At 49.4% G+C, this 127900-nt stretch overlaps 4 protein-coding genes across 14 annotated transcripts; 3 read left to right on the plus strand and 1 right to left on the minus strand.

Annotated features, from left to right (window-relative positions):
* The first annotated feature begins 48519 nt into the window (after positions 1-48519).
* Positions 48520-58035, plus strand: Jph4 (junctophilin 4). Its single transcript, XM_057785701.1, has 6 exons — positions 48520-49235; positions 49769-50318; positions 51036-51807; positions 54697-54815; positions 55110-55642; positions 56527-58035. Exons 2-6 carry the CDS (start codon positions 49940-49942, stop codon positions 56608-56610), a joined length of 1887 nt encoding a protein of 628 aa, XP_057641684.1. The 5' UTR covers positions 48520-49235; positions 49769-49939; the 3' UTR covers positions 56611-58035.
* A 213-nt stretch (positions 58036-58248) lies between these two features.
* On the plus strand, positions 58249-65861 carry Ap1g2 (adaptor related protein complex 1 subunit gamma 2). The gene is made up of 22 exons (XM_057785700.1): positions 58249-58415; positions 58788-58989; positions 59470-59594; positions 59729-59870; positions 59985-60081; positions 60238-60314; positions 60440-60535; positions 61050-61130; positions 61412-61510; positions 61646-61701; positions 61858-61971; positions 62082-62222; positions 62295-62349; positions 62430-62552; positions 63117-63206; positions 63295-63422; positions 63653-63757; positions 64083-64209; positions 64292-64427; positions 65024-65187; positions 65498-65596; positions 65677-65861. The coding sequence occupies exons 2-22, from the start codon at positions 58789-58791 to the stop codon at positions 65776-65778; spliced, it is 2358 nt and encodes a 785-aa protein (XP_057641683.1). The 5' UTR covers positions 58249-58415; position 58788; the 3' UTR covers positions 65779-65861.
* A 1-nt stretch (position 65862) lies between these two features.
* On the minus strand, positions 65863-113253 carry Thtpa (thiamine triphosphatase). Of its 10 annotated transcripts, none has more exons than XM_057785709.1 (4): positions 112328-113253; positions 69246-69305; positions 68589-69140; positions 65863-67464 (listed from the first exon to the last, which is right to left on the minus strand). In XM_057785709.1, exons 3-4 carry the CDS (start codon positions 69133-69135, stop codon positions 67337-67339), a joined length of 675 nt encoding a protein of 224 aa, XP_057641692.1. In that variant the 5' UTR covers positions 69136-69140; positions 69246-69305; positions 112328-113253; the 3' UTR covers positions 65863-67336. The 10 variants fall into 10 exon arrangements, with proteins under 10 accessions (XP_057641692.1, XP_057641689.1, XP_057641688.1 ...); XM_057785706.1 differs by lacking the exon at positions 69246-69305 and adding an exon at positions 111200-111354; XM_057785705.1 differs by having other exon boundaries at positions 69250-69305; positions 112328-113252.
* Zfhx2 (zinc finger homeobox 2) lies at positions 71041-107611 on the plus strand. 2 transcript variants are annotated; one of them, XM_057785699.1, is made up of 10 exons: positions 71041-71278; positions 91911-93988; positions 94132-94649; positions 95085-95325; positions 96522-96593; positions 96978-97036; positions 99114-99314; positions 99788-99914; positions 100061-103537; positions 103765-107611. In XM_057785699.1, the coding sequence occupies exons 2-10, from the start codon at positions 91960-91962 to the stop codon at positions 104733-104735; spliced, it is 7695 nt and encodes a 2564-aa protein (XP_057641682.1). In that variant the 5' UTR covers positions 71041-71278; positions 91911-91959; the 3' UTR covers positions 104736-107611. The 2 variants fall into 2 exon arrangements, with proteins under 2 accessions (XP_057641682.1, XP_057641679.1); XM_057785696.1 differs by lacking the exon at positions 71041-71278 and adding an exon at positions 72653-73114.
* Positions 113254-127900: the final 14647 nt, after the last annotated feature.

A 127900-nucleotide genomic window follows, 5' to 3' on the forward strand; every position in this document is an offset into this window, starting at 1 on the left:
TTCTGCTTATCTCCTCAAAGTTTTCAAACAATTGGGCCTCAAGTTGGATTGATCTGGTCCCAGTAAGCCCTTGATAACTGAAAATGCTCACCTAAATCTGGTACCTGGGACTCTGCAACTGCAAACGGTCAAGGTTCTCTACCTCCAAGCTTTCCGTCACCTCCTCTCCCATTCTTCCTGAGGTTCGCCCTCTCACAGATCAAGCCCTGTTCACAGGAACCTCTAAATTTAATCCCTCTCTCAGCTCCTAGCAGGGGAGCCCCTCCCTATCAAACTCTGTCAGGGACTTGCCCTGCACCAATATCATCCTTCCTCTTACCTGACTGTTCCTCCTTGGCCACAAACATCCCAGCAGACTCCATCCCCACCCCGCCACTCACTGGTCATCCCGATGTTCTACTGTCTCTCTTGCCATCGCATGTCACCAATTCGCTGTCATAGACCTAAGATGCTTTCTTCACTATCCCTTGCACCTCTTCTTCCAGTTCCCTTTTAGTGTTCCTGTGAGGGATCCCGACACACAGATTCTCAACAACTAATGTGGGCCGTGGACTAGCCCCCATTTCTTTAGCCGCCCAACAGGCACACCTGCCCATGCCTGTTACCTCCTTCCATCTGACTGTCTGTCGGACCAGCATCCTTCTAAACCCCTACCTGGGGAAACCAGACCTCAAAATGCAAGGCCCAGCTAATCACTCCTCCTCTTTGACTTGGCCAGTCCTGTGACAGCAGATACTCTCACTCTCCTCCCCAACCCATATAGCTCCAAGATCCCAGCACACCAGACCCTCTTCCCCACTCCCCTTGACCCCCACCCCTCCCCCAGGAGAATGAGAGGATGAGCCAGCCCAGCCCTCCCAGGGCAGCCCAGCCTCTCTGTCTTTACTGAACACACCTTCCTCCATGGCCTTCCTTCACTGCTGCTTCCTCTTCCCTACCCCACCCCAGCTTTCCCTAATGCTAGCCACCCTCTCTAGGGAGATGCTGCCTGCTCTCGGGAACCTATTTTCACTCTGTTCACTGTTACGCTCACAGGTAACGGGTCTCCTGTCCCCTCAATCCCTTTACACATTTAAAGGGGAGGCCAAAGGGGACATGTAAAGGGAAAAGTTGTTTGCCCCCCTCTACATAATATACAGATTGAATATGGGAATAAACTCCTGTGCAATTGGTCCCCCAAACTGAGACAGGGAAGATCTGGACATTGGTAAACGCAGGCACCTTCCTTGGTCAGCCTGATCCTTTTTGATCATGAATGCAGACTGCCATGTGCCTGTCATAACTGACAGGTATCATAGGGTGACCCTTCAAAATCAAATGTTCTGTTGATGCAGGAGGAACTTGTAGAAATAAAAATGATTCTGTACAGGATTTGCTAACAAACTTGCTTGGGAAATATTGTTACACAGATGATGGGGGAGAGTCTTCTGTTTTGTATTAATTTCATTGGTTAAATAAAGAGACTGCCTTGGCCCTTTTGATAGGACAGAAAATTAGGTAGGCGGAGTAGACAGAGGAGAATGCTGGGAGAAAGAAGCCGAGTCAGGCAGTCACCATGATTCTCCCACTCCAGACAGACGCAGGTTAAGATCTTTCCTGGTAAGCCAGCTCGTGGTGCTACACAGAATATTAGAAATGGGTTAGATCAATATGTAAGAGCTAGCCAATAAGAGGTTAAAACTAATGGGCCAAGCAGTGTTTAAAAGAATACAGTTTCCGTGTAATTATTTTGGGGCATAAGCTAGCCAGGCGGCCGGGAGGTAGGGCGGCAGGGAAGCGGCCCGCAGCTCCATACTACTCACAGAGCAGAATTTCCCTAAAGGAGCGCTGCCTCCAATATAACTGAAGATGAGTATAGTGATCAGGTTTGTTAGAAATCGTAGGAATTAAAACTTTGTACAATAATTGACATTTTGGGTTGCTGAGAAAACATGTCTGCTAATGTTTATTCACCAATTAGATCCTTTCCTGCAGCAAGGAATGTGCTTCTAAGAGGCAGCTCAAGGGAGCAGCACAGATGGCAACTGTCATCATATCCCAGTCTGCCAGGAAGTCCACGTTCAGTTGTTAGGAAAAGCTTAATTCTGAGAGGTGGGCAAGATGTCCCTAGGTGACAACTATCCGAAAAGAACAACATTGCTGTGCTTAAGAGACAGTTCTGGGCAGGCGGCGGTGGCGCACGCCTTTAATAATCCCAGGACTCAGAAGGCAGAGACAGGCGGGTCTCTGTGAGTTTGAGGCCAGCCTGGTCGAAAGAAAGAAAGAGAGAAAGAGAGAAAGAAAGAAAGAAAGAAAGAAAGAAAGAAAGAAAGAAAGAAAGAAAGAAAGAAAGAAAGAAAGAAAGAAAGGAAGGAAGGAAGGAAGGAAGGAAGGAAGGAAGGAAGGAAGGAAGGAAGAGGAGGAGGAGGAGGAGGAGGAGGAGGAGGGAGGGAGGGAGGGAGGGAGGGAGGGGAGGAAAGAAGGAAGGAAGGAAGGAAGGAAGGAAGGAAGGAAGGAAGGAAGGAAGGAAGGAAGGAAGGAAGGAAGGAAGGAAGGAATCTGACAGTATCAGGACTGTGTAAAACTCCCATCTGCCCAAGTGGCCAGACTTGCTGTCTGTTGTCTGTTTAAAACAAGCAAAGTGAAACTGAGGACCCGGCTTAGAAGACACTTAAGGCTGAGTGTACGTAGGATGTATAAGCCTAAGGTCTATACACGTTGCTAACATTTTCTGTTTGAAGCAGGTTCCCTTTTGTGCATGAGCCAGAACCAGTCACTCTCTTACTAAAGACCTGTTTCCTGCATTCGTCTCTAAGTGCACAGAGTGGTTTCTTGGTGGGAAGGCATATTAATTCTAGAACACTGTCTCTCATAGCAGTCTAGAAGAGAAACATTGTGTGTCTCTGCCAGCCTCCAGCAGACCCAACTGGTAGCATTCCCTTCCCTGACAACTCTATAAAGATAAAAAGAGGCTTTGGGCCCTGCCAGCTGTCCCTGGACTCAGCCGTCAGTTCTCTGTCCAGTATAAACCACTGAATTCATTTTATAGGAAAACAAATGTCTTTTGAGCATAGATAATGTCGATAAATTGTCATACACAATTTAAGCTCACTGAAAAGCTGGCTATGGAGAAGGGATGTGGCCCGCCCACCTCAGACCCACCAAACACGTTCCTTTCAAAGTTTCCTCACAGGTAAAGTTCATTTACTATATTATCCTATGTGTGTGATTTATATCAAACTGTAATTTACCATTACATAATATCTTCTAAGTTAGAGAACACTCACCCTCACGCCCTCAGCTGTGCCCATCTAGAATGATCACAGAGGGACCTGATAAATGTTATTACCCCTCCACATAAAGAGGAGATGGATACGGCCATTCAGGCTGACTATGTGCAGTGAAGCCCTAATTACATAGGGCCTCACGGTCTTGGAGGAAAACTAGGGTCTATAGACTGGAAAGACTAAGAAAAAGAGGGCTTTTATCCATGAGGCTAAGCCTTCATATATGTTGGGTGAAGATGCTCCAATGTAACTATTTTGGGGTCACCCACACTGTTGTCAGTAATGTCACTCATGCTTTGTAATCGAGTCCAGTAAATTCATTGGTTCCCCAGGGTGACCTTTGATGAAACCCAATTTTAGGATGTCATTGAGACCTTATGAGGAGGTGATAGGCATCATTTAGTGTCCCATAGGGAGAAGATGGTAAATGTATTTATTAATGCTATTATGTTTCAGGATATTTAGTAAGAAAGCCAGTAAGTAAAATGTTTAAATGTTATAAATATAAAAATTATTTAGTAAAGAGGAATGTATATGTATATGTTTATAAGCATATATATGTATGTATATAGATGTGTGTGTGTGTATTAAGATGGCTAGAAGTTTCCAGAATGAAAAGCAAAGCTAACCACTTATGGAAATTACAAAGGTCTAAATTAGTTAATTAAGGTACTGTGCTGACTAGTTTTATGTCAGATTGACACAAGCTGGAGTCATCTGAGAGGAGAAAACCCAGGTTAAGAAAAAGCCCCCAGAAGATCAGGCTATTACGCAAGCCCGTAAGGCATTTCTTAATTAGTGATTGAGGTGGGAGGGTCCAGGTCATTGAGGGTGGTGCCATCCCTGGGCTGGTGGTTCTGGATTCTATAAGAAAGCAGACTGAGCAAGCCATGGGAGCAAACTGCATCCCTCTCTGGTTTCTGCACCAGCTCCTACCTCCATGCTCCTTCCCTGTTAAGAATTTCTGTCCTGACTCCTTTTGATGATAAACAGAAATCCTGACGTATAAGCAAAATAACCTTTCCTCCCCAAGTTGTTTTTCTCATGGTGTTTCATCACAGCAACAGAAACCCTGACTAGGACAAGAATGTTTTTTAGAAAGACTTGGAGATAATGTTTCTGATAGTAAAGTTCCTAAGTTCAAAGTTCAAAAATTCTAAGAACTGGCTAAAATACATATGCAATCAAAGTTTATTCAGAAGTGTCTGCTTTTTAAATATTGTATAATAGTTAAAAGTATCAGACAGATATAGCTGATCTTCCAGGAATTTAAAACCATACTTGCAGGCTACACTAATGTGATCTGAGAGGTTAAAAGGGAAAATATTTTCCTCTCACCTTCCAAGGTCAATGAGGTCCCAGGTAACTATGAGATTTCTCCCATAATGTTCTGTCACTGCAGCTGAGTTTGGTGATGAACATCTTTAATCCCAGCACCGGGAGACAAAGGCAGAGGCAGGTGGATCTCTGTGAATTTCATCTAGCCTAGTCAGCAGAGTAAATTCCAGACCAGCCAGAATTCACAGTGAGAACCTGACTCAAAAGGGGGGAGGGGGGGGCATATATCTACAAAGTCACCAGCGTTCTTTTTCAGGATAGCCGTGGAGACGTTGATGTTCTCCAACCAGTGTCCGTCTACAAACAGAAGGGTCAAGGGTCAACACAGAGGAATGATTGATTTCTTCAGTGCTTCCAAAGGAAGCCACAGCCAAGCAAGGACTTAGACTTCTCCCTACATAGATGGAAAAATTGGTGAAAGAGAGGCAAGAGGAGCCCGAAGTTCCTCTCAAACACGTGATTTCTGAAGACCAGATCTTCAACTGGCCTTGACAATAATATCTATTCTAGCTAGTTAAATACTCAGTGGTGATGATGGCACATGCCTTCAAGTCTAGCACTCAGGAGACAGGTAGATCTCTGTGAGTTTGAGGCTGAGTTCCAGGACAGCCAGGACTGTTATACAGAAAAACCCTGTCTGAAAAAAAACAAACAAAAGATATTATTTAGATAACTCTATCTCACTAATCATTTTCTTCTTGATTAAAAAAAAATTGCTAACATATTAAACTTCAGACCACGGGTCACTGCACACCTACCTAGAGCCAGGGGGACCAGATCCACTGCTGTTTTCCCTAAAAACCAAATGTTGACTAAATGTCTCCTCTCTCCATATCTAGAAGCCATATGGGAGGGAAAGCACTGATTTTAGCTGTCCCAACAGTCACTAAAGGACATAAAATCAGGTCATGGACTCATCACTCTAGAGATCAACCTTAAAAGAGGGAAGGAACAAGCATAGGACCAAACTAGCCCTTCTGAATGTGGCTGACAGTTGCATGGCTGGGGCACTGAGACCAGGATTTATCTCTACTGAATGTACTGGCTTTGGGGGATCCTATTCTCTTTGGATGTATATCTTGCTCAGCCTAGATATAGTAGGGAGGGCCTTGGACCTTCCACAAAGCAATGTGCCTTACCCTCTCTGAGAATTAGATGAGGGTGGGGTGGGAGGGTGTGTGGAGGAAATGGGAGGAGGGGAGGGTGTGGGAACTTGGATTGGTATTTAAAAAAAAAATCTAATAAATTTTTTTTTAAAAAAAAGAAAAGTGTTAAAAAAAAAAAAGAGGAAAAGAGAAGTTCAGTTGTGGCCCTTTATGACCCCATCAAGAGATTCTAGTGAACTTTAATTTGGATCTTTTAGAATAAATGTTTGGAATAAGCAAAAGGTGCTTGCCCTAAGTACTACCATCTTGTTTCTAGACTCTATTTTAAAGATTTATTTATTTGTTTGTTTGTTTATTATGTAGACAGTGTTCTGGGGCACAAGATCTCATTACAGAAAGTTGTGAGCCATCATGTGGTTGCTGGGAATTGAACTCAGGACCTCCAGAAGAGTAGTCAGTACTCTTAACCTCTGAGCCATCTCTTTAGGGTCAAATAAAGTTTAAGTTCCCAAAACCTCCCCAGACCTATCTAGGCAATGGCCATCACTGGCATCCTGGTGGCATGTTGAGACATGAATGGTGGGAGGGCACCAGCCATACTGGAATGAACCAACCAATGAGAACAAGATAAGTCTACCAAAGAACAATGTTCCTAAGAAAGTTCCTGATCTTTAAATCCTGATTGGCGGGAAGATGTAGCCGTTGCTTGGATGTTTGTAGGTTTTGTGCTTAAATACTTGCTGAGATGAACATTTGGAGACACAACCACTTCCAGAGTCTGTACTTCTGTCCCTGACTGGTCAGTTTCTGCTGTGCTGCCCAGATAAATCTTGCTCTGTGTGACCTCTTGTGTCTGCTTAGGTCATTTCAGAGCCTCAGACCCACAACATTTTGTTGCAATGGCCCGGAATCCAAACACCCTCTCACTAAAGCCCAAGGCCAATTTGGCAGCACCTAGAACTGTTTTTCAGTCCTCTGGACCTCCACAGGGAAGCCAAGCTTTTGGCTTCTGGTTTCTGGTTGATGCCTATGTGGGACCTGAGAAAGGAAAAACTGGACACAGTATCGTTCCTAGGGTCAGAGGACTGGAGATGTCCTGATTCTTTCCTGGTTCCTGCTGGGGGAAGATCTGCCTCTGGTTCTGTGTCTTCCCTTGAGTGTTTTTGTGACATCCAATTGATCTGTCCGTTACTATCAACTTTGGTTTCTCCGTTTAGCTTTTCTGTGTCGGTCTCTGTCCGGTCGCATACTTTTACATCATGGGACAAACTTCCTCAGCCTCCCCTGTTTTCAGAGGAAGGCTAACAACTCAGGAGACCCTGTCTTCCCCGCGACGCTCCGCACCCTTCGTCAGCTTGAATAGCCAGTCAAGGTCAGCTGACCATCCGAAGGCTCTTCTTACCTGTCTGATTTACCTGCAGTCAGAAGCATCATTTTGAACATCTGAGGCACCCTTACCAGGTCCCCTATACACACATCATTGCCTGGACCTTTTTGGTGGAGGAATCTCCAAAATGGCTTGTACCTTATCTTCCACCTAGGGGTGAATCTATTCCATCCTTCTTGGCTCTAAAGCCCAGGGCAATAATTCTTCCCCCATCGAAGGAGGAAACATTGCCAACACCTTATTTCCTCCATCTCAGCTTGCCCCTTCCCCCACACTCTACCCAGTCCTGGGATGCCAACCCTTCTCAGAACCCTTTCCTGTCCCCTCCCCATACTCGCTCCTTTCTGGGTCTATACTCCTTTCACCACTGGTGATCTCTATCATTGAAAAAATCAAAACCTCCCTTTTTCTGAGCCACCCAGCTCCTTTAGTGCCTCCACTGCCACCTGGCGAGATGTTTGATGGCAGTATGTACTTGGGATAGTGGGCAGCTTTCTCCTGTGCCAGGGAGAATTGGATCCAGCAGGTTTGTAGCTGGAGGAAATAAGGAAAGCTTTGTCTGTTTGTTTTAAATGTATGAATCTATGTGGCCACTACATGTTTGTTTCTGACTGGTCTTAAATGTATGGGTTTACTGTGTTCTATGTGTCTTGGTTATTGGGTATGATCAAAAATTTGTATATAACATTTGTAACGAAAAGTTAGCTTAAATTTTTAATGCAGGGTTAATAATCAGAAGGCGACATAGGTAATCTTAAATCAAAGACTTAATCCATCAATGTCTATAATTCTGGCAAATATTCAAATGTGCTAGCCTTGCTTTTTAACCCCTTTAGTTCTGCTTCTGACTGTTTTTGTTAACTGAAATATATCAACCTAAGACATGGTTTTTATTCTTAAAGGTTCACCCTGAGGAAGGCTCACAACTATACCGGAATCCCAAATACCTAGTGTGGTCACCAGCCAACTAAAGTTAGGACCACAGTGGCTAAATGCCAGAAACTGGAATATTTCTGTCTTATGATGCAATAAGACAATGACCTTAGTCTGACAAAGAACTTGGGGCAGTTTCTCAACATATGGGTTATGACCCTTTGGGATCAAAAGGTCTTTTTTACTAAAGTAACCTAGTGTTACCTGCATGTCAGATGTTTGTATTATAATTCATAACAGTGCACCACAATAAGTTGAAAACCATTGGCTTAAAGAATGTCTCTGTTGGGCTGGAGAAAGGCTCAGTGTTTAAGAGCACTGGCTGCTCTTCCAGAGGTCCTGAGTTCAATTCCCAGCAAGTACATGGTGACTCACAGCCATCTGTAGTGGGATCTGATGCCCTCTTCTGGCACAAAGTCAACAGAGCACTCATATACATTAGATGACAGACAGACAGACAGATAGATGAGAATGACTCTCTGGATAGTGGTGGCACACATCTTTAATCGCAGCACTCAGAAGGCAGAGGCAGGTGGATCTCTGAGTTTGAGGCCAGCGGTAGAGTGAGTTCAAGAAAAGCTAAGGCTACATAGAGAAACTTTATCTCGGGGATGAGGGAGGCTAGTTAATCTTGGGGCCTGGAAAGAGAGATAGCTCGGCCCTTGAAGTGCTCACATCTAACATTAGAAGAGTTTGTTTCAACTCCCAGACCCCACATGGTGACTCAAAAAAAAAAAAGAAAGAAAGAAAAGAAAAGAAAACAAAAACCTTACTTCAGTTTCTTCATGGGTTTTATTTATGATTAAAGTTTATTTTGGTACTAAAAAGAGTTTAAATTCAAAAAACAGTGTTTCTTAAAACTCAAATTCTTTTTCTTTTTTTAAGACATTGCTTCACAGTAGTCTCAAGTAGTGTCTAAGCCCACCACCAACTACTAAGGGACTTGCGTAATCGTTCAGTTAGCCCCGCCCTTTATCCTGACCTGCAATTCTCCTCCTCTTTGCAAAGCTGATCCCAGTGTTGAGCGGTCAGTACCTTCCTCTGTGGAGTCCCAGGGCAGTGTCAAATGAAGACAATGCAGTTCTGCTGTGTGGCCAGCTGAAGTACGGACACTCATTCAAACACTAAGTTATAGCCTGGTCATGCGGCTCCACCACACTGGAGAAAACTGCTAGGAAGAGAAACCGCCACCAAAGAACTCACGTTGGTCCAATTCCTCGCTTCCCTTACAAGACAGGCAGGACTCTTGGGTTTTCAGATCGAATGTCTGTGTATGCTTACATACTAACTGGGCAGATGCCTATACCCTTGACTTTGTGTCCCCTACTGTCTCCCTCATTCCCCTCAAAACCCCTGTCTCTGTCTCTACGCCTGCCACAATAAGAGCTAAGTAAGATGTCCATCTTGTCTCTCTGGGCGTCCTTTCAGGCCTCAGGCCAGGACAGGTGGACTGTGGGAGATTCATGGCATCAGTTGACTTCTCTCCTCACCGTCTCTCAGAAAGCTTTAAAGAAATTTCTGCTCTGCTCAACACCGTTCAGGATGAACTCGATTCTTTGGCCGCTGCGGTAGTCCAAAATCAAAGAGGGCTAGACATCCACACTCCTGAGCATGGTGGGATTTGCATCGTCCTCCCGTGAGCAATGCTGCTTCTACATCAACAGATCAAAGTTGGTTGAGACAGGGCATAAAGGCTTGGGGCCAGACATAGAGAATTCAGCAACAAGCCTCCTCCTTTGGGTGGGCTCTCGGTTCTCTCCCATCATAGCCCCTCCCATTACTTGTGCCTTGTTACCCTGGTTACCCTCGTACTTGGGGCTTTAGCCAGTCTTTCACATTTTTTTCCAGAAGTTTCTCCTAGATTACATCACCACCCCTATCCAATACACCACACAAGTCAAGGGGGAAAACAATGCTTTTTTTCACAGATGTTCCAACCCGGGAACCAAAATTGACACCCCCACCCACCAACAGGAAATAGCCAGACCCAATACAATGGTCCCTACCCTTTATAAGGAAAACACTCCCAAAACCAGGGTCCTAAAATAGGCTCGTGGTTCCAGGAAATCTGCTGCTGGTGGAAGTCTGGAACATATCTAACCCCTTCACGTGCCCCTAAACCCAGAGTTTGTAAAAACCAGCAGTCTGTCTTATCTTCCACCCCTCAGTTTTGAAAAGCAGTGGGAAACAACAGTTTCTGGGTCTGGCAAAGCCGTGCCCTCTCCTTCCCTCAGGTGCACAATCTCCTCCGGGTCCCTAGACTGCGTGTTCTCCTGCAGGCTCGAGCACCGCACCTCTGTACCTCCGTCAGGAGGCGTCCCTCTCCCAACAACGGAAGTCTCTTGCCATCGAGGCCAATCCGGGTTTTTATTGTCTCCTTTCCCTCTGCCCCTTTAATTTTTACAGGTACCACATCAAGAGCTAGTTGGAGACACCACGAGCATGGAGATGCCGGACCAGTACAGGCAAAAGCTGTAAAAGCTTGAAACGGATCCTCTATGGCAACAAGGCGCGGGGCATCACTTACTGTTCTAGTGAACAAAGCGGGGTTTGAGAGAAAAACTGCGAACCCACTGCAGCGACAGAGACTTGATCAAAAGGCAGTGTATTTCAACTCTACCAGGAAGCCGAATACCCATAAATCAGGTTATGTGGGTTTGACCTGGATTACAAGCTGCCCCTCCTCCACCAGCACAGTTTGCTACATGCACCATAACATGGGACCAAAGCAATCCATTCCATCAAGGAAGAAACATGAACTGTCATCAGAGTTCTGTGTTTAAATCTTCACTCACATAAATCTCTTCGGATAGAGTAAGCCGATCTCGGTTGGTTCCTGTGTTGCTAAGGCATTAAGGCTCTTCTGTGTTTCCTGCACCTAGTCTATGTGTATACTCTACTGTTCATCCCATGCCCAGTTCATACATGTGCTTTCTGGCTCTCCTGCCTCAAACCCCCTCTGTCTTTACCACCACCCCTTTCTTTTGGCTTCTTTTTCTTTTTGGGGGGGGCGGGGGGAATTCAAGACAGGATTCCTATGTGTAGCCCTAGCTGTCCTGGAACTCCCTTTGCAGACCAGGCTGGCCCTGAACTCACAGAGATCCACCTTCCTCTGTCTCCTGAGTGCTGGAACCACACCTGAATTGTTTTGACTTCTTAACTGTGGCTTTTGATTGACTTTAATAACAATCCTTGAATTTTGGATCCTAACAATTGAATCATTATGTTGTTATTGATATTAAGTTACAACTAAATTAAATGCTTTAAAAATCCCCACAACATACTCAGATATCTGACAGTTAAAGAACCAACTCCATTTCCTCTAGTTGGAGATATTCAAAGCTTTGGGTGAGCTCTTCTTTCCCAAGTTAAAATACCTCTCCCCTCATCTGCTACCTTGTCTTCTTTAGGTCATATTGTGTTCTTGATTATTTTAAGTATACTCCTACTACATGTGACATGTAAATGTTATTTTATATACAGAGGACAGAAGATAAAAACCAGATCCAATCATGCTGGCTCAGATTTGGCTAGGTCCATGGATTCCTTCCTTAATGAATTACCAACCAGTTCTCTCTGATGAGGACTGGCTTTCTGCCTATTCAGACTTGTCTGTATGAGATTCTAGGACAAGTTTTTCCTAGCAGTAGAGGACATGAGATAATCTTTGTCACGCAGACACACAAACTGTGTTCGGCCAGCAGGGGAACTCGAAAGTTCCCAGAATAAAAGCCTCCTGTGTTCTTAGAACTTGGGTGATGGACACCAACAATTGTAGAGAGTTAGAGCATTGCAGGTGCACAGCCAACATTCTCCTGGACCGCCTTTGCCCTATTAAAATAGTCGGTCGTTGTCTGTGCCGGCGTGTGATGCAACAGCCCCAGGACAGGACTCCTGAGCCAGAGGAGGCCAGCAGCTTGCCTCAGATGCCTGGAAACCAATAAAATATATAAAACTTCTCCTCAGAAGACTCCCTGAGCAATCAGGTAAGTGACAGTTTGTCAGGATGCACTGAGACGCCCCTGTTCTTGGTCATAGTTCCTCTGGGCCAGCTGTCTCTTACACAAAATTATTCCTCAGAGCCTGTTTGCTCCCTCTGGGGTGAAATAACTCTTTTATGTCCCAGGCTCACCTTAACAGAGCCTCCCTCTACCTTTTGCCGTTAAAAAATGCCCTAAACATTTTCCTTTGACTCCTCTCGTTGGTCCCTTCTGAATTACAACTATTTCAACACCCTACTGCCTATGACCTAGCCAATTAAGTTATTTTTCCCTCTTAAATATCACCCTCCAGATGCAAACTTGTACAACCACTCTGGAAATCAATATGGCTGTTTCTCAGAAAATTGGGAATCAACCTACCTCAGGACCCAGCAATACCACTCTTGGGCATATACCCAAAGGATGCTCAATCATACTGCAAGGACATTTGTTCATCTATGTTCATATCAGCATTATTTGTAATAACCAGAACCTGGAAACAACCTAGATGTCCCAAACCGAAGAATGGATAAAGAAAGTGTGGTACATTTACATAATGGAATACTACTCGGTGGTTAAAAAAAAATGACATCTTGAAATTTGCATGCAAATGGATGTAACTATAAAAACCTATCTTGAGTGAGGTAACGCAGACCCAGAAATATGAACATGATATTTACTCACTCATAGGTGAATACTAGCTATAAAACAAAGTACAACAAGCCTATAGTCTATGAACCTAGAAAAGCTACATAACAAGGTGAACCCTAAGAGAAACATATATAGATTCCCCTGGGAAGGGGAAATAGACAAGATCTCCTGATACAATTGGGAGCATGGGGTGGGGGAAGAAGGGAGCAGAGAAGGGGAAGAGGAGGGGAGAAGGGGAGGGGGAAATCTTGTGGGAACGGGATCGTCAAGATGGGGAAAGGACAGAGATGGAGAGCAGAGACATCTTGATCGAGGGAACCATTAAGAGGCTAGTGAAAAACCTGGCATTAGAGAAATTCCCAGGAATCCACAAGGATGACCCCAGCTAAGACCCTAAGCAATAGTGGAGAGAGTGCCTGAACTGGCCTTACCCTGTAGTCAGACTGATGATTATCTTAAATGCCATCATAGACCCTTCATCCAGCAACTGATGGAAACAGAGGCAGAGACCCTTAGCAGAGTACGAGGCTGAGCTCCCAAAGTCCAGTTGAAGAGTGGGAGGAGGGAGACTATTAGCAAAGAGGTCAAGGCCATGATGGGGACATTCACTGAAACAATTTATAAGCTGATGGGAGCTCATCAACTTCATCCAGACAGGAAAGGAGCCAGCATAGGACCAAACTAGATCCTCTGAATGTGGGTGACAGTTGTATGGCTGGGGCAGACTATGGGGCCACTGGCAGTGGGACCAGGATTTATCCCTCCTGCTTGTACTGGCTTTTTGGAATCCATTCTCTTTGGGTAGATACCTTGCTTAGTCTAGATATAGTAGGGAGGGCCTTGGTCCTTCCTCAAAGCAATGTGCCTTACCCTCGCTGAGGAGTGGATGGGGGTGGAGGGGATGAGAGGAGGGAAAGGAGTGGGAACTGGGATTGGTATGTAAAATGAAAAAAGATAGTTTGTTTTCTTTTTTAAAAAAGATAAAGTAAAAAGAAGAAAAAAATGACCCAGTTTTGCTGACTACGAGCCTCCACTAGGGGCAGAAATGACATCCAACCAGCATTTGGGGAAAGGAACAAGACCACCTTTCCAGTCTCCTGCCAGCCAATGAGAATTGGCCTGGGAGACTTAGGACAACGCAGGAACATGTGGTCCATTCACAAACTGACCACAAGTGAAACTTGGTTCATCCCTGGTTGCACACTGTCCACATATTTAACCTGGGGGAAACTATAAATTCCTTCCTCTACATGTATTAAAGGAGCCCTAGCCCTCAGATGAAAAAACAAACCTATCTGTCTGCTGGCTCTGGCCAATCCATCTTTTTAGAGGAAATTCCATCATTTATCTGGGATTGAACACAGGGCATCTTTAACCCCACTGGAAAGACATGCTTACTCTCCAGCTGCTCCCTGACAACCCCCTCTAACTTAGTAGCTTGTAATGACTGAATAATTGAAAATATCCTTTAAGTGGCAAATAAAATTAAAATCTTGGGTGTCAAGGGCAACCCTTCCCCCCATGGAGCCTGTTTTGTCTCTAAGTCTTCCCTTTGCCCCATCCACTCTTCTCAATAAGCATATACGGTTCGACTCTTCCAGAACTGAACAAATCCAGTTCCGAACACCCTTACGACACACAGACAATATCCTTCTGACACATAAACGCAGTTACCAGCCTCTGACCCATCGATCAGCTCCCGACTGTGGTGGAACTAACCCCGTTACACCCCAGTTCAACAGGAGCAGACTGGTGCTGATGCCCATACGATGGAAACATGGGCTCCCTGTCTTGTTTCTAATAAAGCCATCCCTCTGTCTCTTTTCTTAGAGCACAGCTTTGGTGGACAAGCTCACGGTCCAACCACAATCCCCTACTATCTATATCCCCTGTCCCCAGTGCTGCTACAAAGGGCTGAGAGACAGAATTCTCCCCATCCCCTCTGCCCAGAATCCAGATGCAATCTAACTACACACATACACACACACACACACACACACACAGGTCACATATTAACAAAGACTGCTACCTGGTGATGATGGGCCTCCTCCCTCCACAGAAACCTTTAAGGTATGCACCACACTTTGCCTGAGCCAGCCCTCTCTCTTGCCTTACTGTCTGTAGCCTGAGTAGCTCTCTCAGTAAAGCTAGCTCCTGAAGGGGGATCTGCCTCCAGGCTGCCCTCAAACCTCTTTTCCTCTCCCTTCCCTGACACCTACCTGGAGTCAGGGTCGGAAGATGCCACCACTCAGTTAATCCTTTCTGGAAGTTTCCTCTCAGACCTGCCTCAAGGTGTGTCTCTAGCTGATCCTAGATTCTATCAAGACCGAATCTAGACCATATTCGCCACCAAAGGAATGCAAATTAAAACAACACTGAGAGTCCACTGACCCAAGTCAGAATGGTTATCAAGAAGGAAACAGCAGTGCTGTCGAGGATGGAGGGAGCACTAACACAGTGCCTGGGGGCAGGAATGTAAGCTAGCCCTGCTGCACTGGAAATCAGTATACAGAGAAACAAGAAACTAGAAAGAGAGCTAGATCACATCTGGGTGTTTAGCCTGAGGTGTTTAGCCTGAGGATTCTGAGTCAGCGTACCACAGAGATGTGATACACATCCTTGTCTGTTGCATCAGCGTACCATAGAGATGCTATACACATCCTTGTCTGTTACATCACTGTAGCCAAGTTATGACGTGGTGAATGCACACATGCACGACTGTACCTGCTCACAAAGAATGAAATGATGGTGTCTTCAGGAAAGGAGTGCAAGTGTCTTATTTCTTTAAGTGAGTTAAGCAAATATCCTGTTATCTTTGTTTTTCTCTTTTTGGTTTTTCGAGACAGGGATTCTCTGTATATCCCTGACTGTCCTGGAACTCTCTCTGTAGACCAAGCTTACCTCAAACTCACTGACACCCCCCCCCCCGCCTCTGCCTCCTGAGTGCTGGGATTAATGGGCGCCACCACACCCAGCGTTACTGTGTTTTCTTTCTTCTCTAGACCCCTAGATTCTACACAGATACATAAAATCATGTGTGTATACCAGAACAGCCCTGGGGAGCAAATGGAGCCACAGAAAGGGGAGGGGAGGAAAGATAGGACAGAATGGATGAGGGAACGTGGTCAAAGTATATTATATGTAATACTTGTAAGAAAATTCCTTTGCAAAGGTCAGTACTATGAGCAACGAAAATACACCAATACACAGACCGAGGTTCAATGAGCCAGTGGTACAGACTTGTAAACTCAGCTGCCGGGAGCTGAGTCAGAAGGACCCCAAGTTTACGACTGGTATGGGCAATTTAGTGAGGCACTGTCTCAAAATAGAGTCGGGGGTGGGGGTGGGCTCTGAGTGCGGAAAGCCTGAGGCTACAGCTCAATGGTAGAACATCGAAGAACCGTATCAAATATAAAAAGAAAAGAACGCGCAACTGCACCCAGCACCAAGACTGTCCTGGAGACACCTGCTCGCTCTCTCACTAATCAGACTGGTGAAACAACAGGCTCCACAAAACGGGAATCTCCCAACAACCCAGGCTGGAGCACAGGCTGGGGGGAGGGGACTGGCCAACTGGAGGAGAAGCCTGTCTCCAAGAAGGATTTGTCTTTCAATGAGAGACTGTCCTGGATAGAAGAAACTGAGCTGAGACAAGGGGGACGGGTGGGACAGCGCCAGTATTGCCCTCTGGCTCTCCTGCTCGGATCTTATCTTCTTGTAGGACTTGAAGATGGACTGGCAGGGGTGGCTCACTGGATCTCTCCCTGGTGTGGCCACACTAAATAAAGTCACTTTTCTGCCATTCACTGTTGATTCTTCTAATTGCTTTACTGAAGGTGGATGGGCCAGCCTAGCTTGTTAAAGCCACCAGGGTAGAGCTCCTGCTCCAGGAACAAGGCCTGACATTAGACAGACCAAAGTTACTCCATCTTTGCCATCAGCGGTCACTGTGCTCTTAGACGCCGTCAGACCCTAAGCAGTATTATTTATTCGCATGTGTGTGAGTACTTGGCCTCCATATTTGTTTGTCCACCACTCGTGTGCCGGGTGCCTGTGGAAACCAGAAAAGGGCATCAGATCCTGTAGAACTGGAGCTACAGACAGTGTGAGCTGCTATGTGGATGGTGGGACTCAAACCTGGGTCCTCTAGAAGAGTGTTGTGGGAATCTCTGGAATAACAGTCAACAGCAATGAGAAAGGCTACGTCCCACGTGGGCCAAAGGCAGGACAGCTCCTGAGAGACTTGGGTCTCGGGTCCGTTTGCATTCTGGTTTTATACTCTAAAACTACGAGTTGGGGTGAGCAAGCATGGGAGAATTTGCAGAATCATACGTGGCAGTCACGTGGCAGTCAGCAGGTTATTAAGGGCAATGACCCACGGTTTCAGCTGTTTCTCCAACTCATTCTGTCCCAGATCTTCCGGGTAGCAAGTGAAGCCATGCTTGGCAAACAGGCAGTGCAAACAGTGCTTTACAGAAATCACCAGTCAACGAATCAGTGTCTTCTCTACCTCTTTCTACTTCAAGGGATGAGCCATCTCTGCAAACTTATTTATTTTTGAGACAAGATCTCACTGTGTAGCTCTGGCTACCCTGGAACTCACAGAAATCTGCTTGCCTCTGCCTCCTAGACACTGGGCAGTAGATTTTAAGACACATCACTGAATGCCAGACCCCCTCTGCCCCTTCCCATGGGACATCACAAATCAAGTGGCTGGACAGCAACAGAAACGCACAGACCAGTGTTTGCTTGCTCCTGCCTTGGCAGGATGCAGGCTGTGGGGGGGGGAGCACAGCAGGGGGGGGTGGGAAGTGGTGGGGGTGGGGAGGGGTGCTGTGTAAGCATTTCTAACAAGAAACAGTGCAAACTGCCTCACACCTCAGACTGACAAATGTTATTGATTTTTTTTTCCTTTCTGTTGAAGGTAGTCGGCTCAACAAGGGCCCATATTTCCTGAACTCCCTGCCCCTTTTTGATGATTAAGCAATCACTCAGATTGTGAAACCGAGGTCCCACCAAGGAGATGAGACACAGTTACACGGGGCCATCTCGGCCACTCCATGCTGGCTGGGTTTGGGAGCAGGGCACATGATTGCCTCGCCTTGTGGGTTTCTTAGTGCCACACTGAGACTGCCCACTCCCAGTCTGATCCTCCTGCCTCTGCCCTCTGAGTGCTAGAACTGGGGGCCTGTGCCACCACATCTTACTGGTTAGCAATCATGATTACCTGTTTCCAGTTGAAAAGTAAAAACAACAGAAAGCTTCATTCCGCTCTAGACAGAGGGTAAGAAAATACAGTCAGTTTGGAAAATGGTTTGGCAGTGTGTGGAGCGATTTCACACCTGGCAGGAAGGAGCAGAGCTTGTGCAACACGCTCGTGTGTGCTCACAGCAACACGTGTCGTCGCGGTTCTGAAGGGGAAACAAGTCCTTGTGCTCATCAGTGGTAGAAGAAATAAGTAAGTTTTCTGTAGTGAAACATTACACACAATGAAAACTAGCATCCAGAGCCCTGAAGAGATTCCCAGTGAGGAAAACCTCATTCAGAAAGTGCATGTATCTGTGCAAGTTCCCCAAACAGACAAAGCAATTCTGTCATTTAATAATGCAAACATGCCAGGCAGTGGTGGTGCATGCTTTTAATCCTAACACTCAAGAGGCAGAGGCAGGCAGATCTCTGTGAGTTCAAGGCCAGCCTGGTCTACAAGACCTAGTTCCAGGACAGGTTCCAAAGCTACAGTGAAACCTTTTCTCAAAAAAAAAAAAAAAAAAAAAAAGCAAATACATGCTAGAACTCAAGAAATGCATGGCCAGGGAAGTGTTTCTGTGGTAAATGGGAGATAGGATTAAGAGGATGAAGAACAAAGTTTTAAAAGTTTATGAAAAACTTTAACACTCAAGCAGGTCAAAACTAGTTCAAAAACTAAACTTCACACATTCCTTCTCAAAAGAAAATTTGTAGCCAGGCTTGGTAGCTCATCCACACTGAGGCAGGCAGATCATCTCAAATTAAGACCAGCGAGTCCTTGTCTCAGTGATTAGAACAGCACAAGAACTTTCACAGAGATGTGAAAGGGTGTTTGTCTGTCTGTTTGTTTGTTTGTCTGTTTGTTTTGGATACACGGTCTCACTATTTTATCCCGCTGACCTGGACAGCACTTGCACACCAGACTGGCCTCGAACTCACAGAGATCCACCTACTCTGCCTCCAGAGAGCTGGAATTAAAGGTGTGCACCACCACACCCATCAGGGTTTCTTTTACATACATATAAAGTGTGTTTTAGTAGTGTGCAATCTTTTTTCATGCTTCTTTGTGGACTGAATATTTTCTTTGACTATTTCATGAGAGTGTGTAGTTCGTTCTCGTTACTTTCTCTCCCTCCCTCACCCATATCCCTCTCGCCCTTTTGATCCCCACCGTGCTCTCCTTTCCCACATCCATGTCTCTTGTTCATTTGTTTAAAACCCACTGATTTTAACTCCCTCTGTGTGGCCACAGGCTTGGATTTGTCCATTGGAGCCTGTTGGCCTTATTGTTCCTACACTGTGAAGGCAGTGACTTTCCCACCCTTAGAATCCATCGGTCACTGATAATATATCAGGGAGGGCCGGGGCCCTTGCAGCCCCTAGGTGACCCATGATGGGCTGCTGGCTGCCCCGTCTTGTACAGGTACAGGACAGGCAACCACAGCTGTCTGTCGTGTGGTCATGTCTGCCGCGGTTGTGCCGTGCCCTAAAGACACCATTTTGTGCCTCTTCTCTCTGTCTCCCTGACTCTTAAATTCCTTGTACTCTCTCTTCCACAACATTCTCTGAGCTCAAAGGGTATGCTATAAATGTCCCAGTCGAGGCTAAGCATTCAGCCATCCTGTATTCTAAGCAACTGCAGCCAGCATGGCTCTCAGCCTTCACCACCGTCCACGGCAAAGGAAGCCTCTCTGCTGAGAGTCTTATCCATGTGCACAAACGTGAATCTTTAGACCGTGGTTTGTTGCTGTGCATCAATTTAGATGAGACATTATCAAGGTCTCCCAGAAGTCTATAACCTCCCCAGTCGTGTTTTTCTTTCTTTCTTTCTTTCTTTCTTTCTTTCTTTCTTTCTTTCTTTCTTTCTTTTTATTTTGATGGGTTTGTTTCTTTTTTTAATTGGGCTTACATCTCAGTTACTAGGTGATAAATCCATATGGGTTGTTGGTCAGAAAGATCCAAAAGTCCCCCCAAAACACCACAGGCTATTGCCAATACTCCTGGTTGCCACCAGGAACTAGATGATGGGACCCTAATGTTGCCTGATAGTGGTGGCACACACCTTTAAACCCATATTGGGAGACAGATTTTTGTGAGTTTGAGGCCAGGCTGGTCTACTTAGTAAGTTCCATGCCCGCTGGTCTAAGATTGCCTCATAGCAAGACCCTGTCTTTAATTTACAACATGTCTATCGCTGAAGATGCCACCACGTCTTTGTTTCAGGATATAAAGAAACTGGAACAGAATGGGAGGTTTCCTTCCTGCTTGCCTACTTTCCGGGTGTCAGAAGGCTATGGAGGCTGCTGGGGGAGATAAGGCACCAATGGTCTTAGCCAGCAGTGAGTCTTGTAATGCTAACCTGCTGCACAAGCTGTAGCACTGCTAAGAAAGCAGCGTGACTGTTACAGGAGTAACCAACCACTCTTGGCTTGGATTCGAAGGCTGTTCCACCAGAGGGAATAGACAGATGTCTGATACTGTAAAGAAAATGAAAAACCCAGGACTTTGTTTTGAACAACAATCTTTGCGGTTAATATTCAGCCTTCAAAGAAGTCCTTGAAAGGAGCCCAACCGGGAAGCAGAGTGTGGATGGGGAACAGGAGGTCCCCAACTCACCCTCTAAGCCTGAGTCCTGGCAAGGGTTGAACCACAGACAGGCGCGGCACTCCTGGCTTCAGGCTCACACTGAAGGGAAAGTCAGGCTAAGGAAGTTGCAGATAAAAGGGACTTGGAAAACAGCGTCGCATGGTCGGGGGGGGGGGGGGGGGGTTAGAGACACTTTGTCTGCGAGAGAGGAGATGAGAGGGGAGGGTGAGTCTCCAGGGAACTCAGAAACAGTCAGGATACCTGTGTGCCTGGAGCGCAGAGGAAGGACCTGTGACTGAAGCGGCAGATTGCGAAGCTCTCTAAATGTGACCATCATGGAAGCCAAGCCAGGTAAAGCAGTCTCTCAGGCCCAGGAGGTCTCTCAGGAGACAAGAGTATGCCCCTGCAGTTACGTGCAGGTGTGGAGGAAGGGAGGGGATCTGGTCTTGGAGTCTCAGTCTCCATGAGTTGGAAAAATATGAGCAGTTTGCCTACAAGATCTTCTCTGGCCCAAACCCAACTGTCCCAGCTGCACATCAGCCCTTCTGAAGCTCCTGTATCTCCCAGAATGTGCTTGACTTCCTATCCTGATGTTGGCTTGGCCTCCTGCTGAGACAGCGAGAGAGTGGTGGGAAACAGGATTAAGCCAGGGCCGTTGGGGACTGGGAACCAGAAGAGAGGTCAACTGGGCAGTGCCAGGCCAAGAGACTCACAGACGCGAGCTTGCCAGAGACTGCAGTGTGAGTGATTCCTGTCGGTTCCAAATCTGCTCTGGCCACTTCCTCACCAGGGGACTCCTGGTTACTAAGCAACCTCTGCCTTACCTACTGTCTGCCCTTGTTCCTTAGCAACCCTTGCATAATCCAATTCCCTTGAGTTCGGAGTTGGTATCTATAAATTATAAGTAGATGGGTGCTGCTTGGGCAGTGGAGAGAAATTTTATATTAAATTTGGGTCTGTACCTAGCGTTCTCATAGAGGCAGCCAAACGCTCTGCTTTGGCAGGCTCAGCCTTGGCTTCCAATTTATGTTTCTTTTGCTATTTTATTTCCAAAAATGGTCTTTGTAGGTACTAGACCTACCCTGTTTTTTTTCCTCAGTCTTCCTCCCTCCTCTGCACTTTCCCTCTTTCCTTCCTACGAGATACATTTATATAACTTTATATTTCCAGGGGCTGAGGGAGTTTCAGATGTTGGTTATTCTATCTTTCCTAACACGGAGATCTAAACATTCTAATACCCCTGTGGAGCATTCGTCTCCCCAAGCCACAAACACAAATTAACCCCGTGCAGTGGGGGTAAGGGAACTGAGGATCACGTCTTCAGACCAAGAAAAAAAAGAGAATTCCCACTTTGTATGTTAGAGCACCCCCTGCTGGAATGCCTGAGTTATAACACTTCTGATTCTGGCCTGCTGGACTGGGCTTGGTACAGGGAAACTGGCCATTGCACAGAAAAGCAGCTCTGGCCAGTTTCCAGTAAACAGCCTGCCGAGATGAGGCGGGTCCTGTCTGCGCTTGTTTCTCTTTCTATGCCCTGTGCCTTTCATCCGGAGAGAGCAGCAAGAGGGCTTACTCTCTGGTCCTCACTCAGACAGGCTAGAGGAGCAGAGTTGACAGCAGAACCACAGACCTTCCAGTGGTTTCTAAGCCTGGCGCCGCTTTTCCATGCTAATTAATTCAGATTTGAGAGCAAAGAAACCAAAACCGACACACCTTCAAGCCAGACTCATCTCAGAGGTGGATGACCTCCGATGCCAGTTCCAAAGTAAGAGGAGATGCAAAGAAAAAGAAAAGAGAGATCAGGGGAGAGAGCCAGGACTGGGAGTACAGACCTATAACCTTAGCTGCTCAGAAGGCTGAGGCAAGAGGATCGCAAGTTTAAGGCTAGGCTGAGTAACTTATCAAGATCATATCACAAAATAAAATAATGAAGGGTTTGGGGGCATAGCTTAGTGGAGGAGCACTTGTCTAGCATGTGTGAGACCCTGGGTTCAATCTTCAGTCATGAAGAAAAAAGGAAGGAGAAAGAGAAGAAGGAGGAGCAGTGAGGGAAGGAGAGAGGGAAGGAGGGACGCAGGAAAGAAGAAAAGATTCAGGGAGAAAATGAGAAGCACAAAATACTTAGAAACACTGAAAAATCAACAAAAAGAACTTGCGAATTTTGTTGGACTCATCTGTCTCCCTCTCTCGACCCATCTGCTGAGGTGGCCTGGCGATTCTAAGGGCTTGTGTGATCACCCCACAGAAACAGAGTGAGCTGCAGACAGATCCTGAGAGGAGGAGATGGTGCACAAGAATTAAAAAAAAAAAAAAGTGAAGACACACTGTTCCAGGAGTCGTCTGGCCAGTGGAGCTGTGTGGCCTTGGCCTGGGCCACGTCATTCCTTCTTTGGGCCTCACTGGCTGCGTCGTAGAGCTGGATTTCGGGCACCACTGATTATATCTGAAGAAACTCCAATAACAGTGCAATTTATAGTCCTATAACTCAGGAGAGTGGGGGAAGGACTTCGCCCAAGCTGGGGAGAGCAGAAACTAGAAGTGGCCAGTTAAACGGTTTATTTTATAAGGGTTGTCATCATGGCCAAGCTGTCTCTTCACAGTAACAGGACACCGACTAAGACTCTGAGCCATATCAGACACTGTCTTCTAAAACATTAGCAAGGGGGCTGAAGAGACGGCTCAGCAATTAAGAGCACGGGCTGCTGTTGCAGAGGACTCGGGTTTGATTCCCAGCACCCACATGGTGGCTCACAAGCATCTGTAACTCCAGGACCAGGGATCCAGCATCTTCTTTTGGCCTACTCAGGCACCAGGCACATGTGTACACACACATACATGCAAGACAAAGCACTCAAACACAAAAAACTTTAAAATAACTTTTTAATTAGTAGTAGTGTTTAAATGATTAATACCAGCAACAAACCAGGAAATTCTCCTTGTACTATTACCCAATAAGTTATTGCTTTGAAGTTCTGGAGATTTCCTGGCATGTCCCTGGAAACAAAGACAAACTTTAAATAAGGCATAGCATATTCTTGTATTCCTAGCTACTTAGAGGGCAGAATAAGGATGAAACTAAATTCAACATTGTGAGTTCAAAGCCAGCCTGGGAAAAGTAGGCAGACTCAGTGTCCCAGTGAAACTTAAAGGAGGGTGTGTACCTCAGCGCTTGCTTGATGTGTGCAAGGATCTGGGTTCAATCCTAGCCCTGCAAAGCCACCATAGCAACAACAAACACACTTTCTCTTACGCAACATTTGTTTAATTCTCTTTTTTTTTCATTGTATTCTGAGCAAATCTATCCCCATTTCCTCCCTTCCAATCCCTTCCCTGCTGCCCCCACACTTTTCCCTCCCAACTTTATGTTCTCTTTTGTTGTTTTTTGGTTTTTTTTTTTTAAACTCACTGAGTCTGCTTAGGGTTACGTATGCATTCCTGGATATATGAGCATCTCCTGGAGTGTGGGCAGTCTCTTAGGGGCCATGTCCCTGAATTAGGGGCCACGTCTCCCTCCCCAGAAGCCATCAGTTGCCAATAACTTCTCAGCTAAGGGTGGGACTTCCTGAGCCCCTCCCCTATACATGCTGGGATTCTGGCTGGCTAGATCTTGAGCAAAGGTCTTGTGCATGCAGTCTCAGTATCTATGGTTGATTGCGCAAACGCAGTATCATGTCAGCAAATACTGTTTCTCCATGGATATCCACTCCCTCTGGCTCTTAGAAGTTCTTTCCACCTCCTGTTATGGGATGGTCCTGAGCCTTAGGGGATGTGATACAGACCTCCCAAGCATGACACAATCTCTTATTCTCTGAAGAATAAGCCCTTATAAACTTTATAATTTTACCTAAGACTATTTCAAAGTTGAATACTTTACTCTAACCTGTCAAACCACTTCATCATCGTTTATTAATCCTTATATTTCAGGGCCTGACATGGCTTAAGAAAGATGTTCAGCTTTTGCTTCTCAGTACACAGCTACCTCACCTACGTCTGAGCATACTGAGGAAAAATGAAACTGACATTCCAGAGAGTTCTCTGGCTAGAAGAATGGAGGGTTACCCTACAAAGAAATTGCAAAACTAAATAAATAAAAAGCAAAAAAAATATGAATTCTGCTTGCCTCAGTTATGTAGGTATCAGCCGTGTGTGCTATTATGCATATTAAATAGGTCTGGGCCACAGCGTCATTTTGAGGCAGTCATTGAGATTTTCCAAATCAGCTATCTTAAATGTAGCTATGATACGTCCTTTGAAAGCTAAGAATTGCCAGCTTTTCAGGTGAAAAGTGAAGAAGCTACTGGGACATCTCCCTGGGTAAGTTATCGCCCTGCCTCAGCTGGAGAAGCCCCACGACGACGCAGGGACGACGAGACTTGAGCTCTGTCCTCCCCAGCTACACTGAAGGCAGTCAGTGAATGAAGTCTGGAGCAAAGGGATGCCACTTTGCAATGACACGGTCACTTGTCAAATCGGGGACAGAGCTGTAAGCATGAAACCTGCCTTGCTCTCTGCTCTTCCTCACGCATAGGGACGGTGTGCTTTTGCGTCGTCTCATAACTAACACAAACTACTCATAAAAACATCGTCTCTCTCCTGAGGACTTTTTATTTAAATGTTTTGGGATTTTCAGACATGAGTACTGTATTTATGTCTTTTCCACCCTCCTTCTCCATCTCCATATCTATATCTGTATATATATAGAGAGAGAGACAGAGACAGAGAGAAAGAAAGAGACAGAGAGAGACAGAGACAGACAGACAGACAGACAGAGTCCATTTAGTGCTGCTCATATACATGTGTTTAGGGATAACCTCTTGGGACTGGATAACCTACCCGGGTGCTCGTCCCTGAGAAGACTGATTCTCCCCTCACTACTCACCAATTGCTTGTAGCTCTTCACTAGGGGGCAGGGTCCTGTGAGATTTGCCCCTTTCACATTATGATGTCACCTTGTCATTACATGGGTCTTATTTGGATGACGTGGTAAGAAATGCAAATGGTAGTGGAAGTCATATGGACAAGCGTTTTAGGTTCTCCCTCTCTCCCCCATTTGGACCATTTGGTTTGGATTCTTTTTTTAATATTTATTTATTTTCTATACAATATTCTGTCTGTGTATATGCCTGCTGGCCAGAAGAGGGCACCAGACCTCATTACAGGTGGTTGTGAGCCACCATGTGGTTGCTGGGAATTGAACTCAGGACCTTTGGAAGAGGAAGCAATGCTCTTAACCTCTGAGCCATTTCTCCAGCCCTTGGTTTGGATTCTTAAACAATGGTTTTGATATTCCCACTGGTGACACAAAAGCCATAGTGGGTAAAGCTGTCCGTACTTAGAATACAAGGCAGATACCGCAAACTGTCCCCACGGTTATTCTGTCACAAGCCTGCAGCCAAGAGGATACCTTTTAGGTTCTTTCTTTACCTCTGATTCTCGAGAGCACAGCTTTTAGCATCCTTTGTGCAGAGACAGGAATGGCACCTGAACCAGTCTGCTGCTTGCTGGAGAGCGAAGGTCAGCTCAGGTAATCCCTTGCAATTATATGTTTGTTCACCTACGACTGTTTTCATTGAAAAGAACGACACGCTGTGATTATTCAGACTTGGGTCTTTCCTCAGAAATGCAGAGAGTAAAATGGTTGCAACAGTACCTGTCAGGGATAATATCTGAACTTCCCAGCAAAAAAATAAGTTGTGAAAATTTTGAGTTTCCCAACACAGAGTTTGCTAATGAGATCAATGTGAAGAAACATGTTATTCTTGAAACATTGAACAAGGAGACATATCAACATGTAGACCAACATACCTCAGTGAAACAAAATTTTGCAGATGACCAATGTGTCACACTTATAATCATGTGTATGAAATATGAGTTTACACAAAATGTATGACAGACCAATAGCATTTTAAGATAACAGAATCCGAACATATTCATTAATATTGTTTCAGAGTCCATATTGCAGTTAACCTTTTAAAAACTACCACTGGTCGAGTTTTGGCATGGTATCCAACAATATTCATTTGCCACTGCAGTTGTTAGCCCATCAGACCTGGATGGGTAAGAGCCTGTTACTGAGGGTGCCACAACCTCTCGACAAGACGCAGGATATGGGGAATCAAGGTAGAAGTAAATTGGAAACTCTTTCCCCGAAGGCTAGCCCTCAGAGAGATGGCTATGGACTTTAATTGCAACAAAACTGACCTAACAGGCAGGAGGTGCCTCTGGTGCGACAGTGTAAGTCTGCTGTGGGGGTGACAACCGGTGGCTTTCTGCTTTAAATTGAGGCCCACCTTACAGGAGAAAGTTCAGATCTGATACTGGAAACCTCAACAAAAGCCCATGGTGAAGCGGTCCTAAGCCCTAGCTGTTGCTTTGATAAATGATATGATGTGCCCATCAAACTGCCTTCTAAATAATTTTGATAGTGAAGCTTCTATGTTGCAGTGGGCAGCAGTAACTGCAAAGACTCACAACTGATCAGAGAGCTGATAATTACACTGAAACTCAACTGAGGGTATAGGTCATTTCCTCCAAGAAGGTGGGTTCTAGAGATAGGCTACCTGTACCAACTTAAGAGACTAAAGGTCTGGCCTGGTCTTGGTCACACAGATAGCACAGAGGTCATCTGGGCTGTTAGCCACCTCTGGTCCTGGTTGTGGGAGCTTGGGGAGCCTCTGGCTATAAGGGTCATTTAGATTACTAGCTACCTTCAGTCTTGGTTGTGGGAGTCTGGGGAGCCTCTGGCTATCAGGGTCATTTAGATTACTGGCTACCCTCGGTCCTAGCTGTAGAAACTTGATGTGGCCTGGCCCAACAGATAACACAGATCGTCAGACAGTTAATCATTTCCAATTCTCAGCTCTCTGGGTGGAAGAACCGGTTTTTTCATCCTTCCGTTTGGAAAGACAATCCTGTGCCCTTTACATTTCTGGTTTCTATGGAGATCTGTGGGCCCAAGGACCTACACGCTATGCTCCCGACAAAGACTCATTTTATTTGTGTGTGTGCATGTGTGTCTCTCTGTGTGTATACCATGTGTAAAGATACCTGCAGGGAACAGAAGCCACTGATCTCCTGGAAATGGAAGGATAGGAGGTGGTGATCTACCTGACATGGGCGCTAAGAGCAAAATCTGGGTTTTCTAGAAGAGCCGAAAAGTCCACTGAGCATCCTTTAGTCTCCAGATCTTTCCTCCTCAATACTGAGATAGATTGAGATGATTGATGGGGGGCAAGGGGGCTGAAGAGATGGCTCGGTGGGTAAGCATGAATTCAGAGTTCAGATCCCCAGCACCGATGTAAATGCCAGGCTAGTGTGGCCCACCTGGTGGAACAAGCTGGCTAGCTGAGCTGGCTAAAATAGCAAGCTCTCAGAGGAGAGACCTTACTTTAATATATAAAGTGGAGAGCTACTACGGAAGACTCCCGCTATCAGCATGTGTGCCACACGCACGCATATGCAGGGGAAATGTTGGGATACGTATCTTTGTACATGTATCTTTACCTAAAATGTAAGAAAACAATTTTCTCAGTGCTTGAGAGATCAAACCCAGGACCTTACCTATTGTAGGCAAAAACTCTGTCTCTGAGCCATAACCCAGCCTCTAAAACAATCTCTTTATATTAAGGAAAACTTTCTAAGTTGGGGGTAATAAGTACATATTGTACGGCTATGACTTGTGATTGAGAGCGAGAGGGTGGAGGAACAGCTGACTTTGTTCTTTTTTTTTTTAAAGATTTATTTATTTATTATGTATACAGTGTTCTGCCTGTGTGCATACCTGCACCCCAGAAGAGGGCACCAGATCTCATTACAGATGGTTGTGAGCCACCACGTGGTTGCTGGGAATTGAACTCAGGACCTCCGGAAGAACAGTCCATGTTCTTAACCGCTGAGCCATCTCTCCAGCCCGGAACAGCTGACTTTGGATGAGAGGACATCAGAAAGCACCTGCGCTGGTTATCAAAGCCTTACCAAAAAGATTGGGCCAGACCTACTGCGACAAGACCCACAGAACCAGATAGAGCACTGTTGTCACAGAATGAGAACTGGGACTCTCAGGACATGCGTGTGCTTTTCTGTCAAATGGAGGTGGCAATCCACCCAGCGAGGTGCTGTGATGCACACCATGATGTGCCCGGAGCATGCCAGACATCTGATAGTAGCGCCTCTCTGCCCTCCCCAGGCCCCACCAGGTGAGCACAGCCAAGCCTCAAGCAAATGGCAAGTTAATTGAAGTGAAGATTGATAATACCTAACAGGGCTTCCAAGGCCGCAGCCAAAGACCTTGGGAACCTGGCCAATCCCCTTCCTTCCCGAGAACCTGGGTCCCTGTTGATCCTACCTAGTGACTCAACAGCTGTTTGCCTAGTCATAAATTATTTTTCTAAGAATCAGCAGGTGTTCATTTCACAACTTAGTACACGGAACTCCCCTCCAATCCTCGGGCCCCTCACACCCTCCCACTTCCTCCTGCGCCCTCCCGTGCTCCCCCTGCCCTAGGAGGGTTGATGGAGTCAGTCTCCCCAAACCTCATGCAACACACGAAAATCAACCCAAAAAACAGCACAAACTGAAAACATGAGATTCTGAGACATTTAAAAGAAGCGTAGCAGGACTGATGGATGACTGGCCACCAGAGAGACCTTGCTGCACCTCAGCAATGCCACTTCCTGCCCCTGGGGAAATGATTCCGTGAGCTGGCTCCCAGGCAGCCTGTCTCCCACCACCGCCTTCTCACCGTATAGGAGGAGTTCATCGAGTTGTATAGTCTTTAGAGTCTGGTTAATCTCAGTGTGTGCTTGCCTTTTTATTTGCTATGTTTTTTTTAAAATAAGGTTTTAACTTTTGATTAAAATAAAAGTTTAAAAAGAAAGCATAGGAAAACGGTAAAGTACATGGATTGGGGTTTGAGTGATGATTAAGTGTTGTGTCCTGGGTTGGTCCTGGCATCTCCTGGTCCTTATGTGTTGCTGAGTCCTAATTGCCAATACCTTAAGGATTTTCTGTCTGTATTCATGAGGAATCTTGGACTGTACTCTTATTTTATCTTGGGTTGTTTTTTTGTTTCTGACTCTCTGTTTGGGTTTAATATCAGAGGAAGACTAGTCTCATAAAATAAATTGAGAATGAGTTGAGACATGTCCCCTCTTCTTCCATTTCCTATGTAAAAGGAAGCAAATCTCTCCAGTGTCCCAGAGGAGACAGTCTCCCTTCTCTCCTCCCTCCCCAGCTCTTCCCTTCCCTTCCCTCTTTCTTCCCTTTCTTTCCCTCCTCTTCCCATTTCCTTCTTGCTTCACAATGGTTATTGAAAAGGCAAACCACTGCCCTTGCATTAGGTTCAATACCATTCCACCTAATGGTTTATACACATCTATAACATTACTCAAGACTTCTGTGTGTGCTAGGAAGTATTTTAAGCATTTTGTAAACATCAATTCTTGTGATCTTCATAAACTTATGAAGGGCAGGCACTGTGAGGGCTGGCAAGATAGTCCAAGTGGGTAAAGGCCAAAGCCACCCTGACAATCTGAGTTTAACACCCAGAACTCAGAAGAAGAAAAAAAGCTAATTCCAAAAATTGTCCTCCAGCCTCTACAGACAACACACACACAAACAATGACAATACAAATAGGTAATGCAAAGCATTTGAAAGGCGAGTGCTATGATTGTTCTTGTATTACAAAGAAGAAAGGCAAGGCACAGAGAAATGGCGTAGCTGGCACGGGCACCACACAGCTGGTGACTGGCAGAGCTGAGCTTGAGCCCGGGGCATCTGCTCTCTCTCCCATGAAGATCTTCTGATTGTGAACACATTATTTTCACATGTTAGATGAGAACACTGAATATTGGCAAGTTTAAGAGATTTCCTCAAGCGAATACGAACAGTGGAATTCCCAATTCCCTCTCCCCCTAAGTCTTTCTCTCTGTCCCCATCTCAGGAAACCAAAACTTGAGAGCTGCCCATGAGTTTTGTCTTCCCTTTATCTCTCCATCCGATCCATCCATAGGCCCAGTGATTTTTACTCCCAAACACTGGGTTTTCTGCCTTAGGGCATTTGATTGAGTACTTACTTAGCAGGCACGAAGCCCTGGAATCAGTTTCCAGCACCACATTAAATTGGGTGTGGTGAGAGGTTCCTTTCCTGGAGCACTCAGGAGGTAGAGGGAGGCAGGAGGATCCTAAGTTCAGAGCAAGTTCACAACCAGCCTGGGCTGGACTGTCTCAAAAGATAAAATGAACAAAAACTGCTAGGAAAGCTGTCTCCCCATCTCTAACGTCTGTTTAAATGTAAATCTCTACCCTCTCATGGCCTGACTGGAATCTGTACAAAGCCTGGCAAGGTCTGGCCCCTTGAGTCTCTCACGCCTCTCCATCCACCCGGGGAATCCACCCTGCCATCTTCCGTTGTCCCTGCCTGCCCGTTCAGGTCTGCCTTCACAGCCTCTGTGTCCTTTGCTTCCTGGTGGCTCTCCCCACAAAGACTCTGTGGAAACCGGACATCCCTCTTCACAGAGGCTTTCCTGAACCTCGGGGTGTGGCGGAGCCTCGGGAGCCCCTCTCCTGAACCTCGGGGTGTGTGGCGGAGCCTCGGGAGCCCCTCTCCTGAACCTCGGGGTGTGTGGCGGAGCCTCGGGAGCCCCTCTCCTGAACTTCGGGGTGTGTGGCGGAGCCTCGGGAACCCCTCTCCTGCCTTGCTCTTTCGTTTTCTTCATGGAACTTTTTCTCTCTCACTGACTCAATTCTCTCCCCCACAAAAATGAAAGCTCCCTCTGTTAATAATAATAACTCACACTTATTGAGCTCTTATTTTGAGCCAGTCACTGCTTTGAGTACTTTGCACGTGCAAATTCATTCAGCCTTCACCACAGTCCTGAAATACTGCACTCAAAACCAGAGGAGCAGGCTGGAGAGGTAGCTGGAAATGGAGGCTTTTTATCCCACCTGGTCCCACAACCACTTTTAAAATAATTACTCAGACACTTTCCTAATTACAAACCATTTGACCTATTGCTCAGGCTTATTACCCATCACAACTTAAATTAACCCATTCCTCTTCACCTGTATTTTGCCACAAGTCTTGTGGCTTTACCTATGCTCTAATACATCTTGCTCTGCTGGCAGCTGACTGGCATCTTCCCTGACTCTGCTCTTTTTCTCCCTGTATTTCTACTTGGATTTCTTACCTGGCTCTAGCCTGTCTTGCTATAGGCCAAATCTGCTATTTTATTAACCAATGGGAATAAAACTTACAGACAGCATACAAAATGGTTACCCCACAGCTGATAGCTCAATTGTTAAGAGCACTTGTTGTTCTGAAGGAAGACCTAGGTTCGGTTCCAAGCATCTGCATGGTAGTTCACAACTAACCGAAACTCCAGTTTGAAAGGGTCCAATGCCCCCTCCTGGCCTCCATGCACACAGCACCCATGGGAAACACAGACATACGTGCAGGCAAAAGCACTTGTATGCATAGTTTTTTTTTTTGTTTTGTTTTTTAATTTTAAAGAGCAGAGTAACTTAATCTAGCACTGAGCTATATCCCCAGATTTTAGTCCACGCTTTACAGCCAGTAAGAGACTGGTCCTTGTTGCTCTCATGTTTCTAGCATTTGTAACAGTGTCTGGATGACAGAGCACACTTGTAAATATTTGTAAACTGCTGCTTGGCTGGTTTAAAGAGAAACCTACCTTTGAGCCAAGTTGGTCAGACTCTGACCCAACGCTCTCAGATAAATGGGGCTGGCAAAGTTAAAGTTTTACATCAGAAATTCCTTGGGGTTCATCCTGTGTTCTAAAGGAACTCATGGCTCTAGAGAAAATACATATGAAGCTGCTAAAAGCAAAACAGAACAACTTCATTGCCCTGAGGTAGCCAAGGCCATCACGGAGCTGGAGCTCACTCTCTCGGGAGCTGGTAATGTAGCCCTGAGGTCTACGAAGGGTCTGAGCGGAATGGACCATTTGTACCGAGTTCTAAAGATGTGTAGAGAGCTAAGGAGGAGGATGCAACCAAGACTAAATTGTCTCCGAATATGTGTTCCATCTTCTTCAGTTATAGTTTTAGTTGTACACTTGATCAACCAAAACAAAACCTCTATTTCCCAGCCTCCCTTGCAACTAGGAATGGCAATATAGCCAAGTTCTGTATAAAATATGGAGAAGTGTGCAACTTCCTGGAAGTATTCTTTTTTTTTTAATATTTATTTATTTATTATGTGTACAGCATTCCTTCCATGTGTGCCCACAAGCCAGAAGGGGGTGCCTAGTCTCATTATAGATGGCTGTGAGCCACCATGTGGTTGCTGGGAATTGAACTCAGGACCTCTGGAAGAGCAGTCAGTGCTCTTAACCACTGAGCCATTTCTCCAGCCCCCTGGAAGTATTCTTAAATGGGAAAAGTGTACCCTTTCCTTTATTTTTTTTTATTTTATTGACTTTGTTTTGTGTCAGGCTCTCACTATATAGCCCTGACTAGCCTGGACCCCACCCTGTAGACTCATGGAGATCCCCTGAGATCCCCCTGTATCTGCTGGGATTAAAGGTGCACATACCATGTCAGGCTGCCCTTTCCTTTCTTTATCTCCCTTGACTGGCAGAATGTGATGGTACTTCCTCTTTGACCCCTAGAGAAAAACACATATTAAGGATGGTGGGTTATAATATGGCATTCTGGATTCTTTAGAATAATGAAGATGTCATATGAGACCCTCCACTGTTATATTCAAGTCTGTTACAGTAGTGTCTTGGGTTATGTCTTAGTTGGGTTTTTATTGCTGTGAAGAGACACCATAACCATGGCAACTCTTATAAAGAAAACAGTTTCAGAGGTTCAGTCCATTGTCATCATGATGGAAGGACGGCAGTGTGCGGGCAGACATGGTGCTAGAGCTAGGAGTGCTACATCTTTCAGGCAACAGGAAGTCAGCTATCACACTGAGTGAAGCTTGAGCAATAGGGACCTCAGAGCCCGCCTCCACTGTGATGCATGTCCTTCAACAAGGCCACACCTCCTAGTAGTGCCACTCCCTTTGGGGGTCATTTTCTTTCAAGCCACCACAGGTTGGATTATCAGAAGCTGAGACAAAATTTCATGTACAAGAGATTGTCTCAGTAGGGTTACTATTGCTATGACAAAATACCATGACCAAAGCAGCTTGGGAAGGAAATGGTTTATTTGGCTTACATTTCCATTTTGTTGTCCATCACTGGAGGAAGCCAGGACAGGATCTCAAACAGGGAAGGAACCTTCAGGCAGGAGCTGATGCAGAGACTATGAAGGGATGCTGTGTACTGGCTTGGTCCCCATGGCTAGCTCTGTTGCACAAATTCTAGTTGGTCTTAATAATAAAAACGCAGAGTCAGATATAAGGGTTAATGCTGAAGATCAGAGAAGCAGAGAGACCAGTCACATAGAGTTCTACCAATGCTCAGGCTGAAGGGGCGATCCTGTCTCAGACTGCATCTCCAAACTCAAACTGTCTCCACCAAACCTCAGACTGCACTGAGCCCGTCTCCTCCCACCTTATAGTCTTCTCTCCGCCCAGCCATATCACTCCTGTCTCCACCTCCCTAGTGCTGGGATTAAAGGTGTGTGATTAAAGCTTTGTGGGAGCTCTGTTTCTCTTTTAGATGGATTTAATCTTGTGAAACCCTGGGTGGCCTTGAACTAACAGAGACCCCTCTGCCTCTGTCTCCTGAGTCCTGGGATTAAACGTGTATGCCATTACTCCCTGGCCTCTAGTGGCTTAGCTCTGCACTTTGATTTTCAGGCGAGCTTTCTTTGTTAAAACATAAATAAAACATCACTATAATGTGTTGATGGTTTCGAGAGGATGTGGGGGGAGAAAACAGAATGAATATGATCATTGTTTACATGTTTGTTATTCTCAAAGAATGAAAAAATAATAGAAGCGCTAACAGTTTATTTGATTGGTTGGCTGATATGTGAGTCAAAAGATGCTCTACTATGGAGGCTAGAGCACTGACTCAGCAGTTCAGAGAGCGTGTTACTCTTCCTGTGAATCTGAGTTCGATTTCCAGCACCAACATCAGGTCAGGAAGCCCATAACCACCCACAGTTCCAGCTCCAGGGCATCCATTGCCTCTGGCTTCCTCAGGCACCTGAACATGTGGTATATATACACACATACACATTATCTAAAATAAAACAAAGTGAGTCCCAGGACAACCAGGACTGTTACACAGAGAAACCTTGTCTTAAAAAATCAAAAAATAAAAGCAAGGGGCTGAAGAGATGGCTCAGAGGTTAAGAGCACATTGGTTGCTGTTCCAGAGGTCCTGAGTACAATTCCCAGCAACCACATGGTGACTCACAACCATCTGTAATGAGGTCTGGTGTCCTCTTCTGGCATACAGACAAAATACTATATACATAATAAATAAATAAATCTTTTTTAAAAAATAAATAAATAAAAATAAAACAAATTAGGGAAATGAAGAGGCAGCTCAACAGTTGAGAGCACTGGCTGCTCTTGCAGAGGACCTGGGTTTGATTCCTAACATCCACATAGGGCTCACAAACCCCTATAACTCCAGTTTCAGGGGTTCCATCGCCCTCATCTGGTCTTACATGCATGTAGTACACAGACACACATGCCAACAAAATAAAAATAAATCTTTCAAACACAAATATATAAAATATTTTTCAAGCTGGCTGAGTGAACTGGAGTTGCCTGATTCTTTTAGCTTAACATGGATGAAAAGACTCAACAGCTCAGGGGTCTGGAACACTGGAGCCCTCTACCCTGGAGGGTCCAGAAGAGAAGACCGTCACTCTGCTTACAGCTGCTCGTGAGATGAGCAGCGGCTTGCCTGCAGGCCCCTGCCGCTGCCCTTGCCTGATGGCAGACCTTGCAGAGGGCTCTGGGACTGTCCTGGAATGGTTGGACTTAGTTGTCAACGTGACAAGATCTAGAATCACCTAGAAGACACATAGCCCCGAGGGGATGTTCAGACAAGGTTAGCCTCTGGGCATACCTGAAGGACTTTTCTTTATCGGTTAGTTATGGTCAGACAAAGCACCACCATTTCATGTACTTCCTGGACTGCATCAGAAAGAGAAAGTGAGCAGCACACAGCGTCCCTCTCCCTCTGCATCCTGACTGTGGATGAAGTGTAACTGTGTAACCAGCTGCCTCTCGCTCCTGCCTCCTTGGCTTCTCCAGGGAGCCTGCATATGGCCTGGGCTGCCCAACACACAAGAAGCATCACAAACATGCCCAGGAGCCTGATATTGGCCAAACATGGCACAAAATTAGAGTCCCAATCTCTGTGTGTCAGATACCCACAGTACTGAACTCCAGGATTATCTGGCTTTTGAGCTTCTCCACACAGTCGAAGTTATGTTTTTTTTTCATCTATACATAGATATATGTATAACATAATCTGATTCTCTCAGTTACCTGTGAAGTAAGATTGTACCCATTTTCAATGATAAGAAAACTGAGTCTTGGAGAGGTTATACAGCTTCAAAGACATGCTACAATTTGACTGAGCCTGGTTGACCTAAGCCTGCTCACATGTACTGGGAAGAAAGCCCTATGGCTTACAAGGTGCCCTAGGGACCTGTGAGAAAGCCATTGTTAAACTCAGGCCAAGCACCAAAGTTGTGCTTATAAAGACAGCCATATCAGGAAGATGGGTTGCTTGCCTACCTACAAGGTTGTTCTTGTTTCTGCCTGCTTTGAGTGACCCAGGTCCCCTGCCTTTGGGTGACCCAGGTCCCCAGCTGTGGTACCTGCTTCCCTACTACAACATATTAGTATTTCGTTAGCATGAGTGCTGTGCCAGAAAGGTTGAATCTGGCCCAGAATAGCTTCCAGAACCTGAGTCTTTCAGTGTGGGAGGCTTGTCCCTACCTGGATATATCTGGGCCTCTTTTGCCAGCTCCCATCTGTAAACAGAGAATTCTGTTCCCCCCAGTCCCCCAGTCATTCTAAACAAAGGAGATTAGATTCAGAGTTGTTTGGGGGGGAAAAAGTGGGGGTGGTGTGCTGTGAGACAATGGTCTTGTTCTCTGTCACTTGTATTGTTTTAATAAAATGCTGATTGGCCAGTAGCCAGGCAGGAAGTAGAGGTGGGGCGATGAGAACAGGAGAATTTGGGGAAGGGGAAAGACTCAGTCTGCAGTTGTCACCCAGATGCAGAGGAAGCAAGATGAGAATGCCTTCCTGATAAAAAGGTACCAAGCAACATGGCTGACACAGACAAGAATTATGGGTTAATGTAGGATGTGAGCATTAATAAGAAACCTGAGCGAATAGGCCTGGCCCACCAGTTTATAATTAATGCGGACCTCTGTGTGTTTCTTTAGGACTGAACCCCTGCGGGACCAGGCAGGACAGCAACCTCAGGCACCATCCATCAACAAGTCCCTCCCTCTGGCCCGCGCCTTGTGTTGGAGTCCAGTTTCAGGATGACCCCAAGCTCTCCTCTCCATGCCTCTGTCCCTGTTTTTTGTGTGGTAATTTGGTTGAAATAGCCCGAGCTTTGGATTTCAAAACAAATTCAGAAAAGTCAGCTTCTAATACCTACGCTCTGGCAGTACAGAGGGGTCTGGGAAGGGGATCACAGCCTGCAGTGTCATGTGACAGCCTTTAGGTTTGTGTGCATCATGGTAGCATTTGCTTGGGTTCCACATTTCAGTGGGGGAAGGACAGGACAGAAGCTCATGACCACGGGCAACATTGGATGTAGTCCAGGCAACTCCCCAGCAGCAGCTGGACCGCACACGTCTAGAGGGGAGAGTGCAAGTGCTGCCTGGGTAGTGATCCAGGAACTGCTGAAGATGGAACAAAATGAGACTGTTGGAGGATGAGCTCCCAGTGACAAAAGCCCCGAACCGCGGGAAGGGACCAGAGGGCTCCTGTCACTCATGTGTCATCTCTCTCAATGTTAACCCTGTCCAAAGTTCTTCTAAAGTTGCCCGGAGGTGGGGGGTGGAGTGGAGATGTGGCTCCACTGGGGGAAGGCTTGGCTAGAACATACTAAACCATGAATTCAATTCCTGAAACCAGGTGTCATGGTAACATCTATAATCTCAGCACTCGGAGGTGGAGGCAGGAAGCCCAGAAGTTCAAAGTCATCCTCAGCTACAGATTGAATTTGAGAACAACTTGGGCTTCCTGGAATGAAACTCTATCTCAAAAATGCTAACAATAAGGTTGGGAAGCCACAGGGCAGGGTGCTGGAGGGGGAGGGGAAAGAGGGTTATTAGGGGAGCGGGAGGGAAATGGGAGGAGGGGAGGAAGTGGAAATTTTGAATGGTATTATTTATAAAGCAATAAAAATGAATAAATAAAAATAAGGCTGGGAAGCTAGCTCAGCAATTAAGAGCACTGGCTACTTTTCCAGAGGACCAAAGTTTGGTTCCCAGTACCCTCACAGGGCTCACAACTGTCTGTAACTCCAGTGCCAGGGGATCTTATTCTGGGCTCCACAGGCATGTGGTGTACGGACATGCATACAGGCAAAACACCCAGACACACATAACAAAAGCAAAAGAAAATTTTTTTAATTGTAAAAGTACTAATAATGATAATTAATGAAGTCATTCAGGAGCCTCCTGAGGAGGAAATAATTCCACTGTTGCCAACTCTCAAGCAATCCTTCCTGTCCACAGTCTGAGGTCACCACTGTCATCGATGTCTGAAGGCCAGAAATAGAAATGAGTCACTTGGCCTCCAAATGTGCTTAATCTAATGCTGAATTTATTAAAGATGAAACAGTCCCCTTCCACAGTGGGAGCCTCACTCGGCACCAGCACGGCCGTCTGTGGAACAAGGGTCACAGCCTTCATTCTTACCATGCCCACTGTCCACTAGAAAACAAGGCCACACTGTCTCCTCGGCCTTGCCCTGAGATTTTTGTCTAGGGAGGTACAGGAATTAACAGAAAACATTAGTGCAATGTGCTCTCATCTTCCTGTGGTTTGTCAGAAGAAATTCCATGGCAGTTGAATAAGAGAAGCCCATCCCCACGGACAGGGTGGAGGTACCAGGCACACACCACGTATCTTGGGATAAATACCCAATATCACTCTGAACACTGTCAGAATAGCTCCTGCCCAGAAACGCAGGATATTGGCCAAGCAGGAAGAAAGCTGGCAAAACACCCACGTTATCAGGGGGAGAGTAAAACCAAAGTCTGGCCAATGATATGATGGACCCTGCGTCCGCATCTCCGCTGCTATGTGGTCTAGAGCAGTGGTTCTCAACCTGTGGGTCTCAACCCCTGTGGGGGTTGAATGACCCTATCACAGGGGTCGCCGAAGACCATCTAAAAACATAGATATTAGCATTACGATTCATAGCAGTAGCAAAATTATAGTTCTGAAGTAGTTATGAAAATAATTTTATGGTTGGGGGTCGCCACCACATGAGGAACTGTATGAAGGGGGTGCAGCATTAGGAAGGTTGAGAACCACTGCTCTAGAGCCTGCATCTAGAGATGCAGCAGAGCCACAAGATCACAGAAAAGCCAGCAGTCCGTGATCTTGAAGCCACGCTCACAAAGTACTGCTGCAGTTCCTGCCTAGCTACTGCTCAGGCCCAGGGAAGCTCCCAGGATCCAGAGCTGAGGAGAGGAAGACATTCCTGACTGGGTGGGTGAGAGAGCATCTTGCCTGTCCAGCTGCTGCAGCGAAAGGCTAAGGTTGGGCAGATGTGAGCAATATAAGTCTGTGATAGTGAAGAGAAAGCTAAGTGTATGATTAGAGCCCCAAGATATGCTGGTTGCCAAACCAAAGGCAAGGTTTGGGGGAATCTCCCACAAATAAGGCTGTGTGTATGTGTTGTGGCTTAACCACAGGCTTTTGTGACAAAGAAACTTCTCTGTGGACATGACTCAGCCCTTACTCCCTGGTCCTGCAGCAGCAGCCTCTCATAGAAACTTGTCAGGGATAAGGAATGTTTGGCACCCACAGTACTGGCATGAAGACATGAGGTATATTTTCTCCCGGTAGTGGCATTTATGGCCTATTAGAGAACCCTCCACCTGCGAAGCTGCCTACCACATGAAGCAAGAGTTGCCAAGTGTGAAGCCTTCTCCTATGTCCCATGAAATGGAACAGTTGGGGATCCTGGCTCCTCGGTCCTCACGGAAGAGCAAAATGGACCTCAGCCTTCTCATTCCCCGCTCTCATCCTGAATCACCTATGGGGGATGCTGGGAAGTCGGATGGAGAGTTCATGTGCTTATGCCGAGATTTCATTTTTCAAGTGGGAGGACAGAGCTGACCTCGTTATGGGAACATCCTTACTCTTCTTCAGAGGAAAATCCAGGCCAAGGGCAGCCTTGCACAGGAAGACTCAGTGTGTGAACAGTGGGACCTGAATCTATGTTTGCTCTGTCTGGAAGGAGGCATCACGTAAGGGCAAAACAAGGAAAGGGGGTACACCTACTGACCCCTGGGGCAAAAGGAGAAGCTTCCTTACCTAGAAATAGATTCCCCTGGGTTTGGATTAGTTTAAGACAAGGTCTCCTATAGCTCTCTAGCCTCCAACTCTTGAGTAGTGGAGGCCAATCTTGAGCTCCTGTTCCTCCCGCCTCCACCTCCTCAGTGCTGGGATTACAGGCATGTGTCACCATGCCGGCACTGCATTTATTCTTGGCATATCACTTCAAACAGTTGCTCCCATTTTTCTTCGAAGATGTCACTTTTCCCCCAGGTTTTTCTATTTTCATTGGCAAGTCAACAAGATGGCACTCAGTCTTAACACCTGTTTATTTTCTATCTAACAAGGAAACCCTGTGAGGAGCAGCAGGTGCTGCTGCAAAAGGTGAAATCCCCACCACCACGGGGAAAGAAGATGGGTGAGCGACGAGTCCCATGGAACATTGAAAGCTGGGATCTGAAGTCTGACTCTCATTTCCTGAAGTTTGTACCTGGATGATTGTAGTTTTTAGATTTTTTTATTTGAATGTTTTTCCTGTTATGTGTACATGAAAAGGGGTGGGGAATGCACGCAGCAGCACCTGTGTGGAGGTCAGAGGACAACTGTCAGTTCACTCCTTCAGCCTTTAGATGGCTTCCGGGAACTCGGGTGGCAGAGCGAGCCCCCTCTCCCCAGCCTTGTGTAATTGCAGAGTTAACACCAGTCCTCTTCTGGCCGCTTCCTTCACTTTATGCAGCCACCAACAGCTTTGGAGGATAATCACGATACACTGTATCTCCCTTTCACCTTTGTGTACAAATACAAACCACTCTCCCAGAATGAAAGGAAGCACTCCTGCAGGAATCGGCAGTGTTTGGGATTTTCCCTTCATTTCTGATATACTGAACCCTAGACTTGACCTCCAGGCTCTCTAGGTCCCCAGAACCTCTTTCTTCCACAAAGCAAACTTGTATTGTGGCAACTAACGCCACCTCCCACCCATGATTGCCCTGGGTGAAAGACTTAAATGGAGTCACAGTAAAGCAAGCTTTAAAACAGTATCCTGGCAGTGAGGAGCCTCCTTGGCTGCTGCCTCTGGCACTTTGCCTACCACTCAGGGCTCAAAGGTACAGGCTCTGAGATTATAGCCCGGGATCGGCCTTCCTTCACTGATGCTCCGCTACCCACCCCAGCTATTTAATTCTCCTTGGGTATATGGGTACATGGGTGAGTATCCAATCCATCCTAACCTCACTGAATGGCCCCCCCTCGTGCCACCCATCCCAGGGAAAATCCAAGCTCTTTTTTAGCTCCCCTGGATGGCAAAAAGAGTCCAGCCCCTTAGCCTGGTCACCAAGAACACCATATTCCAGACCCCTAGTTGCTTCGCAATTGCTAAAGGAAGCCAAGAGACTTGGGAGGGGGATGGGTATCAGAAAATACTGGACTGCCTGAGGCACAAAACTCCTAAAAGCTATTGTTCTCTCCCCAGAGAGCAGTTAAATGCATGCACCATTCACAAAAATTAAAAGGGTTGGTAGGAGCCATCCTTAGCTCTCTCGGCTCAGGGATGTCAAGTTAAAATTTCTGTTCTACAGTGGGCTCAGTCCCACAGAGACACGTATAAAGAGACAGCAAGATGCAGTTCTCTTGGCAGTGTGGTTTCTGCTAGCCCATCACCCTTTTCTTCTTCTTTTTTTTTTATTTTATTTTTTCTGATAAGCAGAGTCAGGGTTTATTAAAGATATTTGATACAGATTTTAGCCACTCGGGTTAGAAAGAAAGTCACTCCGAGGGACTTTTTCTCAGCCAGCTGAGAAAAACTGGTACAATCAGAGAAGGACATCTTTGCAGAACATTCTGGAACTGTGATCTGGGAAGTGGAGGTTTAGCTATGCCACCAGCCAGCAGTGGCCAGACAGGGGAACTGCAGAGTCTGGCTGCCTGCCATTCCTACCCTGTCCCAGCTGCAGAATCTCTAGCCCCATCCTGACCCCTGGTGGCTGCCTTTTAGGTGAGGCAGGGGACTTTCAGGATTCAAGCTCTTACTCTGAGCTAAGAATCATACCTACCTGGTTCTAGAACAGCAGGGAAAATAGTTCTCGCCCACCTGCATGGACCCCAGCTGGGATCCCTAAGAATGACATGTCTCCTGTGGCCTCTTCTGGAGAGTCTGCCTCACTGAGGTCATCAGACTCTTTGTCAGTAGAAGCCTGGCAGTAAAAGATGTGTGTGTGTGTGTGTGTGTGTGTGTGTGTGTGTGTCTGTGCACGTGTGTGCGTGTGCACGCATGCACGCACGTGTAAAGACATTCCAAGCATGTAAACGTATGTACGTGTGCACATACGTGTTACAATACACAGTCGGTATAGGCCAAGGTGAAGAATAATCAGACCAGCATTTTCATGCACAATTGCTGTGTGCACAAATTCACACAACCATTCTAGAAGTGTTCCTGGCAAAATAAAGCCAAACTCTTTTAAAAGGAAAAAAAAAAGGATTTCTAGCCCAGAATTCAGTAATTGTACAGTTAAGAATCGTCTTCACCGGACCGTGGTGGCACATGCCTTTAATCCCAGCACTCGGGAGGCAGAGGCAGGCGGATCTCTATGAGTTCGAGAACAGCCTGGTCTACAGAGCTAGTTCCAGGACAGCCAGGGCTGTTACACAGAGAAACCCTGTTTCAAAAAAAAAAAAAAAATCGTCTTCAAGCTGGAGTTGTATCTCAGTGGTAGAGTGCTTGCCTGGCTTGCGCATGGTTTGGGGTTCCATTTCCAGTGGGCGGGGCGGGGCGGGGGGAGGAGCAAATTCTATATAAAAGCGGGACCTGGCGGGACCTGATGGTTTGTACACGTCACTCACTGTTCAGGAAGCTGAGGCCAGTCAAGGCCAATTGAGGTACAAAGGTAGAAAACCTGCCTCAAAAATCAGCTAAACAATCAATAGACTAGGGTAACATATATCTGAAATCTGAAATCAGAGAAAACAAAATTAAGCAAGAGTAATTGCTTGCCAAAGTAAACTGTTGATGCCATTGGTGGGGGGAATTCCTGGAAGTTCCTTCCTTCATTTGTGTTCCCGGTGTGTGTTTGAAGTTTGCCGTGACAGTGCCTGTGAGAAGGCTCAGCAGGTAGAAGCGTTTGTCACGCACGCACGAACGCACGCACGCACGCCTAAGGGCTGGAGGTGGAGTTTGTGCCCTGAACCTACAGTGGAAAGAAAATCGACTCCACAGAGTTGTCTTCTAACCTTCAGAAGTGCCAGGCATGACGCACGCATTCACATACACACAATAACAAATAAATTTAATTTTTTTTTAATTTCCATGGTAAAATGTTTAAAGAAATTGTCACAAGTGGAAAGATTTCTATACAAACATTAACTTTGGGTTTTTTGTTTGTTTTGTTGGGGTTTTTTGGGGGGGTGGGTTGTCGTCATCTGTTTTTGAGACAGTCTCTGTATGTAGTCCTGGCTGTCCTGGAATTTACTAGTAGACCAGATGCACCTTGAACTCAGAGATGCACCTCTGCCTCTCGAATGCCGGGACTGAAGATGTGTGCCACCACACCCAGCTCATATTTGCACGTTTCTACTATTAAAAACTAATATGGAACCAGATATGATGTGCACACCTTTGATCACAGCACTTGGGAGGCAGAGGCAAGCGGATCTTTGTGAGTTCAAGGACAGCCAGAGTTACATAGTGAGACCCTTTCTCGAAAAACCACAAAAGAAGAAAGAAAGAAATTGCAAATTGTGTAAAAATGCTCTTCTACGATAGGCCAGCAAGCTTGAGCATACCCAGTCAGAGACTGGCAGCCATTCAAGATTCAAGGACATTTTAATGACAGAAAAAAAAAATGTTTATAGTGTAAAGACGAGTGAACAAATATGATACAAGCTTTTAAACATAACACAACAAACTGTTAGATAAAAGTTATAGAGAAGATTTTTCAAATACACTAAAGGGGGCTGAAGAGACGGCTCAACAGTAAAGAAGAGCACTGGCTGCTCTTCCAGAAGATCTGGGTTCAATTCTCAGCTCACAGCCATCTGTAACTCCAGTTGAAAGGAATGCAATGCCCTTTTCTGGCCTTTTTGGATACTGCATGCTTCTGGTGCGCAGGCACATTCAGCAAGCATTCATACACACAAAGTAAAAACAAATAGAATCTCAAAAGAAAATACATTAAGGAGCTTATTATACAAGGAGTCTACGGGAGTTCTTATTTTCTTCTACAATGGAGGTCCTTACTTTCCCAAATGCATTTGTAAAAGCCCGGATAATTTTGTCAACTTGACAGGATTTAGAATGGCCAAGGAAGCACACCTCTGGGTGTGTCTGTGTATGAAGAGGGAGGGCCCACTCTGAGCGCAGTGGTACCACATCCAGGCTTGTGTTGGAGGGAGGAAGGGACCTGAGCAGCCTCAGTTGGTCATTTTCTCTGCATCCCAGCTAATCCTAGAGAGGGATTACCAGCGTCCTCGCGCTCTGCCGGCATGCCTTCCCCACAGTGGTGGACTTGCACCCTCAGACCATGACGCAGGAAAAAAACCCTTCTTCCATTACATACGTTGTCTTAGCAATGAGGAACACACATACTAACTCGGGAACCTGACATGCACTAGATTCCGAGGGCTTCTGCATATTAGCATATTCAATAACACCTAGACCCTGATTCAGTCCTATAAAAATGAAACAATGCCAAGTTCGTTTTCAAACCACTATTTGTTGGGCATTTAGCATGCCCTGGGAGGGCACTATACTAAATGGGTCTATCTCCACATAGTATCATACATACTGTTTATATACCGTCATTTCAACCCTCGCTAAACCGCAACATCCCCACTTTAGAGGCCAGCTGTAGCTCAGAAACACCAGGTAAAGTGCTCGGCTTTGTTTCTGAAGCCCAGCTCTGGCTCCCAGCCTAACTGCTCAGTTACCATTGGTGTGAGGATTGGATGAGCTAATGCGGATGAAGTGCCAAGCCTAGAACCTGGCTCCAGCTCACACTGGTTCCTTCTCCGTGACACTTTCACATTTGTAAACTGTGACAAAGCAAGCCAGTTCACTCTCTGGGAGGAAAAAAAAAAAAAAAACAATAAAAATAACAAGTGTCCCTGTTCTGAAAGAGTTGACTGCAGTGACAGGCCATAAGGCTAGCTCCCTCAGGGAAACAGGGGGGTGGGGAGCAGGACTGTGTGTCCCATACATTTCAGGGTATCCCTTCCCAGATTTTCCCAGGACTTCACCAAATACTGTACCTTAATTTGTACCTCAGAATAGGTTTGCGGCTACCCTGTCAACAAGGCCTTGTTCCCAACCTCTACTTACCCCTGACGCCTTTTCTCCAGCAGGAAAGGGAACAGGTAGAATCTAGAGGAGTCAAAGCACGAAGATTTGCAGCTCAAGAACAGACTGAGTGAGACCCAGTCAAAAAATAAATTTAAAACAAAACAAGATCTGAAGGAATGTGTCTTTGATCCCAGCATCTGAGAGGCTATGCAGAGGATGCATCCCATATTTGAGGACAGTCTGAGCTTCAGAGTGAGACCCTATTTCACCAAGTGGGAAGGAGGGAGAGGAGGGAAGAGAAGGAGGGAGGAGGGGAGGGGGAGCAAAAAAACCTCATGGGTAAAATCGTACATTTGGCCACTAACAATGCAACAAAAGATAGATAGATAGATAGATAGATAGATAGATAGATAGATAGATAGATAGATAGATAGATGATAGATGGATGGATAGATAGATAGATAGATAGATGATAGATAGAGATAGATAGATAATAGATAGATAGATAGATAGATAGATAGATAGATAGATAGATAGATAGATAGATAGATAGATAGAGGCAGAGAGATAGCTCAACAGTTAAGAGCATTGGCTGCTCTTCCAGAGGATCCAGGTTTGATTTCCAGCACCCACATAGCAGCTCACAGCTGTCTGTAATTCCACTGCCAGGGGATACAAACCAATGCCTTCTTCTGGCCTCCATGGGCACATGGTGCACAGACATACATTCACACAAGACACCCATACACATAAAATAATCAAAGTTTAAAAACTAAATAACAAAGTACAGCTCCCCTTTTCTCAGGGAGAGGGGGAAGCTTTGAAAGAAGACGCTGTGGAGAAAGGACTGAAAATCTAGCGTAGGCAGTGCCGCTGTGCCCGCCTCGGAACCCCCTTGTGTCGGATTAAATTCCTCTTTCCTGGGGAGAAAACCTAAATTGGGTTCCATCTCTAAGTCCTCCTCCCACCCTACGGACTTGCCATGGTCCTCACTACACTAGATGTTCTTGTCAGCTGTTTCCTCCTCTAACTGAAGGAGTCTACAGCACAGATCACTGGCTCGCTAGCCCCTAGACATGAGCCTCCTAGTGCATGGTAAATATGTAGATACTTAATGAGAAATGAATGAATGAATGAATGAATGAATGAATGAACTCCCCACTGATTATCATGTGCCAAGAGGACCTATAGCTGCCCTGTGTTTTCTCATTGTTGTTATTGTTTGGTTTGGGTGCTGAGAATAAACTCTGGGCCTTGTTCATGTGAGGCACAAGCTCTACTACTAAGCCAGCACCCCCACTACCTGCTACTGCCCTGTTTTGTTCTCTTTAAAGATGTGGTAACTACTGGGTGTGGTGTCATTGCGTGTAATCCCAGCACTCAGGAGGCTGGAGCAGGAGAATAACGAATGCTATGGATCTGGGCTGTATAATGAGACCCTATCTCAAAAAACAAAAAAAAATAATCAAGAGTTTTCCCTTCCCTGGAGGCTTAAACTTTTAGAGAAACACAGTCAGGGAAATGGCTCAGCAGCTTGCCACACGATTGACTGATTGATTGATTGATTGATTGATTGATTCATTGATTCTACAACCTGAGTTCAAGCCATGGAACCAAAGTAAAATCAGACGCAATGACCCTCATCTACAAGCCTAAGGTTCCTCAGAGGGAGGCAGAGGCGGGAAAATCCATTGAAGGCTCTGGACAGCTAGTACACTGCAGAGTAGAAACAAGAGCTGTCTCAACAAACAGAAGACAGTGACTTCCGAAGAACTTGTTCTCTGATATCTCTCTCTCTCTCTCTCTCTCTCTCTCTCTCTCTCTCTCACACACGCACACGCACACGCACACGCACACACACACACACACAGACACCACATAAAATACATAAGAAAAACACAATGCATGTTGGGCAGTGGTGGAGCACGCCTTTAATCCCAGCACTCAGGAGCCAGAGGCAGGTGGTTTTCTGTAAGTTCGAGTCCACACTGGTTTTCAGAGTGAGTTCCAAGACATCCAGAACTGTTTCACAAATAAATAAATAAATAATAAGAATCCTGTCTCGGAAAAACAAACAAATCACAATGCAAAAAGGGAAATCCCTATTTATTCCAATCTTTGCACTCTTTATTTTACCCAGCGTAACCCTTGACCTTAGGGGATATCCTCAAGCACAGATTCCTGGGAGACACTGAAAGGCTCAAATAATCCCGAGCTAGCTAGAGTCCAGTGATGGAGCCCATGCTTTCTGGAAGACCCGGGATTCAATTCCCAGCACCAAGAAAAAGAAACAGCTCAAGTCTGGAGTTCCGATTCTAGCTCTGCCACCTCTGCTGGGTGGTCCCTGGTGAGTGACTTCTTCTCTTGGGCGTTAGTCCTCTTTATATAAAGGTGTGGGCCTGGGAGTGGACAACAGGGACCAAACCCTATGGGAAAAGAAAAACAATTGCATACTGACTGGACAGTGCCTCCTTCCCTAAAATGCCTAAGGGCAGGCATAGAACTGGAGACAGCCTGGGGAAGCTGAGGAGGGAGGGAAAGGAGCACGTGCCTGCAGACTGTCAGTACCAGTTTGGTCTAGTTATACCGTCACTCTGATGAGTGGACAGGGAAGGGGGTGATAGGCTGAAGGGCCACAGCGAGAGCCTGCTCAAGCACCTATGTATCCTCACTTCTATGCTGCGAAATAGAAGACTCCAGAGCCCCAAGATGTTGATGGCCTCCTCAAACTTGACCCCCCCCCCGCCCACTAAAATATCGACACTTCCTTCAGAGGAACAACCAGACAGAAACAGTTGGTGAAGACAGAGGATAGTGTGTATTCGCGTAGCCAGGCTTCCTGGCAGGGCCCCGTTTCAAGCTGCCTCAGAAACCGTGAGAGGGTGGGCGCAACCTTGAAGAGGAATTTGAGATGCATGGACAGAGGTATCCATATCCAAGCTCAAGTGCTTCCTGGCTTGGGGCCAAGCAGCTGGCCGGTTCATCCCTCTCTCCAGGGTCCCCACAAACACCACTTCCGGGCCTCCTGCCTCAGTCTGGGCTCTTCCTGCCTGGATGGATTTCTATTCCCATGCTGCCCTTTCTCTGCAGAGCTTTCTCCCTCCCATCCCAACCCTGATTCCGCTCGCTGTCGTCGGCTCCCTATCTGTTTCTGTTCCCCTCCATTCGTCCTCCCCTTCTTCTCTCCCTAGCCATCTCTCATCGGCACTGGACTAGGTCTCCCATGCCTGGTGTATTCCCCCATCTCCCCTCCCCGCCTTATCACCCCTGCACCACATTCTTTATATCCCTCTCGCCCTCCCGGTCTCCCCAGCATCTCTCCTCCCCCACCTGGCTCTGGCCTCCCCCTGCCTCCCCATCTGAAGCGCCGACTCCTCCCCCTAGCTCCTTTCCCCTCCCCTCCGCCTCACTCCACTCCTTGCCTGCATGCCAGGGTTTCTTTCCACCGTGGGGGTCTCGGAGCCTCCCATTCTCCTCTCCACCTGCCTTCTTCCTCACCTCAGGGGTAGTGAGCCCCCATTTTTTTCTGCCTCGGCATCCTCTCTCCACCCCCACCCCCCATCATTGCCACTGACTCTTCTCCCCACCCTCTCCGCTCCGCGCCTCTCTGCCCCTTTAAATCTGCCTGGCCCAGCCTCCCCCTTGATGCTTTGGAGCAAACATTGATTTGTGCTGGGATGGAATTGGAATTTTGATTTTTTTTCTCCCTCTCTCAACCATAAGAAGAAAAAAATAAAAACACCCCCTCTTGCTAGCCCCCTCCTCTTCCCCATCCAGCTCCCAGCTCCTCTTTGCTGTCTCCGTTCAAGGCAGATATTCCCCCTACGTTCACTCTCACCCCCACCCTGCCACTACCTCACCCCCAACACTAGCCTGCACCTTCAGCCGAAGAAAGAGGGGACTCTCCCAAAGCTCCCCCACCTTCCTTCTCTGGTGGTGGCAGTCTTTCCGGAAGGGAAGGGGGTTTGGCTTGTCCGGGTGAGGTGTGAGTGGAGGGACCCTGCCATGGAAACTGCGCCCGGGAGGCAGCCTGAGCCCCAGCCCACATGGTGAGTAACCTGTCCCCTCCCTTTCGCCAGTCTGCCCACCCCTACCCTCACCGTCCGCCCCCCCATCCCCATTCTACCATCGGCCCACCTGGGTCCGGATTTCCAGATACATTTTTACCTCCGCCTCCCCCGCACCCGGGTTTGCTAGCGAAGCCAAAGGATCAAGGCAGAGGGGTCCATATAGCCAAGGAAAGCAGGTGTCTGAAGACCCTACCCAGGCCCCTCCCAAGTCCCCCACCTCCAACTGCCATCCACACACCACACTCCGGGGTTCTAGGTTGAAGAAGTAGGGCTCGGGATCGGGGCTGGGACCCCAAGTCCCGGGAGGCACCCTCTACAAGTTGGGAGGGATGGGAAAGCCCCCTTGCCTTCACGGCTTGGGAGCTGCTGAAAGATGCTGCCCGGGGGGATGGGAGGAGGGCTGGAGGGCGGTGCTGATGCCCTAGAGCCACCGGCAGGGGAGCGGCAGGCAAAGAAGGGGACCTCGTTCTCCACTTGCCTCGCTCTCTACTTGCACCCCTCTTTCTCCGCAGCCATTCAGGATGAGGGTCCGGCCCTGCCTGCCCGCGCTGGGGCCCCTCCGCCCAGCCCCGGTCTAACTGCCCCCGCCCCCAGGCCTCGCACGGCCCCCAGGCCCCCAGCCGGCTCTCCAGCCCCAGGATGCGCTGAGTCGCCGGGGGGCTGAGGCCGCGCCAACTACATGCATGTCCCCCGGGGGCAAGTTCGACTTTGACGACGGGGGCTGCTACGTGGGGGGCTGGGAGGCGGGGCGGGCACATGGCTACGGCGTGTGCACCGGGCCCGGCGCCCAGGGAGAGTACAGCGGCTGCTGGGCGCACGGCTTCGAGTCGTTGGGTGTCTTCACGGGGCCCGGCGGACACAGCTACCAGGGCCACTGGCAGCAGGGCAAGCGCGAAGGGCTGGGCGTGGAGCGCAAGAGCCGCTGGACCTACCGCGGCGAGTGGCTGGGCGGGCTGAAGGGGCGCAGCGGCGTGTGGGAGAGCGTGTCCGGCCTGCGCTACGCCGGGCTCTGGAAGGACGGCTTCCAGGACGGCTACGGCACCGAGACCTACTCCGACGGAGGTGCGGGGCCCGGCCCACTACTGTCTGCCCGTCCGCGTGCGCCTCCCGCCGGCCTGCGGCGCGTGTGCCTTCCCCAGCCTTCCGCCCTCCACGCCCTGCTATTCCCTTCCTCCATCCTCCATCCCTAGCCATATGCGTGCGGTGCGCCAGCCTTCTGTTTCCAGTGTTCCCGTGTGTCCCTCACACCACACCATCCCCCCAGCCCCCATCTTCCTGCCTCTCCCATCACCACCAAAGTCATACTTCCTCATTTGACAGTCTCCTGCATGCTTCTCCCTCACCCCAATCTTCCTGCCCCTTCCACTTACCCTCTCTACCTGCCTGACCCCTCTCCACCTTACGTGTTCTTCCAGTCGGTTTATGCTCTGCCGTCCTGTTTGTCTGTCACGTGCCATTTTTTTACACACCACCACCTGTCAGCCTGTGCATCACAGCCTCTGGGCCACCTGTCCTTCATACACTCCAGCCTGCTGGTTTCTCTGCCTTTCCCCAGTCCACTGACACTGCCAAAAATCCACGTATTTTATGCTACCTACATGTCTTCATCTGCTCTTCCACACTTACCAAACGAAGCCTGGCCTGTCCCTTCCCAGACCTCCACGCTAACTACTTCCCTTTCACTTGTCGCTTGGGCTTCCAAGGGCTTTGGGACCACGGATTGCTGGGTCTGGGAGCCCAGTGAAGTGTTCTGACTCTTTAACTCCTATACATCCACAGGCACCTACCAAGGCCAGTGGCAGGCCGGGAAGCGCCACGGCTACGGGGTGCGCCAGAGTGTACCCTACCACCAGGCGGCGCTTCTGCGCTCACCCCGCCGCACCTCCCTGGACTCGGGCCACAGCGACCCCCCGACGCCACCTCCGCCCCTACCCCTACCAGGAGATGAAGGAGGCAGCCCAGCCTCCGGCTCTCGAGGTGGCTTCGTGCTGGCAGGGCCAGGGGACGCCGATGGGGCGTCCTCCCGTAAGCGCATTCCAGCAGCAGGTGGATTCTTCCGCCGGTCACTGCTGCTCAGCGGGCTCCGGGCTGGTGGGCGCCGCAGCTCCCTGGGCAGCAAGAGGGGGTCTCTACGCAGCGAGGTGAGCAGCGAAGTTGGCAGTACAGGACCCCCGGGCTCTGAGGCCAGCGGGCCCCCTATCCCAGCGCCACCTGCCCTCATCGAGGGCTCAGCCACTGAGGTGTACGCTGGTGAGTGGCGTGCAGACCGGCGCAGTGGCTATGGAGTGAGCCAGAGATCCAACGGGCTGCGCTATGAAGGCGAGTGGCTGGGCAACCGAAGGCACGGTTATGGACGCACCACCCGGCCCGATGGCTCCCGTGAGGAGGGCAAGTACAAGCGCAACCGGCTGGTGCACGGGGGACGTGTCCGCAGCCTCCTGCCTCTAGCCCTTAGACGGGGCAAAGTCAAGGAGAAGGTGGACAGGGCTGTCGAAGGTGCCCGTCGAGCTGTGAGTGCTGCCCGCCAGCGCCAGGAAATCGCTGCTGCCAGGTGGGCATCTGGTGCATAGATCAAAGCGGGGTTTTAAGAGGAGAGGACCCTCTGGGTGCTATGCTTAAAAGAGAGCTAAAAGCCAAGGCCTACAGCCTGGTGGGGAAGCATGAGCAGGCCTATGGAGTTGGCATGTTTAAACCTGAGGCTGTAGGTGGATGTGGGTGTAACTTTGGGTGGCTGAGTGTTGGAGGGAGGTAGTAAGACTGCTCCCCAGTGTATTTTGTGGAGACGTATGCCTTTGTTGTAGCTGGGACAGTGGACACTGTTTTGTGCAGGCCCTGAAACCTCCCTGGTCTTACTCTTGCTCAGCTCACCCAGCCTTCAGGCCTCAGGCTGGGAGCATCCATCCTGGACAGAACACCCTGGTCCCTTCCTCACTAGCTCCCAGGCTGACTTTATTTCAGCCTTGGCCCTGGCGGAGGTCTAGTTTTTACAGCTGAAATCTATTGTCTACCAGCTTGTCTTTCTCTGCCTCCTTCTGCTTCGGTTTGAAGGAAGGAGTCTTGCCTCTAAAGAAGACTTTTCTTTCAGTAATCAGAGTACATTTCCATGCATCAGAGCTTTGTTATCTAAAGCAGTAATGACCAAGAAGAATATAACATAAGCCGCCTGTGGTGGCACACGCCTTTAATCCCAGTGTTCAGGAAACAGAGGCAGGTGGATCTCTGAGTTTGAGGCTGGTCTTCAGAGAACAGAACAGCCAGGCCTACACAAAGAGACCCTGTCTCAAAAAGAAAAAAGATTTAAAAGAGACAAGTTACAAGTTAAGTAAATTTTAATAATATATTTGTATTTAAGCCTTATTTCAAAAAATTTTATCCTTTAACCAATTATAATTTACATTCCTTCTGGATTCTTTAAAATGTTGCATTTATTTTTCGCTTACAGCACATCAGTTCTGTTTGAGACCAGTCACATTTTGAGTGCTTAATAGTTCTATGGATTCTGACCACCGAATTAGATAACACAGACCTAAGAATAACCAAAATTCATTTGGAATGAAACTCAGAGACCCTTGCTTTACATGGCTCACACCCATTTGAGTTTGTATGTAATTGTTTCCTTTAAAGGGAACGAGGATACTTCAGAGGGCCAATGATCAGGATATGCCCAAATATGTATCAATGAATTTTTGAATTATGTAATGGGCAGGTTGTCGTTGATGTGCACATGTGTGAATATGATTAAGTATGAACGTGTGTGAACATCCTGAAAAGATGACTAGGACAGAGAATATGCATCTGTAGATGTGTCTGAGCGTATGGGTACTGGAACCTAGGGCCGTAAGCGAGGGCAGAAGGACATCAGAGCATCAGGAAGCATTTTGGGCTCGGTAGGGTGGAGGCATGTGCAGGGGGAAAAAACTGATCTCACTAACTAGAAGATCAGGCAGTGGGAAGAAGCTGGCTGGTCTCCCCAGCAACAGGCCTGGCAACCCTGATTGGCTGCTGGCTGCCATGGTAACAGTAGAGCCTCAGCAGCAGGTACATCTGCCAGGTAGCTTGAGTCTGGCCTGATGCCTGAGCATAGACGAAGTCTACTGCCAAGACTTGATAATCCACACCCTCCATGTCAAAAGCCACAGGTTTTCGTCATGTTTGTGGCCATCAACGTAACTCAGTCCAACCCAAGGGTGAATCTCAGAGCCGCTCAGAACCCAGCTCAGTTCCAGGACAGGGTTAGTCATAAACATGCTCCAAACCCCGAATACAACAGGGTTATCATGTCCCTCCCAGTAGGCTCTGAAGTCCTAAGCCCAGCAGCTTTGAAGGAGAGAAGCTGACTATATACCCAACGTACACAGTAGGAAGTTCACCTAGAAGTATAGTGAACGCCACCAACCACCAGACACAAACTTCCTTTCTTGGATGGTTTTTAAGAAGGCCCATGACCAAAAAGAGTCAGACCCATAGCAAGTTTATCTGGTCATTTCTGCTCCTTTGTGCCTCACTTCAGTCCAGACTCTAAACCACCCAACAGCAGAGGGTGGAATGGAGGGGAGACTTGAGGAAGCATCTGAAAACAGAGAACTGAGAAGTAGTGATGGAGCGAGGGCTGACAATAAAGTGAACTGAGCGCAAGGAGGAGCAGGCTAGGACAGCAAGTGGGGCACAGAAGGAGACTGGATTTACATGGGCAGAACTGCGAAAGTGAGACAGCGGGTACACTGGCAGGGAAAGGCGATCCGGCTGTGAGAGAGAGTTCTAGATCTCAGAGATGCACTGGGGTGGGCAGAGGCAGCATGGGGAACAGAGGAGAAGGCTGTGACAACACATTAGGCCAAATGAAAGCAAGATGAAAACTTTCCCTGCCGGGAAATCAAGACAGGCGGAAGTAGGGTTAAATAAAGAGGCTTACAGTGGGAAATGGAAAGAGACAAAAGGGCGTTTGAGCTAGGTGGGGGACATCATCACTATTAGAGAAGGATAAGGGTACCGGACAGTGCCTTACACCCACAGAAAAGTGTTTGACCCTAGGGGGCAGGAGGGATTGGTAGGATCCAGAGGCAACAGGGCTGCAGAGCAGTTGCCAAAAAAAGCACAGGCTCATTAAGTAGGAGCAGGCCAGTGGTGGATAACAGAGCTGGGAAGAGGGGAGCTGGCCCTGCAGCTGGAAGAGTGAAGTGTTACTACAGGACCTAAGGGTAGAAGGGCGTGCGAGGAGAGGGTGTGATGACAGAATACAGCCCGGGACTAAGCCTAGAAACCAGTCGAGGAGCTGTCCTGGCCCGCAGCCGGCTTTGTGCAGAGACATGAGGACTCCAGAGATAGCTCAAATCAGGCAGAGGTGATATGGTCGGGAGAGGGGAAGGGGCTGGAGCATCAGAGCATGGATAAAGTGATGTGGCTGGAAGTCAGACAAGTCCCTGTCCCTGGGACCCAACAGGGCAGCAGACGCCCTCCTAAAAGCAGTGGCAGCCAGCAGCGTCGCGGAGAAGGCTGTGGAGGCAGCGCGAATGGCCAAACTGATAGCCCAAGACCTACAACCCATGTTAGAGGCCCCAGGTGAGGTGTGGGTATCCTGCGGGAGGGGAGAGTTCCTTGGGGAGCTGGAGAGGCACTTGTGGGTGGGGGACACGGAGATCTGGGGGTGGAAAAGACAAAGGGATGGAGGGTGTCTTGGAGGTGGAACTGAGCATGTATGAGGCAAGGTAATGGAAGGTTTGGGGTCTGGGGATGAGAAACTCTGAGCCTGGAGGTAACCAGAACCCTGGAAGGTGCTAATCAAGGAATCAAGCTGCAAGTGTCTCTGGCTCCTGGCCAGTTAAACCCCACTGATTCCTAGCTGTTCCTGCACAGGCCGCAGACCCAGACATGATTCGGGCGGTTCTGACACAGAGCCTTTGGATGAGGACAGCCCTGGGGTATACGAGAACGGACTGACCCCCTCAGAGGGCTCTCCGGAACTGCCCAGCAGCCCCGCCCACTCCCACCAACCTTGGCGAGCCCCTGCCTGCCGGAGCCCACTGCCTCCTAGAGGGGACTGGGGTCCCTTCTCCAGTCCTAAAGCTTGGCCCGAGGAGTGGGGAGGTCCTGGGGAGCAGGCAGAAGAACTAGCCGGCTATGAGGCTGAGGATGAAGCCGGAATGCAGGGTCCAGGACCCAGAGATGGTTCCCCACTTCTCGGAGGCTGCAGTGACAGTTCAGGAAGCCTTCGAGAGGAGGAGGGGGAAGATGAAGAGTCCTTGCCCCAACTGAGGGCCCCAGAAGGCTCAGAGTCTGAGCCTGCCACCACACCAGTTTTGAGGGGCCTGTCTTCAAGGGGTCCTGATGCTGGGTGCCTGATGGAAGAGCTTGAGGAGCCTGCTGCCACCGAGAGGCCTGCCCAGCCGGTGAGCCCCCCTTTATGCCCTCTTAGTTGCAAAGCCCTGCCTCTCACCCCTTCCAGACTTATGTATAATCCCCCTGAGGGACTTCAGTTTCCCTCAGCTTTCTCTCTGCCTGGCCAGTCTTGGACCATATCCCACTTTAAAAAAAAAAAAAAAGAGGGGGTAACTTTCCAGCTCACAGGAACCTTGGAGACCTTCAAGTCCAGCCTTCTCAGGGGGCAGTTAGGAAACTGACCCCAGGCACTTAAGTAACCTACCCCTAGCTACAGACTAAGAATTAGTGGTAGACTCAGACCACTTTTTCCTGCTCTCCTTCCATATGATTTCCAGCCCCGGTTTCCTGCTCCACCCCCACCCCCACCTCCATACTTTCTCTCTTTGGTGCCCAGAAATAGGAAAAAATTGTTCCTCCCAACCCTCACTCACCCTCCCTCTCCTGGGAAGAAGGGAATGGGGGGGAGAGGCAGAAAATCGGGAGAGGCGGAGAGTTTCTCCAGAACCCTCTGCTCTGATTGGATTCCAGGCCTTCTCCCATCTCCTAGCAACCACATCTTCCCTCTGCCTTACTGCAGTACTGGCTGCTGCTGCCAATGTCTGCTACTAAGGCCAGGCACCTTCTGCTTTGCCCACATGATGTGCTGAGGATGGGGGAGAGTGGTGGTGGGTGGGAGGAGGCAGTGCTGTCTCTCTTCAGAGTGTGAGGCCAGGGCCCTGTGTAGGAAGAAGGGAGGTGCTTCATGATCTGAAATGAGGGTGGACTCTTCCACTCCTACCTGTGCAGGGAGGATTCTGGGACCCTTCGGTTTTGTTACTAAAGCCAGGACAGGGAGGTGGGACCTAGCACTTGGCTTCAAGGACTGAACCCACTTCACCCTCTGTCTCTTTAGGGAGCTGCCAACCCCCTGGTGGTGGGAGCCGTGGCCTTGCTGGACCTCAGCCTGGCGTTCCTGTTCTCCCAGCTGCTCACCTGAGGTGACATCCTGGCCTCCTGGCTTTGGCTGCCTGCCTCTCCACCCACTTTGACCTGCCTTTTTCTCTTTCCCCTCCTACTCTGTGTTCTCTCTCTCTTTCCTTTTTTCCTGTGCCCCTTTCTTTTTGTCTCTTGCTTCTCCGTTCCCTCTCTTCTTTGAGATGGTCTCACTTATTCTGGACCTGTCTCTGATCTTCCTTGTTTTCTCTCCCACCCAACCCCTTCTCTCTCTAGATTGTTTACATATGAAGGGCTGTTCTCCCTCAGAGCTGCAGAGTTGGCTCTCTTCTCTGAGATACACAAATCTAAGTCAGACCATTGCCCCCATATCCTCCCCAACCTTTTCTTTAAGTCAAAACTTCACCAAGGGTGGGGGTTTGGTATCCTGAGGAGTCTCCTGGAATCTGAGTGGAGAGGAGAAAGAAAACAAGAGGTGACTGAACGCCAGACAAGGCACTGGCTGAGTCACTTGGGGCCTACTGGCCGAAATGGAAAACTGCAAGAAGAGAAGCCTCCACTCAGACCTTCCAGAACCCAGCTAAGTTCTTGCCTAACTTGATCCTTGCCCCAGGGAGAAAAGGGGAGTGAGCTACAGGAAACTCCCTCAATGCTCCCTCTCCGTTCCTCCTCAGCCAGTCCCTCTTCCAACCCCCAAGGATGGCATGTCATGCCAAGAGCAATGTGAAAAGCAACAACAACAACAAAAAAAACCATTTGGTGCACCCAGCCCACTCCTCTCAGAGTCTGTCACTCACCTCTCTACCCGTTTCTGCCCCCTAAAATTTATTTGGTTGGTCTGGACTCACTTGTGGCCTTTGATTAAACTCCCAAGGGGCCTGAAGAAGGCACTTCTGCAGAGGGTTAGAGGCACTAGAGCAAGCGAGGACTCTGCTCCTCAGTTCTGGCAGTTGTGGGGAGCACTTCTGGAGGCTGGAGACAAGTAAGATAAGAGCCAAAGGGCAGCAGAAGCTGCAACAAGTCTAGCCGTTCCCACCCCATCACCTCAGAGTCCTGTGAGGTGGGAAAACAAGACAGCCAAAGGAAGCTGATGTCTCCCACACTCCCCAGGCAGGGCAGAGGTGGACGGCAACCCCAGGTGAGAAGTGGGTGAAGAGCCCTGTTTGAGAAATGGCTGATCCCTCTGGGGACAGAAAGCTCTACACGAGGGAACGGTAGAGCCCAGGGGAACTTTCCTTCCCTGCATGAGGCAGAGGCAAGCTGCCTGCCAACCCCTTCCTCAAGGAATGGCCTTGCCCAGGAATGCCCACGACACACTCTCTTCTTATTTTTCTAGCCAACCTCTGTTTACTCCTTGGCCTGCCTTCCTCTTTCCTCCCTTCTCAACCTTTACTTCTGGTTTCTCTTTCATGGAATTTGGGATTGACGTTATACAACCGTGCCGCCAACACCAAGTCTTGCAGGAAAAAAAAAATACAAAGAAATTTAACAAAAAAAAAAGTATATTAATAAAAAAGTTCCAAAAAGGGGGGACTGTCATCTCTGTAGGGTGCGATGATTTCAAATTCAAGCTCTCTTGAGTGTCACCTAGTAGGGTGGGTGAAAAGGGAGGCCTCCTGAGGAGCCACGTTGCTGTAATCGTTCTAGGCTCCTTTCCCAAAGTGCCAAAGACTGAGGCCAGAGGTCAGAAATCTCAAGGAAGCACGGTTGGGCGGCCCTAGAGGGGCGGGGTCCCGCGGTAGAGGCGGGGAAGAAGGAAGGACCCGGACCAAGCACCATCCCCAGCTCTGTCTCGTACCAGGAAGTGCTGGGTGGGGGGGAGAGAAGCAGAGTTGACACCGAAGCCAGGTGAGGTTGGGACCGGGAAACTGATGTCACCTGAGATGGAAGGGGAGCAAGAAATCTCGCAAAGGATATAGTGCAGGGATCCAGAAGGAGAAACTAGAAATGAGAGATCAGTCCGGGAAGGAAAGCGAGAAATGTACTAGGCTTTAGCGCAAGCGCAGTAAAAACAGACACGGGGTGGGGCAAGGACGCCTGCGTAGTGGGAATGTCCTTGCGAGGCGGGATGGTGGCTCTCAGATCCAGGTGGGAGGTAAAAGTGGGCACAGTTTTACGGTGGTGGTGGGACGCAAGCTCTTAAAGAACCTGGCACAGGGCGATTCTGGCTACCTGGCTGGAACATGTTAAAGCCTTTTCACTCCCGGGCTCTGCCCTCAGGATGGTGCCTTCGTTGAAACTTCAGGACCTAATCGAAGAGATACGCGGGGCCAAAACTCAGGCCCAGGAACGGGAAGTGATCCAGAAGGAGTGTGCTCAAATTCGGGCCTCCTTCCGCGATGGGGACCCCCTGCAGAGGCATCGCCAGCTGGCCAAACTGCTCTACGTCCACATGTTGGGCTACCCCGCCCACTTTGGACAGGTACTGGCCTGAGATAGCTCCAGGATTTGAAGAAGATGACCAGTGGGCCCCTTTGCGTATCTGTACCCCATTTGTGTTTCTCCAGTTTTTTGTACTATTTTGAGAAAGGTTCTCTATGTAGCCCAGGCTGGCCTTAGAACTGGCGAAAAATCCCTACCTCCGTTTCAGTGTTGGGATTTCAGGCATGCCTCATTCCGCCCAGCTAAATCTTTTAGTTTCTGAGCCTTTTATCCATTACCCTCGTGGTGATTCATTAGCCAACCCCGTTCTTAGCACCTTCCCATCCTCTCCCAGCCTCACTCCTACACAGGTCCCTGAAACCTGCCTGCCATCATCTGGATCTCCACTTAGGTTTCTGGTTAAAGAGAGCGTGATGAAATATGATTTCTCACAAGTTAATCTGGCCTTAAGAAGGATATGGCTGCGAAATTAGTGCTGTGGTTTCACACTACCCTTCCGGCTCTGCCTCCTCCCCTGTAGATGGAGTGCCTGAAGCTGATCGCCTCCCCCAGATTCACAGACAAGAGGGTGGGCTACCTGGGGGCGATGCTCCTATTGGATGAGAGGCACGATGCCCATCTGCTCATTACCAACAGCATCAAGAAGTGAGAGGGTTCTGGGGCACTTGAAATCAGGGCGTTGGGAGAGTGGGAACTGCAAAATTCCAGAGGGCTGCCTGCTACCAGTACTGGGAAGAACTAGTTTTCCTCTTGACTGGCCATCCTTCCAAACCCTACAGTGACCTGAGCCAAGGAATTCAAGCAGTTCAAGGTCTGGCCCTGTGCACTCTGAGCGCCATGGGCTCTGCTGAGATGTGCCGGGACCTCGCCACTGAGGTGGAGAAGCTGCTCCTGCAGCCCAGCCCCTATGTGCGGAAGAAGGTGGGATGCAGACCGCTAGGCACTTGCCTCTCCAGAAGGTGTTCCCAACCTGCCCTGTGGGAGACGTGTGGAGTCTAATTTCGTGACCCTATCTGAGGCCCTTGATTTCCGCAGGCTGTTCTGGCCGCCGTGCACATGATCCGGAAGGATCCCGAACTCTCCAACATCTTCCTCCCGCCTTGTGCCAAACTGCTCCGTGAGCGCCATCACGGTAAGAGCACAAGGCCCTCCACTATCCACTTCTGGTCTGGCTCTGAAATGACGTGAGACGCAAATCAGGAAAACCCACTCCATGGACAAGGGTGGTGCACACACACAAACTGTCCCACGGCCTGGCCCACCATTCACTGCCCCGCCCTGACCCCAGGCATCCTGCTGGGCACCATCACGCTGATCATGGAGCTCTGTGAGAGAAGCCCTGCAGCCCTCAGGCACTTTCGCAAGGTGGGCTAGTGAAGGGGCAGGCCGCGGGGCAGGCAAGCGCGGGTGGTGGGTGAAGAATCGGGACTGATGGTTGAGAAGAGAAGAGGCATGCCCAGACAAGGCTGCCTGTGCGCTTCTCCTTCCAGGTAGTACCCCAGCTGGTACAGATCCTCCGGACTCTGGTGACAACAGGATACTCAACAGAGCACAGCATCTCTGGTGTCAGCGATCCCTTCTTGCAGGTAGGCTGAGGCTCACTTGTATCCCCCAGAACAGGGAAGACTTCACAGGAACACCATGGCCAGTAGTCACATCCCATTTTGGCACAGTCCAAGTGACAAGCTCAGGATTGCTCTAGTCACCCTAGGACTGGGGGTAGAGAATGGAAGGTGATTACCGAAGAGTCAGAAAATCAAGTTTGGTAACCAGTTTGGTTCCAAAGCCAGGTGTGGTGGCACATGCCTTTAGTTCCAGCACTTGGGAGACAGAGGCATCTATGCAAGTTCAAGGCCAGCCTGGTCTACAAAAGAAATTTCAGAATAGCTAAGGCTGCACAGAGAAACCATGTCTTGAAAAACAAATCAAAAAAGGCCTGTTCCAAACTCCCCTACCTCTACACAACTCTACCTCCTGCCAGGGGCCAAGGGATTTGTAGAGGTGAGAGGGAAGGGTGGGAAGTGGGGGGAGTCAGAGCCCTCACCGTGTTGCCCACAGACCCATGGCATTATCCTCTAAACCCCTCTCATCCAATCTCAGGTCCAGATACTTCGTCTCCTTCGGATCCTGGGACGGAACCATGAAGAGAGCAGTGAGACCATGAATGACCTGCTGGCCCAGGTGAGAGGCACCCCTTAGGCATGTGGCTTCTTAGGGTCCCTCATCCCTGAACTTCCTCACATGACCTTTATCATGCAGAGGTCATAATTGCCTTTCTGTCCCCCTGAAACCAATGAATTCCATGAAGGAAGGACATAGTGTGTCGTTATGGTATTGTCCCAGTGTGTAGGTAGGTCCTAACATGATGGAGTCCAGGGAACTTCGTTAGGGGCTGAAGGATTCTAGAAATCACAGGGAGACTTGAGCCCTGTGCTGATATGCCTCTCCCACCATCCACACAGGTGGCCACCAACACAGACACCAGCCGAAATGCAGGCAATGCTGTCCTGTTGGAGACAGTGCTGACCATCATGGACATCCACTCTGCAGCGGGCCTCCGGGTACCGTTATATCCCCATGTGCTCTCCAGCCGTGGCTCCACCTGCCCAGCTGTTCCTGGTCACACCCACCATGGAGGAGATCCCATTGAACAAGTGGCTTCTTCCCTGACTGCCTCCACCTTCTTCTTCCCATAGGTTCTAGCTGTTAACATTCTTGGCCGTTTCTTGCTCAACAATGACAAGAATATTAGGTAACAACCCCCAGTGTCTGGCTAGACTGTCGCACTGCACATCTGGCCTTCTGCATTCCTCCATCTTGGCCCACCTAACTCTTACCTGTACCTGAGCAGCACAGGGTGTCCAGGCAGATGACCTCATATGGCATGGTCTCGCTTTACTCTGACCAGGTATGTGGCACTAACATCGTTGCTTCGGCTGGTGCAGTCCGATCACAGTGCTGTGCAGCGTCATCGGTCCACCGTGGTAGAATGTCTCCAGGAAACAGATGCCTCCCTCAGCAGGTAAGCAGAGGGAGAAGGGGACAGAGCAGAGGACACACAAGGTGCCTGAGGTCAGTGGAGCTGGAGCCGGGTAACCTGGGCCATCTGCCTGGACGCCTCTCTCCTGCCAGGCGGGCCCTGGAGCTGAGCTTGGCCCTGGTGAACAGCTCCAACGTACGAGCCATGATGCGGGAGCTGCAGGCCTTTCTGGAATCCTGCCCCCCTGACCTTCGGGCTGATTGTGCTTCCGGCATCCTCTTGGCTGCGGAGAGGTGAGATGACAAGTGTCTAGGAGTCAGAGGGTGCGGCCTGGGGAGGGATGCTGATGAGTCACGTCCCCCTAGGTTTGCTCCAAGCAAGCGGTGGCACATAGACACCATCCTGCACGTGCTGACCACGGTGAGATGGGGTAGTCGGGGAGTTGGGGAGGAGCGGGCAGAGCTCACTGCTCTGACTCGGCCACATCTCCGCGTCTCCAGGCAGGCACCTATGTGAGGGATGACGCGGTGGCCAACCTGACCCAGCTGATTGGGGAGGCCCAGGAGCTTCACGCCTACTCTGTGCGCCGCCTCTACAGTGCCTTAGCAGAAGACATCTCCCAGGTCTCACTCCCCTTCCCCAGCTCCGGCTCACCAGCCTTTCCAGCACTAGGATTTGAGTGGTTTTCCTCCTAGCATAGCAGCCAGAAGTTGGTCGAGAACAAAGCCCACCTCTTGCTTAGGCTTTTATCCTGGCCCTGGTGCCTACCGACTGCAACTACAGATACAGCTTTCTTCCTCAACGTTCTAGAATGCCGACCTCCCAGGCAGTCTTCAGGAGCAAATGAGATGTATTAAAGCTTGGCGCATATATTCATTTCTGTTATTACCTTAATGCTGGGTGGATTAACAGGTGTCAGCTGATATCTATAAATCCCCTCTGTCAACTTTAATAGAGTGGGTAGAAAGCATCCCAGTTTTCTTACAGAAAGAGCCTCTCAGGGCTCCATCATGTGACAGGCCATGTAGTTTCGGTGCTTGCCCACCAGAGGGCAGTAGGAACCAAAATGCCAAGACAGCCTGCTAACAAACTTAACCCTTCCCTGCCAACCCCACCATCTTTGTACTGTAGGGTCTAGAAGAGAGGAGGCCCCCAGCTAGCTCAGCCGTGTCTCTTTCCCCACGCAGCAACCACTGGCTCAGGTGGCAGCCTGGTGCATCGGCGAGTATGGGGACCTCCTACTGGAGGGTAACTGTGAGGAAACCGAGCCTTTGCAGGTGAGAGCTGAGAAGTGGGAGGTACCCTGGAGAGGACTCATCAGGACAGACGTGGCCTGTGGGCATGACCTGTTGCCCACTTCTAAAGGTAGAAGAGGAAGAGGTGCTGGCGCTGCTGGAGAAAGTGCTGCAGTCCCATCTGTCCCTGCCAGCCACCCGAGCCTATGCTCTCACAGCCCTCATGAAGCTCAGCACCCGGCTCCCGGGAGGTAACAAGTAAGAAGGAAGTCCCAGGCCTCGAAAGATGTCCCTTCATTGTGGCTCCTAGTCTTTGAACTCTCCAGGAACACACCCCTCTCTCCGGCCGCCTAGTCCTTAGGAATCTGCTTTTGAGCCACATATATTAGATGTCTCCTTACTCTGTGAGGCTTCCGCTTTCCCTCTCGTCCTGGAGGGAAAGAGCAAGCCGACTGCCATTGCTTCTCACAGGCCACGTTGTGGCCCAGTCATATCCGCCAGGTGGTCTCCATCTATGGGAGCTGTGTGGACATAGAGCTTCAGCAGCGGGCTGTGGAGTATAACATGCTCTTCCAGAAATATGACCACATGAGGTATGTGAGCTTCAAACTCCGTGCTCCCCAAGTGCTCCCTTCTAGATAGCCTTGCTCTCTGTGGTGAGCACCTCCCATCCATAGCTGACATTGGTCTGGTTCCCAGTCCTCATCCGCTGACTAGAGACCGGCAACAGTGCACTGTCTTAGGAAACCAGAACGGCACTTGTGACCCTGCATGCGACCCTACATATGACCCTGCATGCAACCCAGCATGCGACCCCGCTTGCCCAGGGCCCTCTTCTCTGTTCTCAGTCCTTTTCCCAAATGCTTCTGTGCCAGCGTAGGGCTCACACAGAGGGACCCTTGCATTCCATCCCCTCAGGGCTGCCATCCTGGAAAAGATGCCTCTCGCGGAGCGCAGTGACCCTCACGTTGATGAAGAAGGAAAGGAAAACAAAGCCAGGGCCCAGCTCTTGGAAGCGTCAGCCCCTGTCCCCACAGAGCCCCAGGTGAGGAGGCTGGAAGACCTGAGTAAAGAGGACTTCTGGGGGTGTCCATGCCCTGCCATGACCCCCCTGCCCTTTTTCCCAGGCCACTAAGCTCTTGGATCTGCTCGATCTCCTGGGTGACACTCCTGAGCATGATCAGCACCATCCTCCTCTCGATCCTTCCCCCGGGGAGACCTTGGTCCACCTCCTGGACCTTCCCTGTGCACCTCCAGCCCCTGGTAAGCCTCAGCAAAGGGAGTACATTAGAGAGGGTAGCTGAAAATGTGTCACTCTGTCTGAGTCAAGGACAAAGACACCATCTCAGTAGGCAAAGCCTTCATCCCATGCCAGTTCTGTCTTGGTTCTCTAGAACGACCTTCTTTGTCGTAGTTCTTACCCCAGGCTGCAGGCCTATTTCTGCTCCAAGCTGTATCATATCCCACTACCCACTCCACTGGCCCCTTCAGCCCCCAAATTCTTCCACCTCAAACACTTGACATTTCATGTTCTTTCCCCAGCACCTCAAATGACTAGCTCATGCTCACTCTTTAGACTTCAGCTAAATGTCAACCGCCTCACCCTCTCTCCCCTGCTTAACTTAGTTCTTCCCAGTTACTTTTGACTTCTTGTCTCTAACATCATGGCGATGATTATCTTGCATTTTGTTGTTGTGTTGTGTCCCCGTCCCCACACTAGACAGTCAGCTCTCACCTCAGCTTCTCATTAGAAAGGGGGCAGTGCAGAGCCAAGATTCGCTTGCTCCATTTTGATCGGGTGAGTGGATAGCTGTGCTATGTTAAGCCTGAGCACTGAGCTGCCTCTCTCCCTTCTCCAGCTCCCATCCCTAGTCTCCGAGTGTTCGAGCGTGAAGGCGTCCAACTGGACCTGACCTTTGTGCGGCCCCTGGAAACCCCAGCCTTGCTCTTAGTCACTGCCACCACCACCAACTCCTCGAGGGAGGACGTTACCCACTTTGTTTGCCAGGCAGCTGTGCCCAAGGTTTGGAAAAATAGGGTTCAGCCATGTGTGGTAGCTCATGCCAGTAATTCTAGTGCTTGGTAAGTTGAGGCAGGGGAATCACTGTTTGAGGCCAAGTTGGGCTACTTTGTCAAAAAGAAAGAAGAAAAAATTAGGTTTCAGAGGTGGTACAGGCACTCTCAGAGAAAAGACCAGAGAGTAGAGAGGTGGGTGAGAGGCCGAGGGAAGCAGAAAGGGGTGATGTGGACAGTTTGGGAGCCTCGGAGCGTGGAGGACTGCCCGAGCCCAGCCAGAGGTCTTACTATGCTCTGCCCAAACCTCCCATTTTCAGAGTTTCCAGCTGCAGCTACAGGCCCCCAGTGGGGACACAATTCTAGCTCAGGGTGGCCTTCCTATCACCCAGCTCTTCAGAATCCTCAATCCTAACAAGGTGAGTTGTCAGACCCTGTGGACAGGAGACATGGGGACAATCAGGGCCCTAACCCTCCCTGGTCTCTGCTTTGTTTGTAGGTAATGCTGCGACTAAAGCTACGCCTCACCTACAGCCACTTTGGCCAGCCGGTACAGGAGATCTTCGAGGTGGATAACTTGCCTGTGGAGACATGGCAGTAACTTGCTGTGGTCTGTGTCTGACCTGGGTGTTACCAGGCTCTTGGTATCTTATTCAAGGAATGGAAATAAAGGCACTCATAAATTGCAAATAGCAAGGAAACTTTATTCAAAAGCGGTGGTGGTACAAATCATAAATACATTGCGAAGAGCACCGGCCACAGAACTCGAGGGCCCAGGGTTATTGCCTGGTGCTTCTTTAATGGGGTCTTAGGGGAAGGAGTTCATTGCTAAGTGGCATAATTTGAGTGGTTCTCTATTTTGATTGACAGGCTTGGATTCTGTAAGCTTTTCCTCACTGTTCATGACCCTTCCCATGATGCATCTGGTTTTTAATCATGCTCATTCTTCATAGGCACAGGATGATAAATAGGGGGTTCTCCTTAAAAGTTCACCCAAAAGACACAGTCTCCCTTACTCTGCTTGCACTCAAAACCCAAACAGCTCCCTGCTTTCTGTATGCGGATATGTTCTAAAATATTTGAATGAAAACTGTCCGCCGCAAAGGGGAGTTTTTGGTGGCTGCTGGGGGAGGAGAGACTATTCCATTGTTTGAAGTGGGACACACATGCCACTCAGGAGGGTGCAGTGGGAGTCCTAGGTGCACTGTAAGAAGGATGCGGGGACTTAGTTGCCATCCTAGGGTGCCAATTGCATCCACTGTTAGATAGAAGTGTGCACGGCTCAAGCCAAGTGGAGTCCTAGATTGTTAAAACGTTGCCTCCTTCCTAACTGCCTTAGCTCACCTGAAATCTGTCCGCACCCTCAGCTGGGAACAAAAGCCCTGAGGGCTAACAGCAGTAACAGCAGGTGGCACTCTGGCCCTGTGTTTGTCTCTGCAGTCTGAGAGACTGACAGCCTATGAAAGCTGAGCAGGGCAGAAAGGCAGGTTTTGACCTAGTGAGAAAGAAAATGTGTAGGGGCGAGGGTAGAGCCTTCTCCACAGGATGTATGACTTCCTAAGACCCCAGGAACCCGTCTCAACAATGATTTTCTTTCTCCCCGTCTCTGGGTTGGAGAGCAAATTTGTCTCTAAACTGCCACCTAGGGCACTCTACCCTCTGGGCACAGTGGCAGACCTAGCAGAGTTCTGTATCTCTAACATAAGTTCCCAGCCGTTTCCCTGCCTTGTTGCTATTCCCTACCCCCCAAGGCAGGGGAATCCCTGCTGCTTCCCGCATCTCTAACTCAGCTGTAAGGCGGCTTCAGAGCTGCTGGCAGAATCAATGGCATCGACCACGGGAGGGGGGGTGGCAAGGGATTTTCCTGTGCTTAACTACTGATCACAGCTAAGTGGAAATCCTATAAACACGAGCGGAAATCAATGGAGGCTGCTTAGCGGCCAGGGGAGAGGGGCGGCCCACAGATTGCATCTGACGGATGAGGGAGGCAGTGAGGGAGGGCTCAAAAGAAGGGCAGCTGAGGATGGGTGAAAGACCAGGCAGAACCGGAGACAAAAGTGGCCCTGTTGGAAGGGAAGGGCACGGTGGGTCCAGGTGTGGGAGGCAGCTTCGGAGAGTTCCCTTCCCTTATAGAGAGTGAACCCTGCTCCCAGAAACTGTCAGGATGTCGAGTCCCCCGTGGCTTCACTGCAACTGTTTGCCTCGAGCAGGCGCTGATAGTCCAGGGGCTTGAAGCGCTGTAGGTATACCATGAGCTTGGCAGGTGCCGTCTCCTGTGCTGGCACTCCTGCAGGCAAGGGGACAATGAGGGAAGAAACAGATGCAACCACTGAACACGCTTTCGCTTTGCTCCCTGCCCACCCAGCCAGGACTCCAAAGTTTGCAACACAGTATTAAGAACCCAGATGCCACCCAAGCAGCCTATGTCACCCACTCCGCAGGTGGACCGCAGAGGTGTGAGCCCAAAGATTTACGCGGTTGTGTGGCTGGCAAGTCATGCCTGAGCCTCTCCAGCCGTGAGAAATGATGGGGAGGTGCCCTGTGCCACCAAGACAGGGGAGCCAACCCCATTTCACATACCACCTCTCTTTCCCAATCAAGAGTCCCGCCCATCTAGGCAAGCCCGAGTTCGCTAGCTTGGTGATGAAGCACACGCGGGGAAGTACAGAAGAGAACCAAACGCTATGGAAAATGAAGAAGAGGAACTGTGGAGTGGTGTTCACAGCATCTCCTTTCTAACCACCGGCTGCCAGTGTTGTGAATGGGCATTGGCATGCTGACCCACAGCGGGGAAACTAATGCCATGTGTGGTTTCTAAGTCCCCTAGGGCTGTCCGGACCTGTGGGGTGCACAAACCCTGAAGTGTGGGGCCCAGCTGTCTGTGTCAGAGCTAAGCATGGAAACAGAAAAACCTGCCAAGTACCCCCCACCCAGCCCCACACAAATATAATGTTCTTGTCTTTATTCCAAGCCAAAAGCACAGTCCAGAGGGTGTGGCTACCTCCACCTGCAATCCCAGCACTGGGGTGGATCACAAGTTTAAGGCCTTATCTGGGCTACACAGAGGACTGAAGAAAAAGCCAAGGGGATAATGAGGAGGTAGGAAGTTCAAAGAGAAAACAGAAGTTTATGGAAAGGCCTGATACACAGAACTAGAGGAAATAAATCAGGTGATAACGAGGATAAAGACTGGAGACAAGAATTAAATCCAAATTAGCTACTATGGAATAGAAAGCCATTTTACAGACGTGAAAACAAACTGGACCTTTGAGAAAGTCACCACAAAAAAAAAAAGTTCCCTTATAAAAATGATTCGGACTCCCCACTATCTATGGCTCGGCAGCAGGGGCGGGGGGGAGTGGTCTCCAGTGAGGTTAAATAAGAAGTAGGGGCGGCATCAGAGAGCCTCACCAAGCAGGGTGCTGAAGCTGAAGATCTTCTCTAGGGCAGCTGGTACTTCTCCCTTCTCCCGCACCATGACCTCTACCTCACCCACAGCATAGCCGAAGTCTGTTGAGTCCAAATCCACTCTGAGCTTCGGCTCCTCTTCACTGGCTCCAGACAAGGCCAGCCTCCAGGAACTTCGCATAGTCACGAAACTAGCTACTTCCTGCAGTTTCAGGGAACCCAAGACAGCAGCCACACCTGCAGTCCCAAGCTCCTCAGCCCCGAGCAGTTCAAACAGCTGGGCCACAATGGCCGATTCCGATGTGAGCTCCACATACTCGTTGTGGGATCCTGAGATACCTGCTACTCCAGGGCATTTGAGCTCCCATCCACTACCTTCTCGTTGTCGCAGCCAGTGATCAGACCGCATAAGGCTTAGCTCGGAAGTGTCATAGTAGGTGTCTTGGAAGGTGATCCGGTGCTCCAGGGTGCCCCCCAACTCCTGCAGTCTTTCTTCCGTGTCAGGCCCTGGAGTAAACTTTCGCTCCACTTCAATCAAGCCCTGGGCCATGTTACCTGCAACACAGGTTGGCAAAGAATTCACTGTGTGCTCAAGGGTACGATTAGTCAGCAGAGACCGCCCCCCCCCCTTAGTCCTGGGTGAATTTAAGAGGCAAGCACATACACTGTCTCAGAGCTCTGCCTCAGGGACACAGGGTTCTACTTCGAGATTTCAGCGTGCTGCAATGATAACAGGTCTCCAGTTAAAAGCTAGTACTGATAATGTCTTCATCCCAAAGGCTCGCTAGAAAGCAGGCCCTGATGCTGACGACCTTTCCACATCTTTTCTCTACACCTTGCCACCCAGGCCAGTGGTTCAGTGCTCGGACTGTCCTGTCATTCTTCGCACGGCACCGACCAGCTGAACCTCAGAACTCTCTTCAAGACCCCAGGGTCTCCCTCTCCTGGGACCCGGAAATGGGGGAAGGGAACCCACGCTACACCCGCGAGGAATGCCGGGAGCAGTCTCCGGCTCCGGACCTTGGCCCTGGCTCTTCACGCGCGGGTCCGGACCTAGCACCAGCGGCCATATTAGACCGGTGTAGCGGTGCCGATGACAAGCTAAGCCCGAGAGGTCTGTTAGGTTACGTGCGACCCAACCCGGTAGGCAAGAGGAGCGAGACCATCCTCTCGCCCGCTGCTCATCCTGAATCCTTCCTGGAGCCGGGGCATGGGCCAAGATCTCGAGCCTCAGCGTGAGCCTGGCATCCTGGGCCTGATGCATGATGGGAGATGTAGTTCCAAGGGGCACCTCACCTTTCATGCCCACCCGTCGCTATGGTGATAAGAAACATGCAATTAGCGTTAACCAGCGGGGCTCTACCTGAAGCTTAACAGGAGGAGATTGGGGGTTGGCTAACGTGAAGAGGAGAAGGCAAGGAGCTTAGGCTCCAGACCCCAACCCCTCCCAACGTAGACTGTGGGTGGGCCCCATGAGACACAGCCACTCAGATATTGCAGTTTATGGCTGCCCACTAAGGGCTGGTCAGTGGTAATGGTCTGGCGCGTGAGTGGAGTAATTCAGTTTAGCCACCTGGAATGTTTTTATGATTTTATTCTATTTTATTATTTTATTTGACACAAGGATCTCATGTAGCCCAATCTAGCCTGAAACTCCTGATCCCCCTTAGAGTGAGTGCTGGGTCATATGTGTGAGCCACCATGCCCTACCTCTATCCTGGAGTTTTAGAAGGGATCTAATACAAAATGGTACGAATGATTAGGATAAAGCCGAGTAGGAAACTTTCTATCAGCGGAGGAAGTGATATTTTGAATGTGAATTAGAGATGTGATGGAGAAGCTGGAGCGATGGGTCAGCACTTAAGTAACTTGCTGTTCTTAATAGAGGGCTTGAATTACCGTCCCAGCACTTATATGGCGGATCACAGCCCCTGTAACACAGTTAGAGGGGGATCTAAAGCCTTCTTCTGGACTCCTCAGGTACGACAGACAAAGCGCTGAATTTTTTTTTTTTTTAAAAAAATATTTCTTATGGTTTATTTAACTTTATTTTATGTGCATTGGTGTGACGGTGTCAGATCCCCTGGAACCGGATCTTCAGACAGTTGTGAGCTGCCACGTGGGTGCTGGAATTGAACCTGGGTCCTCTGGAAGAGCAGCCAGTGCTCTTAACCGCTGAGCCATCTCTCCAGCCCACACTGAAATTTTTTTAAAAATTAATTCTAAGCCGGGCGGTGGTGGCGCACGCCTTTAATCCCAGCACTTGGGAGGCAGAGGCAGGCGGATCTTTGTGAGTTCGAGACCAGCCTGGTCTACAAGAGCTAGTTCCAGGACAGGCTCCAAAACCACAGAGAAACCCTGTCTCAAAAAAACCAAAAAAAAAAAAAAAAAAAATTAATTCTAGAAGAGGAGGAGAAGAAGAAGAAGAGAATGTAATGGGATTTTGATTGTTGGAGACCTGGGTAGAAGTAACTGCCTGAATAAAAGGACCAAAAGCTAGCTACAGCACCTAGTTCAGTATGGAAGCAGACAATGGCTTGAAGTACGGTTGAGTGGCAACCTGAAAAAAAGCCACGAGTGAATGTCAGGCTAAGCTGCCCATTTCCAGCAGTCTTGAGCACACACATCTGTACAGGCACACATCTGTAATGCCAGCATCTGGGACGGCTGAGGCAAAAGGATCACAGCTTGAGGTGAGTCTGAGCTACAGACTGATTTCCAGGCCATGCTGGGCTAAGGGAAAGACCTTGTCTGGAAAAGACAAACACAAAAACAAAAATAAACGCAGACATGGGAATTACTCTCTGTTTGCTCTCGGAACCTGAGACGGGTCCTTAACCTTACCCTGATCCTGTAGTGTATTTGTAGACCTTAACTTTGTCTCTGCCTCTGAGCGAAGACACTGCTAACTTCTCGACTTGCTTCCTTGATAAGTGTCAATGCGACACCTGCTCCCTTATGTCTCTATAACAACCGGGGAGGAATTATGGGAAGGTCCCTGGTTTACAAGCATGGCATTTTGAACATGGGATGGCGTTACACTAACTGCTACTTCTGGTCTACTGGGTTGGATCTTATAGAATACAGAAAATATCAGTGCTTTCTGGGTCAACAAAACTGAAAAGTAAAGAACTGAGTGGGAAGGAAACACCCCCGGACCCCAACTCTTCTCATTAGCTCGAAGCTCATCTGTTGTTTACTGGACTCCAGCAAAGCTCAAGGTTGACTCTGCTTCACTTGGTAGACCATTGCCCTTGGACATGCCACTCCACCTCCCCAAGTCTGCTTTTTCAGGGTTCTGCCTCACAATTAAGAGGATTGAAGATACATTAACAAACTCAACTGTTACATGGTAGAAACTCAAGATAATGGTTTCTTTCCCACCCTCAATTTCAGGAGTTTCTGCTATTGTTGTCCTTTAAGAAAAATATGCCCTATCAGCTAGTTTAGGCTCTGAAATCAGAACACTGACATTTGCATAATGGTACTATAGGTTTTTGGCCATGCATTCTTGAACTGGTAAGACTTGGTTTCCTCTACTATAAAATGAACTCCTGCATACTGTGTTTTAGAATCTTAGAAACTGATGAGCTGACAAGCTGAAGAGAAGGAACCAGAGCCTCCCCTCTCCCTACCCAATCGGGGGAGTGCAACTGAGTTGAGAAGACAGCCACCCTGGGAGACGTCCAAGTAATTGTTATGAAAGAGAAGGTTCTAGTAGTCAAAAGGGAAACGGATAAGGCTAGAGATGAAACAATGATGGATCTCCGACGGTTCTGGGCAGCTTACAGAAAACAGCTTGCTCTAACAGTGATTTAAAACAACACACTTATGGCTTGTGTAAGGAGGATAAAAGAGGAGGGGACGAGTGTTTAAAGGAACGTGCCCTTTCTGCAGGAATAGAGCCGACCCAGCGCCTGAGTCAAGGCGGAAGTCGGGTGGCAAGGTTGGCCAGCCCCGCCCCTAAGATCCTGGCCCCTCCCCTGCTCAGGTCTTTGCCTCCTGGGACTGGGGCTGACTTGGCGCTAGCCGTCTATAGAGGGCGGAGGCCTGTAGACTACAGCTCCCGGCATGCACTGCGGCGGGCGGGTCGCTGCACCTGCTCAGTGGGGCTGCCCCGGGCGCCTGGGTATTGATTATTCCATTGTGTGGGACGCCTCGACTCCAGCCAGTGAATGAGGCGGAGGAGTGAGGGCTAGAAGGAGGAGGGCGAGGAGGAGGAGGAGACAGGGAGCAAGCCAGTGCCCTGGGTGAATCAATGGAAACCCACTCACGAAGCCGGGAAAACACTTCAGCCGCAGCCAAATAGCATTGATTATTTTCTTTCACTTCCCTCACCGCCGTGAATTTATTTATTTTTCCATCTCCGTCCCCGACGCCCCGGAGCGAGCGCTGAAGGGAGGGAGGAGGAGGGGCAAAAAGGAATCAACACATCGGAGAAGTCCCTTCCAAGAGCCGCCCCCTCCCCTCCCCGCCTCGCGCTGCTTGGCGGCCGCGGTTCGACTCCCGTCCCTGCTTCCAGCTGAGGTGTAAGTGCATCGATTTCCGATGCTGCTGGGTTGGGTTTTTTTTTTTTTTTTCCTTTTCCTTTTTTTTTTTTTTTCTTCCTCTGCCTCTCACTCTCCTTCCCTTCCATGCTCTTCCGAATCTCGAGATCGAGAAGAGAGGAGGCGCTGGGAGACTGCTACTGGAGGGGACGGAGAGGGACGGGAAGGGGCTGGGGGAGGGGACGCGGACGGACAGACAGCCGGGACGAAGAGGACAGGAGTGTGGGGGAGAAAGGGCGTGCGAGCCGGAATGGGGAAGAGAGGTAGGGGTGGGGAAATGGAGAAGAGAAAGATATGGGCCAGCGGGACAGACAGGGTAGCGAGAGCCTAGACGTACCGCGCCGAGCTGTACCAGGAGCGGGGGTTCCTGGAGGGAATGGGAGGCTGGGTGAGTGCAAGGGCTCTGAGCTATAGCCGGGAGGGGCCTGCGGCGCAGAGGAGCTCAGCTGGCTGCGGGATGGGGGAGAAACCCGGGCGGGAAGGCTGATGGATGGGCTAGCGCGCCGGGGTGCTGGGTGGAAGGGGAAGTGGATACCTTTAATGTTCGTTTTTGCCTGAAGTAGGTGAGGGGAGCCCCATTCACAGTGAAGCGTGCCTGCCCTGCTCCTCCTGCTACCCCGACTCGCCATCCGCTTTCCTATACCCCTCATCATTTTTTGAGCTCTGGACCACGCTTCTCACTGTGCCTGCGTCCCCACTGATCTGTGGTTGTGCCATTTTTCACTTGGCTCCCCACCCCATCTATATTCAGTTCCGTGTGTCACTGTCTTGACTGTGACACTCTCATCCGAGTGATCCTTACCACATACCCCTGTCCCTATGTGTCACGCCTAAACTGACTGACTGACTGGTCGGCCATCCACGGCTCTCCTTCAGGGTCTGTCTGCACAACGGTGGCCTTTCCAGCTACTTTGGAGTTTGCTTAACAGCCATGACTGTGGTAGTCTACCGTCGGGATCCTGAAAAGTAGGGGATGGAGGGAATGTGTCTACCCCTGATGACTCCAGTGCCCTTTCAGCGTGGGCATGACAGCTTCCTGCTCGCCTTCAGCAGGGAAGCCTTGGAACTTCTGGCATTGTTGATTACCTCGTTTGCCATGTGCCTTTGGGTCTCCAGTGTGTCCTCTGCCTTTCCACCACTAGCCTCGTCCTTGCTGACTTCATTTTCCTCCCTTCCCCCACTCTACCATTGTATATATATTTTTATCTCCCAGTTTATCTCACCCTGTTGTCATATCCTTGTATCTGATGAACTAACTCCCTTGCATAGTCTCCATCTTTGTTCCCCGTCCTCCTTAGTCTACCAAAGTTGGGTTTTGTTTGGTTGTTTGTTTGTTGTTTTTTATCCCTTATCCTGTCACCCAGCGTTTTAACCCTAGCAGCAGCAGATGCCACTAGCAAAGGGCTGATTGAGAGATGTGGGTTATGTTTTGTGAAGGAACATAAAAAGGCCAAGAAATCAATTTAATGGGCTTCCAGGGGCGTGTAACTCCTTCATCAATCAGTTCCATTATGTCAGCTAACTGTCAACTTTAATTTTGTAAGGGGATGTTCTCTAGCTCCACCCCACCTGACTGCCCCCGTCCTTCAGTTCCTTCTAGATATCAGTGGCCTTTTCCTCACTTTTTAGTTCATTTTCCTCATGGGAGCCTGCTATTATTCTCTTTGGACTTAGCAACATTCTTTATGAGACAGGCTTTATTATTCTCAGAAAACCTACCTTATGCAAGGGCCGTGTTCATTCAGTCTAAAGGATGGTAAATGTGGGTAGGGGACTTGGAGAGTTTATCGTAGGTTTAAACCCATCATTATTTTTCCAGACTCCAGCAGCTTAAAAGGATAAAAAGATGAGGTAGATATGGGCAGCTGATGGACGCGGGAGAACACATGGGTTAAAGAAATGCATGGCCAGAGGAAATGAAGAAATATATACGGAATGAGGAGGAAAAGGGAGGAACTGAGAAGCGATTAATGAAAAACTGAGATGATTAAATAAATGAGTGGATAGCTGTACAGGAGAAAAGAGAAAGACTAGAGTGTTCCTGAGGAGGGGTCAACAAAAGCAATATGAAACGAGTCTAGTGGTAGAGTGGGGGAAGGGAGGAACTGAGGACTAAGATGAGGTGGAACAGAGTATGGTACAAAGAAGGTAAAGGGGTGGCGAAGGCAGGCATGCTGGAGCAGATCAGAGCCGCACAGAGCCCTGGAAGGGAGAAGAGGAAAGAGTGGGGCATCAAAGGAGACAAATGCCTCCAGTGCGCAAGACCAAGGCAAAGAGGGAGCCCTGCAGGGGGTGAGCAATTTGGAAAAAATGGCTCCGCAGCCTACCACTGGGCCCTGAAAGAGAGATGCTTGTGAGGAAAAAAATTACAGAGATGAAGAGAGACAGAGAATCTCACCAGCATTCATTCCGTCAGCCCCATCAGTCACTCTGTATTTTATTGCCAAGCCAGGAGAACACAGCAAAGAGATGAAAGAGTAGAATTCCCATTTACTTCAAATGACAGGAACTTGAATCTTCCCAGCCCCCTGAGAACCAAAGACTTCAAGCCTCTGATGTCATAAATTGCTGGGTTGCCTTGGCAACCTGACAGGGTCCCTCCTCCATGATGTCAGAGGCAGCTGGTGTTGCCATATTGAGACCCATATAGGGACAACTTGCCCCTCTGCATCACATGTGGCACTGGGGTCTGGATAGAATCATGTCTGTAAGGACTCCTGTCTGTAGCAGTGACTTTGCTTCTCTGGAGCTAGCTATTCTTAGCTCAGGACAGTTGTCACAAACTACTTTGTGAGTGTCAGAGGCTTGCTAGATCCTGACAGAAAGAAGCAAGAGGAAGTGACCTCAAGAGGCAGTGGGCATCGAGGTTGAGATGGCAGGATAGAGAGGCAGGCAAAAAAAGGAAGAGAACTAAAAATGACAACCACAGAACAGGAAAGAAGACTTTGTGAACCGGAAGGAGAACTGCTTCTGAAAGCATCACAGGGGACTGGTGTGGGGTTTAGGAGGGAAAGCCAAAGCTGGGAATTCAGAGGACCAGAGCAGAGTGTAAACTGAGGCCTGCATAGAATGTGGAGGAGAGTGGGCTGGAGGGCTGAGACAAGGTCTCACTCTGTAGCCCAGGCTGACCTGGAACTTGAGATTCTCCTGCTACAGTCTCCTAGGTTCTAACATTTTGGGTCTGAGGCACCATACCTACCTCCAGTTTCTAATTGCTTTGTCACATTTCGCAGTGTCTGTCACACAGATATTCATAAACACCTGTTGAGCAAATGTTCAGAGTCTGAGAGTTGTCCTGACTCCCGTCCTGCCTCCTAGGCCTCAGTCTACATACATAGCCAAGTCGGGAAATCAGAAAGGCCAGCAGCCCGAAGAGGGGCGGTGTTCAGGGCTGAAGGCAGCCAAACTAACTCTCAAGGCGGACCTGGGAAGTCTATAAAGATGAGGGGAATGAGCCGTCCAGGGAGCCCAAGGAGGATACAGAGGACAAAGAGGCAGATTCCAGAAAAGGCCCAGGGTGTTTTTCAAAGGGAAGGCAAATATGAAGTAGAATCTTCACCCCATTCCCTGTCATGAGGCTAAAACTGAATCAGCCATACTCAGACACACCGACACACAATGACCACAAAAGTTCATAAATCAATACAGACCCACCTTAGACACCTGTCTTACAGGGGTTACAGGGACGTGAACACTGACCACGTGGGTCAGAAGATAAGAGATAGGCATTAACTGCTGCCCAAACCTTGGGGTAAACAACCCTGGAGGAAAATACCTTAACCTCTGACTGCTGATTGTTGGGAAAAATCGTGAGATACAGAGCTCACTTTGAGTGTCAGAGTGAAGCTGCAGAAAGAAGCCTTCCAGGAGAAAGGGGCCTCAAACCAGGGCCTTAGGACCTGTCCTGTTCCTGCACAAAAGAGGCAGAAGACCCTGAATGAGATAAGGAAGCTGGCAGAAGAGACAAGGAAGAGAGAGTCTGGCTTATAATAAGCAAGCCCTGGCAGCAGAAGGGGTGGAGGTGGGGGGTGGCAGTGAAGGGGGAGGGCAGTGGCAGCTATGTGTGCTGTCAGCAGCCACCCCAGACTTGGGCAGCTCATATTTTGCAGCAGGTGACAAGCTGTCGACACAGCGGTCCTTTACCTCACTGTTAGAAACTCATTTCATTGATTTTTCCATCTTTCTTCTCAGACTCCTCACACTAAGCTCCGGGCATCCCACTACCCGCTTTCCCAGGGCCCCTGTGCTCTCTGGGAAAGCCTCAGTGAACTCACTGCCTACCAATCCCTTTTCCACCCACCCCGGGCTGGGAGGCAGGGGTGAAAGAGATCATGTCCAGACGGTGGATCTCCTCCTGTGTTAAGCTTTACTGGTGGGATGGGGAAGTCTTCGTCTTTCTTTTTTTAGCTTTTTCTTGAGACAAGGATCTGCTGTCTAGTTGAAACTAGGCTCGCTCTTGCTACAAAAACCAGGCTGGCCTTCACTGACAGGGATACTCCTACCGCAGCCTCCTGAGTCCTGGATTCTTTATCTTTTGGGCGGGGGCCTCACGTAGCCCTCAAACTCACTACATAGCAGTGACTGACCTCGCATTCCTGCTCTTTACTGCCTCTCCCTCCCAAATTCCAGGGTTACAAGCAAGCAGCATTGTGCACGCAGCTTCTTTCCTTTCCGTGTCCTGTGAAGGCAGCTCAGCATCCCTCAGCATACTGGAGTTTCCTCCCGTGCTTGAGCAGGAATACAGGATTGGTTCAGAACTAAGGTTCAGGCCTTGGAATTCGCAACAGAGCCGTCTACCAAAAAGATGTATGCATGGGGACATGCACCGTGAGGAGACCATATTGTTCAGGGTGCGCACATAGAGGGTCTGTAGCACGCAAGCGCCAAGCTGGTGGGACTGCATGGCTGTGGGCCGTACATTTGTAGTGTAAGTGTGGACATTTCCCCAGTGCGGCCTCCAGTCTCAGCCAACGCCGCTCTCCCTCTCCCTCTCTGGGCTCGAGTGAGAGGTCAAGCGTTGTTTGCCGGTCATCTGGCTTCTTAATGAAGGACGGCAGAGGACTGGACTGTTTCCTCAGAGGAAAAACATGGAGTCAATTCCTTCCATACTCAAAAGTGTCGTCCCTTGTTAGCTATACAAGCCAAAGGCCCTCTGCCCCTTCCCTCCAATCCTCTCATCCAGTCTCCCCTCTTCTCCCCCAGGCCTCTTTCCTGCTTTATAGCTACCTCATCCCATGTTTGGAAAATGGCCCTGCTCAGGTCACAGGTACTCTTCCTCCACCTCTGGCTTCTTCAGACTCTGCAGTTTCTACAAACCCAGAGATACATCCTGGTGCCTTAGGAACTGAAGTGCGCTGGAGAGTGGGGGAAAAAGAGCAGATAAGAAAAAGCAACAGTCACAGTGGCCGCCAGGACGTGGGCCTGTGTCTCAGCACTTGTGAGTGAAGCAGGGCTCAGAGTTCAAGGTCACCAGCTACAGCGGGGAGTTTGAGGCCAGCCCGAGACTCTTGAAAAAATTCTGGACAGCCTGGGCCCTAAGAGTGGGATAAAGATGGAAGACGACGTGACTTTGAGATGAGAGGGGTCCCACAATTTAAATGAGAAAGGAGGGAGGGTTGTGTGGACAGAAACAGAACCTCGGAGAGAGCGGATAGTCTGAACCCTTCCCTACCCCCCATGCAAGCCAGACAGCCCAAGAGGAGGGAGAGGGCCTTAACTCAGCTCCAGGTCAGTCCTGAGTTCGAGCCATGCTGGTGATGACCCTTATGGGAGGAACTGAAGTGGGAAATTAACCAATATAATGAAGTCACTGATTTTTGTTTGTCTTTGCTGGTTTCCCCGGGAGATTTAGCCAGACAGGGCGGTGTGGGGGAGGAGAAGGACATCAGAGGTGAAGGGCAGGGGAAGGGTGCCAAAGAGGACAGAGAGAAGGAAATGTGAAGGACAGAGGACAGGCACCCTACGGAAGGCCATGAATGGAAGTAACGCAACCCAGAGCTGAAGGCAAAAGGAGACAGCAGAGAAACATAAGAAGCAAGGATAGAGGAGAGAGATGGACAGAGGAGAGAACAGTGGGGCCCGAAGGAAGCCGGGGAAAGGGCGACAAGAGAGGTGGAATGTGGTGGCGAGCGGGAGGGAAGAGCATGGCCAGAGCTGCGAAAGCTGCAGCTGGTGGGGCCAGTGGGCGGGGCCTCATCTCCATCTCTAATGGCTGTGAAATGAGGTTAGCTCCATTAGAAGCGGCGAGAGTGTAACGAGATCACACTCATTAGGGCTGGGCCATCCAAGTAATTACCACCACCCCAAACACTGCGCCAGCCGCCAGCCGGCCACCAAGCACTTGCAGGCACACACACACACACACAGCGTACCACGATGCAGAAGGAAAGCGAGGGCCAACAGCCCTGTGAGCCCCGCACTTTAGGGCATGCCTGCCTGAGGTTAGCACATTCGCTAGCCCCCAAAGAGGCGCCCCAGTAGGCCTACACCTAGGCCGCCTACCCCACCCGCCACACACACAAAGAGCAGTCATTTCCAACATTCCCCCATCAGGAAGTAAGGTGTGTGCCCAGAGAGAGGTGGCTGGCTATTTTACCGATTGATCACACCCAAAGTGGTAGTCTTAGAGGGGGACAGAACTCCGTGACATACCACTTGCCATTCTTTAGAGCGTGTGAAAAGACCTGATATGAGGCTTTAGGCCACACGGCTGTGGTCCTTTCCATACCACAGACTAGAACCAGAATCCGATAACAGGTCTGTCCCCAAGTCTGGGTTGTTTTGTTTTGTTTTTTGTTGTTGTTGTTGTTGTTGTTTTAAAGTAACATCATATTGCTTGATGGAGTTCATGTGCTAATATGGATACACATGTAGACTTTTCACTTGTTGAAAATTATCTTTTCTTGTGTGTATATGGAGGTCAGAGGTCAACTCTGGAGTCAGTTCTCCCCTTCCATCTTTATGTAGCTTCTTAGGATCAAACTCAGGCTGTCTAGCATGTACCGTCTGATGAGCCATCTCTCCAACTTTGAATTTAAAGAGACATAGACCTCATTCAGAGAGCCCTCCCCTAGCCCCAGCTTCCTGTACAGACAGAGTGACCACCCTGCACCTTCAGGCCCAAAGAGGAGCAACAGCACACGCACCATGGCAGAGGAACAGTTCAAAGAGGCTAGTGCCAGTGGTGGCGCCACCTTTGATCCCAGCGCTCCGGAGGCAGAGGCAGGCGGATCTCTGTGAGTTCAAGGCCAGCCTGGTCTGCAGAGGGAGTTCAGGGCATCCAGGGCTGCACAGAGGAAAACAAACAAAAAAGGCCTCTTCAGACCGCATGCCAGCCAAGAGCAGAGGCCCTGTGGCCAGGCCACCCAAGCTCCAAGTACATCCTACTTCATATCGTCATCATCGAAATGGCCTCACTATGTAACTCTGGCTAGCTTCAAACTCACAGTGATACCCAGCCTCTGCCTCCCTAGTGTTAGGATGCCAGGGTTAAAGGTGTGCGCAACCATGCTGGCTACTTCCTTTAAAAAGAAAATATACATTTATTTGTATATAGGTATACATACAAAAAAGCATTTGTGTGTGGGTATATAAGCACACGAGGGGGTGCACACACACAAACACACACGGAATCATCTGTTCTCTCTCTCCACCTTCTGGGTCCCGAGGACTGAACTTGGGGCATGAGGTTTGGCATCAAATGCCATTACCCATTGAGCCATCTTGCTGGCCCACGACTCTGCTTTCTAAAAGAGACTTTAAAAACCACTGACCTCTCAGTCTGTGTCCGTGTTTGTGGACTGGGATGAAGAGGTGTCTATGCTGCTGTCAGACAGTAGTGGACAGTCAGGGTTGTGATGCCTGCCGGGGCGTCACATGGTCCCTGTCACACAGCAGACGTTTAAAGATGTTGGCTGTTGTGACCAGGAATGTATCTCAGTGGCTGTGTGCCTGCCTAGCATATACCAGACCCTATGCTAAAGATGTCAGCATTGTGATTACTATAGCTACAGGTGGAGCATCCTCAATTAGAGAGACAGAGACAGCGCACCGCAGTCTAGACACGAAAATCATGGTGTGTGTGTGTGTGTGTGTGTGTGTGTGTGTGTATAATCTTTTAAACATACAGTGTCACTTAGGGGTTCTTGATATTACTGACAGAAGAATTGAAAAGCAAAGCTGGGAGCCGGGCGGTGGTGGCGCACGCCTTTAATCCCAGCACTCGGGAGGCAGAGGCAGGTGGATCTCTGGGAGTTTGAGACCAGCCTGGTCTACAAAGTGAGTTCCATAACAGCCAGGGCTGTTACAAAGAGAAACCCTGTCTCGAAAAACAAATAAATAAAAAACCCCAAAAGGAAAATAAATCAAAATGGTCTTAAAGCTTGAGGCCATTTCATCAAATGTGAGAGAAAAATGAGAGGCCAGGCGAGCTGGAAATCTGGGCTAAGAGAAAGGGGTGGGAAATAAGAAGAGCAGTGTGCCTTTTGAGTATATAGATCAGCTGTAGGTCTGCAAGCCACTGTGGATGTTGGAGGACTTCAGAGAAAACAGTGGGAAAGCCCAGAGTTAGAGCAAGCCCTCTTAGGATGTTGGCAGGTGTCCAAAGAAGAAATAGAAAGAAAAAGTTAGACTTTTGAGCCAGAACTCAGGAATGCAGTCAGGCTCAGCAGTGAACATCTGTAAGCAGCTGCCTTAAAAGAGGGGCTTCTGGGACCTACAAGTAAGGTCCCATAGAAGGGGTAATTCTCCCGTTTCCTTAGCTCGTCTTCAGGTGAATCCGCTTTCCTAACGGTTAGTATCCTGGTGAAGTGATTGACAGGCTTAAGTTGGATTTAAGGAAGAGGGCAAGAGCCTGCAATGTTCTGATATTTAAGGCAAATCAGAATGTCTCGTCTCCACACAGGGCCAGAGGAAGAGCTCAGATTACATTCCTCTGAACTAGAAGGTGTGTGGTCTTTAACAAAGTTCTGCTGTCTCCACCCTTTCCTAAGGTAATGGAAGGTGGAGTCCATCTTAGAGCTCTGCAAGCCTGCCAGTGCCTAACATCAGCCAGGGGGATATTTGGTTTCGTTTTGGTTTGGTTTTTAAAGTTTTGAAAGTTTGTTTCTTTTTTGTTTGTTTGTTTGTTTCATTTTTTTTTTGTTTGTTTGTTTTGTTTTTCGAGATAGGGTCTCATAGCCCTGGCTGGTCTAAACCAGGCTATCGTTGAACTCACGGTGATCTGTATGCCTGTGTGCACGTGGGTGTGGATGCTTGTTCTGGAGCCCCTGGAGCTAGTTACAGAGGATTGACGCGGCTGTGTGGATGCTGGGACTCTCTGCAAGGACAGCAAGTGTTCTGAACCACTTTGCCGGCTCCCCGGCCCCAGAAGGAAGAGGAGAGTTCTCCACAGCATCAGAGTGCGAGTGTGTTATGCCTGCGTTCCACGCACAGTGTAGGTGTAGGCGGTACTAGAATCACAGCGCTGCTCAAAAACTCATTTAAAACATTTTGGACTTCCTCTTTTGGTTTCTTATTTGTTTGAGACAAAGCCTTTACAGTAGGCTAGACCCAAGTTCACTGTCCAGCTCAGGCTGGCCTCAACTCATAGCAATCCTGCTGTCTCGGCCTCCTGAATGTTGGGACTATAAGCATGGGCCACCAAACCCAGGAGAGTTTGATTTGTTTATGTCATTCATTGCTGACTATTACCCAAGACCCCATGCATATAAGGCAAGCACCCCACTATAGCATATACCCACCCCTACTTTGGATGTTCAGAATAGATACCCAAACTGTAGTAGTAGTTGTAATATGATTTACTTATTTATTCATTTATTTAGTAGTGGTTGGGATTGGGATTGAACCAGGTCCTCATGCATGTCAGGCGAGTGTTTTACCACTGAGCTGCATCTTCCTAGAGCTGCCTTTTGTACATATTTTTTATTTATGCATTTATTTTTGGTGTTTTGAGCCAGGCTTCTATGTAACTGTGTAGTCAAGGTTGGCCTTGAACTCCTGTTCCTTTTATTTCTGACTCCTGAATGCTAGGATTACATGTGCACACCACCATGCTTGGCACTTTTTATTTTGAGATAGGGCTCCACAGTTTTTGCCCAGACGGGCTCAAACTTATGATCTTCCTGCCTCAGTCTTCCGAGTAGCTGGGATTACAGACAAGGCTATTATAGTAGTATTTAAATGACATTATTACGTCACATAAATGTAGACAGAAGTTTCTGTCCCTCCCAGTCTTGCAGCTGTTCAGTCCCAGAGAAACACAAAGAGGCTTATATTTATTATAAACTGGTCTCTTAGCTCAGGCTTACTAGTAACTAGTTCTTACAACTTAAATTAACCCATAATTCTTGTCTATGTTTTGCCACATGGCTTAGTACCTTTTCAGTGTAGAATTCTCATCTTCCTTCCTCTGCGTCTGACAGACTGGTGACTGTTCTTGATAAAACCTTGTAATATTTTCCCCAGACACATATGTTAATTTATGGTTCATTTCTGAGATTGGGGGTGTTAGTCTCAGTATTCCATTACTGTACAAATCATATCCTCACAAACTATGTTAGCCACATACAAACTCACATCAAATTGAAGAACCAGAAAAACCTGAAGAGACCTTACAGTCTTCCAAGCTCAAAGAATCTTTCAGAGATACTTCGTGCCTGGATCAAGCATGGTGGTGAGTCTATATTTAAGGGCACCAGCCTCTGCCTCCTCACTTCTAAGTGCTCCTACGAGAGGGTTCTTTCTGAGCAGCGTTCGTGTTGCCTTCCAAGCTTGAGGCATGCGAAACATGTGGCCTTCTGAGTCACTCCAGTGCACACACAGAGGGAGTCGAGAGAAGGCTCAGAAGCTATTGGTACTGCTGTTCTTCCAGAGCTCAGTTCCTAGTCCCTGCATCGGCGCAGCTGTCAGGGGCTCCACCTCCGGCCCCTGGGGGAACTGACACTTTCGCTCACCCAGCAACCTCACACACAGACTTACACATAGACATAAATACATAGTCTTTAAAAAATGGTCATACAGACCTGTGCACCAGAGCGGCCCCATGCCCTGTCCTAGGACATCTAATACCCGGTTGGCATGCTCTTCTCCTGGATACTCACCCCTACTAGAGGTGAACACACCTCAGAAAACCTTGTCCCTGATAGTGTGTGTGGTGGCTTCAGCCCACAGCTGCCCTTCCCCCTTCTCACCCGCCTCCATCTTCCTCTAAGTCTTCCCCTTTTCTCCTCAGATCTCGCTGGCTTCTCTCAAACCTGCCCTTAAGCTTCTTGCAAGGTATAAAAGAGCCTCCAAGTAGCCTTCCTCACACTAGGGACGGCCCACCACCCAGTCTAGAAGACCTGCAGTATTTGCATATGCAAATCAACCTGCAGCTCACCTCCACACCTTGGCCTCCATAGCCTTCTGCTTATTCCACTTTCCTCCGCACTCACTTCCCTCTCCCTTATACAGAGTAAGCACTTTTTAAATATTCATGAAGATGGGCCATCAGTGGGAAGGTGGGTAGAATCACTTGTGCTGGGATAGTGCACTTGCATTTCCCTTCTAAATTCAAGGTACGATCGGTAGAGAGGAATTATCATTTTAAATGTGACGCAAGCTGGGCTGATCCAGGCCTGTGATCTCTGTGCTTGGGAAGAGCACAAGTTTTGGGCTTGCCTGGGCCACAGAGTGAATTCAAGGCCACCCAGAGCAACTTAGTCAGATCCTATCTCAGAAAATAAAGAGGGCCAGCAAGAAGTACAGATCGGTGCATAAAGGTACCTGTTGCCAAGTCTGTGGACCCACATTGGGAACCTGCATCTACACACACAGAGAGAGACACACAGACACAGAGACAGACACACACATACACACACACACACACACACACACACACACACACTGAGACACAGACATACACACACAGAGTATATAAAAAATATTTATAGAAGATTGAAATTTCAGGGGCTGGAGAGATGGCTCAGTGGTTAAGAGCACTGACTGCTTTTCCAGAGGACCCAGGTTCAATTCCCAGCACCCACATGGCAGCTCACAACTGTCTATAACTCCAGTTCCAGGGGACCTGACACCCTCACACAGATAGATATACATGCAGACAAAATACCAATATACATAAAATAAATAATAATAAAGCTAAGACAGAACATAAAGAATATATTTTTTAAAATTGAAATTTCCTTTTAAAAAATAATAAAATCAAAGGAGGGGTTGGCTGGGCATGATGGTACAAACATTTAATTCTAGTACTTGAGGACAGCCTGGTCTTTAGAGAGAGTTCCAGGGCTACATGATGAGACCACGTTTCAGGGAAGAAAAAGGGGGGGGAGGGGATGGCTCAGCAGTTGAGAGCACTAAGCACTTACTGCTTTTGGAGAGAACCCGGTACCCACCACCTATGTCTGCGGACTCACAATTGCCTGTAACTCCAGGGACCCCATGTCTTTGGTCTCCACCAGCACCTACATTCACACACGTGGGCACACACGTGTACAGAATTAAACTAATAAAAACAAACCTTTAAAATAAAAGGTCTGCATATGTAGCTCAATGGGAGTACGCTTGCTTCTTGAGGCCCTAGATTCAGTGCCTATAAACACAAAAATAAAGGAATGCGGGGCCAGCAGTGGTCACACACACCTTTAATGCCAGCACTTGGGAGGCAGAGGCAGGCGGATCTCTGAGTTTGAGGCCAGCCCGATCTATAAAGTGAGTTCCAGGACTGCCGATGTTGTTACACAGAGAAACCCTGTCTCAAAAAATCAAAAATAATAATAATATAATAATAATAAAATAAAGGAATCCATTAAAAAGTAAATGCAGGGAAAAAAATAACATCTTGAAATTTGCAGGCAAATGGATGGAGCTAGAAAACATCATACTGAGCGAGGTAACCCAGACCCAGAAAGACAATTATCACATGTACTCACTCATAAGAGGTTTTTAAACATAAAGCAAAGAAAACCAGCCCACAAATCCACAATCCCAGAGAACCTAAACAACAATGAGGACCCTAAGAGAGACTTACATAGATCTAATCTACAAGGGAAGTAGAAAGAGACAAGATCTCCTGAGTAAATTGGGAGCATGGGGACTTTGGGGAAGGGTTGAAGGGGAGGGGAGAGGCAGGGAGGGGAGCAGAGAAAAATGTAGAGCTCAATAAAAATCAATAAAAACAAACAAAAGTTCAGACCTCAGCATTAGCTGCTTCACCTAGCCTGAGGGTGAGCTTAGGCAAGCTTCCTCTCCCTGCTCTATCTGGTCTGGAGCCTATCCAGACCCAGCGCCAGGTAAGAGCTGCACAGGAGCTCCCACTGGAGCTGGGCCCAGAAGTCCACTGCCAGCCTGGGCTCTAGAGCAAAATCCTGTCTCAGAGGGAGGGAGGGAGGGAGGGAGGGAGGGAGGGAGGGAGGGAGGGAGGGAGGGAGGGAAGGAAAAAAGGAAAAAAGGAAAAAGGTCAAGTGTGTAAGGAGGCTGGGAGCCTGGGTTTGAATCTTCAAGAGACACAGCAGGAGGGATGTCAGCCTTACCTCAGACCACGTGCTCTACCCCAGGCCATGCACGCTTCACGTTGCCTTTTCTGGCCCTCGTGTCGTTACTCCCCTTTTTCCACCTGAGGAAATAGTCTGGATAAGCAGCTCACCAAGGTTGACAGCTAGTGAGAGGTGGAACCAGCAGGATCGCGGTCTGCGTGGATCCTAGCGCCCATGCTCTTCCACCTTAAACTGTAAATATCTAAATATCTCTCGGGGCTTGGAGTATCTCACTGCTTGAGCTGTTGCCATGTATGTGTTTCTGTGTGTGTGTGTGTGTGTGTGTGTGTGTGTGTGTGTGTGTGTGGCCTCCAGCACCACACACACAAAAAAGTAGCCAGCTGGGATACATGCGTGCACACGCATACACACTTCATGAATTGACTCTAAGGGAAGGCTAACCGAAGACAAAAATGTTTGGAAAGCTGATGTGAAAATCATGGTATGCAGATTTTAAGCAAGTGTAATGCTGCTTCTCTGACAGACTTTTCCACAGAACCTTTTATCCTTTAATGAGCCCGAGGAAATGGAGAGGGGCAGGCTTTGCTTATGCTTTTTCCGAGGGTATCCGGGACTTGGTGATGTTCCCTCTGTGACCACTAGGGAGCAGTGGTGTTTCTTTTCCTCCTAGTCGCACCCAATTCTCTGGGCCAGCCTGGGCTCCCTGGCCTGTCAGTGAGGGCTGAGTCTCTCCTATCTCTGACTGCATTTAAGTACTGGACCATCCCCCCACTAGTAATTCTCGAGGTGTCTTCAGTTGCAGGGCTTTGCCTTAAAGATCTTGCTCTTGTACTCCGCAGCTTCAAATTTAAGCCTTTCTGTTTCTGCCTCCTGGCCTCACTTCCGCTCTCTGGGTCCTAATGTGAGACGTGCTACCCCCGCCCTCCCACCCCCATCTCTCTCTCTCCTGCCTTCCTCTTTAAGTCAGTAATAGCGACTGTCTTGCGTTTGGGGGACATTAATTCCCGCCGTGCTTTTTTTGTTTTGTTTTTTGTTTGTTTGTTTGGTTTTTCGGGACAGGGTTTCTGTGTAGCCTTGGCTGTCCTGGAACTCACTCTGTAGACCAGGCTGGCCGCGAACTACAGAGATCTGCCTGCCTCTGCTGGGATTAAAGGTGTGCGCCACCACCGCCCAGCCCCTGCCTTGCTTTGAAAGCATTATGCTTTCCTTCCCAAGGAACGGGCAGACGGAAAAACCAGGTGGACCGAGAGGTAACAATTCCTTTGGGGCCCCTTGCTCTCCACCTCAACCTGGTGAGTGGCTTGGAGCATTAGAGAGGTAGGGCCACAAAGGGACTCACAAGACGGAGGGAGAGCCATTTTATAGCTGGTGATCCATCTTTCTGGGCGACTACGCCCTCAGAACTCTCCACCCTCCCTTGGCTCCAGGGCTCCCTCCTTCCACCCCCACCCCCCACCCCACTCCCGTGGTGGCAGCAGCCTTGTAATTTAAAGCTCTCTCTGTCGCCTCTAATGTGATCCTCTCGTTTTATTGACTCTCTTTGCCGTCTGTGGCGCCCCTTCACATCAATCTCTGCTCTAATCACACTGCCGCCGCTGCCTCCCCGGCAGCCCCTCTGCTCTGCTCTGCTCTGCTCAGGCGCGGCCCTTTCCTCCCGTCCCCCACCTCCAGAACACAGCCGCCTTCTCTCCCATTCCTTCTGAGCCGTCCTGTCGGGTCTGGGACAGTTGCCTTCTTCCTTCACCCTCCTGAGAGACTCGCCCCACAGGAAAGCTGCTCCTAAGAAATGCTGGGAACCCCGGGAAGAAATGGCCAATGGCGGACGGACAGAGTGAACACGAATCTTGGCCCGAGGGTAGCAGGTTAGGTGGACTTTTAGAGGCTTCCGTACCAAATCTAGTTCAAGGCAAGAAGGGCAAAAGAAAGAAGAGAGAGAGAGAGGGAGAGAGAGAGAAAGAGAGAGAGAGAGAGAGAGAGAGAGAGAGAGAGAGAGAGAGAGAGAGAGAGAGAGAGAGAGAAAGGAAAACAGGGACCTGGAGCCCCAGAGAGAGGAGATGGGAGATAGATGAAATGGAAGGATTAGAAATTGGGGGGCACCCTGACCCCAACAGTCTGATAGTGTGTGGTGGGAGAAACACTGAGGAAAAGGGGGACGGGAGAAATAGGTAGGGGGTGCATGAGGCAGAAATAAATTTGCAATTGAAATTCTTCTTCTGTAGAGGAGGGGTAGGTTGGAAGGTAGGGGAGAGATTTGCAATTTTAAACAGCCGCCAGCTGACCTTCCCAGGCGGGTCTCACCCAGAAGCTGGCCAAAAGCTGAGAGCCCCTTTGATTTGTACTTAGCAGCCAGTGGTCCTTTTCTAGAGGTGAGTGCCTGAGAGAGAGGGGGATCCTGGGACTTACTCCAGCGTTGTGAGTTGGCAGCGGAGGGAGCGAATACTTGTAAGCAGGGCAGTCCTGCTGCCAAAGCAAGAGCAAAGCACCCACCATGTTACCCTCAGCTCTCCTGTCAGGTCGGGTAGTGAAATGTGATGGGGTCCAACCTGTGGAAGTGACTGAGCCCTCGCAAACCAACAGACTTACCTTCCTCTGTCCCACCAAGGGTCCTTAGGAAGAATGCCTTTCTCCAGGGCCACCACGGCTCCTACTTAACTAGAAATCTACACCCCACCCCCAACCCCACCCTGTTTCTTCACTTCCCTTCTGATTTCTCTCCTCAACCCTTTTACGAGGTACTTATTTGCATCTCATTAGCATACAAATCTCGCCGAGAGAATTCCTTGAAGGTTCTGACTCACACCTAGCCGGACTCCCAGTCGGAGAAGGGAAGTGGAAAATAGGCTTGAAGGCAGCGTGGCACCTGGACCAATGGCCATATCAGATCTGGGAGCCTGGAGATGAGGGTTAAAGATGACCCAAGGGAAAGAGGCCCCTCCTCACCCTTTCTCTGAAGCGGTGCGACCTGAATATGAGACATTGCCTCCTACAGATGTGGGAGAGGAGTTAGGTGGACGCTTAGGGAACTGATCATTTGGAGGAAGGTAGGAAGGAGCCTCTATGACCTTATCCACAATTCCTAATTCCTAGCTCTTTAGAGACTACTAATTCTACCTGTTTTATGTCTACATACACACACACCAATTTTTTTTCTTTTTATGGAGGTTGGGGAATGGACAGTATCTCATGTATCTTACGCTGGTCTTGAACTCACAATGTAGCCAGGACTTCAGATCCTCCTGCCTCTACTGCCAGAGTAGTGGGATTATAAGCATGAACCTATCCCCATTGATCCTGCGCTGGGAATTGAGCCCAGGACTTCCTGTATGCTAGACCATCATTCTAGCGACTAAGCTGTTCCCACCATTTTGGAACCTGGTTACTATCAGTGGCACCTTTAAACCTTGAGGATTTCTTGGCCTCCTCACCTCTAAGTACAAATACTGTGAGATGAAGTGGGATACTGGTGCGTGTCTTTAGCTGGTACCAAGCCCAAGCTGTAAAATCTTTCATAGCTGCTAGGACCATGATTACAAGGACTTGCTACTAACTTGTTTACCTCCAATTTGGAAAGGAGAGAGCTACAAAGGAGTTACTATCTCCCAACGAGCCAAGGAAATTCCTCTGCCTCAGCATGTCCCAGCCCGTCTAGATCTGGAATGCACTAGAGAAAGATGTGTGCTAGGGAAAGCAAGAAGACCTCTGACAAGGAGCCAGACCTGAAGGGTTTTCTCAGGGTTCATTCATTTGAAAGATATTTATTAACATGATGGCACATGCCTGTAACCCCAGCACTTGGGCAGTCGAGGTAGGAGGAATCAGTGTTATTCTCAGCTACTTGAATGTAAGGCTAGCTTGGGTTATATGAGGACCGGACTGTGTCTGTGTAATCATAGAGAAACAGAAAGCAGATAGAACCCCTCATGGAACTAACCCTCCCCCTCCGGAAGGGAAGGAAGGCGGGAAATATTTTTCACTAGGCTGTGAAAACTCTGAGGGCCACTCTGCCAAAGGCTCTTGGACAAGGAAGGACCAAGAAAGAGAGGGAGAGGGTGTGGTGGGGAGAGAGAGGCGGGAAGGCTGGCTGGCTGGCCAGTGCTCTAAACTAGGCAGCTCGGGGGAGACTCCGGAAGAAGTGGACTTTCTGGCAGGTAGGACTTTGCAGAGCCCAGAAAGGGGCTGCATTTTCTTGAGTGCAATGAGAAACCACTGGTGGATTTTAAGTAGAATGGAGTATGATTTACATCTTTTAAAGACAAGTAAAAGGGCTGACAAGCTGGCTCACTGGGTAAAGGTGCTTGCTGCAAACATGACAGCCCGAGTTCCATCCCCAGGACCCACACAGTAGAGAGACAACTATGTGGGAGGGCTAAGGACATAGCTCAATAGATAGAGTGTGTTCCTAGAAGTCACAAAGCCCTGGGTTCAATTCCCAGGACTGCATGAACTAGGCATGGTGAGGCACTCCTGTAAACCCAGTAGAGGCAGAAAAGAATCACAAGTCCAAGGTCAGCCTGGGTTACACGACAGCCTGTCTAAAAAGAAAAACAGGAAAGGAAAGGAAAAAGGAAAAGAAAATTATAACCTAAAGTTTATTTTAAAACATTCTGAGCCGGGCGCACCCCTTTCACCCCAGCACTCCGGAGGCAGAGGCAGGTGGATCGCTGTGAGTTCGAGGCCAGCCTGGTCTACAGAGTGAGTTCCAGGACAGGCTCCAAAGCCACAGAGAAACCCTGTCTCAAAAAACAAATAAACATTTTGAAAAGTGGGAAATTGGTGAGGAGACAAATGGAACTAAGAACGCTCCCGAGTTGACCGGTGGCAGATGAAGGGTTCTCATAGTTAAAGATGAAGCCATCACTCTGGCTGTTAGAGGGAGACACTAGATTGAGAAGGCAGGGGTGGAAATGAATAGTTCCTCTGTTAGATCAGCGTAGAAAGGTAACAGTGGCGTGGGCCAAGATGGCGCTGTGGAGGAAGATGGTGGGGGCAGGGTCCGACGCATTCCAGAGCTCACTGTGGAAATTTGCAGATGGGGTGGACATACCTAAGCAGAAGGATGAGTGGTAACAGCTTTGAGGTTGCAAGACAGAGAGGAAGAGCCAGTTCGGAAATCAATAGTGAGTTCTAATTTTAGGCACGTTAATTTTTAAGCCTGTTAGACTTCAAGTTGGCATGAGGGCACCTGAGTCTGGTGCTCCGGGAGCATGACAGGACTGGAGAGTCCAGACGTTCGGCCTTGGGGACCCTGGCATCTCATGACATTGCTCTCTTCGTGCCTTCTGCAGGGACCTGGCTGTCACGCTGAAATGAACCCTCAGCGGTCCTCCGTCTACCATGGCTACCCTTAATTTGGCCTCTTCCTCCAGTGCTGTTCCTTCCCCTGGGCATGATGCTCCGTCCCCACCTCCAGACACCTCCTCTAGCACCTCTGATCCTGTCACCAAAGATCCCCCTGATGCCCTCACCACCTCTGAAAGTGTAAGGTCCTCAGAGCCAGGGGCAGAGCATCTGGAGTCAGGCTGTGGCCTTGTTCCACCAAAGGAGATTGGAGATCCCCAAGGAGAGCCTGGCTGTGGTCACATCCCACCAAAGGACCTTGGGGTGGAAAAGGACGAGGAGGAAACGACCCTTCCTTTGGACCTAAGCAACCACTTATTCTTTGCAGCTGGGGGTAAGGCCTACCTACTGGCCAAGCTGTCAGTGAACTCTTGTTCAGGTGGCAGTGAACTCTTGTTACCAAAGGGCTTCCCCTGGGATGAGGCAAGCATCCAGGAAGAGCCCAGCCTGCCCCTCCTTGCCCATTTTCCCTCCTCACATCTTACCACCCTTCACATCCAACATGGCTTTGACCCAACCCAAGGCTTTAGCTCTTCTGACCAAATTCTGTCCCATGATACCTCAGTGCCATCTCTGGCTGCCTGTGAGGGAAGGGATGGATCCTTCTGGAGCTACCAGCTGGTTCCAAACCCATCCGAAGATCCCAAAGATGGCCCCCTGGGGAGCCAATGGGGAGACCCCAGGGCACTGTTCTGGATCTGCCTTCTGTGCCGCCTGGGCTTCAGCCGGCTCCGGGCCTTCATAGGCCACACACATTCTCATGGAGTGAAGCTGACCCCTGCCCACCACCAGGGCCTGCTGGGCAGCCCGGCCATACTTCAGGAAGGTGATGAAGGCGGCGTGGCCTTCCTAAGCTTTCTGGAACCAAAACTTGCTTGCCCTTCTCCCAAAGTCCCTGACAACAGCACAGTGACCGCAGTGACAAACGGAGCCCAGACTGAGGCTGTCCCCCCAGAGGCAGACATCCAGGCCCTCGCTCTCCCCACTAAAGAAGTTATGGCCCTCAGTCCACCATCTCCATCCACAGCCCTAACCACCTGGGACCCCAGCCCAACCCAAGCCAAAGAATCGCCAGTATCAAGAGGCGAGGCAGGGCCAGACTGGTTCCCTGAGGGGCAGGAAGAGGATGGAGGGCTCTGCCTCCCACTCAACCAAAGCTCACCCACCTCCAAGGAGGCAACCACGCTCCCAGCTCCAGTAGGCTCTCCTGAAGACGCCAGTGACCCACCTCAGTCCTGTCGCCTGATTGATGACTACGCTCCGGCCCCTGCAGCCTTCCAGGGCCTCAGCCTGTCCAGCCACATGTCCCTGCTACACTCACGCAATTCCTGCAAGACTCTCAAGTGTCCCAAGTGCAACTGGCACTACAAGTACCAGCAGACCCTAGACGTGCACATGCGGGAGAAGCATCCAGAGAGCAACAGTCACTGCAGCTACTGCAGCGCCGGGGGCGCCCACCCCCGCCTGGCTCGCGGAGAGAGCTACAACTGTGGCTACAAGCCCTACCGCTGCGATGTCTGCAACTACTCCACCACCACCAAAGGCAACCTCAGCATCCACATGCAGTCGGACAAGCACCTGGCCAACCTGCAGGGCTTCCAGGCGGGGCCTGGTGGGCAGGGCAGTCCCCCAGAGGCGTCCCTCCCGCCCCCCTCTGTAGGGGAAAAAGAGCCCAAGGCCAAATCATCCTGGCAGTGCAAGGTGTGCAGCTATGAAACCAACATCTCCCGAAACCTGCGCATCCACATGACTTCCGAGAAACACATGCAGAACGTCCTCATGTTGCACCAAGGGCTGCCGCTGGGCCTGCCGCCAGGGCTGGTGGGACCAGGACCTCCTCCACCGCCGGGAACTACCCCCACCAACCCTCCTGAACTCTTCCAGTACTTTGGGCCCCAGGCCCTAGGACAGCCTCAGACGCCTCTGCCTGGGCCTGGGCTGAGGCCAGAGAAGCCCCTGGAAGCCCAGCTGCTCCTCAATGGTCTCCACCACCTTGGAGCACCTTCCCGAAAGTTCCTCACCACTGGTAAGTTCCCCGACTCTGCTCCAGCTGCTCCCTGCTCGAGCCTCCCCACAGTTTGCCCCCGCCCCACCCGCTTAGGTAAACATGGCTCTCTCTAGTGCCCCCACTCACTCTTCCTTAGTCACTAACCTGTCTCTGTCCCCTAGCCCCTGGCAGCCTCTCCCCTGAGACCCATCTGCCACCAAGTCAGCTCCTGGGCTCCTCCTCCGACGGCCTGCCCGCCTCGCCATCCCCAGATGACAGCCCACCCCTGAAGGTGTTCCGCTGCCTGGTGTGCCAGGCGTTCAGCACAGACAACCTGGAGCTGCTGCTTTACCACTGCAGCATAGGCCGGAGCCTCCCAGAGGCCGAGTGGAAGGAGGTAGCCGGTGACACCCACCGCTGCAAACTTTGCTGCTACGGCACCCAGCTCAAGGCCAACTTCCAGCTCCACCTCAAGACTGACAAACACACGCAGAAGTACCAGCTGGCAGCCCACCTTAGGGAGGGGGGTGGAGCCATGGGCACCCCTTCCCCACTGCCCCTGGGGGACGGGGCTTCTTATGGCTCTGTCTCCCCGCTCCACCTGCGCTGCAATATCTGTGACTTTGAGTCCAACAGCAAGGAGAAGATGCAGCTGCATGCCCGGGGGTCAGCCCATGAAGAAAACAGCCAGATCTATAAGGTGAAGTTCAGGCAGAGGGGCCAGGAGAGGGAGGGGACCAGGGTGGAAGGAGGTGCAGAGTAGAGAAGTGGTGGAGGAACCCTGGGTGATGGACATGAAGGGCGGGGCTGTGTATGTACCAGGGTAGCAAAGTGGAGAAAGACCAAAGGACAGTGGACCGTCAGGAGGAAAACTGACTTTATTCAGCTTTTCTGGCATGTAGGCCCATCTCATCCAGCCCATCATGTTACCCACAAGTCCAAGAAGCAGAAGCAGAGCGCAGTCGCATACTCGGGAACCCAGGATTGGTGGGAGAAAGAGAAGGAAAACAGTGATGCTTAGGTGACCAAGAAGGGGAGAGGGAGGTTAGCCAGGAAGACGGTCCGAGAAGGGAGCGTCCCCAGAGATCTGGAGGTGTTCCTTCTACATCTGAGCCGGCCTCTTCCATGGTTCTAGTTTCTCCTGGATATGGAGGGAGCAGAGGCAGGGCCAGAGCTGGGGCTTTACCGCTGTCTGCTGTGTGCCTGGGACACACCTTCCCGCCTAGCCATGCTACAACACCTGCGCACACCCGCCCACCGCGATGCCCAGGCCCAGAGGCGTCTGCAGCTGCTACAAAATGGCCCAAGCGCTGAAGAAGGCCTCTCGGCTCTTCAGAATATCCTGAGCTTCAGCCATGGGCGGCTCCGAACTCCTGGTGAGGAAGAGGGAACAGAAAAGTACAGAGGCTGGGCAGAGGCGGCAGAGGCAGGGCGATAGCAACCTCGTGACAGAGGAAGCAACAAGGGGCCTGTGAGCTACCAACAGCAAGGAGGAAGGTGTGGGGGAGGGATGGGAAGGCAAGATGGGGGTGCCAGGAACAAGGGGTTCCCAGCAGGAGGGGAGCAAGAGACTACTGGAGGATGGAGAGAATGGCAGAGATTTGCTGAGTAGAGACCAGGAAGACAGGAGGAAATGAGGTGGTGATTCTGAGTAGCAGATAGTGGCTCTATTGGTTGTGCAGGATGGTAGGCAAAGAGAAAAATCCAAAGTATATTTCATGCTGGGCCAGTCTTGTTGGAAGGAGATGGGCACTGTGGGCATGGTCCAAAGGAAACAGGGATGGGAAGAGGCCCCAACAAGTTTCCCAGCCTCTTCCTGTCTCCTAGGAGGTCTTCAGCCCCAAGGCTGGGCTTAGAGACCCCCTTAGGCAGCAGAGGTTGTTCCAGCAGAGGCCGGGAACAGCCATCCAGGCGCCATTGATCCAGAGGGTGCAGGAGAAGAGCCTGGAAGGGGCTGTCAGAGGTGGGCATGGGCATCTGGGCTTTGGAGAGGCCAGCGGTGGGTGAGGGTGAGGGCAGGGCAGCAGGAACCAGGAACAGGCAGCATTGACTGGTGCTAATTGAATTGCCAATACGCAGGCTGGAGTTAAGTGCTGGAGGGGCCCAGATCAATAGCTAACGATCCTGGCGCAAGGCTGAATGGAGTTAAGGAACTTTTAACACTTTAATTAGGCTGCCACCGAAAATAAATTCCTACACATCTGTCAGTTCTTACTTGAGTGGTAATGTCCTTGCCCATCGCTCCTGGTCACTACAGCCGCCGCCGCTTCATTCAGCATTTGCAGGGCCCCTCCCACGACATTTTTGGGGTTTCCCCTTTCCAGGGTCAGGCAGGCCAGGAGGCCAAGTTTAGTCCAGTCATGTTGTGGGGCTTGTCGCTAGGGATGGGGTGTTAGGCTTGCCCTGCTGTTCTACTGTGTCTCTCCTGGCGGCTTTTCATCCTTCCCTGCCTCCTGATTTACTCATCCATTCCTTCACCAACTGGCTGCTGGTCCTGCTTCCTCTGCCCTGAGTCCTCCCTCCTTCCCCAGTGTTCACGGTGTTGTGCTGACTCTGTCTCCATCCCACACAGGGAAGACTGACACCCCCTCATCTAAGCCGCCCACCTCTGAGAAAGATGCCCAGAAGAAGACAGAACAATTGGGTGAGCCTTTGACCCGTCTCCCCCATCCAGTTTGCTGTACATCCTGGGATGTTCATGGAGTCCTTCAAAAGCCCAGGCACCCCAAAAGACCTCCTTCCCAGGCACCCCAAAAGACCTCCTTCCCAGAAGGAGCAAAATTGATCAGAGGAAAGAAAGGGCAAAAAACAGGCTGTGGTGGCCCAGGCATCTCCCTGCCCCCTATGAAGACCCAGCCCTGGCTAACCCAGAAGCCCTCCCTGCCAGGCCTCACCCGACTGCTGAGTTTCTTGCCCGTTCTCCATTCTCTGAAGCCTGCTTCCTACCCTGAAAGCTCTATGGTGGTGGGGGCTATGCAGGAAGGGGAGAATTAAAGGGGTCTTTAACCTCCTCTCCTCTTACCCTCAGCTTCTGGAGTGACAGAGGACAGAACTGGCCCTTCCACAGACAGTGCCAACCAGATCACGGTCAGAACTGGGGTAACTGGGATGATGAAGGTGGGGGCCTGGCTTTACTGAGATCTTGTACTCTAAAGCAGTGGTTCTCAATCTGTGAGTTGCCACCCCTTGGGTCACCTGAGGCCATTATTATTCATTATGGTAGCTAAATCACAGCTGTGGTGTAAAACAAAAATTGTTTTATGGTTGGGGGCACCATAGAATGAGGACCTGTAGTAACTATCGCAGCGTTGGGAAGGTTGAGAACCACTGTTCTAAAGGCTTCTATTGCGCCCGTGGCTATTTTATCTCAGAATCTCACGCGGGAAGTTCTACCGAGTGCCAGTTCTGTATGTTCAGCATGTTAGGCGGAAACCTGCCTGTGAGGGTAAACACAAAGGGTGTGACAGGAAGGGATGGCAGGAACTTGGGGAAAAGCAGGAGCGACTGGAAGGATGCAGGAGAGGGGAAGCGAAGCCTGGCGGGGTGGAAAGAGCAAAGCAGAACACAAGAGCAGTCCCATAGGACTGCGGGAGGATGTTCCTTCCTGCAGGGAGCCGTAAGCTGGAAAGAACCGTCCTGGCACCCCCTTCCTAAGAGTAGAGGCACCCAACAAGCCGCTCATCGACAGGTAGTCCCACAAGCCTCTGAGCTTCAGGGTCTGGACATGAAAGGACTCAGGAGCAATCTGGCCTTGTGATCTCTGTGTCGGTTCTGAGGAGATTCCAAGTCTGTGGTCTTGAGATGCCATCCTGGGCCTCACAGCTCACCAGACTCCACTGTAGCATGTAGGGATACCTCAGTCCTCAGTTTCTCTTCCTCCCAACTCCTCCCTGCAGCCTGTGTGTTACAGGACGTGTCCTGAGGCTTGGTTCATTAATGAGTACCTCCGTGCAGGCCTAGGAAAGTGCAGAGCAGCAGGAGGAGGTGGGCCAGAGAGAGAAGCTTGGTCTGGGGCAGCAGGCAAAATGCCCACTCAGGTGACAGCAGGCCTCTAGTGCCTCCATCTCTCCGAAGGTCTAGGCCACAATGCGCTGAGCGACAGAACAGAATTTCCCTGGGCCAGCCTGGGGCTGGAGAGCTGGCTCAAGCAGTTAAGAGCACTGGTTGCTCTTCCAAAGAACCCAGGTTCAATTCCCAACACCCACATGGCACAACTATCTGTAACCCCCGTTCCAGAGGATCTGACACCCTCAATGGGAGGTGAAACACCCATGTATATAAATAAATAAAGCCAGGTGGTGGCACACACCTTTAATCCCAGCACTTGGGAGACAGAGGCAGGTGTATCTCTGTGACTTTGAGGCCAGCCTGATCTACAGAGTCAGTTCCAGGACAGCAAGGCCTATACAAAGAAACCCTATCTCAAAAAACAAAAAAAGAAAACAAACAAAAAAAAAAATAAAGGAAGAAGAAGAGGTCATGAGCTGGGCAGTGGTGGTGCACACCTTTAATTCCAACACAGAGACAGGTGAAACTGCATTGGAGGCCAGCCTGGTCTACAGAGTGAGTTCCAAGACAGCCAGGGCTACACAGACAAACCCTGTCTCAAAACAAACAAAAAAGAAAACCCAAAACAAGCAAGCAAAAAGAAGTGGTAAAAGGGAAAGAGAATGGGGTGCAGCTGAGCCTGAAAAAAAGGAGTCAGCTTCAGGGCAAACAGATAGGACCCCTCTGTAGATGTTCAGAGCCTGGAAGAAGCAAAATAGACTGGGGTAAGGGAGGACCGGGTCTGAAAGTGTCCAGAGGAAAGGAGGTATTTCACAGCAAAGACAGGCAGTGGGGTAGGGGTGAGAGGCAGACTCAGGGCAGAGGCTAGTATCAGGTCATCTGTCAGCTGGAAGATTGGCGAGGTTATCCAGACATGGGGAAAGACACACCAGAAGGAAGACAGAACCCAGGGTGGAAGGAGGGGAGCTGACAGAGAAGAGAGTCAGAATAGCAGCCTAGGCTAGGCCTTTGTCCTAGCCCAGCGCAATGGCCAGCTTCAGGGCTGGTTGTCTCCTGAGGACAGAGATGAGGAGATGTTGCATTGAATCCTAGTGACTGTGAAATAGTGAGTCCCTTCTCTTCCCTGACTTCTCCACCACCCGTATGTATTCCCCAGGTATACTGCTGTCCATATTGCAGCTTCCTGAGCCCAGAGTCTGACCAAGTGAGGGTTCATACACTCTCCCAGCATGCTGTGCAGCCCAAGTACAGGTGCCCACTCTGCCAGGAACAGCTGATGGGCCGGCCTGCCCTGCACTTCCACCTCAGCCACCTTCACAACGTGGTGCCCGAGTGTGTTGAGAAGCTGCTGCTTGTGGTGAGTGCAGGCTGAGGGAAAATGCAGCCAGGGCACTGTGGGAAGAGAGGAAGAGGCAGCAATATCCAGGTCAGTGTGCTGGGGGTAGGATGTGAAGAAAATCACGTTCTAGAGAGTTGGCGTGGGAAAATAAAGTTGGTGGGGGTGGCTCTTAGCACCTAGTTGACTTTACTCCTAGACAAGACAACTATGTATTACTCTCACTTCCACTAAACCCTGAAAAGAGTTGTTAAAACTAGGTAGTCTTGAGGTAAGACTGAGGACGGTCTGAGGACGGGGGGTTAGGGCAGCTAGCTACCCAGTCTCTCAGCCAAAGAAAAGCATCAATTTTGGGGGAAGATTTGTCTGGACAGGACATTGGATCCAGGGGAAGAGAGCTTGGCTCAGATACGGGTTCAGAATAAATGGATCAGGAATAGCAGTAGGGAGCAGCGGATAATGATGGAAAACCACCAGGATTTCCTACATTACAGGCTACAACCGTAGAGGTGACCTTTGCAACCAAAATGCTGCCTGGACTCACACCAACCCCTGTGGAAGATGGCCTAGAACGCCCCACTCCTGGCCCAGAGCCCACTCCCAGCAGAGATCAGGTAGCAGGTAAGGAAGGGTTCAGCATACCTCCCAAAATGGCAGAAAAAGGGATCAAGGGGGTCTGAAGACAACTGGCATCAAGTCAGTGGCTTTGGATATCCAACGGTTGGAGCTCAGCTTGAACACAGTTCTCACTCCTCTGTCTCCTGTAGAGAGCTCTAACCTGACCCCAGAGGCCAGCCCAGATCCTCCTGAACCTCCCCCGGCACCAGTCGAGGGCCCAGAGAAGCCCTCAGGAAGCCCTGAGCAGCCCTCTTCTCCAGTCTCATCTCCGGCCCCTCAGCTTGATGCCCAGGTTGAAGAAGTGGCTGCTCCACCAGCCATGGCTGAAGAGGAAGAAGGAGCCATGGGGGAGCCCCGCTCTGCAGAGCCATCCCCAGCTGACTCTCGCCACCCTCTGACCTATCGGAAGACCACCAACTTTGCCCTGGACAAATTTCTTGACCCTGCTCGCCCCTTTAAGTGTACTGTGTGTAAGGAGTCCTTCACCCAGAAGAACATCCTCTTGGTTCATTATAATTCCGTCTCCCATCTTCACAAGATGAAGAAGGCTGCCATTGACCCATCATGCCCTGCCCGAGGAGAGGCTGGCATCCCCCCACCCACCAGCACTACATCAGACAAGCCCTTCAAGTGCACGGTCTGCCGAGTGTCCTACAACCAGAGCTCCACGCTGGAGATCCATATGCGATCAGTTCTGCACCAGACTCGCTCCAGGGGGGCCAAGACTGATGCCAAGGCTGAAGGACCGGAGCGCAGCCAAGAAGAACTCAAGGAAGGCGAGACTGAGGGTGAAGTGGGCACTGAGAAGAAAGGCCCCGACCCCAGTGGCTTCATGTCTGGACTGCCCTTTCTGTCTCCACCACCCCCTCCCTTGGACCTGCATCGGTTCCCAGCCCCCCTCTTCACCCCCCCAGTCCTGCCCCCCTTCCCTCTGGTTCCGGAATCACTGCTCAAGCTCCAACAGCAGCAGCAGCTGCTGCTGCCCTTCTACCTCCATGACCTCAAAGTGGGGCCCAAGCTGGCACTAGCCAGTCCTACACCCATGCTGTCCCTACCGGCTGCCACCCCACCTCCTCTTCCCGCACCCCCCAAGGCTGAGCTGCCTGAGCAGGAATGGGAGCGGCCCCTCATAGCTGAAGAGGGGAATGAAGCAGGGCCCTCTTCACCACCCCACACATCGCCCAACGATGCTGCCCGCACAGCAGCCAAAGCCCTTCTAGAAAATTTTGGCTTTGAGTTAGTCATTCAGTACAATGAAGGGAAGCAGGCAGTGCCCCCTCCCCCAACACCTCCTCCCCCAGAGTCTCTGGGGGGTGGAGACAAGCTGGCCTGCGGGGCCTGTGGGAAACTCTTCTCCAATATGCTTATCCTCAAGAGTCACGAGGAACACGTTCACCGCCGCTTTCTGCCCTTTGAGGCTCTGAGCCGATATGCTGCTCAGTTTCGGAAGAGCTATGACAGCCTGTATCCACCCCCAGTAGAGCCCCCCAAACCTCCAGATGGGTCCCTGGAGTCACCTCCCCAGGTAGGCCCACCTTTCATGATTCCAGAGCCTGAAGTAGCGGGGATCCACGCTTCTGAAGAGCGAAGCCTGGCAGGAGGACACTGGCCCCTGGAGGAAGACGGCGGCTCTGGAAGCAGTTTTCCTCACACAGTGCCTGCAGGCCGCCGCTTCTCCAGAACCAAGTTCACTGAATTCCAGACCCAAGCTCTGCAGTCCTTCTTCGAGACCAGCGCCTACCCCAAGGATGGAGAGGTGGAGCGACTCGCAAATCTCTTGGGTCTGGCTAGCCGTGTGGTGGTCGTGTGGTTCCAGAACGCCCGCCAGAAAGCCCGCAAAAATGCCTGTGAGGGCGGGTCTGTGACCGCCGCGGGGGCCTCTGGGGGGACCTCCGGCTGTAGGCGCTGCCATACCACCTTTGCCTGTGTTTTCGAGTTAGTTCGGCACCTCAAGAAGTGCTATGATGACCAGCCTCCTGAGGAAGAGGAGGAGGCAGAGAGAGGGGAAGAGGAAGAAGAGGTAGAAGAAGAGGCGGAAGAGCAGAACCCCGAACCTGCTGCTAGGCAAGGTGGCCCATCACCAGAACCTGCAGATGTGGAGGACCCAAGCCAAGTTGAGCCAACAAGGCCTGAAGGCAAAGAGCCTGAAGGGAAGGCACCCCCATCCCCTGCCACCCACACCTGTGACCAGTGTGCCGTTTCCTTCCCCAGCCAGGACCTCCTGACTGCTCACCACAGACTGCATTTCCCACCGTGTGCGCAGCCTAGCGCTCCACCACAGATCCTCGATCTGCCCCTGCTGGTGTTCGGGGAGCGGAACCCCGTAGTATCAGGCACCTCATCAGTGACAGGGACACCCCTCAAGCGGAAGCATGACGATGGCAGTCTGTCTCCCACAGGCAGTGAAGCAGGGGGTGGAGGAGAGGGTGAACCCCCCAAAGACAAGCGCCTGCGCACCACCATCCTGCCTGAGCAGCTGGAGATCCTGTACCGTTGGTACATGCAGGACTCCAACCCCACGCGGAAGATGCTGGACTGCATCTCTGAGGAGGTGGGGCTCAAGAAACGAGTAGTGCAGGTCTGGTTCCAGAACACCAGGGCCCGAGAGAGGAAAGGCCAGTTTCGAAGCACCCCAGGGGGAGTAGCTGGGCCAGCGGTGAAACCCACTGTTACACCCACCCCAGCACCCTTCCCCAAATTCAACCTCCTGCTGAGCAAGACAGAAGATGATCCTGGGAAGGAAGCCCCAAAGAGAGAAGCCCCTGCTTTCCCTTACCCCACAGTCACCCCTGCAGCCGGGCCTCTATCATTCCTGCCACCTGGGACACCTGGGAAAGAGGCCACTGTACCAACACCAGAGCCCCCTGTACCCCTCCCAGTTCCCGCACTCAGTGAAGATGAGGGCCCAGAGGAACCGTCTAAAGCGTCTCCAGAAAGTGAGGCTTGCAGTCCATCTGCAGGAGACCTGAGTGATTCATCTACTTCCAGCCTGGCTGAACCAGAGTCCCCGGGGGCTGGAGGGACCAGTGGGGCACCAGGAAGTGGGTCTGGAGTTCCAGATGCAATGGGGCAGCGGCGATACAGGACCCAGATGAGCAGCCTGCAGCTGAAGATCATGAAAGCCTGCTACGAAGCCTACCGCACCCCTACTATGCAGGAGTGTGAGGTGCTGGGGGAGGAAATCGGACTGCCCAAGAGAGTCATTCAGGTCTGGTTCCAAAATGCTCGGGCCAAGGAAAAGAAAGCCAAACTGCAGGGGACAGCACTTGCAGGGAGTGGGAGCGGCAGCGAGGGCGCCTCGGCAGCCCAGCGCACTGACTGCCCCTACTGTGATGTCAAGTATGACTTCTATGTCTCTTGTCGAGGCCACCTCTTTTCTCGTCAGCACCTGGCCAAGCTTAAGGAGGCCGTCCGAGCCCAGCTGAAGAGTGAAAGCAAGTGCTACGACTTAGCCCCAGCACCTGAGGCCCCACTGGCTCCCAAAGGGCCGCCGGGGCCGCCCGCCACCACACCTGCCTCTGTGCCCTTGGGGCCTTCCCCTACCCTGCCTCGCCTGGCTCCTGTCCTCTTGCCTGGCCCAACTCTAGCCCAGCCACCACTCGGAAGCATGGCTTCTTTCAATTCAGGTGAGCTGGGGAGGCTGGGAGGAACTGGACTTGAGAGAGAGGGTGCTCTAATATAAGCCCCTCCTCTCCTGCTTGGCTCTCCCCACACAATGATTCTTGCTGCAGGCTCTGGGAAAAAGGAGAGTTATGGCCCCTGGGTAGGGGGACGGGGAGTGCGCAGTTACAGTAGTCTGGAGCAGGAAGGTCGGAAAGGAGTAACCCTTCATCACCCCCTTTCATCTTCCTAGGCCCTGCAGCCTCCTCAGGCCTCCTTGGCCTCGCCTCTTCAGTCCTGCCTGCTACCACAGTGGTCCAGACTGCTGGTCCAGGCCGCCCCTTACCTCAGAGACCTGTGTCCAATCAAACCAACAGCAGCTCTACTGACCCTACCCCTGGCCCAGCTACTGATCCCTCAGGAGACAAAGTCTCTGGTGAGCGAAAGCCAGTTGCAACCCTTTCCAACTCTTCCACAGATGCCCTCAAGAACCTGAAAGCGTTGAAGGCCACTGTCCCAGCCCTGTTGGGGGGGCAGTTCCTGCCGTTCCCATTGCCCCCTGCAGGCGGGGCAGCACCACCAGCTGTCTTTGGCCCTCAGTTACAAGGGGCCTACTTCCAACAGCTTTACGGCATGAAGAAGGGGCTATTTCCCATGAACCCCGTGATACCTCAGACCCTCATTGGGCTGCTCCCCAATGCCCTCCTCCAGCCACCACCCCAAGCCCCTGAGCCTACAGCCACAGCACCCCCAAAGCCTCCTGAGCTGCCGGCTCCTGGGGAAGGGGACAGCAGTGAGGCTGACGAGCTGCTGACAGGCAGCGCTGGCATCTCCACCGTGGATGTTACTCACCGCTACTTGTGCCGTCAGTGCAAGATGGCATTTGACGGCGAGGCCCCAGCTACTGCCCACCAGAGATCCTTCTGCTTCTTTGGGCGGGGTTCTGGGGGTTCCATGCCGCCCCCATTGCGGGTGCCTATCTGCACCTACCACTGCCTGGCCTGTGAGGTGCTGCTGAGTGGGCGTGAAGCCCTGGCCTCGCATCTGCGCTCCTCAGCCCACAGGCGCAAGGCAGCCCCGCCCCCAGGAGGCCCTCCCATCACCGTTACCAACAGCGCCACTGCTGTCCCTGCTGCTGTGGCTTTTGCCAAAGAGGAAGCAAGATTACCTCACACGGACCCCAATCCAAAAACTACTACTACCTCTACACTTCTAGCTTTATAAACAGATAAACCAAGATGGGGCAAGAGAGGGCCTTAGGGTTCCCTCACCCCAACCGTCAGCTCTGCCCACCTCATGGGAGTCTGTCAATTCCCACCTTCAGTGGGCTTCACACACCCCACCTCCAGCAGAGTCCTGCCTCCTCCCCATCCCACAGACAGTCTGACGCCCTTGCAGATGCACCCCACCTTGTCATACATGTCTACTTCCTCCTCCTCCCCATTGAATTCCCAGCCCTCTTCCCCTGTAAACACATCCCGTTTTCCATACTGTTATACTGACTGAGAAAACACCAAAAGAAAGAAAAGAAGAAGAAAATGAAAACCCAAGACAAAAGGGCGGTGGAAAAAAAAATCAACTTTGCCGCCCCCCTCTTCTTGCCCCTTGTCCAGAGCACAGACTGCTCACAAACTCCAAAAACCCACTTGGTTCCTAAGGTTGGAGCCTGGGATGGGCAGGGAGCCCATAAAACTAACCAAACTGGAGACTGTCAGGGGGAGAAGCACCCCTGTTCACTCTCCCCATTTCCCTCCCTCCTGACCCTCTCCTCACCTGATGGAACCCTTGCAGCCTGGACTCCTGCTGAAGCCGCTGCTAGGGACCCCTCTACCCACCCTCACCCCATACCCTGGAAACTGCAGTAGCTTTTTCTCAAAGGCTTTAAACACAAAGATCCTCTCAGCAGCTGTGGGCCTGCCCCGTGCCCTAGCCCTGCCGAGGGCAATCCAGCCTCCGGGGATCACACTGCCCACCCATGGCAAATCCAAAGTTCTTTTTAAAAAAAACAAAAACAAAACTGAAACACACCAAATAAACAAGCGCAAGAGAGAGTGTGCACATGCACGAGAGAGATGGAGAGACCAGAGGAATGAAGTAAAGAAAAACAAAACTGATTATACAGAGAGAGAAAAGAAAACTCCCATCAAACAAGTGGTTTGGTTTTTTGTTGGGTTTTTTGTTTGTTTGTTTGGTTTGGTTTGGTTTTCTGTTGTTTCATTTGTTTATGTTTTGTTTTACTGTTTGTGTCTCCCCCCCCCCCCCCAATTTGAGAGTTTCTTGCAGTCTGAGCACTAATGCCTCTAAGTCCTTACTGGATCTGCGGACCAGAGACAGTGTAGCCTTCCCCTGGCTGTACCCGGCCTCAGCAGAACTAGGAACACAGAGATGAGCCCTGTCCCCTGAGGTGAAGGTGTGTCAGGACACCTACGTCTCATTCTCAGTGTGGAGAGTCGTGGCCATCCGGGGAAGAAGAGCATGGCGGGGGGGGGGGGGGGCAGTCCTGGTTTCTGAAGTCAGGATGTGCATCCCTTTTGCCTGTCCCTTTTCTCTTTTCCGTCTTCCTCCCCAGGGCCCCTGGCGTGTTTCTGGTTGTCCAGAACCTCCTTTGCCATTGCAGACTCCCCTGCTCCACATCTGCTTCTTCTCCTCTTAGTCCTCCGCCCTCTCCCTTGCTCCTCCAGCTCAGCCCAGCCCCCCATTACTCAGCATCCACTGGAGGTGTTGCCTAGAGTCTGCCTGTCTGCCAGGCAGAAGGCCCTCTGAGAAGATGTGTACGAAGTGGGGTCCCTGAAGCACAACATGCTCTCCAGGGGATACAGTAGGAGAGCAGTGTCCTCGGGGACACTTCCCACACCCAGTCTTACCTCGTGTGTGACCAGCAGGGGGTAATTTTGGCAATTCCCAAATCTAGCCCGAATGGCACAGGATAGATTTACTAGATATTTTGTTTTAGCAAAGAAAAGCCTGCAAAATTTCCTACACCCTCCAGCTGTTTTGTCTCTCCCCTTAACTCTGAGGAGCCTCCCCCCCCCAGGCTTCATACATTAGTTACCCATTTGATATGTGTCCGCCCGCCCTAGAACTAAGCTTTTTCAGGGTCCCCCAGCCACACAGCAACACTAAAGCAATGGTTTATGTGCAGAAAGGGAGATGCGGGCAGGGTCAGCTGAAATCCTTAGTTCTCACATATTCTGATTCTTCAACTCCTGTGTCATTCACTTTGAAAGCTAAGACACTTTTAGCTCCAGTCAGTTGAGGGTAGGATGAAACCAATTCTGTTAATACCAAAAAGGCCAGTTCCTAGAAAAATTAGCCTGTGATGGTCTGGTCCCTGTCGCCAGCTTCTCTCACACAGACACACATACCCAGCCCCAGTCTTCTCTCTCACTTGTTCAAATTCTATGTATAAAAGTATTTTCTTAGCAGCATGTGTATGAGGAAAAAGGATTTTTTGGATTTTTCTTTTGTTTGTTTGTTTTTTTTAACTCTGTTTTCTGGGAATGTGACTTGTATATAAAAGATAAGAAAAAGAAAGAAAAAAGAAGGAACTTTAAAAGAAAATCTCGGTAAACCCCTGCCTTGGGATAATTAGAGGTGTCGTGTCGTGCATTCTAGCCTGGTTAGGTTGGAGGAAGTCTGAACCAAGGTTACTGAAACTCCTTCTCCTTGTGCCTTCTTACACCTAAACACGGTGGCCTGGGACACACCACGTAGTCACGGCAGTAGATAAAAATTTACTGAGTAACTGCACTTTCCCAGGAACCTTGGAGCTGTTGATAGGCCAGTCACCAGGATTCCCAGGGAGCACCAGTCTGCAGTCTTTCTCGAACTTTCCTCTGGCCACACCAGCTGCAACACTACCCCTCCACCACACACCGGTACACACTAGGGGGCCTGGTGTCTGAAGAATACTGGAGGTGACCATGGAGTCAGGAGTCGCAGGATCTTGTGGAATAACAGATGAAAGGCAAGCAAGGCAATACCGACAAATGCATCTGCCTGTCTGCTAAACAAGCTTGAACTAGGGCCTCATAAGCCGGGTCCACTATGGCTCCAGATTTCTGACATACACAATTCTAAAGAAACACCAAACCCAGGTCCCTTCTTACTCCAGGGTCTTTGCTGGGAGGCAGGAGGTGCAAATGATCTTGCCTGTCTTTGCTCAAGGTACTCAGTCCTCAACCAGAAAAAAAAAAAAAAAAAGCAAGGTTTGCTGGATGAACATGGGAAATCTGAAGCCTTAGTAGCCAGATAGTATAAGATATGCAGCCAGATCATCGAAAAACTGGTTCTTACCCCAAACCTCTAGCCCTGGGGTGAACTTACAGAAGCAAAAGCCGGTTACTCTAGGCATGATAGCACCGGCTGCTGCTTTCTTTCTGTTCCGTAGTGTCAGACAGGTTCACCAAGTTCTCATCACCCTGCTATCTGGTTTTTTATCCCTATAAAAATATTCACATAAGAGACTGGGTGTGGCAGAGGACACCTTTTGTCCCAGCACTGAGGAGACAGAGGCAGATGGATCTCCATGAGCCCAAGGCCAGCCTGGTGTACAAAGAGGAGTCCAGGCCAATTAGGGCTATGCAGTCTCAAAAAGCCAGAATAATAACAATTTACATAAGAAATGGAAGCAGAGTTCTGTGTATAGCACCCCTCCAACAAAACAAGCCCATCCTCAGAAGGACCTCAGTCGAGGTCTGCAGAGAGATGCGTGCACTTGCACACACACACACACACACACACAAGGCTTACACTTGAACAACAACATGCCCCAAGATAACCTTCATGTCATTAAGAAGCAGTACTTTCTAGGAACTGAGGTTGCAGGCTAGCAGAAGGGCTCTTGCCTCTAAACACTTCACGTGTACTAATTGTCCTCATGTTAATAGAAACAGAAAAAGCTCATAAAGCAGGAAGTCTCAGGAAAATGTACCCAGTGTCCGTTAGCACTGAAACTATTAACTCACGAGGGAAGGGCCAGAAATGATTGTCGTCTACAGCTGGGAGAAGTAGACGAGAAGTCAAGGAAACTTTGGAAAACTTTCCGAAATCAACCTGAAATCGGGTGGACTGGGCTGGGGCTCTGTTAAAGGAAGGCCTGGAATTGAGAAGTGTTGGGGGGGGGGGGTGTGATTCTCAAAAACTGGTCAGAAACATGGTGCTATAAGGCCACTGTTTCTAGGAGACTGAATTAGGAAGAAAGACCACAGTACTATGGCAGCAGTCGCCACGGCATAAGGGCAGTAGCCGCAGGAACAGAGCCTACAGGAGGAGCGTGGATACAATACGAAAAGACGAAGTGAAACTCCGAGAGGGGGCATTGAGGAAGGCTAGACCAAGACTGTTAAGTTTGAAGAAGAGCAAGGCCAGAGAACATGCCTCTTGGAAGACCCTACACCTTTTGTGGAAGTAGGGATCAAATCCAGGGCCCCAGGAACATGAAGCAGGTGCTCTTCCACTAAACCACACCCCTCTACTTCCACATACCACCACCCCCACTTTTTTTTTTTAAATATAGGGTCTCATGTAGACTAAGTTAGACTTTAACTCTGTGTAGCCCAGGATGACCTTGAACTCTGGGTCTTCTGGCCTCCATGCCTGAATTACAGGCAAGCACAACTGACCCCTTTTTTCTTTTTCTTTTTTAATTTTTAATAACTTCATTCTTTTGAGATGAATTTGAATTGAGAGCACTTGCTCTATAGCTCAAACAGCTCTTAAGCTCCAGATCCTTCCTGCCTCAGCCTCCCGAGCAGCCAAGGTCACAGACCTGTGCTTCTAGGCCCCGGGGGAAGACACCACACTTCGCAAAAACATAACATCAAGTGACAAATCTAGGTGACCCAACTGTATGCCCACCCTGTGACTCCCCTTGATAGAGAAGGAGCCAGCTAATTCTCTAAGCAAAACACAAACAGAGATTAGATAGATAACATTCCCTGACAGTATGAAATGGGTTTCCAGAAACTCCCCAGTGACAGAGGGGTCTGACCAGAAGTTAGTGGAGAAGCAGGCTGAGTGTTCCTAGGTAGAACAGAAAGAGGCTGGGCCTGTCGAGGAGAGTGAGAGAAGCAATACAGCCTTACCCAGCCATCCAGAGTCTTCCCTACAAAACGGGCAGTCAAGAGGAGCTCACTTTGCTCACATCTGTACATCTATGGTTCTTTTCTAACAATACCAAAGCCTGCACAACATCTTCACTGAACCCGAAGAAGGCCACACTGGGCATATCCCAGCAAACAACTCGGGCAACAGTGGTACTTGTCTGCAAGGTGTGGGTGTTTGTCAATACTGCCGTGGGTCCAGCCTTACCCTACATCACAACCCAGGTCTCCAAAAGACAGGGGAGGAGCAGGACCTGTCTCCCCCAACAAAATCCATACAGATCTCATGGGGACACAGAGAACATCAGTCAGTGCTCTGAGCTCATGGTTCTCAATGGGAAGATTTGAGAAACATATGGCAGCCAGTACTTAGAACTGGGAGGAGAAGGAAGTAGGGCTTTGAAAATGTTATCAAGGTGGGGGCAGGGGTCTTCTGTAAAAACTTCTGTCTATTGCAATCCCTGTGCTAACAAGTTACACGTCCTAACTGGACATCACAACTCTCTGCTGTTTACCAGCTACCCTCACTCAGCATGAATATGCCTATATTCCACAACATATATATCACCGGTTTGCCATGAACGATGATCAAGGAAAAACAGAGGTTCAAAGACAAGAAAAATTTAAATGAGACCGACTGCCCTCCAAGATGAATGCCAAGTCATGGAACAGTCTGTCCTAAAGTTTATCCATCTGCAACATGGTTACCTGAGTGTTTGTTTAAAATATATCCTAAGATTAGTCTAGGGGTACAAGCCTGTAATCCCACCCTCTAGAGTGGCTGAGTCAGGAGGTTCACATATTCAAGATAGCCTGGACTACAGAGTTAGTTCAAGGCCAGCCTTGAGCTTAGCAAGACCCCATCTCAAAATAAAAAGCAAAAGGGGGACATAACTCAATGATAGACTGTTCGCCTATCACTCACAAGCCCTGCGTTCAATTCCTAGTACCATAAATCAGTTAAATGTACATTTCTGAACCCCATCGCCATGCCAAGTGAATCAGAAACTCCTGCTGAAATGATCTTTGCTGCTGGCTAAGAGATGCTGTCCTAGCGCGCTCAGTCCCAGTTCTCCAGTCCCCAGAACAACTCTGCTATGCCGGAGGCTCCCACACCGTGACTACCATCACTTCAGGAGATTGAGCCTAAGGCCTCACACATGCTAGGCCAGCGCTCTACCACTAAGCTTTGCCCAATTTGATTTTCTCCTCCTCAGATATATCATCCTCATTACCTGGACAAACACCTTCAACCTTCCAGTCTGCTAGAATCTGATGGTATCATGTGCTTACGGCGGCTTCTGTCTTAACAGCAGAAAACAGTTCTTAAGCACCATCCACTCACCGTGCTGACCGAAGACCTCCTGCTTTCTCTTCTCCCGTGGAAACCCTGCTTCTTCTGAAACTGCCGTCCGCTTCCAGAGATGTCGTGATCAGAACTCCCCCAGCCCAGTGCAACTCCACCCAGGATGGACTTCCTATGAGCAGTCCTTATCTCTTAGAGCCAGCTAGTCTCTCTGACTTTACCCACAGCCACATTTTTCTCCAGATGGTCCAGAATGATGGCCTATAGCCTCTACCTACCCAGGAATTGGGGAAATCCAGTGCTACTGAAGACTCTTGCATAGGGCAGCTTAAAGTTAAAATTTTCAGGGGCTGGAGCATGTCACCACAGGTGCTGGAGATTGTCCTTCAAAGCAATGCCTTCTCTCTCACCATCATTGCTGGGCCCTGGCCTCCTTCCAAGAGTAGATTTCAAAGACAGAAGTTAGTCTGGCCCTATTTGAGGTGCCACTGGGAAATCCCTAAACATAAAATCTCAGTCTTTGTAGAAGTCCCGGGTATCCTGTCTACCTATGTCTCACCTCTCCAGCTCTAGAGTGCTTCTCATTCTTCCACAGGACAGGGGACTAGTTCATCTCAAGCACAGATCAGCAGGAAATGCACAGGTAAAACCCAGCTACTCCCTAACAGCGAAGCCTGAGGTCTCCTTCCACTCTTTTTGGGACTGTCTGAGTAACGGCTTAGCTGTCAAGTCTCTGTCCAGGCCTTTTTACCCTTCCTTTTTTTATTTCCTGTCCTAGCTGCCCAGAGAAGTCCACAGCCACTGGCTTCAGGTGTGGCTGGAGACAATGTCCCCATCCCTCTGTGCTCCAGATTCTTTTGCCTAGCTGCTCAAAAACAGTATAGTACCATTTACATCCCCTTCTTGGGGTTAGTGACAGTAGAAAGACATGAGAATCACGTTCAGAGAGCAGCAGAGGTGAGAACTAGCGAATGGGGCTTCAGTCCGTCTGTGAAGGGCACCTCATATGCCGTTTCCCAACATGGAGCTCTACCCAGCCTTACACCGCCATGCACATGGCCCCTCTCCCTCATTGCCGCCAAGCGGTATCTTGAACAAGTTTGGCGGCTTTGGGTTTGCCGCAGTGCCAGACTCTGAGTCACTGGTCACATGCCAATGCGATACTGCCAATTGTGGCAGCATCTACTTGGTTGGGTGCCAAGCTGTAGGACCCAGATGGTGATGATGAAAGACGGGGGAGGCAGAGAGAGGGGAAGGAGAGGGAGGCACCAGAGAGAAAAAATCCACCACACTTGTAAGAGGGGACAGTACAAATGGGAGCCACAAAAGGCTACCCTTCCCATCACACAGCCCAGTGTCACATGCAACCCCTTCCCTCCGTGAACACCTGCAATAACGGTACATACAGACCAGGCTAGAGGATACGGCCAGCTTCCGCGGCGGCTCACCACTCTTCTTCCTTGGGGGTCTTAGCCATCGCAGGCTTCCTCCATTGTGTCCTCACGGGGTACTCCATCTGCCATCCAGCTCTCCATGCCTAAGAGGGAATGGGAAGGAGGGCCTGGCAGAAAGGAGTCTATTCTCCCAAAGAAAGCATCCTTTATCTCTCCACCTAACTCCTGGCACAGCAAACCCCTCAACCAAATCAGAGGGGGCACCGACAACACCAGAGCGATGCCAGGCTCCATGGGCAGTGCCAGCTTCCCTCACACCCCAGCTTCCCTGCTGTCTTCCCCAGTGTTGTCTTAAAAGGCCACACTGCCAGCCCAAACAAGTTCTCCCTGGGTAGTAGTGGCACAGCCTCCTCCTACCTCTCCCATTCGTTCTTGGCTCTTCCTCATCTACTCTCTTCACCCCACTCCCCAGACTGGAACAGAGAGAACTCCTTCACAGTCCAACACTTCTCAGAGCTCATTCTGGAAGGACAGGGGCGGCAGCACATCCCTCTCCACCGCCTCGCCCCTCTGGTCCCCATAACCCCAGACCTGGGCACAAGCCCAACAGTTGTGATGCCAACAGCTCTTGTGTGCCGCACCTTCCTCCCAGAGCACAAGGACTCCTGTCGCTGCCCCCTCCACTCATCCCCTCTCATCTCCATGGGCACAAGGGTGGCAGCCGCAGTACCAATGCCTGCATTCAGACAGCATGAAGCAACTCATGCACCCTCGCCTCTCCTCCAAGGTCCCACACCTCTCCCCTCCTTCTTCCACTCCATCCTTCTGTCCTTCTAGTTGGATGCTACAGTGGCAACTGCAATGCCAACCCCCACCCATGCCCAGGAGGCTCACATACAACACACGCATATGCCTACATGTACATGCGCGCGCGCACACACACATACACACACACGGCCCCATGAGTGCCAGGCAGCGGTGGCAGACACACAGCAATGCAGTGACTGGTACCCGAGGAGGCAGCCAGATTCGGCACCTGATCCAGTACCCATTTGGGATTGGGTGGTAGGCAGGCAGGCGAAGGGGTGATGGAGGCAGGCGATGGCCCTAGGTTGGCAGCCGATGGAGCTAGGAGAATGGAGGGAACAGATGCTCTTTGCCCAGTCTCCCTCCCTCTCTCTCCTTGAGATCAGTGCCAAGCTGGGGGGATGGGGAGAGGGGAAGATGGGGGAAGGGTGGCATTTGGAGAGCTGGCAGGCGGGGTGGAGGGGAGAGCTGGGTCCGCCCAAGCTGGGCAGTGCCGGCACTGGCTGCCGCCTCTCCACTCTACCATCTGTCTCGCTTCTCTCCCCACCCCCTTTCTCTCTTTCTCTTTCTTTCTCTTTCTCCTTCAACCATAGTAAAATGAAAAGAGGAAGACAGGGTCCTTGTTCCACCCATCCCAACCTCGGTACCCACCCCCTTCTTCCTCCCCACAACTCACCACACCATACCACCACCAAGCCATCTGTGTTCTCTCTCCTCCTGGCTCGGCCACCTTCTTTCACTCGCCTTCACCCTCATGCCAAAACAGGTGCAATTTAAATATATATAATATATATGTCATATATATATATATATATGCACACATATACATACATTAAAAGGCAAGTTAAAAATGAAAACTATTTTCTTTGGAATTTCCTGTCCTTCAGAGTCTGGGTTCTCGTTGCCAATATTTATGTGGCAGGCAAAGGGAGGGGACCCTGTCCTCAGCTGGTGCCCATGAATCCCATGCCAGGGAGGAGGGGTGGCTGGGGTGGGGTGGGGGTGGGGTGGGGTACCGGGAGAGCTCTTTTCATTCTGCGCCTGTGGTTGTTTCTCTTTTCCCTACTCTTCTACTTCCGGAGTAGATTCAAATATATCTAGAGTCTTCCCCACCCCCAGCCCCCCAGCCCTGGTTTCCAGGGCCCCTGTGCCCTTCTCTCCCTGCTTTTGATTTTATTCCTCGATCACCCTTTCCGGTTTTGTGTGTGTGCGTGTGCGTGCGTGCAAGTGTGCTTGCATCCATGGCAGTGGGCACTGTGCCAGCCTCTACACTGCCATCTGCGATGCCTTCTGCAGCTCTGGCTACTTCTCTCTGCCACCTTCAGCTCACAACCCCCCAGCATCCTAGCTCCCCACCCCCGTCCCCAATCATTAATTAGCTACTGAATTAATTAAATCGTGAATACTAATTAACATTCCTACAGGGCAGGCTGCCAGGCTAGGGGTAGAGGAGATGAGAAGACAAGTGGAGATCCGGAGACAGAGAGAACACAGAGGAGACAGACAGAAGGAACCCAAAGGAGGGATGGAGGGGAAAGAACGCAGGGTGGGGACAGACCGGGCAGGGTTGCAGGTGGAGGGCACTGGCATGGAAAGTGGGGTATTAAATACATAGAGAGACGGGAATGCTACGCAGGCTTTGCATCCAAGTGAGACACAGGTGATCAACTTACCTCGGTCCCCTCCTAGGCCAGCTCAGAAACAGGAATGGGGAACTCTCCAGTGGCATGGCTCAGTGGACAAAGGCACTTGGTATCAAACATAGCAGCCCAGAGTTCAATCTCTGAGAACCCCACAGTGGGAGGTGTCCTCTGGCCTTCACACACACACACCATAGCATACATGCCCACACACGTGTGCATGCATGCACACAAATGAATAAGTATAGCAAAAGTAAATAAATAAAGGTTCCCTCTATAAAAAGAAAGAAAGAAAACCAACTCCGGAACTGTGAGTCCACAGCTATGACCTGTCTGCCTGTCCCTGGCCCGCGGACCCAGTTAGCAGATTCTCCCCAAGGCCCATGTGGAACCCCTCCTCTTCTGGCCACAACAGGCACTAGACACACACTTGGCGCACATGCAGGCAAAACACTCATACACATAAAAATAAATAAATCTTTAAAAAACTCAACATTACATTTAAAACAAAGAAAACAACTGTTAAACTGTTAGCAGTGCTTAGCCTACCTATTCTCAAACTCATTAGGCCATGGAGCCGTGTGCGTGTTTAATTTATTAGCAGGGGCACGTGTACACTGCGGAGCATGTTAGAGACCAGAGAACGACTTGTGGAAACCAGTTCTCTTCCACTGCGGATCCTTGAGGTAGAACTTCGCTGTCAGGTTTGACAGCAGATAACTTTATGTGCTGAACCAATTCAGTGACCTTCTGTTTTGTTTTCCTGAGACAGGGTCTTGCTATGGAGCCCAGGCTGACCCCAAACTCAGTGCATAGCCCAGGTTGTCCTTAAATGAGCAGCTATTCTCCTGAGCGCGCGAGGATTAAAAGATCGAACCCATGACCTTGTGTGAGTTAGACCAATGCTCCACTATGGGCTCGACCTGCAGCCCTTAATTTTCCTTTCTTCGCACAATGTTCTCTGCTTAGTGGAAAGCCCTGCATCAGACGATCAGGGGAAGTTTTGGTCTAGAAGATGGCAGACAGACCCATTGTCTCAAGGAAAGAGGATTCTTTTTTGTTGTTGTTGTTATTTGTTTGTTTTTGAGACAAGGACTGTCTGCGTAGCCTTGGCTGTGCTGGAAGTAATTACGTAGACCAGGCTGACCTCAAACCCACAGAGATCCACCAGCTTCTGCCACCCCAGTGCTGGGATTAAAAGTGGGCCACCACACCCAGACGGGTGACGGGGATTCTATGAGTCCAAAAAGAACAGCATAGAGCTCCAATGTCCAGATATGAAGCAGAAGTATGAAGTCAGCGCCCAGAGGGGAAGCCTATCGCTCTGTAGAGTCACGGTGTCTTAGGGTCCCTATTGCTGCGATGAAGCACCATGACCAAAGAAGCTTGGGGAGGGAGGTTGATTTGACTGACACTTCCACACTGCAGTTCATCATCAAAGGAGGTCAGGACAGGAACTCAAATGGCAGGAACCTGGAGGCAGGAGCTGATGCAGAGGCTAGCGAGAGGGTGTTGTTTGCTTTGCTTTTATTTTTGTTTACTTTATTTTTCTTTGTATAACAGTTCTGACTGTCCTGGAAATTGCTCTGTAGACCAGACTGGCCTTGAACTCCCGGAGATCCACCTGCCTCTGTCTTTCAAGTGCTGGGATTAAAGGCACGCGCCACCACAGCCTGGCTTCTAAGCCCAATTTTATGGAGGCATTTTCTCAGTTGAGGCTCCTTCTTCTCTGATGACTCCAGCTTGTGTCAAGTTGGGGTAAGATGATCACGCACACACAGACCAAGACTTTGGATAGACTCCTTAGCAACCATCAAGTCTAACTGCGAGTCACCTGGGACTCTGGGTGGGTATGGCATGTCAGTAATCTCAGCACTCCTGGGACAAGGCCAGAAGAGGATTTGTCAGTCACACATGGCTTCTATGGAGCTTGACACATCCTCCCTTTACTGGTCTGGTCTTCCCACTCCTGCCCTGGCCTTCTCCTGCCATTGGGCCCTGCAGCATCTGGGAGCCTCAGAAGACTACCCCCCACTCTGTAGGGAAGTGAGCCGTCACAGGAGCTATGCAGCACACAGTTGGCCCCTGTTCTGAGCATCCTGGTCCAGAACCTTGTTCTAGCTGCCTTTGCCCTCTCTTCTGGACTGTTCTCATGCTACACGGCGCTGCTGTGCTATGAACCTGGCTTCCTCTTCTATCACAGCCTCAATCCCATGCCGTCTCGAGGCTCAGGCACCTCCAGGCACATTTCTAGAGACTTTCCCTGCTGTATTTGGTTTGCCCCATCCCTGAGGCCCTTAACCTCTACCTCAGGATAATCTCTCTCTCCCTCTCTGTGTGTGTGTGTGGTGTGTATGTGCTTTTGCCCGCATGTATGCATGCATGTGTACTGTGTGTGTGCCTGGGGCCCAAGGAGGCCAGAAGATGGCATTGGATCCTCTGGGGCTCGATGTTACAGACAATTGTGAGCTACACATATGTGCCAAGACTCAAACCTGGGTCCTCTGCAAAAGCAATGAGTGCTCTAACCTGCAGAGCCGTTCCTCCAGGGCCAAGATAAAATGCCTCATCTTATGACTGGGTGGTGGTGGCACACACTTTTTGTCTCAACACTTGGGAGGCAGAGGTGGTCAGATCTCTGTGAGTTCAAGGCCAGCCTGGTCTACAGAGGGAGTTCCAGGACAGCCAGGACTACACAGCGAACCCCTGTCTCACATTAGCTCGGATGTGTGATCCACTGGCGTGAAGAGACTCTAAGCCAGGCCTCCATGAACTTCTGAATATCACTCTCATGTGACCCACTTCTCTACTGCCATCTTTCTTTTTTTTTTTTTTTTTTTTTTTTTTGGCCCACTCATGGATAAAGGGGACAAAGTAAAGTTCCTTTTTCAATCAGAGAAAGTGAGAGAGAAAGGAGAAAGAAACATTTTTCACAGGATGTAGTTGTTTGTTCTATGCACATATACACACACAGTTTTCACTGTCTCCCTCGGCATCTCTATGCTAGCCCCGAGCATGCCAGCAAGAACAGCAGAAAGAAAACCAAGCCTCTCTCTTGAGATTCCCCACTTTCTGCAACTCTTTTTTAAGGAGCCCCACACCTGTACACCCAGGGTACATCTGGCTTTCTGTTTTCTAACAAAAAAGAAAAAGAAAAGAAAAGAAAAAGAAAGAAAGAAAATAAGAAGTCTTCCTTTTGCTTTAGAATATTCAAATCCTTATAAACACCCCCCCCTTCCAAAACAACAGGAGAGCTGCAGAGACAGCTGGACGGGTAAGCACTTGCTGCACAAGCATGAGACTCTGTTTCCTATCTCTGTCACCATAGAAGAAGCTAGGCATGGCCCCACGCACCTTTCACCCCAGCGTTGAGGGTGGGCAAAGACAGAAGGACCCCTGGGTTTGCTGGATGCTAGCTCATTCAGTGAGAGACCCTGTCTTGACACTTGACAAAATAAGGTCAAAAGTGACAGAGTAGATACCCAATGTTCTTTTCTGGTACACACACACACACACACACACACACACAATGGTGGAGAGCATGATAGTCAAGGGCTCTACCAAAAACCACAACCCCGCCTTCAGAACATAGTTTTTTTGTTTTGTTTTGTTTTATTCTTTTTTTGTTTTGTTTTGTTTAGATAAGGTTTCTCTCCCATAGTTTTTAAAGAAAGCTATCTTTGCTGAATTATGCCTTCTCCTGTCATTGAGAAGGAAAAACCCAGCTTGCTAGAATCATGGTCTAACCCAGCTCACTTTCCCTTCCAGAGTCTGCTTTTCTCTCTGGCACCTCAGCACTGTGCCATCGTCAGCAGCAGAGGCAGCACAGGGCTTCAGACAACTGATGACAACTGAGTTACCGACAACGAACACAGCCAAACCTGGCCAGCTCCCTGCCATGTGGCAGTCGGCTACAAAATTCAGTATTGATACACTGTATACATTCTCTTCTGGAACCCGCCCTCTGCCTAACAAGCATTCTCTAAGCTTCCTACTGTCAGTGGTGAAGAAGAGGGGGAAGCTGGCCCCTGGATGGATGGCCAAGCCAGGTGAACAGGAATAACTCCTCAGTGCCCATCACTTCTAGAGATTCCCAGCATGAACTACCTACTTTCACCCTCCTACCCAGATAGGCACCCCATGTGAGGGTTTTTGCACTAGCTACTCTCTGGGCATTTCCCATATAACTATACAGTCTTCCTGCTCTTTGTTGGCTGTGACGACTTTTCTTCGTGGTCAACTTTTAGAAGAACATTTGGAATGAACTGCAATTCAGAAACGGAGGGCACACCAGTGAGGTTTTTTTTCTTTCTTCTCTTTTTTTCTTTTTTCTTTTCTTTTTTTCTTTTTTTGACTTGGTTTGAAGCAGGTGAATCTACTTCTCCACTTCTAATCCAGACCTCTGAAGTAGGAAGCCGGCTTTGATCCAGATCTTGAGTTAGGAAGACACACCTTCAATCTGGACCACTCCTTCTGCTGGAAGCCTATGTATATATAGGCCATGGAAGAAGGAAGCTTTGCTCTTTGCCTGCTTGCTCTTGCTTTGATAGCAAGTCTATTCCTTCACTGGTACTGGAGCCTTTTAATTCAGGGTTCCAACATCTACTGAAGACCAACCAAGGCATCAAGTCTTGTAGATTGAGCAACTTGTGGAGTTCATAGCCAGCCATTGTTGGATTAGTTGAACCGTAGCCTGTAAGACTGTCTAATAAATCCCTTTCCTATATGAATAAGAATGAAAGAATGATTCTATAAATTCTGTACTCTAGAGAACCCTGCCCAATACATTGGCTGAGGCCTATTCTTATCTCTCTATTTAATACAGCAATCTGTTCCCTTTACCAAATTCGCATTACATATATTATCTCCTGACATATCACATAACTTGATCATTATGTTTGCGGTCTGCCTCCTGTTTCACCTGTGACAGGCACACTACAAGGGTGAGAATCTTGGCTTTGCTTGCTGGTGTAACCTACCCTAAGCGCCAGCAACAGTGCTACATAGGAGGTACCAACAAGTATTTACTAAATGAACAGACCCCAGACTGTAACGTGTCTGCTTAGGCAGACTAGTCTGTTTAGTTCACTATCTGGGATTGGGAGCAAAGAGAGAGATGAGATATGACTCTGGGTTCTGGGTTCCAGAAAGGTGGGTGGCTAGAAGTCCCCCACCCTCTTGTCTTCATCGAGGCTTCAGACATATGGCCAGCAGCAGGTGCTGGAGAATGGAGAGAATGTTTTCTAACGAACTTAACCTCCTTCTCCATTTGCATCCAGGGAGGTTGTTTGCTTGTTCATGGACTCCAGCCTTCAACTCTGGGTCAGACAGAAAAAGCTTCCAGAGCCAAGGAGCTCTCGCTTGAATAAGCATAAAGAATCACCTGATAGTGCTGGGGAGATGACTTAGCAATTCAGAAGACCTAGTTGCTCTTCCAGAAGACCTAGGTTCAATTCTCAGTACTCACATGGCAGCTCACAATTGTCTGTAACTCCAGTTCCAGGGGATTTGACACCTTTGCACAGACATACATGAAGGAAAAATGTCAGTGCACTTAAAAATAAATAAATCTTGAGAGAAAGAGAGAGAGGAAAGAAAGGAAGGAAGAAAGGAAGAAAGAGGGAGAGAGAGAGAGAGAGAGAGAGAGAGAGAGAGGGAAATAAAGAAGGAATTATCTCCTGATAATGTAAAGGTTTAGAGTATTTGTTGCTCTTGCAGAGGACCCAGGTTCAATTCCCGGCACCACATAGTAGCTCACAATGGTCCATAACTTCCCTGCCAAGGGGTCTGGTACCCTCTTCTGTCCTCCTCAGGCACCAAGCATATATGTGGTACAGATACATACAAGCAGGTAAAACATACACACACACACACACAATAAATCTTTAAAAAGAATTGTCTTATAAGGGTCAGTGCTATGGCTCAATGGATAAAGGTGCTTGCTGTCAAGCCTGAAGAAATGACCTGAATTTGAATCTCAGAACCTACATGGTAGAAGGAAAGGACTGATTCCTGCAGGTACACCTGTGACACACAAGAGTGCAAACATTCGATACACAGAAATAAGTAAATAAACAGAAGTGTTGGCCGGGCGGTGGTGGCGCACACCTTTAATCCCAGCACTCGGGAGGCAGAGGCAGGCAGATCTCTGTGAGTTCGAGGCTAACGTGGTCTACAAGAGCTAGTTCCAGGACAGGCTCCAAAACCACAGAGAAACCCTGTCTCGAAAAACCAAAAAAAAAAAAAAGAAGCTAGAGCTAATGGGCCAAGCAGTGTTTTAAATAATACAGTTTCTGTGTGATTAATTTGGGGCTAAAAAGCCAAAAACAAACAAGCAGCCTGCTGCTACATATAACATTTACTTTATTTATTTATTTATTTATTTATTTATTTATTTATTTATTTTGCTTTTTCGAGACAAGGTTTCTCTGTGGTTTTGGAGCCTGTCCTGGATCTAGCTCTTGTAGACCAGGCTGGTCTCGAACTCACAGAGATCCGCCTGCCTCTGCCTCCCAAGTGCTGGGATTAAAGGCGTGCGCCACCACCGCCCGGCTAGCTCTAGCTTCTTATGGGTTAACTTAATTTAATCCATTTTTATTAATCTGTGTGTCGCCACGAGGCTGTAGCTTACTGGATAAAATTCTCAGCATCTGTCTCTGGTGGCTCTATGGTGTCTTTCTTTCTCTCCACCTTCCTTCTCCCAGCATTCAATCATCCAGTCCCCCCCTCCCCACCTACCTAAGTTCTGCCCTATCAACAGGCCAAGGCAGTTTCTTTATTCATTAACCAATAAAAGCAACACATAGACAGAAGGACCTCCCACACCATTTCCCCTTTTCTGTTTAAACAAAAAGGAAGGCTTTAACTTTAACATAGTAAAATTACATATAACAAAACAGTTATCAAGTAAGAATTACAGTTACAATATTTATATCTACTTTATCTTTTATCATAACTAAGGAAAACTAAAACTATAAATTTTTTAACTCCATCAAAGACTCCAGAAAGATATAATATTACCTAAGTAAACAGGAAGTACATTGTAAGCAACTTTCAAAACTCTAGAATTGACAGAAGTATCTCACTGCCTGGACAGTCACCCAAAGTTTTTCTGTACTGTTGGGGCATCCATCTTTAGCCTACAGGCCCATAGTATCCAGCAGACATTTTTTCTGTACTCTGTAGAATGTCTCGCAGACTCTTTCATGAAGCAGGAACCCCAAAGGATCATCTCACCTTTAGGCAAGTTCAGCAGTCATTTCTCTGTGGGTTCTGCACATCTAGTTTTTATAGCATACCATGAAGCAGTCCAGGCAAGAGCAGTTTCTTGCACAAATAGCTAACCAACTCCATAAGGAGCATCTTTAATGCCCATCTTCCTCTTGAAGTAGCTTGGTGCTGCCAGGAGTAGATGTGTCTCACTGTCATGAAAAGTCCTAAATTTTTAAAACATTTAAATGCCATATTCTGAAGGTCTTTGAAAGATTTGAAGAAAACCTAACTAACTGAAATATATCTCTATATATCTAGAAAATCTAACTAACATGACTACAATCTTGACTATTATGGATGACTATCTATTAACCTATATTTCTTAATTATACATTACATTTTAAAATGAACTACACAAACACAATATCTTAATCAAGGGCAGAAATATATATATAACAAAATTGACCTTAAATTTGTATCAATAGCCAGGCGATGGTGGCGCATGCCTTTAATCCCAGCACTCGGGAGGCAGAGGCAGGCAGATCTCTGTGAATTTGAGACCAGCCTGGTCTACAAGAACTAGTTCCAGGACAAGCTCCAAAACCACAGAGAAACCCTGTCTCAAAAAAAAAAAAAATTGTATCAATAAACCAAGATCCATACCAATGCAAATTATTCATGTCTTTATCAGTTATTTTATTTTTAAGAATTATTTGAAGCCTGGTGGTGGTGGCACATGTCTTTAATCCCAGCACTCGAGAGATAGAGGCTGGCAGATCTCTAAGTTCAAGGCTAGCCTGGTCTACAAGAGCTAGTTCCAGGACAGGCTCCAAAGCTACAGAGAAACCCCGTCTCAAAAAACCAAAAAAAAAAAAAAAATAATAATAATAATTAAATAAATAAATAAAAGAATTATTTGAAAGCTGGGTGGTAGTGACATACACCTTTAATCTCAGCACTCAGGAAGCAGAGGCAGGAGGATCTTTGTGAGTTCGAGGCCAGCCTGGTCTGTAAAGCGAGTTCCAGGACAGGCTCCAAAGCTACACAGAGAATCCCTGTCTGGAAGACAAAACAAAACAAAAAGAATTGTTTGATAAGTTTGTTGACCTTGTTTATTCCCAGACTGCCCTTCAGAGACCTTAATGCAAAGGGACAAGGGAAGGGCTGAATCCTGACAGCTCTCCCCTGGTCCCTGTCACCAAGATGGCAGGCTACACCTTGAGGCTCTTTAGTACAGACAACTGGAAGATTCTAAAGCAGTGGGCAAAAAAACATGCAAAGAAACTGATCAAGTAACAGGCTGGAGAGATGGCTCAGAGGTTAAGAGCACTGGCTGCTCTTCCAGAGGTCCTGAGTTCAATTCCCAGCACCTACATGGTGGCTCCAACCATCTGTAATGGAGTCAGATATCCTCTTCTGGAGTGCAGTTGAGCATGCAGACAGAACACTGTGTGCATAAAAATAAACCTTAGACACTGATGAATTGGAAGAGGCTTGCTCCAAGGAGCTGCCTCAGCCTGGGTCAGGCTGTGTCCCAGTGTCTTGACTCAGTGCCTTGTAATATTTGACAGCATTCTTTCAGGAACTCAACCATCTCATCTTAGAAAACAGACAGTTAAAAATGAGCAGGCCTGGCCTGGGCTTGGTTATGTACAACCTTAATCCCAGCACTCAGAAGACAGAGGTAGGAGGGTCTCTGAGTTCAAGGCCAGCCTGGTCTACAGAGTGAGTTCCAGCACAGCCAGGGCTATACAGAGAAACCTTATCTCAACAACATAAAAACACCATGCCTGAAATAGTGGAAGTTACCTTCCTCCATTCATTGTATATGAAGAAACCCGGCATAAATGAGGAAAATGAGCTGGGCCTGGCCTCTGCTGGAAGCTCTCCAAGTTTCAGGCATCGCACAGACTCTCCAGACAAAGGTGAAGGGATCCAATATTTCAGCCCTGGAGCTTGCTGTTACACTAGGCAATGGCTCCTTTCTAGGAAGATGTTCTCAAAGGAACAGAACAGCACGCATCCACCAATCAGATCTCAGTCAGTGGAGAGACTCTAGGACCTTCTAGGACAGAGGTCTAGAAGAAGGGAAACAAGCCAGAGGGGACAGGGTCACCAAGATGTCCCAAGGCCTACCGGCACACACGGGCTCTGTAAGCCTGCAGGCAGAGCTATGCAGGAAAACCTCCTCTGTCTGTTCTCTGTGTCTCCTCTGTCCTGACGGAACTTCTTAGAAGGAAGCACTGTTCCTGCTCATTCCACACGGAGAGATGGCTGAGTCCCTCAGGTGTGAAACCAGCAAGGCCAGGTCCCAGGACCAGAGGTCGGAAAGGAGCCCAGCTGCCTCTTCAAAACTGCCTGTCACCTCAGTGTCCAAAGACCAGCTTCATTCCCTTCAACGTGAGAAATCACAATAGCTAGGGCCTTTTCCTTCGCGTTTCATTGACAGCAGGAACACGCTAACTCATCTAGTCCACAGCCCTGTGAAACGGGGCTACTCTTCCGCCCATATTACAGATGGAGAAATCAAGGCCTAGAAGTTTACCTCTGAGAGAAATAGCTAGGATTCTGACTAGGCTACCTGATCTTCAGAGCCCAATTTTGCTTGCTTGTTTGTTTAGAGACAGACATCTTAATGTGTCTCCCAGGCTAGCCCAAATTCAAGATCCCCTGCTTCAGCCTACCAAGTGTTGGAATTAACGGGTCTGCAGCACCGTGCCAGCTCCTCTTACCTATGGTACCTGCTCATTCTGGGTCTACAGACAGAATCTTTGCTGTCCTGAGTAGCAAATCCAAGACTAGCTCCAGGACTGGGCAGGATCTCGAGCTCCACACTGCTCCAAGAGCAGAAAGGAGTATTATGAGGTCAGCAGGGCAGATGCCCCTGCTCAGGTAGATGAACCAGAAGCTCTCGAGGCCCCCAGCGAAGGTGGTATCCCAGTGGCCTACACTAGATGCTCTAACCTAGGCTACTCCCAGTCCAGTTGGTCGTATGTTTATATCACTCACAGGCATTCCACGCACATTTAATAAGTGTCTATACAGGGGAAGAAATTACAGTAGGCCTGCAAAGGAGCGATCTCACACACACACACACACACACACACACACACACACACACAAAGCTAAAAGCAAACTGTTGCTATGCAGCAGAAAGAATAAGGAAATGACATTCAGGAGACAGGTCAGAAAAGATAATTGTACATATAGCACATTAAAAAGAGCTGGGGGCTGGCGAGACTGCTCAGTGGTTAGCAACACTGGCTGCTGTTGCTGCTGCATAGGACTCAGCTTTAAATCTTAACACCTATATAGTATCCACAATTCCAGCTCCAGGGGACCTGACACCCCCACCTTTGGCCTCTGAAGTCACCAGGCACACACATGGCTCATATACACACATGCAGACAAACCACTTATACACATAAGATAAAAAACAATATAACTAAAAATCAATCTTAAAAATAAGAGTGAGTTTTGCCACACCTAATGACACGTGCCTGCAATATCAACACGTCGGGGGCTACGGCACAAAGACAGAGTTTGTGATGGCCTGAGCCACAAGATAACCTGTCTCAAAAGAAATAAGTTAAAATAGTGAGCTCTGGGGCCCAAGAGGCATGATCTGAATCCCAACTGTTTCTCTAAGAACCTCTTCTTGCCTCGGTTTCTCTATCTGTAGTATGGGCAGAGTGGCAGCCCCTCTCACACGCTGCTGCCTCCATGAGCTACTATGACACCTGGTGTAGAGGAAATGCTAAGTGAAAGGCGCTCACTATCATGGTGGCTGCTGGGGAAGGAAACAAGCTAGCCCAGAGGCCTGCGGCTGGCAGGTAAGACATTTGTATAGTACTCGGACCAAGAGCAAGCCGAACATTTTCAGCAAGGATCTATGCTGCAGACAGGGGATTTTAGGAACTAACAGGAAGAGGACAGATGTGGACAGGGACAGAATCAGAGGCAGAGGTCTCAGGACATTCTAGCTGCTGATGTTTCTGACGATTTTAAAGAAACAGTAAGGGTTGGAGAGATGGCTCAGAGGTTAAGAGCACTGATTGCCCTTCCAGAGGTCCTGAGTTCAATTCCCAGAAACCACATGATGGTTCACAACCATCTGTTAGGAGATCTGATACCCTCTTCCGGACTGCACGCATACATGCAGGTAGAATACTGTATACATAATAAATAAGTAAATTTTAAAAAAAGAAAGAAACAATGATAACGCTAACTTTCCTTAGCTGTGTATGTTAAGGGGTAAGTAGAAAAAAATCTGAATGATGGTCTATGCTTGGAGGCGTCAGGAAGACAATGGACCGCCTAGCAAAGGAGAAGTGGGTCCCACAGGAAAACAGTGGAGCTGGCCGTGAAAACGTTAAGATAAAGTGTGTTTGAGTTGCCCAAGTGCAAGCAACCACGAAGCAGATGGACATATTGGAAGCTCAAGGAAGAAATCTGAGCCGATAGAATCTTAGGAGTTGTTGGGAAATCATTAAAACCAAAGAAGTGGGGGTTGGAGAGATGGCTTAAGATGGTTAAGAGCACGTACTGCTCTTTCAGAGGACCCAAGTTCAAACCCCAGCACCACATCAGGGGGCTCGTATCTGCAACCTCCAGTTCCTGGGGACCCAACACCCTTTTCTGACCTCTGTTGGTAGCCCCCCCACACACACACGCACACACACACACACACACACACGGCATACACTCACAGAGACACACATACACACATATTCATGGATAAAAATAAGTCTTTTTAAAAATACCTATAGAAATACATAATATTACTCAGTGAGGTGACACTGTGTGAGAACAGAAGTGAGGACAGTCTAGGGGCTTAAGGCATCAGAGGACAGAGGCTCACAGGCCTGAGGACAGTCTAGGGGCTTAAGGCATCAGAGGACAGAGGCTCACAGGCCTGAGGACAGTCTAGGGGCTTAAGGCATCAGAGGACAGAGGCTCACAGGCCTGAGGACAGTCTAGGGGCTTAAGGCATCAGAGGACAGAGGCTCACAGGCCTGAGGACAGTCTAGGGGCTTAAGGCATCAGAGGACAGAGGCTCACAGGCCTGAGGACAGTCTAGGGGCTTAAGGCATCAGAGGACAGAGGTTCACAGGCCTGAGGCTGACCTGGACTACATAATGATTTCTAAAGGAGCCTGGGAACCAGAACTAGCCAGATATGTGGGGCATGGTGGTACATGCAGAGGCAAAGTTCTAGGCCATCCAAGATGACATAGTAAGATCATGTGTCAAAAATACCAAACCAAGCTAGGCGGTGGTGGTAAACGCCTTTAATCTCAGCACTCGGGAGGCAGCCTGGTCTACAGAGTGAGTTCCAGGGCAGGCCCAAAAGCTACAAAGAAACCCTGTCTTGAAAAACCAAAAATAAATAAATAAAACACCAAACAAAACAAAATCATCCAGGTCTGGTGGCTCAGGCTTGTAAACCTAGCTTTTGGGGAGGTTGAGGCAGGAGGATTGCGTGGTCAAGACATGTCTGAACTACAGAGTGAATTCAAGGCCCTCTTGGGTATCTTTTAGAAAAGACTTATTTTTAACTTACATGTGTGAATGTTTTGTTTGGATGTGTGTTTGTGTACCACATGCATGCAGTGACATGGAGGCCAGGCAGCAGTGCTCTGTACCCTAGGCCTGGAGTTGCAGACAGTTGTAAGCAGCCATGTTGGCACTGTTAATTAAACCCAGGTCCTCTGGAAGAACAACCAGTGCTCTTAATCACTGAGCTGCCTCTCCAATTAAGTAAAAAGTAAAGAGGCCTGAGGACTTTTTTTTATAGGTAGAGTACATGCCTACAATGCACTATATTTGATACTCAGTACTTAAAAAAAAAAAAAAAGTATCTAAGGAACTTCAGCTGAAGGAGAACCTAGGAAGAAAGAGAGGCACGAAGACAAAGGTATAACAGA

The sequence above is a fragment of the Chionomys nivalis genome, chromosome 12 (assembly GCF_950005125.1).
Source record: "Chionomys nivalis chromosome 12, mChiNiv1.1, whole genome shotgun sequence".
NCBI lineage: Eukaryota > Metazoa > Chordata > Mammalia > Rodentia > Cricetidae > Chionomys > Chionomys nivalis.

Coding starts and splice junctions, on each gene's coding strand:
- Thtpa (XM_057785710.1), bottom strand. CDS start 69,135: ATGGCCCAGGGCTTGATTGAAGTGGAGCGAAAGTTTACTCCAGGGCCT. Junction 67,465..68,588: donor CAGCTTCAGCACCCTGCTTG/GTGAGGCTCTCT, acceptor CCTTGCCTGCAG/GAGTGCCAGCACAGGAGACG.
- Zfhx2 (XM_057785699.1), top strand. CDS start 91,960: ATGGCTACCCTTAATTTGGCCTCTTCCTCCAGTGCTGTTCCTTCCCCT. Junction 93,989..94,131: donor CCGAAAGTTCCTCACCACTG/GTAAGTTCCCCG, acceptor TCTGTCCCCTAG/CCCCTGGCAGCCTCTCCCCT. Junction 103,538..103,764: donor CATGGCTTCTTTCAATTCAG/GTGAGCTGGGGA, acceptor TCATCTTCCTAG/GCCCTGCAGCCTCCTCAGGC.
- Jph4 (XM_057785701.1), top strand. CDS start 49,940: ATGTCCCCCGGGGGCAAGTTCGACTTTGACGACGGGGGCTGCTACGTG. Junction 51,808..54,696: donor CAGGAAATCGCTGCTGCCAG/GTGGGCATCTGG, acceptor GGGACCCAACAG/GGCAGCAGACGCCCTCCTAA. Junction 54,816..55,109: donor ACCCATGTTAGAGGCCCCAG/GTGAGGTGTGGG, acceptor GTTCCTGCACAG/GCCGCAGACCCAGACATGAT.
- Ap1g2 (XM_057785700.1), top strand. CDS start 58,789: ATGGTGCCTTCGTTGAAACTTCAGGACCTAATCGAAGAGATACGCGGG. Junction 61,131..61,411: donor TGAATGACCTGCTGGCCCAG/GTGAGAGGCACC, acceptor CCATCCACACAG/GTGGCCACCAACACAGACAC. Junction 63,207..63,294: donor AGGAAACCGAGCCTTTGCAG/GTGAGAGCTGAG, acceptor CCACTTCTAAAG/GTAGAAGAGGAAGAGGTGCT.